At 55.0% G+C, this 120,226-nt stretch overlaps 1 protein-coding gene and 1 non-coding gene across 12 annotated transcripts; one reads left to right on the forward strand and one right to left on the reverse strand.

Moving 5' to 3' along the window:
* The first annotated feature begins 13,738 nt into the window (after positions 1-13,738).
* On the forward strand, positions 13,739-100,630 carry PTPRF (protein tyrosine phosphatase receptor type F). 11 transcript variants are annotated; one of them, XM_059137968.1, is made up of 35 exons: positions 13,739-13,935; positions 21,287-21,363; positions 28,225-28,360; positions 36,961-37,106; positions 37,274-37,415; positions 50,990-51,178; positions 59,864-59,974; positions 68,806-69,075; positions 70,491-71,072; positions 71,311-71,447; positions 71,924-72,068; positions 75,757-76,062; positions 76,669-76,862; positions 79,717-79,743; positions 81,004-81,121; positions 81,201-81,779; positions 82,417-82,514; positions 82,697-82,950; positions 83,047-83,140; positions 83,727-83,942; positions 84,260-84,414; positions 87,097-87,212; positions 91,229-91,261; positions 92,019-92,116; positions 94,724-94,847; positions 95,002-95,177; positions 95,892-96,011; positions 96,297-96,451; positions 96,533-96,818; positions 96,911-97,089; positions 97,307-97,433; positions 97,644-97,769; positions 98,030-98,184; positions 98,283-98,418; positions 98,846-100,630. In XM_059137968.1, the coding sequence occupies exons 3-35, from the start codon at positions 28,270-28,272 to the stop codon at positions 98,912-98,914; spliced, it is 5,754 nt and encodes a 1,917-aa protein (XP_058993951.1). In that variant the 5' UTR covers positions 13,739-13,935; positions 21,287-21,363; positions 28,225-28,269; the 3' UTR covers positions 98,915-100,630. The 11 variants fall into 11 exon arrangements, with proteins under 11 accessions (XP_058993951.1, XP_058993953.1, XP_058993958.1 ...); XM_059137970.1 differs by lacking the exon at positions 91,229-91,261; XM_059137975.1 differs by lacking the exon at positions 81,201-81,779.
* Positions 100,631-110,502: 9,872 nt separating this feature from the next.
* Positions 110,503-110,585, reverse strand: TRNAR-UCG (transfer RNA arginine (anticodon UCG)). The gene has a single exon. It is a non-coding gene; the product is annotated as a tRNA-Arg (tRNA).
* Between the last annotated feature and the right edge of the window lie 9,641 nt (positions 110,586-120,226).

Here is a 120,226-nt window from a genome sequence, read left to right on the forward strand (position 1 = left end):
CTACACAAGAAACATAGTTTCCTGAATATTTACATTAAATTTTAAGCTCACAACTTTAATCAAGTTTTATAAAAATTAAAAATTAAAAAGTTCTGCCCTTGCCAAGGTTGGAACAGGATCACTCTTTCCCCAGCATTCCAAGCTCTGAGCTTACCTGTTTTTATGAAACGACCCTCTGGCCTCACACTACCCAGTAGAACTTTCTGCAGTGACAGAAACATTCTATAGAGGCACCCTCCAATATGGTAGCCATGAGCCCATGCGGCTACTGAGCAGTTGGAACGTAGCTAGAGTTACTGAGGAAAATAAATTTCTGATTTTATTTAATTTTAATTAATTTTAATTAAAGTAGCCACAAGCAACTGGTTGCTACCATGTTGGGCAACACGACTCTAGCCTAATTCCACCAATGACAATGAAGGCCCTCATAAGAAACTGTCAGGGAGGGGTACCTGGGGGGTGGCTTAGTCATTAAGCACCTGCCTTCGACTCAAGTCATGATCCCAGGGTCCTGGGATCGAGACCCACCTTGGGCTCCCTGCTTTTCCCTCTCCAGCTCCCTTGTGCTTGTGCTCCCTCTCTTGCTATCTCTTTCTGTCATAAATAAAATAAAATCTTAAAAAAAAAATAAGAAACTGTCAAAGGCAACTCAAAATTACAGTGATTGTAGGATAGAGGTTGGGGTGTTCCCTAGCTCATATGCCGTCCTCTCTCTAGGAGATATTTTTTCCTCGGACCTAAGGCCCTGAAGAGGCAAAGGTGCTCTTTAACAACTAAGAAACAACGTTTAAAAATGTTGTTTTAAAAACATTTTGGGGCGCCTTGGTGGCTCAGTGGATTAAGCCGCTGCCTTGGGTTCAGGTCATGATCTCAGGGTCCTGGGATCGAGTCCCGCATCGGGCTCTCTGCTCAGCAGGGGGCCTGCTTCCTCCTCTCTCTCTCTCTGCCTGCCTCTCCGTCTACTTGTGATCTCTCTCTGTCAAATAAATAAATAAAATCTTTAAAAAAAAAAAGTTTTGTTTTGTTTTCTATGAATTACGTACTCAGTCATGTTTCCTTTTTCCTTCGGCTGTCAGGAAGCTCAGCCAACTTGAGACCCTGCGGTGGATACCAAGATCGCCCTGAGTTCCAGCAGTCCCTTTCCCACCCCGTTGTCTTTCTCACTTGTCTGTTTTGTCTTTAGCATCTCCTTCAACGATTGTTAGTACATTTACAGAGTGGAGAGACTATCCCACACACGTTTCCATCACCCCAAAAAGAATCCTTGTGCTCATTTCTAGTCACTCCATATTCCCACAGGCAACCACTAATCTACTTTCTGTTTCTGTAGATGTGCTTTTTCTGGGCATTTTATATAAATGGAATCCTATCGTATGTGAGTTTTTGTGTTTGGCTTCTTTCACTGAACATAATGTTTCTGAAGTTCATCTGTAGAATCCATCAGTACTCCCTTCCTTTTTATTGCCAAATAGTATTCTACTATACACATACACTACATTTGGTTTATCCTTTCTCCAACTGATAAAACATTTGAGGTGTGTCGGCTTTGGGGGCTATTGAGAACACTGCTACTATGGACTTCCACTTGGGAAGTCCTTCTTCAGACATATGTTTGTGTTTCTCCCAGGCTCAAAGCTACAAGTAGGATTTCTGGGTCACCTGGTAAATGAATGTTAAGAATCGGCCAAGCTGGGGCACCTGGGTGGCTCAGTTGGTTAAGCCTCTGCCTTCGGCTCAAGTCATGATCTCAGGGTCCTGGGATTGAGCCCTACATTGGGCTCTCTGCTCAGTGGGGAGCCTGTTTCTCTCTCTGCCTGCCACTCTGCCTGCTTGTGCTCACTCTCTCTGACAAATAAATAAATAAAATCTTAAAAAAAAAAAAAAAAAAAAAAAGAATCAGCCAAACCTGTGCCAAGTACTGTACTTTCATTCCCACAAGCAACAGGCGAAGGTTCCCATTTCTCCACATCCTCATTGACACTTGTTATTGCCTGTCTTTTTTATTATAGCCATTCTAGGGGGTGAGTGGTGGGATCTCACTGCGGCTTTAATCTCCATTTCCCTAACAACTAATGGTGAGCATCTTTTCACGGGCTTATTGGCCGTCCATATGTTTTCTTTGGCAAAATGTCTATTCAATGTCAACGTCTTTCACCCATTTTTATTTTTTAAGATTTTTAAGATTTTATTATTTGTCTCGAGAAGGAGAGCAGGGGGAGCAGCAGGCAGAGGGAGAAGCGGGCTCCCCTCTGATCAGGGAGCCCCACACGGGACTCTGGGATCATGACCTGAGCCAAAGGCCAAAAGCAAACCCACTGAGCTACCCAGGCATCCCTCACCCATTTTTTAAATTTAGTTATTTGTCTTATCATTGAGCGGTCTATTCTGGATACAAATCCTTTTTGGCAGACGTAAGATTTACAAATATTTTCTCTCCTAGCCTGAACCTGGTTTTCACTTAGTGTTTTTTGAATTGAAAAGTTTTTAATTTCTGTAAAGTCCAATGTATCATTTTTTTCTTCTCTTACTTATGCTTTTGGTGTCATGCCTGAGAACTCTCCTTAACCCAAGTTCACGAAGATTTATTTACTCCTGTGTTTCTTCTGAGACTTATAGTTTTAGCTCTATGGCCCATTTCGAGTTAATTTTTGAGTACGGCATGAGCTAAGAGTATAAATTAATATTTTTGCATGTGAATATACAATTGTCCCAGAATCATTTGTTGTGAAGACTATCGTTTCCCATCAAATTGCTTTGGCACCTCCAGCAAAAATCAACTGACCATAATTATGAGGGTTTCTTTCGGGACTCCCAATTCTGTTCCATTTATTGGTATACCTATCTGTATGCCAGTATCACACCGTCTTGATTACTATTTTTGGTTTTTTTTTCTCACTTTCTTCATACACTTACTCTTAATTTTATTTAACTGGAAGAATAGGTCATCCCCTTTCTCTTTCCCCAAATTGATATTAGCTCTTGGCAAGAATGTAATTGGGGCTTCCTAAAATCAAGCCATCAAAACCTCTCGTGTGAAAATCATTGAGAAGTCATTAAAGGGACTATGACCATATTCTTATTCATACAAATCCCAAAGGGGATCAAGAAAGGAGCAGACATTCTACCCTTGCCACAATAATCGGATTTACTGATTCCCAGAGAGAGGGAAGACATACTGCTAATTATGAGGCAGTTAAGGAATTATTTCCTTTCTCAATATGGCTTTAGAATGTGTTAGACCTAAGAAGTAACGTCTGTCTTTGAGCTACGGGTATGAATGCATTTGTTTAGCAAGTTCAACATTTAAGGAAACCCATATGGATATACCATATCAAGAAGAAAGCCCTCGAAGAAAAGAAACACACCTAGAAAGATGGGATGTAGGATGCCAACTTCCCTCACATTACCGACCCACTTAATGAAGCAGCAGACGTGACTCCCCACTTATCTTGACTTGAGGAACTGAAGGGAGCTGGGGAGATAGATGTGCCCTGCCCCATACCAGTGAACACCAAGGGAATTTTCTGTAAGTGGGTTACAAGGGGAAGTTAAGGCAGGATGAAGTCCAGAGAGAAGCTGTACAATGGAGGACAGGAGAGTAAAGTTAACATTTAATTATTGAGATACTAGGGGCACCTGGGTGGCTCAGTCAGTTAAGCCTCTGCCTTCCACTCAGGTCATGATCCCAGGGTCCTGGGATAGAGCTCCATGTGGAGGGAGGCGGGGGATCTGCTCCTCCCTCTCTCCCTCCTCCGCTCCCCCCTCCTCTCAAATAAACAAATAAAACCTTCAAAAAAAAAAAAAAAAGAATTTTGAGATACTTTTCTCTTTGGTCTCTAGGAACGTCCTACTTATTGTCCGGGTATAATTTTCTCTTCCTGCATTATAATTACTCTTTGAAGCTGTCTTGCCCTTCACTAAAGTAAGACACATACGACAGCCCAGCCTCATGTGATGGTCTTGGGGAGAATTAAAAATGTGCTGTGATGAATGGAGCAGGGGTCCTGCTCTACCCTTACCTCATTGCTGGGGTTCGTGGGCAGGGAGCAAAGTTTTTTTTTTGTTTTTTTTTTTTTCAAAGATTTTATTTATTTGACAGAGAGAGATCACAAGTAGGCAGAGGCAGGCAGAGAGAGAGGAAGTGAAGCAGGCTCCCCACCAAGGAAAGAGCCCGATGTGGGACTCGATCCCAAGACTCTGGGATCATGACCTGAGCTGAAAGCAGAGGCTTTAACCCACTGAGCCACCCAGGTGCCCCGGGAGCAAAGTTTTCTTAAGGTATCTACATCCCAAGCTCCAAGTGGTGACAAACATTATGAGATGTGATCCCCTTTAGAACTTAGAAGAACATTGAAAATGGCAGGCCAGCTCCCTGTTGAACAACTCAAGGGAGGTCTAAGACAGCCTTCCACTTCTCTGCTTATGTGAGATGAAACCCACCTTTGAAGGCGATATCGGGGAAAGGTGAACATCGATGCGGTATTTTTATTTTTTTTTTAAGATTTTATTTATTTATTTGACAGAGATCACAAGTAGGCAGAAAGGCAAGCAGAGAGAGATTTGGGGAAGCAGGCTCCCCGCTGAGCAGAGAGCCCAATGTGGGGCCCAATCCCAGGACCTTGGTATCATGACCTGAGCCGAAGGCAGAGGCTTTAACCCACTGAGCCACCCAGGTGCCCCGTCGGTGCGGTATTTTTAAATGCGTTCATTTATCCACAAAGATAGAGAGTCCTACTAGGTACTAGGCATCTTATAGTGCATGTTCTTTTCTAAGTCACCAAAATCCTTTGTGAAAGAAGATAAGGAAGAGAAAGAGGAAAAACACTCAATAAATCTTGGTTGAATGAATGAATTGCAGGAACCAGATGGCATGAGTCTTAAATGAGCAGGGATTTTTCCATGAGGCTGAAGGAATAATGATCTGGGAGTGGCTTTTGAGAGTGGGGAGGCTCTGCCCCTGCCTCATCACTCTGTGGTCCTGGAGGATGGCAGCTGCCCTGGAGACAGCGGCTGGGTCCTCAGTTAGGCAGGAATTAGAGGACCTCTGAAGGGGCTGAGGGCTTCTGGAGGGCTACAGGGAAGGTTGAGGAGGGAGCAGTGGGAGGCTGGATCAGGGGAGAGGAAATGCAGAAGGTTGATGGAGGGTGAAGTCAGCTCTCATTCAGATCGTGGCTGAGGATTACCAGGCTATGCGGCCCAGTGGGATTAGCTTTTAAACAGTCCTCCAAACCGGTGCTATTAGAGGCCTTGATTATGCTAATTCTAATAATCATCAAATAGCTTCTATTTTCAAGAAGCTGTGATTTGAAGCTCTGGTGAGCTCTTTATAAACACAGTTTCATGTCATTCTTACAATGCTGCAGAGTAAGTGGCGTCCCCTTTATATAAAGGGGAAACTGAGGCTCAGAGAAATAATTTGCCAAGACCACACAGCTCGTAAGTGCCGTGGCTGTAATTCAGATCAGGGATGTATCCCTCCGGATGCCAGGCTTCCCCCAGCATCTGGTCTGTCCTGACGGGGGCCAGTCCAGTCTGTGGCGCTGGTGGCATTGGCAGCATGTGGGGAGTCCCTGGAAACCTAGAGGTGGCCATGATATGCAGCTCTGCAGCTCCAAGCCCCCAGCCAGAAGCTCTCAATGCACCTTTGAATCCCATTCTCCACATTGCCTGAGATGCCCACAGACTCCACCCACCTTCCTGCACAGACCTGGGGTCCCAGAGAGAGACGTACACGTCATTCCTGGTGGAAGAGACAGGGCTCTGTAAGAATGTCTAACAAACAACTCTGATCTAGACCAAGGGTCAGGGAAGGCTGCCCCAAGGAAGTGACGCTTGAACCAAAAGGGAAGATGAGGTAAAAGTAAAACAGGTGGGTGTGGGGCAATCATCTAGAAAGACTGGGGGAGGGGGGAGAGGGTTGGGAATGAGGTGTTCATGTGTGTTTGAGGAATTGAAGGAAGCTGGCACAGCAGAAGGGAACCACGCAGGGGGGAGGGTGATGCTGGATAAGGTGGTCATAGGCCAGGGGAGGGCATTCGGCACAGGGTAAAGAGCGGGCTTTTTATCCCAGGAGCAATGAAACGCCACCAGAAGGTCTTAAAGGGGAGTGTCTTATCCTTAAAAAGGATAAGACAGGAGAAGGGCAGGACAGGTGCAGTGAGATCAGTTAGAAGCCACTGTAGGAATCCAGATAAGCCGCAGTAGTGGCTGGGACCCGTGCGGTACCGGCAGAGATGAAGAAAAGAAGGACATCTCAGAGAGATGTTTTAGAAGTAAAATTAGCAGGATTTGATGGTGGCTCCTAGGACACTGGCTTGCCTCTTAGGTGGACAGTGGTGCCATTCACTGAGACGGACAACATTGGAGAGCGAGGTAGGTCTTGGACACGCTGGGGTTAGGTAGGTGCCTTTGAGACATGCTGATGAGGCAGTTGGCCTGGCACCTGCTGGTCAGGAGCTTAGACAGGAGGTTCCCTGGGGCTGGAGACGCACAGGTGTGAATCATCAGCAGAGGCACGGTAATCGAAGCTATGGGCATGAATGAGATCTCCGGGGAGAGTCCACGGTGAGAGGGGGGAAAAGCCTGGGAATCGGCCTTGAGGAATAGGAGCATTTGGTGGAGGAGGGCGACCCCACAAAGAAGCCTGAGGAGGAGACCAAGAGACAAACCAGGAGAGTACAGTGTCCAGGGAGTCAAAGAAGCCAGTGTTTGAAGAATGTAGTAATCAAGAGATCTAGTAAGATGAATACGGGGGGGGGCATTCAGTTTGAGATATGGAGGTCATATCTCAAGCATCATGTTCTAGGAGAGCTGTGGGAGGTGAAAGCCAAATCTGACTATTAGAATGAACAAGAGCCCATAGGGGCCAGCAGTGAGGAAGGGAGCCAGGTGGAGGTTGCAGGGGGCAGGTGGAGAGCAAGAGGGGATAACAATGAGTGAGCGGCCTGGGGAATGGAGGATGGGCAGGTGCACCGGCCTGAGATAGGAGGAGGGGGGCTTTCTCTAATGCAGCTGGGGAGAGGGCAGATGTAGGGAGATGTGGGCTGTGCAGGTGGGAGACGGGGGCGTTCCAGTTTGGTGGCTTTAATCCTCTCTGTAAAGGAGCAGCAAGGTCACCTCTGCCATTGAGGAGGAAATGGGCTGGTGGGAGACTTAAAGAGAAAGGGGAAGGTTGGAAATAGCCATTGCAGGGATCTGGTGGAGACACATGTCGAGGGCCCATATGCCGTCAGGGGCTCTGATTTATGGGAACGTCAAGCTGACCTGTGGAGTCACTTGGCTGCTTGAGCACACAAGATGGGAGATAGGAGGGGCGCCTGGCTGGCTCAGTTGGTAGAACATGCGACTCCTGAAAGTTTGAGTAGAGATTACTTAAAAATAAAATCTTAAGGGACCCCCTGGGTGGCTCAGTCAGTTGAGCTTCTGCCTTCAGCTCAGGTCATGATCCTGGAGTCCCAGGATCCAGTCCTATATTGGGCTCCCTGCTCAGCAGGGAGTCTGCTTTTCCCTCTGACCTTCTCCTCTCTCATGCTCTCTCTCTCTCTCTCTCTCTCATTTTCTCTCTCACATAAATAAAGAAAATCTTAAAAAAAAAAAAAAAAGTGGGGTGTTGGCATCTAAGTTGGCCCAGAAGAAAAGGGAAACAAGGAGAAAGCTGATACGTTAGGAGAACCCCAAGAGATGAACAGGGCGGGGTTCTGAGGAGAACCAATAGCTATCTTGAGGTCACATGGGCAAGGTGGGAGCAGTGAAGGTTGTGGTCAGAGATGAGGCCAGGGCCCAGGAAGGATGGGTGGCCTGGGGCGCCTAGCTGGTTCAGTCAGTGGAGCATGAGGCTCCTGATCTTGGGGTTGTAGGTTTGAACCCCACAATGGGTGTAGAGATTACTTAAAAAAAAAAAAAAAAAACTTAAAAAAAAGCATGGGTGGCCTAAATGGTCTGTGGAAGATGGACATTGATATGACGTCAAGGAACTGGCCTGTCTGCGCTTGGATGGAAGTGACCCAGGCAGCTGGCAGGAAGCAGCAAAGGCCGCTGGGAAGTCCACTAAGCTGAAAACAGAGTTTGGCCATTGGTTTTGCAAAATGGAGGTGAATGGTCATTATGTCAAGAGCAGTTGTCGTGGAGTGTTGGCACAAGAGCCAGGGTCTCACACCCAGGGAAGCTGACTGTGAGCATGAGATGGGAGAGGGGAGAGTTCATGGGCTCTTGGGTTTGCTGCGAAGGAGAGCAGAAAAATGCTCAATGTTTCCCACTCTGAGGGGAGTGTGCGGTCAAGGCAAGGAATTTCCCCTAGGATGGGAGAGATCTAAACATGCAAGCTGGTGGGAATGATACAGTAAAAAAGATGGGGGTGGGTGGTGGGTGGTGGGGGAGGGGGAGAAGCAAAATCCTGGGGGAGGGGGAGCTGGAGCTTCCTGCACCCAGGTGGGGATCAGCCCCTGCTGTGGTGGGAACCAGGAGGGAGTGGGGGGCGGGGGGGGGGGGAACAGAGGGAGGACTGTGGATTTGGTAGTGGGGGGGAGGGATGATGGAGTCCTCTGGTGGCTTCTGTTTCCTCGGAGAGGCTTAAGGCCAAGTCATCCCCCCCCCCCCCACACCCAGTGTTCTGTTGAGAAATTAACCCCTGGCTCATTTTCCCCCTTACAGTGACTCATCAGGAAGGAATGAGAGGCATTAACTGGGCTTTTGTGTTTGAGGCCTGAAGCCCCACACCTGAGAGGGTAAACACACTGCTTTGCAGTTTTGGATTCCCAGCTCTTTCTGATAGGCTAAGAGGGAGAACACCAAGTATCTCAGGGAGTTCATTGGCCAAAATGGAAGAAGAGGGGGCCAGGGGTCAGGCATTTGCTATCCCCCCGGGATGTGGCCTCTAGGAAAGTAGCTGTGTAACACCAAAAATGCCAAGATCTCAAGCCTGCCACTTTGAGCGTCTAGGGGGAAAGGCCCCCTTGAAAGGGCCTGGAGGGAGGGAGAGGGGGGGCCCCTTACCAAAGCCCATGCTGGACAAGGGAGGCCCTGCAGATGAGAGCATGCAGTGGAGGCCCCACAGCAGGGACAGCTGATGGCTGCAACAGTGCAGTGGCCTGAGAAAGACTTCAGCCCTTCCCGGCAAAGCTGTGGAGCCCACGGGGCACCTGGGTGGCTCAGTCAGATAAGCATCTGCCTTCAGCTCAGGTCATGATCGTGGGGTCCTGGGATCGAGTCCTGCATCAGGTTCCCTGCTCAATGGAGAACCTGTTTCTCCCTCTCCCTCTGCCTGCTACTCTGCCTACTTGTGCTCCCTATCCCTCTGCCAAATAAAAAAGCTGTGGAGCGCAGACTGACCATTTGGGGGTTAGGCAGCCCCTGGAGTTTTTACACAATTGGAGGGAGGTGGAGGAGTGTTGTGAGTGATACGGAATTCTTACAGATCTGCTGGGTAGGGACTCAAGCTGAGGTTAATCTGATTTAGATGGACTAAGAGATGTATTTACAACATGAGTTTGAGGAGTGCATCCGGTGGGCCCGGGCGCTGGACAAAGGGTGAGCAGTGAGTGGGAGCTGACATCTGGCTCTCCCCTCACCCTGCACCCTGGGGCTGAAACACAGCAGACACAGAACTACCACGTGGCACCGCTCGGCCTTCACAGATGAGCACAAGGACGTCCCTCCCCGCCAGGCCCGGGAGCAGGGAGGCAGGTCAGTCCCACACGGACCCGGTGCTCAGAGTCTGGCAATCTGGACAGAGCCTTGGCTCCTCTCCTTCCGTAGCTATCACGCACTCACAGGCCCAGACACCTGAGGTCCTTGCCTGTGTGGCCCTGGGGCCTGCAACTCCCGTTTCTCCACCTTGGCCTAGCGTCCGGTTGCATGTGAGGCCCCAGGCTGGCTGCACACGGCTATCCTCGTGCCCTGGCTCAGTCCACACTTGACCGCAGGAGGTACTGAAAGATGGGTGAGCAGGGGACCAGAGCCCAGAGGGCTGTTTCCAAGACCACTGTGTCCTTGTGGAGGCTGAAGAAGAGCCTGGTTAGCACAGCGGAGAGTGGGGTCTGCTGGCTTCCACCACAGGCCTGTAAAGGCCCTTGCCCGCCCCATAAAGGCCCTTGCCCACCCCTCCTCCAAGTGGTGTATTCATAGACCAGGCTGGGGTGGGCGGGAGGGAACTCAACAGCCGGAACTTCAGACCTCGTGAGGTCCAGGCTAGCTGGCATGTGGGTCAGCAGACATCACAAGCCCCTCTTGAACCTATGCTGGGCCCAGGTAGGGATGAGATCTGAGGCTTGGTCAGGGAGCTTTTTCCCTCCCTAGTCATTATGTCTGATGGATCCCTGAGCACAGAAGAGGAAAATTGACCTTTCCACTCCTCAAACAAATACCTATGGAACCTACTGTGAGTTAGGCCCTCATGTTGGCCACAAGGATATGGCAGTGGACAGCACAGTCTCATCCCTCCTGCCCTCAAGGAACCCACACTTTGTGGGGTGTTGGTATCTAGCACTTAGCTTTTAGGCAGGGGAAGCCCTCAACCGAGCCAGGGATTAAGAATGGCCTCCAGGGGTGCCTGGGTGGTTCAGTGGGTTAAGCCTCTGCCTTTGGCTCAGGTCATGATTCGGGGTCCTGGGATTGAGCCCCACATCGGGCTCTCTGCTCAGCAGGGAGCCTGCTTCCTCCTCTCTCTGTGCCTGCCTCACTGCCTACTTGTGATCTCTCTCTCCGTCAAATGAATAAATAAAATCTTAAAAAAAAAAAAAAAAAAAGGCTTCCTGGAGGAAGCAATGGCTATAAACAGGTTCCAAGTTACCTACTTAGGGGCACCTGGGTGGCTCAGTCGGTTAAGCATCTGCCTTCAGCTGAAGTCATGATCCCAGGGTCCTGGGATGGAGCCCCAGCCTGGCAATTGGGCTCCTTGCTCAGCGGGGAATCTGCTTCTCCCTCTGGCTGCTGCTGCCCCGCAACCTCCCCCACCAGGCTTGTGCTCTCTCTCTCTCTCATTCTGTCACAAATAAATAAATAAATAAATAAAATCCAAGGTACCCTTTAAGGAAGAGCAAATTTTTTTTTTTTTAAACATTTTATTTATTTATTTCCTTGTCACAGAGAAAGAGAAAGCACAAGCAGGCAGAGGGAGAAGTAGGCTCCCAACCAGGCAGGGAGCCCGATATGGGACTCTATCCCAGGACCCCAGGATCATGACTGAGCCAAAGGCAGATGCCCAACCGACAGAGCCATCCAGGCATCCCAGGAAGAACAGATCTAAAGGGGGGTTCCTTAATGACTATGTGCAAGGGATTTTATGACCAACTGGTTTTGTATGGACTGAAACCCCCAAATCAGAAACTCTCTCTCTCCACCCCCTCACCCCTTTCCTTGTCTTTCCCCCTACCTCCCCCCCCTTTATGTCCCTCACAGAGCCACGTGGTCTCTAGTCCCTTTTGATTTTTCAAGATTTGCAGGACTGATGACTGATGGGATGGGGGTGCAGGAGAAAAAGAGTCTGTGTTTCTGGCCCTGTGACAAGATGAATGAGGATGCCATGGCCTGAGATGGGGACTCCTGAAGGCCTGCAGATCGGGGGTAGGAGAGAGAGTGAATTCAGTTTACCCAATAAACGTCTAGGAAGTGGTATGGAAAAGGTTCTCGGTTAGATGAGAACTGAAAAAGAAGAAAATAAGAAGAACTGGGCCAGATGAGAGGCCCAGACTGGAGACAGATTGGAAGCCAACAGCACACGGTTGACGGTGGCCAGGATGGTCCAGGGGTAGGAGCGGAAGGGGAAAAGCCACGTCCTAGGATAGACCCTGGGAGGAGCAGGAGATGGTAAAAGAGATTGAGAAAGGGTAGCCAGTGTGGAAAGTATAGGCCAATGAAGCCCAGGGGAAGTCAGCAAAGAGCAGGCATAATTGGCTAAAAAGTATATGTTTTTAAATTTGGAAATCAAAACCAAGAAACTAAACGGGCTCCAAACTCAGAAAACCAGGAAAAATGTCTAAAGATACATAAAATTTACAATGCCTCCCCCGCAGTACACCAAAATTACCAATGGGTAAAAAACCACTGACTGGGAATACTCATTTTTGATCTATTTGTCATGAGGATCTAATTGTTTGCCCAGAACCACCGGAGCCAGTCCATCCCCTTCTCACACACCAGGGGGCGCACATGCACTGCTTCTGAATCCAAGTGGGGGCAAAAGCAGGCAGTGAATTAGATGAGAACCAGAACTTGACCCCTCAGCCCAGATCCCTAACCACCACCTACCTCCAGCCCTACCCTGCACATTACCCCCTGGATCCAGGAGCCTCAACAATCCCAAGCTTTATTTATTTCTCACCTGACCTCCAAACTCACAAAGGTATTAGGGAGACCCATACCCGATCAGAGACCCTGAAGGGGTCTACTGACTGAGGGCAGTAGGGGCAGGTTCCCATCTTTCCCAGGAAGGAGATGGTTCTGTGGCTGATTCTTAAATGGTGGTGATATGGACTGGGAGAGTGAGTCTGGAGCAGATGGGGAGGGGGTTGTTTTCGTGCCAAAGGGTGTGGCTTTTGGTTTGGAGCTCACCAAGTACCCCTCTGAGTTGGGACTTGGAATAAATCTTCACATAAGCTGTAGGTTTAGCCCAGAAATTTATAAGGTCAGCTTTTGAGTTTGTTAGGAGAAGTCATAAACTCCGTACCAAGGGTGTTTTGTGTGTGTGTGTGTGTGTGTGTGTGTGTGTATTTTGAAATCAGGTTTGGGGGACCAGTGAAAGACTTGATTCAGATTCACCGTTGGAACTGCTATAAGTATTAGGGTATCGGCCAGCCTCTGGTTGGGGTTGATATCAGGTCAGATAAGTACAGGGTGAGCACGGGGTGATTTGTGTGGAGTTTCCGCAAAGCCAGTCTCAGTAATCTCGCGTTCTAAGATTATTATTAAAGTTGGGGTAAGTTAGGGTCTTAAATTGCCCCAAGGATTTGTGTGGTTTAAGGTCAGTATCTGTGGTAAGGTCCTTTTCTGATGACCCAATTCAGTTGTGGAATCGGGAATCCCAAGGCAGAAAGTATTGGTGTTGACCTGGGACTCAGAGTTTTATGTAGGTATGTAAGTTTTGTGTTAGTTTTGGGGTTCAGAAGAGACTACTGGGGTTTTATGTAAGTCTTGGGTGCAGAAGAGAGTACTGGGGTCCATAGCAAGGTAGCTGTTGTACTTTAAGGTCCATGTAGGGATCTGGGGATCAACATTAGTGCTGGGGTCCATTTAAAGGCCAGAGTTGGTGCTGGTGTCACAATCAAGTTTAGGCGGGTAGAGATGATAAAGGGGTTTAAGACTCAGAACTGGTATTTGGGGTCAATATGGGGTGCAAATTAAAATGACTACTTGTGCCACTGCGGGGGCAGATTTAGGAGTTTGGACTCCATATTGTGTTTGGAGATCCATCTGGGCTCACTATCAGGTGCAAATTTGTAGACGGAGGAAATGTGGTCCTAGAGTAGTTATGAGGTTCGTATTATGAGTGGGAACCACTAATAGGATCTGGACTTCTTGTGGGGGTTTGGATCTGTCCATGCTCGTTACTGGGGTTCTGGTCCAATATTGGAGCTCCAGTCGGTTTAGACTCAGGGCTGGGTTGTGGCCTCGCTGGGCCTACGCGGCTCCTCCGCTCGGCGAGTGAGAGTGCACGAGGGGAGGGGCGGCACCGGGGACGCGCACGGCAGGGGCAGGGGCGCGGGCGCGGGCGCGAGCGGGGGCGCGCGGCTGGAGCTGGCGCGGGAGCGGCGGGAGCGGTGGCGGCGGCGGCAGAGGCGGCGGCTCCGGCTCCGGCTCCGGCTCGGGCTCCGGCTCCGGCTTGGGTGGCGGTGGCGGGAGTGGGACCCGGCGGCGGCGGCGGCGGCGGCAGAAGAGCAGCGGGAGCAGCGGCCCCAGCGGCTTGGGGGGGGGACATGCGGACCGACGGCCCCTGGATAGGCGGTGAGTGACCCCCGGGCCCCCCTCCAGTCCCCTCCGCGTCGGTTCCTTCCCGGCTCTGGCCGCCCCCTCCCCGCGTCTTCCGAGCCGGGCTAGAGGCGCCGCTTAGGCCGGGCCGCGCCCCCACCTGCCGCGCCCGCAGCCTCGGCTGGGCCCCCCCCCCACGCCGAGCCTGGCGGCTCCTCCCCGCGCTTACCCCGCGGCAGACGCCCCCCCACCCCGCCACCGCCGCCGGCTGGCTAGCTCCTCGCCGCCCCTCGCCGCCCCCCTTCTCCCGGCCCTCCGCGCCGCACCTGAGCCGCAGCCCGCGCCCCCCAGTGCAAAGTTTCCCTTTGCATTTGTGCTCGGCGTCCTCGGGCCCGCCTCGTCTCCCCCCTGCGGCGCGGCCGCGCTCCGGGGGCGGCCCTCCACCTCCCACCGCCACCCCAGCCCCGGGCGGGTCCAGGCCGCGCCCCCGCCCCCGCCGCACAGGCGCCCCCTCCCAGCCGGCGGGGGAGCCGCAGCCGACGCGCCCCCGTCTCGCTCGCGGCCCCGGCGCACGTGCGGGCCCGGGGTGCGCCGGGCGCGAGTTTGGAGCCCCCCACCCGCCTCGGTCGCCCGCGCGGTTAGGGGAGGGGCCCGGGCGGGCTGTGCCCACCCCCACCCCGGCGCGAAGACCTGAAGGCCCCAGAGCGACCTGTCCCGGGAGGACGTGTCCACTCGGACCCGCTCCGGAAAGTTCACTCAGTCGCCGCCCTGCGTCCCGTCCCGTCCCGTCCCGTCCCGTCCCGGTGTGCCCCGGTCCTCATCGCTGTGCCCACGTTTCAGGCTCAGCTTCTGCTTTCCTCGGTGTCTCGGCCTCGGTGCCCTTCAGTGTCTCTGTATCTCTGTCTCCCTGTGTCACTGCCTCCCAGACTCACCCCCCGCAGCCCCAGGGTTTCTCCCGCTGTGTGTGGCTCCCTCCCCGCGTCTCTCTGTTCTCCCTCCCCATCTCTGAGTGTGTCTGTCTGTCTCTCTCTCTCTCGTCTATACTGGCTTTTCGATGTCTCTGTCTCCCACTGACCAGGATCTCTGCCCGCGCGCTCTGCTAGGCCCCCTCCTCATTTCTCTGGAATGCCGCCTCTCTGGTTCTTCCACCCCGGGGTGGGGGAGGGGCTAGCCTTTCTCCCCATTTCCACAACACCCCCCCAAACCGCGCAGTGCAGGGCCCCCCAAGGTGGAGCAGATTGGGCGGTAGGAGCCCGGTACCTGAGCTGTGAACTGGAAGGGAGGGGAGTCTCTGGATTCCCCTGAGGGCGGCCAGGCAGAGCCTGCGAGGCTGGACTGCTGAGTGTTGGTGATGAAGGCTCTGCTTTGGTTCCTGAAGAGACAAGGGCAGGGATCCAGAGTGACCTGGTGCGCAATCCCGCCAGAAAATCCAGGAAAGTGCACTGGGGTGGAAGGCCTAGGAAAGGATCCAGGAGGATCTTTCCAGGGGATCCTCAATGGTGAGGGATCCCCTGGGAAGGGATCTGCTGAGAGATCCTTTGGAAGGCATGAGAGATCTGATGGGATCCAGAGGAGGGTTCTGAGAGGAAATCGCAGAAAATTCTATGCTTGGCACCTTATTAACTCTTGCTTCAGGGAACAAGAAAATCCCTGTTTTTCCACTGATTATATGAATGAGCCTAGGGCTTCAAGAAGGAGCAGGTGTAACTCCCTAAGCACAGCCTCCAACATCCGCAGCCCCAGGCACAGGCCACACAGTCTCTCTCTCTCTCTCTCTCTCTCTCTCTCTCTCTCAAACACACACACACACACACCCCTTCATTCCCGCACTCAGCTTCCCTCCCCACCCCTTGCCTTCTTGCCCTCACTCTTGCACACTGGGGCCTGCCCAGCCCCTGGAGCGCAGGTATCTCACATGCCCATGCTCCGCTCCATGTGCTCACTTGTGCCCTCACAGCACCCCTTCACACAGCCCGGGGAAGGGTGTGTGCACGCTCACAGACTAGTCTAGCACACTCCCCTGCACACACTTTCTTGTACATTTTGGCTGGCTCAGTTTCCCTCTTATGATCTGAAATGTGTCTGCAGGTTTGTTTTTCTCCCCAGTTGTTCTCTTTCCTCTTTCTTTTCTTTAACAAGGAAATCGCTTTCATATGATTCCTTCCTTCCTCCTTGTCCTTCCTCCTGCAGCTCCTGGCCTCCTCTGTTCTCCCTTGTTCACACTGTGAGCATGGGGGTGGTGTCTGGGGCGTTGATTTGGGGGCTGTTGAAGCAGTTGGAGGGGAATGGCTACAGTAAGAGTAGATGGGCTGGAAAGCTTTTCTGGGGAATTGGGTTGATATGCAGCAAAATGCAGGCCCTGGCAGTTTGTGATCTCTCCACTCTCTCCCATCAGCCCTGACTAGTAGGAGTTCAGTGTAGGGGACCCAGGCCTCTTTGATGGAGACTGTGACATATGTCCTAGCTTCTCCACTTTCCAGCTCGTTCTTCCCTACACCTCAGTTTCACCCCCTGTGAAATGGGACAGCTAATCCGACCCTGACTGGGTCCCCAGGCCATTGTGAGAATCCAAGGGGCTGTATGGCAATGCATAATCAACAATGGCTGGCCCGCCTTGTGTGACTGACACTGTTGTGTGCTTGGGTCAAGCTTGCAGCTAGGGCCCTGCCCTTGAGAAGCTCATGGTCCCTGGGGAAACAGATTGCATCATGGGAATGCAGAGCAATTCACTAACCTCTTATTGATTGCCGACTGTGTGCCAGACACTGGGCTAGGCACTTTCAGCCAGGCTGCCCTGCTTCCTAGGGGACTAGCTAGGACTGCTAGGACTGCTGTATGGAAGAGGCAGCCCTCCCCAAAGGAACTGCCGAGGTTGAGCTCAGCATCAGCTCATCTGAAGCAGCTGCGGTCCCGAGCTGAAGTCACAAGGTTGGGGAGTTTAAGGGTCAAAGTCAGATGAGTTCCAGAAGAGACTGAGAAGGGGCTATCTGAAGTGGGTTTTGAGGAACGAACAGGAGTTTTCCAGCTGGACAAAGAGCTCTCCAGGCAGAGAATATAGTGTGAGTGAAGACTCAGAGGTCTTGAGGAATTCTAAGGTATAGCAGATCCCAGAGGGCCTTTAATGTCTTGTAAGTAGCTGTAACTTTATTCTGAGAACATGGAAGGGAGACGCCGAAAACTTAAAGCTTGGGCTGGGGCCGTGGAATGTGCTAGGATCTTACTGACGTTTCCAGAAGAGGATTCCGTGGCTGTGGGAAGTGGATGGACCCAGAATGCCCGGTGAGGAGGGTGCGAGTGAGAAGTGATGGTGGCTTGGATAGGGCAGTAGCATGGAGCCATCAAGAAGGCACATTTAGGGCGCCTGGGTGGCTCAGTGGGTTAAGCCGCTGCCTTCGGCTCAGGTCATGATCTCGGGGTCCCGGGATCGAGTCCCGCATCGGGCTCTCTGCTCAGCGGGGAGCCTGCTTCCTCCTCTCTCTCTCTCTCTCTCTCTGCCTGCCTCTCGGCCTACTTGTGATCTCTGTCTGTCAAATAAATAAATAAAATCTTAAAAAAAAAAAAAAAAAGAAGGCACATTTATCAGGACAGAACAATCTATTGGACGTAGAGGTAGAAGAGGGGAAGGAAGATGTAGGGGTCCAGGTTCCTGAGAGTGACTGGGTGGGGCCTTTATGCCCTGCAACGTCACTGAGCTGGGGATGGGGAGGAGAAGTAGACTGGGGGGTGGGGGGAGATAATGAACTTGAGGTCATGGTTGGACACGATGTCTTTGACATGCTTGGGATATTTGAGTTCCTTTGTGGGCAGGGGAAACATCCAGGAGGGGGCTCTGGAGTTTGTGAGAGAAACCTGGGCAGAGGAAGGGCAGAGATGTCTCTCAGAGAGTGCTGGGCTGTGCTTGTCAGTGGCTAGGGCAGGTTCTGGTTCCAGACTGCTGAGGCACCCCTCCGCTGACTAGCAGTGTGACCCCGAGCAAGTTGCGTAAGTCTCTGAGTCCGTTTTCTCCTTTGTCAGGTGGCGTATGAGACAGTTCCAAGCCCGGTGGGGTTGTGGTGAGGATTAAGGTTGGGTATGCAAGAGGTGCTTAGAACAGGGCCCGGCCTCTAGCGAACACGATAACTCAATGGTATTAGCAGCCAGTCCTTCTGGTAACCATCAGCGGAGGTGGTACAGACCCACGTTCCTCAGACGCATGGGGTGAGGGCTGGCAAGGGGGTGACTTTAAATCAATACCGTGTTAAGGTGAGGGCACCCGCTCTCCTAAAGTATTTGCTGTCCTGAAGTGAGGTTCATGGGTTGGGGGAGCTCAACCAGGAGAGCGTCTGGCCCCCAGCCGCCTGCCTTCGTTGTCGTCCGTGGGAGCGTCTGTGGGAGCGTGTGTATTGCTAGGATGTGTTTGTCCTTCTGGTGGGCTGGAGTGAGACTGGAGGCCTCAGTGTGCCCCATCCCCACTTCCCCCCTCCCCGCCCAGGCGTTGGGTGTCTGATGAGGTGCGTCTGAGGTCTGGATGCGCAGGTCTCTACGTGTCCTTCACCTCCAGATCTGAGAACAGGGGCGTTTGCTGCTCAGCAGTGTTTTGGCTGCTGCTTCTGGGGACCGTCTCCGGTGTAGCCACAGGACCTGCCTGGGCGCTGCTCTGGAGGGGCCACAGCATTTCTGGTCCTGCTGCCAGGCAGGCATCCAGGTGTGGCACATGCCCGAGAGCCCTCTGGGTGGGTGCCAAGGCCTCTTACCTGATCCTGATCGTTGCCACCCCCCTCCGCACTTCCGAGGCCTTTCTGGGGGCCAACGAGGGATTCCAGACTTGGGTTCGGTACCAGTTAGGCCCTTTCTGAGGAGCTCTCCAGTTGGCCTTCTGGGTGTGTCTGGTGGTCCTGATTGTTCTGGGTTTGTCCCAGGATAAGTGTAGCGTGGTTCTGGGAGCTGCTGCAGGTGAATGTGAAGGGTGATTCTGATTGCCTGTCCAGGCTGTTTTGGGGCCTGTTTGATCCTGGACTGGTGTGGTACCAGGTACTGTTCTGGCTGTTCCAGAATCCTGCCCTTCTATGTGCTTTAAGGTCTTCCCCAATGCAAAGTTTTATCTGTTCTCTGACCCACCCACCTCTGGGCCATTTTGAACATATACCTCTTCCAGGTGTGACTCCTGGTCAGTTTAGGTCCATGCCCCTAGTGCCAACTGGCTTAGGGGACCCTCCCCATTCCCTGCCTCAGACTCTATCCCTCTTCCCCTGGGTCCCTGAGCAATGGAGGAGCCAACAGCCCACATCTGGAAGCATGAGGCCCCGGCGGGTGTCCCCAGACAAACCAGCCTTTGAGTCTAGGACGTGGAAGCTGGTTTGTCTGGCCAGACCTGCCTAGCAGCCTATGTGCTGGGAGCAGCGGCCACAGGGAACGCTGTAGAAACTCAGTGGACCTGGGGAGGGAGGTGCACAGCCCTTCTGAGGGTCAGGGCTATTGGTTCGGGCAGGGGCAGGGGCCAATGGCGGCCCAAGAGGGGGTGAGCTACAGGGTCCGCCCGGGACAGTGGTGGGTTGGTGAGGCCCGTCGTGGTCCTTTATGATGGCCTTTCCATCCGTGAGGACATTCTCCGTGGTGGCAAAGGCGGTCAGTCTCAAGGGAGGACAGTTTCCAGGTGCGGGAGGCTGGCTGGGTGTTGTTGGCGAGGCCACCCTCTGACCCCCATCCCTGAGTGTCTGTTTTGGGAGAAGGCATGGGGCAATTGCTGTGTTCCAAGTGGGCTCCGTGGCGCCAAGTCACTGAGCGGTGGCGAGGTGGTGACAAGACTGTGTGGGCATGTCCGACCCCCCACCCCCACCTGGGCTGGCGCCCACGCTTCTGGAGGGAAGAGCCAGGCTGTGTGGCTGTGTGTGTGCCAACGGAGGAGGCATCCAGGGGCACACCTTCATTTTAAAAAATTATAGAGAAGCAGAAAGTCAAAAATAAATATTGCTGCTGAAGCTTCTTTGAGGGCTGCGCGTATGCTGGTGTGGTTCTTCCGAGCTAGGGTATTCTCTGTGCGCTCATTCATGTATTCATCCACTCATTCGGCATATCCTGGGGGAGCACCTACTACGTGCCTGTTCTCTGCTGGGGGCTGGGGACACGGAACTGAGCCGGGCACATGCCCAGCTTGTGGTCGTGACTCGGCCACCACTCAGCAATTATATAAAAAAAAGAAATTCGCGGGGTGCCTGGGCAGCTCAGTCAGTTAAGCATCTGCCTAACTGGTCATGATCCTGAGGTCCTGGGATCGAAAGCCACGTCAGGCTCCCTGCTTGGCGGGGTGCCTGCTTCTCCCTGTCCCTCTGCTGCTGCCCCAGCTTGTGTGCTCTCTGTTTTTCTTTCTCTCAAATAAATAAAATCTTTTTTTTTTTTTAAGATTTTTATTTATTTATTTGACAGACAGATCACAAGTAGGCAGAGAGGCAGGCAGAGAGAGAGGAGGAAGCAGGCTCCCCGCTGAGCAGAGAGCCCGATGCAGGGCTCGATCCCAGGACCCTGGGATCATGACCTGAGCTGAAGGCAGGGGCTTTAACCCACTGAGCCACCCAGGTGCCCCAAAATATTTTTTTTTTTTAGATTTTGTTTATTTGACAGACAGACAGAGAGATTACAAGTGGGCAGAGAGGCAGGCAGAGGAGGGAGATGCAGGCTCCCTGCTGAGCAGAGAGCCCGATGCGGGACCAAGTCCCAGGACCCTGAGATCATGACCTGAGCCAAAGGCAGAGGCCCAACCCACTGAGCCACCTGGGCACCCTTAAAATCTTTTTTATAAGTTAAAAAAATATTGGTGACTTTTGTGGCCACTACTCCTAGGCAAAGTCCAAGCGTGTAGTCTGGGACACCACAGAAGATCTCCCTGAGGAAGTGCCATTGGCTCCGCAATCCACGGGGTGCTTGGCAGAGGCATTTGGGCAGCGTGTTTTGGGCACTGACAGGGCTGGAGACTGCACAAAATAGAGCACATTTGAGGATCAGAAGAGGAGGTTCTTGTGGTTGCCTGGCAGGCCAGAGCTGGGGGTGGGGCACAAAGGTGGGAGGGGCCTCTGCTCTGCTGGAAGGGTCCCAGAGGGGTCTAACTGGGGGGGGGGGGTCGCTGGGGGGCTAGCTGCAGGATTGATGGGGGCTTAGTCTGCGTGTTGCTTGCGGCATATTTGGGTACCTAGAAGAAAGCCCAGCACATAGTAGATGCTCAGGAGTCTTGAAAAGAGTGAGTGAGCGAGTAGAGACGATGGGCATTTTTACTGAATGGGGAATGTCCTGCATGAATAGTTTCAAAACCTATTTTTTTTTCCCCACCAACAGATTTTGAATGTCTTTCTGTGTCACTATCTACTCTGCTGTGCTGACATTCTTGGTGTTTTCTCGTGCTTTCCTCTCTCTCCAGGAAGGAGCGGAGACCCTGGTACCCTCCCCTCAGTGCTGGTTGTCCAAGAGTGACTGACGTGAGCAAGCAGAGATCTGGTGAGTGTGCCCCAAAAGGTGGCAGGAGTGGGGTCACAGAGGGGTCCTGTGGCCAGGCTGAGTGGCTGGGACTGTGATGCAGGCTGGCAGGGAGCCGTGGAAGAGTTGCCACTGGGTACATGACACGGTCCGGGGTGCACACGGCTGAGGGATGCTGAAGGACCAGGGAGGTGGTGATGGAGGTGGAGAGAAGGGACGTGAGTGCCATATAGGGACATGGACGAGATGGGACATGGCGAAGGGCTGAATGTGGCACATGAGCGGGGAGGGGAGGTGTGAAGGGTGATGCCTGGGTTTCTGGCCAGAATGCTTGATGGAGGTGGGTGGGGAGTGATATCCAGCTCGTCAGCTGCTGTAGGTGTGAAATAGGCTTCTGGGTGACGTTCTGGGACTTAACACTGGTATCTGTCTGCTTCTCCATTTGTTCCCGTCAACTGGAGGCTGTGGTAGAGAGAGCAAGGCACTCCCGAGATCCGGGCACTTCCTTCCCTGTCTCTTTCACTTCTCTCACTGCCTTTCTGCGGGAAGCACAGAGCAGGTGGGTTGGGGTTGGAGATAGAGCGTGGTGAGCCTTGGGTGTCCAGCTAAATAAAGACTCTAGACTTTTTCCTGTGGGTGGTATGGAGACATTGAAGGTCCATGCGTGGAGAAGCATCAGCCGTGCGTCCGTCTCTCCGCTTGCCCACCCATTCAGTCCTGAAACACTGTCCATGCATCTGCTAAGGAATCAAGCAGCAGAATGTGCTGGAGGGCCATGACTGCCTTCACGTTCTTATAAGCTGGGGTGAGGGAGCTTGTTTGTGGGCAGGGTGGACGGGAGCAAGCTGAGGGAGGAAGCCCCCTGAAGAGGGCCACGCTCCTGGGGTCTCACTGGCATGTGGTGGTTGGAGAAGAGCAGTAGAGCAGTGCAGATTCTTTGTATTTTTTTCTTTAAAGATTTTATTTATTTGACAGAAGGAGACACAGCAAGAGAGGGAGCACAAGCAGGGGGAGTAGGAAAGGGAGAAACAGGCTTCCCGCTGAGTGGGGAGCCCGATGTGGGGCGCGATCCCGGGACCCTGGGATCATGACCTGAGCTGAAGGCAGGCACCTAACCAGCTGAGCCACCCAGGTGCCCCGGGCAGTGCAGATTCTGACTTACTGCCTAGTTGGTTGTGTGGGGAGATGAGAAAGGAGAATTTGAGGAGGACTGACTGGCTTGGGGGACCAGGTATGTGGTAGTGCCTGTCACTTAGAAGGGGACCAGGGGGTGGGGATGGTTCTGGGGAGGATGAGTTCTGGTTGGGCCATTTTCCCTAAGCTCCTGGAAGGCCCAGCCCTTGGCTGTCTTGTTCAGGGCCCAGCAGGGCCCACTGAATAGTTCTGCACAGTCAGCGGATCAGAGGGGTCATGAGAGATGGGTCTGGCCTAAGCAGAGAAAGGGAATGAGCATGTATTGGGGATCTGCTAGAGGCCAGGTCCTATGCATGACGAAGTGGGCATTGGGATAAGGTGGAGGGTGCAGCAGGAAGGCTGTGTCACAGGTGGGAAAGGCCGGATGGGGAGGCATGTGTCCCTTCACCTGTCCATCCTCAGATGTTGGGTCTGACCTACCTGGGAGCCCCATTCGCAGCAAAAAAGGTGCCTGAGAGCAGAGTTCTCTGTCTTGTAGGGAGGCCACTTGCTGATGGCCTATGTGAAGGGGTGTGGAGGATGTCCTGTAAGTCCTGGCTTCCAGAGGCAAGGCTGACTTTGAGAGGGAGTGGGACATGCTCTACGATCCTGAGGCCCGGGGACAATGGATAGAAGAGTTAAGCCAGACTGGGATGTCTTTGAGTGGAGGGCCCAAGGTGCTCACTGGCTTCTGGAGTAGGCCCTGGCCTACATCAGCAAAGGATCTTGCTGTCTATACCAGGGTTTTTCAACCTCAATAGTACCAACATTTTGGACCAGATAATTCTTTGTTGCAGGGGGCTGGCCTATTACTGTAGGGTATCTGGCAGCATGCCTTGTTTCTGCCTGCTAGTTGCTGGTAGCACTTGCCCCTCACCTCCAGTCTTGGTAGTAAAATATGTCTCCACACATTGCCCGTTAGTCACACGGGGGTTGGGGGCGGCTACAGAATCACCTTGGATTGAGAACCCCCGTTCTGGGGTGCCTGGGTGGTTCAGTCGTTTAGCTCAGGTCATGATCTCAGGGTCCTGGGATCGAGCCCCACATTGGGCTCCTTGCTCAGCGGGGAGCCTGCTTTTCCTTCTCCCTGCCTCCTCCCCTGCTTGTGCTCTCTCTCTCTGTCAATAAATAAATAAAATCTTTAAAAGGAAAAGGATCCCTGGTCAACACCACCTCTTGCTGCCTTCACTAAACTTGGGAGGGTCACTTGGGGGACTCATAGGGATGCGTCATTCGAGCTGAGTTTTGAGGGGTAAGCGCGTGGCTGGGGGCAGGAGAAGGGTGTTCCTCCCGGTAGGGGGATCAGCAGGTGCTGAGGCCTGGAGGTGCTGGGGAGCACTCACCCCAGGGAGGTTCTGCTGCCTGAGGGAGGGTGCCAGAGGGCTGGTGGCTTGGTGGGGCTATAGCTGTAGGCAGGTGCCTCTGCTGGACCTCCTGCCGCTTGGAGAGGCTCTGGGATGCACTTCCTAAGTTCCCCCTCCATTCCCCAGGGAGCCCAAGGAGCCCAGGGCTATAAGAGGGTAGGGGGCCCCACTGTGGGAGAGTGGGCCGGCTGTTACAAGCTATGCTTACAGACTTTGGCCACCTGGCCGGCTGAGGGAAGCTGCCTACTGCTGCCTGCCGCCTTCCCCAGGGTTGGGGTCGAGGCTGAGGCTAATTTATTCCCGTCATAATCCCGCGGTCGGTTTGGTGAGAGTTGGAAACATGTTGGTTTTCCTTCCCAAGTGTAACAAGGCCTGTTTCCGCCTCCGCGGCTGCTGCTGCAATGCCACGCAGTGAACTGTCCAGGACATGACAAAAGGGCTTGGTTAGCTGCCCGCGGCTTTGAACGTGAGCGGCTCCCGGCTCTCCCTGCCCTCCCTGCCCTCGGGCTTCTCTTACCCAAGCATTGGTCTCTCCCTTCGGGGGCCTTGGGGACCCCTCCTCCTGTTGATGTCCATTTTGGGGCCCCAGCCTCCAGGGAGCCAGGGTCCTGCTCTGGGGGTAGGGAGCCATAGAAACAGGTGGTATTTGGAGACTAATTAATATTTGTGAATAATAACACGTGCCCAAGGGAAACAAATCAATCTGTGTTTGCATATTCATGAAGAGGACTCAGAATGATCCCAGCTGTTCTCCAGCCAGGGATACCCCCCACCACTGCTGTCTCTGGTGTAACATGGTCTCTCAGGGCTGGAGGGACCCATTGAGGCTGACAGGGGTGCTTAGGTCGGGCTGCCTGGAGGTGACATGGCCTCTGTGTTACATATATTTCCAGGACATTCTTATTTGAGTCTTGTGGCTTGGTGTGGTGCCTGCCCCTTCCTTTTTCCTCATAGCAGTGATTCGCAGGCTCTTTGATTTTGCAAACCAGTACACTTTCCAGAAGTACTTGGGGCTCAGACACGGGAATGGCAATTTTTTATTTGGCCAGGTAAGGATGCTATAGAAAATACTGCTATCTGCTACCATCCTTATTGCACACCAGAAAGGACATTTTAACACCAAAACACAATTTGAGAATAAAGGACAGTTCTTCCCAAGAAAGGGCATTTGCCAGCCTTACACTGACGTAGCAAAGGAAGGATGTATCCAAACCATTCTGAATGTAGAAAAATTATACCCAACTATATTCCTATAATGTCAGACGGTAGGGGGCTGTTTTCCTGCCCCAGTATGTCAGTTGGTAGGACCAGTGGGCCACAGTGCATTTCAGAGACGAGCCTTCGTTAATGTCAAGAGCTCAGGCCTTGTTCTCGTCTCAGTTGTGAGAAACAGACTCAGCCAGCCATGCTGCAGGGAGTGGACACTTGGCTCTTAACACTGTCACACTGGATTCAGAGGGTGCTCGGCGACCCCAACAGGGTTAGCATCAGCCTCACCTCCCTGCTCCTTTCCCACCTTCTCCCCACAGGTGACCTGGAGCACTCTGGGGTGGGGACAGGGCCAAGGTCTAGATTAAGGTGAGGCCCAGGCATCCAGGACTTGGAGGAGGGGGGCCCCGGGGCTGGGGGCCGGCTGCATTTCCAGAGTCGGAGGTGGGCAGCAGCTCGCTCTCGCTAGGAACTGGTGACCCGAGAACCCCTGGCTTAGATGGCAGTATGGTTGCTGCAGCAGTCCTCTGAGAATGTGTCTTTGCCCGTGTGTTCCCAGTGTTTCCAGTCTCTGGGTAGCTGTGTCCTTGTGTCCACGGACCTCTGGGAGAAGCTCTTTGGAGAGGGAATGTCTTTGTTTTCAACTTCTCTACCTTCGTCTGTCCTGCTTTGTGTATCTGGATAGTGTGCTAATATCCCCAATTTAGATACACAAGGGCCCTTGGAGTCCCCAAGTCAGTGTCACTTGTCTTTCTCACACTGGGGAGGGGCTTATCAGGGGCCCCGATTCTTTTGACACCCATGGCCAGAATCATATTCTAGACTGCACCACAGGACCTCTGTTCTGGAGTTAGGCCCCCTTGATGGCTGTCCTGGGGACTCCCGCCCCTGTAATGTCTGTCAGGTAGCTCCACCCCCAGGATGTCTGCACCTTCTGTCTACTCTCCTCTGATGTCTGGATTGGACAGCCGCACCTCCACAATGTGCCCACCCAAGGGTTTAGGGATCTGATTCCCATAGCCAGACAGGGATATGCCGCCATGAGACGCGTGCTGGGGCGTTCCATGCGCTGTTTGCCGGGCTGTGCGCTTGTGCCTCCATGATCTCCCTTCTTTGTACCTTTGTCACCTTTAGTTCATACCAGGGAGATCTGCCCCCATGTTGTGAGTTCCTGTGGCTTCCACCCCCATGGGGTCTGCCCCAGGGAGGGGGCTCCAAGCCTCTCTGTGAATATGCTATCGTTGCACACTGTGATACTGGGACTAGCCCCCTCTGCCCTGTCTTTGGTGCAACAACCCACCCCTGAGCTGTAAACCCATGGTGTCTGTACCAGGGACGATAGGATGACGTGTCAGGGGGCCACAGCCTGGCCAGTTCGCTGCTGTATGTCTGCCTTAGAACTTGAATTCTATTCTTGGTGCCATGGCTTCACCCCAGCACTGTGGCATCCATGCTCAGTGGGACTTCTGTCCCAGACCAGCTGTACCAGGCATCATGGTAGGGACCCCCTCTCCTGGTCTCCACCACCAGAACTTTGCAATCCCTGAGGGGAACCCTAGGCATGGTGTAAATGGGACCGGATGCCCACTGTGCCCCTTCAGCTCTTTTGCCTTTGCTTCTTAGTTGCTGTCTAAGGCTAGTAGCCAGCTCTTGGGACAAAGGACATCTCCCGCACTTTGCCCTCTGTGCTCAGCCCCGACCCCACTTCCCAGCCCTGCCTGTTTTGTCTTAGCACCTCTGCTTACCTACTGCCCTCCAGTCTTCTGACCTCTGACTGTCCCCGTTGAGAAAAGAGTTCGAGTTCCGGGCAGGAGCAGAGCCGTCTTCGAGCCCGGCCCCGGCACTTCCTTGTGAATCCTCCTACCACTGTGGGCCAGCTGGGAACTGAGTCTAACTTAGACTCTCCCCCCAGAATCCCTGGGACCACTGTGGGGTGCCCGGGGGTGTTCGTCATCACCCCGACCCCTCTGCATCCTGCTGTGCTTCCAGAGCATTATCAAGGGACTTCTCGTGTGCCAGCCGCCTGCTCAGAGTGAACTGTGAGCAGTGCTGGTGGGAGCTGTTGTGGATTCCCTGAAGCCCCCTGCAGGGGCATCATCAGGGCTGTGGAGTGACAACAGTGCCGTCGGTGTAGTCAGTGTGCTGTGGCCGTGCTGAGACTTCACACAGGTGCCTGGCAGACTGGGAGGGCACACCTGCCCGAGGAACCCTAGGAGCAAAGGCCTGGGAGGCGTTCCACCAGTCCCAGACACAGCCTTCCCTGTGCACAGGTGCCTGGCTCAGGCTGGCAGGTGGTTCTGAGCAAGCAGCTCCCAGAAGCTGGATCCGCCCTAGGCCACTAGGGCAGGGGCAGAGGAGGTGCGGGTGGAATCTGAGGGTCCACCACCCCTATCCCCATCCACACCAGGGCCTCCCTGGGGTTTCCTCTTGGAGTGGGAAGATGCCATGGGAATTGGGTAGGACGAGGGTGGCCAGGCAGGGCAGCTACGACTTGTCAGGAGCATGTCCTGGCGAGCCTGGACGGGCTGTGGCTTTGGCTTCAAGCCTCTGATACCTGGATTCTGTCTGCTGCTAACAAGTCTGTGCTCTGGGGCCTGTCCTCAGCATGCGGGGTCTGGCCCACTCCTCCCTCCCTGCGGGGGCGAGAAGAGACAATGGGTCCCCCTGGCTGGATGGGTCTTCTACCTTCTCACTGCTCCCTGTCTCTGTCTTATTTTGTTTGGTCTGTATGTCTCTGTGTCTTCTGACCCTGTTTCGCCATTCGGGTCTCCTAATGGAGGCAGGTTGGAAACTCAGTCTGGGACAGAACAGCCCTGCCCATCCTCTGGTCTCAGTGGCCCCCTGCCCTCCTACTCAGGTTTAGAGAATGACCTGAAGGCCTCTTGTGCTGTCTCCCTATGGTGTGACTGTTGGGTTGTCCTTAGGGTCACTGAGGTGGGGGGATCCATGAGGAGCCTGGGTGGTCATCGCACAATCCGAGGTCGAGGAGGGGGCTGTGTCGTGGAACCGGGCTCTGGATGGTCAGTGAGGATGAGCGGGGTCTGGGTGGTGAGTGGGGGCTAGGAGGTGGCACAGGTGGGTGGTAGGGGCCTCGCTGGATACCGGCTAACTGGCTGTGCCCTTCTCTCCATCACAGGTTGATTGTTCTGGGCTGTGGCCGGCCCTGGTGCTGGGGCCCTGGATGGCCCCTGAGCCAGCTCCAGGGAAGACGATGGTGCCCCTTGTGCCCGCGCTTGTGATGCTTGGTTTGGTGGCAGGTGCCCATGGTGACAGTAAGTCTGACCCGTCAAGCTGTTCGTTCCTCCTAGCAGGATCCTAGGGTGGGGGATAAGGGGCAGCTAGGGCAGCTACTATAGGAAGCAGGATCCTTAGACACCCCCCTAGGCCCCCTGCTGTTAGAGAACCTCCCCCAAGAAGTACTTCAGCACTGTGCTTCCTAGTAACTGGCCTGTGGAATGCCTGCATGTACCTTAAGGCACTCTAGGGTGGGGCATGGCTAAGTGTGACCCCATTTTATGGAACGGGGGTGAGACATGTCCAGGATTCATGTGGTCATCGGGTGACGTGCTTAGGCGTGTACTGTGTCTGCCACTGCAGATCTGTCCAGAAGATGCAGTGTGAGCTGTGTCAGAGTTGAGTGGGAATGGGAGGGGTGGCACACAAGCGATGTGCACAGGTGTGTGAATGGGACACTGGTGGAGTCCACAGGTCCAGGGAGTGATCAGAAGCCAGAGGCCCCATAGCCCTTTCCCTGGGCTGGACCCTGGGGTTCAGATGTGGGGACACTGAGCCCCTCCTTCCCCTTCCCACTGCCTTCTAGGCCAAGGGGCAGGAGCCCTCTTCCCCAGCCTCTCGGCCTAGGGAATGCAGGGAAGATTGCACCTGGTCAGTAGGAAGCTGGGCTGTGTGTGTGTGTGTATGTGTGGAAGTGAGATTGTCCCCTGCCCAAATCCAACTCCGAACTTTCATCCCTTTCCTGCTGCCCTTCCCCCTGCCTGGCACTATGAGACTGGCCGCAGCCCGCCCCGTCACCATGGTTACCACTGCTTGGTTACTGGTGGGAGGCGGAGCACAGGGCAGATTTAGCCAATCTGCACACGGACTGGGAGGGGTGAGGTCGGAGCCAAGGTCCCCGGGGAAAGGGGCTGTTCCCAGCCTGTCCGGAGCCCAGAGGTGGCCAAAGGCCAACCTGGGGGTCAGCGGGCCATAGGGCTTCCCTCACCCCCCCAACTGCCAAGTATCTGGGCACAGATCTCTCTCCTTGCCCCACCCAGGAGGTCTTTTCTTCTAACGGCTCATTAATTATTCAGGACCAGATCCTGGAGAGGGGTGGGACCAGGGCACCCCGCCCTTTGTCCTCTGAGGCTGGGCCCTGGTGGGGCTAGTAGGGCCAGGGAAGGGGAGCCTGTTCCCCCTGAGGGTTGGGGGAGGGGGCAGTGAAGGTCAGTGGGAGTTCTGAGGTGCAGGCCCATGTCTGGGAGGGGGTGATCTCCAGGCCTGGCTGGGGCTGCTGGGGAGAGCTTGCGCCCACATGGGCAGGCTGGGGTGGAAGTCACTGGGTGTGGCTCTGACGTTGGCAGGGTGGCAAAGGCTTGTCAACACTCAGGTGTGGACAGTCGCTCTTGGACACTGAAGTACTGTCCTTGCTCCCCGACCTCACCCTGGACAGTCTCATGGCCTTTGGACAGGAGGTCGAGGGCTAAGGGAGGAGCACCCAGCTGGCCTTGCAGACAGCACACCCTGGGAGACTAACTGCTTTCCCTTCTTCCTGCAGACCAAACATGCCCTGACGCGCCCCCTCATCCCCCCAGACCTGTTCCTCTTTCTGTGTTCACTCTCCTGGCGAAGGCATCACCACCCGCCCCACCTCACCCCCCCACCAAGTCAGAACCCCAGGGCCGCCTCCCTGTCTCATCCCCTATGTCCAATCGATCACCAGCTTCTGTTTCTCACTTCTAAATATCTTTGGAATGCATCCCCCTTCCCCTCCACTGCCTTCACCCAAGCCACCCTCAGCTCTTGTTTGGGTTTTTACACAAAGTTGCCTCCCCATGGCTTCCCTGCCTCAGTTCCCCCCATAAGCCATTCTTCTTTCCAGAGTAAGAGTCTGGTTGAAAACGAAAGCCTATGTTGCCCCTCAGTTTAAAATCCCTCACTCGGGGCGCCTGGGTGGCTCAGTGGGTTAAGCCTCTGCCTTTGGCTCAGGTCATGATCTCAGGGTCCTGGGATTGAGCTGCGCATCGGGCTTTCTGCTCAGCAGGGAGCCTGCTCCCCCCCCCCCCCGTCTCTGCCTGCCTCTGCCTACCTGTGATCTCTCTCTCTCTGTATCAAATAAATAAATAAAATCTTTAAAAAAAAAAAAAAAAATCTCTCACTCTCCTCCCCTGTTGCCTCCAGGATCAAGCTTAGGGGTCTCAGTGCTTCTCAAGGCTCTGCATTTTCCAGCTTCTTCCAGCCTCATCCTTCACCCTGCGCCCCACCCCGCGCCCTGCCGTGCTGACTTCTCTGTTGCCCATACACTCCCCAGGCCCCTGTTCCTCCTGATGCCTCTGCTCGGAATACTCTTCCCTGACCAGTTCCTGTACCCTTCCTCCAGCAGTCTGGAGGTTGGGTCATGGGCCACTTGGGGGGCAGAGTGGAACAATATTTGGAGCAGAGTCCCAGAACCTCCATGCTGGTCCCCTGAGAACCCAAAGCCCAGGGTCTGGAAGTTAGGAACCAGCTGGAGATGCTGAAGTAGGGTGAGTGGGGCTCTGTTCCCAGGCAGAGAGCCACGGGAGAGCGGCCTGGGCTGGGAGCCGTGGGGACCTGGCCCCTGTCTTACAGACAGACCACCCTATGCCATGTATGCTTTTGGAGCTATACCCTTCCCACCGTGGCCAGGCTTAGGGGCTTGGGAGCCTTCTAGGCAGGGGTGACTGGCCAAACGTGGACGGAGCTGCCGCAAAAGGTAGGGCAGGCGCCCCCAGAGAATTGACGACCGGAGCAGTGAAGCGCGGAGCGGACAAATGTGTTTCTATAGGCCTCTTAACGAGACAAATGAATGGGAGCCCTGGCCTCTGAAGGGAGCGGAGGGAAGGGGGTGGAGAAGCAGCTGCCAGGAGTTAGCCCAGAGGCCCCAGCGTTGCTGCCGAGTCAGCGCAGTTGGAGACCGAGGCACGCGGGGCTTGGGCAGTTCCCCAAGCGCAGGGCTTTGTGATTTCTCAGGGAAGCGGCTTGTGGGGCTAGAGGCAGTCCTGAGCAGGAAGAGGTTTCTCTACTGCCCTAACATGCAAGTCAGGTGCCAGGTGGCTGCACAGGCCTGCCTTTGACCCCGCAGTGTGAGGTCTCTGGCCTGTGCTCTGTTGGGGGGCAGCACTGCACAGAGGTCATGACCTAAGCCCCTGGTGGGGGCACTATGAGGCTTCCTGGAAAAAGGGAACCCTAAAGGGTGACTGGACATTTGCTAACAGGGGGTGGTGCCTAATGGGGTGAGATGTCGGGGCTGGGGAAAGGAACGGCCCTGGGCTTCTCCATGGAGCTCAGGAGAGAGCCACAGGTTGAAAACCTTTTGTCCCCAGACAGTGTGGGACAGAGGCAGGGATGCAGCACAGATGATCAGCTTTGAGCGGGGTCCCTGGTTACAGCCCAGGGACTTGGAATCCTAAGAGTGCAGAGCAGGATGCCCCACTGCGGGCGGGGTGGGGGTAGGGTATGGGGGCAAGGGCCCGTGTAGCTGAGGGGGTGTGTGTCCTGTTCTACCCCTGCCCTGCCAGCCTTGTGGTAGGCAGGGCCACCAGGTAGGTAGGGCCTGCTGGCCTGCCTAGATTCTGCCCTCTGTGGCACTTCCAGCAGATTGCTTGCTCTCTCTAGGCCTGTTTCCCTATTGCACAACGAGAGTAATCATTCCTACCTGGAAAGGTTAACTGAGGTCCCATGTTCAAGGCACCTGGTACCTGGTGTGTGGTCCCTCGATCCAAGGCCATGACCCGGGGCTCCCTGTGTGTCCCCTGGGAACTCAGGGCTGTCTCTGAGCAGGATCCCCTCTGGAGAGTGCCGGGAGCAGTCATAGGAGCCAGAGTTAATGAGTCCCCAGCTCATTAGACCGTTCAGGGCCTGGGAACTCCACCTCCAGGAGCTCCCTCCCCTGCCTCGCTGTCCCTCACTCCCTTGTGGCTGTGTGTCTGTTTTCTGCTTCCGTTTACACCCATGTGCACGTGTGTGTATGTACTCCACAAGGAAAGCACGAGATAGCAGTCTGTCTCCCGGTGGAGGAGCCTCCAAGGGGGCCCACTTTGGCTGGCTGAGCACCCGTCACCCAGAGGCATGCCCACCCCCTCCCCAAGCTAGCCCACTGGCTTCCTTTATGAGGCCACTCATTCCCACTATGCCTGGGCTCAGTGGCCTGCTTGCACAGAGTGTCCCCGGACATACTCTGGGAGCTCTGCCCAAAGAGATGTATGGCGCCCAACCTCCATGCAGTGAGGAAGGGGTCAGGAGGGGTACAGATAGTCAGAAGTTCTTCAGACCCTCTCTGAACACCAGCTGAGAGTTGGCAGGAGGCCGAATGGTCAAGTGGCCTGACGTTGATGGCATGCCGGTGGCGGTAGTCAGTCTGTGTAGCTGTGATCAGTGCTGGAATGGGAACCCCAAGTGCTGCCGGACACAGAGCAGGCTCCCACAGGGAGTGGGGTACAGGAGAGGGGCAGGGCACACAAAGGCAAGGAGATGTCCATCGGCCTGCCCTGTCGGGGCAAGTCCCCCAGGGCTGAGCTGTGTGCCAGGCACAGTACTCGGCCCATGGTAGGTGTTCGGTTTGGAAAGAGTCAAGGAAGGTGAGCCTGGAGAGGTTAGCAGGAATGCGTCTGGGGGACGGCAGCAGGGAGACTGCAGTCAGCACAGAGATTATAGCTGGGGAGAGACCTGGTCAGATGTGTGCTCCCCAGAAGTTGGCTTATGGAACCAAGAGGGCAAGGGCTCAGCAGGGCTTTGGGACAAGGACAAGCTGGGCTTTGGCTGCAAGGTGGGTGCGGAGACCCTGGGTGGGAGTGGGAGTGGGAAGCTGAGACCGGAGGGAGGGGAAGTCTGCCCCCTGGGCACCAGGCTTGGGAGGTGCTGCCTGTCTGGCCGGTGGGTGGGCTGGGCGGGTCACTGGCTCCTCTCCAGCCTCCAAGGGGGTTCTGCCTCCTCCGTGGCCCTAGGCCTTGGGCCCCGTCCAGCCTCCATACAGTGCTCAGGCCTTTTCCCTTCTCCCTGCTCTCTCCTCTCTTATGACCCGGACCTGGCTCTCCTCCCCAGCTTCTGGCTCTTTGTTTGGCGGGGAGGCCCCTCCCCCAGGCGCACTCTCCCGGCCATTCCAGTTCAGCAGGTTCCAGCCTCTGGTTTCTGCACGTTCAGGCAAGAGCCCAAGAGGGTTTGGTTTCTACCCTGCGCTGCTCTCCCTGGTGGAACAGGAATCCCCCTGGTGTGGAAGGGACTGCAGTCTCCATCCTCCTCAAGCATTCCCTTGTCGGGTCACTCCTTCATTTGTTCCACACCCCTGTGTGCCAGGAGCTAGGTCGGGCACCGGGGACAGGGCAGGAAGCAAAGCAGGCATGGTGTCTGTTCTGCCCTGGGATATTGTTCTAGGTGGGGAACCAGCTGTGAGCCACATACTAGCCCCAAACATAGGAAAAGTAATAACCTCACACACAGACTATGTAATAAGCTGGAGCAGTGCTATTACAGAGGCAGAGGGAGTGACCAGAGAGCTTCAGACCAGGAACTGAGCTAATGGAGCAGGAGACAATGACAGGGAAACCAAGGAAGGTTTTCTGAGGAAATGATGCTTAAGCTGGGAACGGGAAGGCAAAGAGGATGTCTAAGAGGTTTGTGACAGCAGGAACAGCTTATGCAAAGGCCCTGAGGCCTCAGGGAACATTGTTTATCCAGGGGACGGGAAGCCATGGCTGGGGCGGGGGGGGGGGGCATGGCATGATGGACAGTGGCTGGGGTCAGACCTGGCAGAGCTCTGTCCACCACAAAAAGACTTGAAATTTTGTTTTGATAGCATTTTTTTTTTAAGATTTTATTTATGTATTTGACAGACAGAGATCACAAATAAGCAGAGAGGCAAGCAGAGAGAGAGAGGAGAAAGCAGGCTCCCAGCTGAGCAGAGAGCCCGGTGCGGGGCTCGATCCTAGGACCCTGACATCATGACCTGAGCGGAAGACAGAGGCTCAACCCACTGAGCTACCCAAGTGCCCCTTGATAGCAGTTTTAATTAATCAGGAGTGAGGCAGTTCACTCTGGCTGCTGAATGGAGACTAGACTGGAGGGACAAGACTAGAGACAGGAACACAGCTTGTTGGGCTGGTGGAGTGTCCAGTCAAGGGAAGGTGGTATCTGGACTAAGGTGATGGCATTGCAGGTTGAGATCCACGAAGCTGCTGGTGTGCAGGTCCTCAAGTGTGGGGGAGGGCTGCACCGAGTGTAGGGGTGGTGCACGCCCATGGAGCCTGAGTGGGCAGAGTCCTCTGCGAGAGGACCCATCTGAAAGGACCAGTAAACAGCGACAGGTTCTGCAGAACACCATAGAATGGGAAAGTCTGGAGCCTCCTTCAGAGTGCAGAGGAAATATGAAGCAAACTGAAGTTTCTAGAGGCTCTGTTATCCCCAGGTCACTCTGGCTCCCACCAAGGCTGCCCCTGGCTTTTCTGGCCCAGCTGCCTCCTGCCCTCAGTTCTAAGGGCAGTCAGGTGGGGCTGAGTTTCCATCCTCCATGGAGCCTTGGGTGCTAGTGCTAGAAGATGAGCTTAGGATTTAGAACACCAGTCAAACCCTAGTACCCCCCAACGTCACTGTGACTTGTCCGTTGCTTAGCCTTCTGAGCCACCGGCTCTCCATCTCAGTCAAAGATGCTAAGACAACCCACGTTGTTGTTTCAAGACTAACGATATGAATGAGAGTCTGCATAGACCCTTGGGTCACTAGCACCATTTTGCAGATGAGAAAATGGAGGCTCAGAGATGACGAGTGACTTGCTTAAAAATTACATAAAAGCCTCCCTGGGCCCCGGGGTGCTCAGTAAGGTGGCTCCCTTCCTGCTCTCTGTACCTGCAGCTGTAACTGTTGACCCAGTGGTCCCCGGTCCCTCCGCTCCTCGGGGCCTGCGCCTGGCTCTTTCCGCTGGACCCTGGGTCGGCACCTCTCCCTCTCCGCTGCCTCCTTCCCATCAGCATGTAAAGGTTGTCCCTCATGTCTTAGGAAACCAAAAAAGAAACCAAGATGTAAACCTCCCTTAACCCATCATCCCCTCTAGGCACCATCTTTTCTGTACCTTCCTGTTGTAGCCAGTGTCCTGTACACGGTCCCTGCACTCTTTCCTCCCCTTCCTCACTTCCCACTCACTCCTCCACCTTCTTTGGTCCAGCTCCCCACAGCATGCCACACACCCTGCCACAAGGCCCCTCTCTTCTGCCCCAGGTGTCTTGGAGTCATACAGGCTTGAAGTCAAGTCTCAAATATGCCCCTCACTGGCTGGGTGACTTTGGGCAAGTGACTTGACCTCTCTGAGCCTGTAAAGTGGGAATAACAATAGCAAAGGACCAAATGAGATGAAGTTCTTGGTGCAGCGTGCGTGCTTTAGGGAGAGAGTGTCATCATGGCACACACACCCATTTCTGTGCCAGGGATGGGGTCAGGTCAGGCCAGGGCTCATCGGCACTGAGCAGGTGGTCTGAAAGGTCATTTCTCACGGTATTAGCCTTCCTCGAGCTGTTCATTGGCCTGATTAATAGGAAATAGATCCTCTGTCAGGATTAACGAGGCATTGCTATGTCTTAATGAAAGCAGGTTTCTCTGGTCTTGTGACCCTGGGAGTGGGGCTCACAGGGACAGGTGTGCCCATTCAGACCTGGTGGGCATACAGAGGTGATGTGGGCAGGACAGTACAGTGGCTGGGACCCTTCTTCCTTCCCCTCCCCCGCCTCCCAGTGGCCACCTTGGGGGAGATGTACAGGCCAGCTGTATCAGAAGGCAAAAGCCAAGCTAGTGGGGGTGGGTGTGGGTGCAGATTTACAGGAAAGCATTCACCTGGGAAGACGTCCAGAGACACTTAAGAGGTGGAATGTCTAGGCCTTTCGGGACTGCTGGTTATGTGGGGGCCGAGAGAGAGGAGGAGTCACAGTTTCTGGCTTGAGCTGTGGGGTAGATGGAGGTACCATCACCCAGAATGAGAGCAGTGGGGGAGGGACAAGTCTGGGAGAGACGCTGGGGCTCTTTCCAGGCAGCTCTCTGCATGCCTTTGTCCTGGAGCTTGGAATTGGTGGGGGGGATGGGAGACAGAGTGTAGCCATTAAAGCCTGGACTCTAGACTCAGAACTCCTGGGTTCAAATCTCAGCTCTGCCACAAACCAGCTGTGTCATGTTGGATAAATCCCTTAACCTCTCTCTGCCTGGATTTTCTTCTTTATAAGCAGATGTAATTATAGCCCCCACTTCATATGCTACAGCTCTTTGAATAGTGCCTGGCACGTAGTAAACACTTTATAAGGGTCAGGTGTCACTATGAGTATTTTCTTTCTCTCTTTCTCTTTCTTTCTCTCTCCCTTCTTTTTTAAAGATTTACTTACTTATTTTAGAGAGAGAGGGGAGAGGTGGGGAGAGAGAGAGAGAGAGAGTATATTTCAGACTCCTCGCTGAGTGCAGAGCCCAGTGAGGGGCTTGATCTCACAACCCTGAGATCATGACCTGAGCCAAAACCAAGAGTCAGATGCTTGACCGTCTGAGCCATTCAGCTGCCCTTAATATTTTCTTTATACATCTTCTTGCCACCACCTCCCCCCATGACTGTGGAGTGTTGGCCATCTCTGTAGGACTGTACCGTGGTGACTCGGTGTCTCCGTTTCTCCAGGCAAACCTGTCTTCATTAAGGTCCCTGAGGACCAGACTGGGCTGTCAGGAGGAGTGGCCTCCTTCGTGTGCCAAGCCACAGGGGAGCCCAAGCCACGCATCACATGGATGAAGAAAGGGAAGAAAGTCAGCTCCCAGCGCTTTGAGGTATAGCCTTGGGTGGGAAGGGGCAGGCGGGGCTCATGGTCTGCCTGTCCTCTTCCAGGGCCTGGCCCTACATTCCTTCTCCTTCATCTCTCTGCTCGGGGGCCTTTTGGATGTGGGAGGATGTCTGAGCTGGAGCGGGCTGTGACCCTGTGTCTGTCCTCTGGCAGGTCATCGAGTTTGATGATGGGGCAGGGTCTGTGCTGCGGATCCAGCCATTGCGGGTACAGCGGGACGAAGCCATCTACGAGTGCACAGCCACCAACAGTCTGGGGGAGATCAACACTAGTGCCAAACTCTCAGTTCTCGAAGGTATGTGCTGGGGAGCCACGTGGCATGGTGGGTGGGAAGAGTGGCGCGTAGGAAGAGCCGGTCAGCCAGCCCTGACCCTGCTGTGAGCTGGCATGTGTTTGGCAGAAAGGAGAGCTGGCCATATTGGCATCGGCAAAGGTCAGATGTGGACAGGGATGGTCAGCGGCTGCGGCAGTATTGTCTAGCGTGCGCCTGGTGTCTCTGTATCCTCCCACGGAGCCATGCCATTGCTCTGGTAGGGTCTGAAGTCTGACTTGACGTGTGGGTCTGCAGTTGTCCAACATTTGAGTTACGTGGCTCGTGGCCGTGGATGTGATTTTTCTGTGGAGCCTGGCAGGGGGCTTCAGAGAGGTGTGTTCCCTGTAGCCCTTAGGAACAAGGGCCCCAGGCTGGGGACTAGGACTCTATGGATTTTAGTGTCTTCCCACCTCCTGGCTCCTGCCTTCATTCACAAATACTCCCTAATGCTGCTGTGAAGTCCAGAGGGTCATCTGACCTGGGCCCTGCCCTTGAGACAGTCTCCAGTAAGTTTTATGGGGGCAGCTAGGGGAGTACAGAGGAGAGGAAACTGTTGTCTGAGCTGAGCCCGGAGGGTAAATGGGAGTCAGGGTTGGGGCCTAAGCAGCACATCCCAAGGCCCAGAAGCCAGAGAGAAGGGAGCTTTCAGGGAGCTCCGTTGTTGGTTCGGCTTGGGGGGAGTGGGTGGAGTTTGAAGGCACAGAGAGAAGGCGGGAGATCTGGAGAGGCTGGAGGGCAGATCACACAGGCCAGGGCTGAGAAATGAACACTTTCCTGGGGGCGCAGGAAACCGTGGGATGGGGAGTGACACACTCAGCCCCCAGCCACGATGGAGTCATCAGCCTGAGTATGTCTGTGTGTATTTTCAAAACATAGCCTTGATTGTTGCCTTTAAAAAAAAAAAAAATTGCAGTAACAATACCTGTTCGTTGTTGAAGATTTGAGAAGTATAAAAGAGCACATAGGAAAAAGTAAAAATCACCCAGTATCCTGCCTCTACCAGTGACACTTGGTTATTTCCTTAGGATCCATTTTCTGGGCAGGCATTGTGTATATAGTTGACCCTTGAACAGCAGAGGGGTTAGGTGTGCTGAACCCCCACCCCCAACACCCCTCACTGCCAAGCTCTGGAAAATCTGCATATGACTTTTGACTCTCCCAGAACTTAACTACCAAGAGCCTGCTATGTACTGGAAGCCTTACCAATAACATGAAGTCAATCAGGATTGCCTGGATGGCTCAGTCATTTAAGCATCTGCCTTTGGCTCAGGTCATGATCTCAGGTTCCTGGGGAGGAGCCCGATGTTGGCCTCCCTACTCAGCAGGGAGTCTGCTTCTCCCTTTGCCTCTGCCATTGCTCATGCTCCCTCTCCCCCCGCTCAAATAATATAAAATCTTCGATTAAGACATGTCTCGTGTATGTATTATATACTGTATTCTTATGTTAAAGTAAGCTAGAGAAAAGAAGATCTTACTGAGAAAGTCATGGAAAGGGGCGCCGGGGTGGCTCAGTGGGTTAAGCCTCTGCCTTCGGCTTAGGTCATGATCCCGGGCTCCTGGGATGGAGCCCTGCATTGGGCTCTCTGCTCAGCGGGGAGTCTGCTTCCCCCTCTCTCTCTGCCTGCCTCTCTGCCTACTTGTGATCTCTCTCTCTGTCAAATAAATAAATAAAATCTTAAAAAAAAAAAAAAAGAAAGAAAGAAAATCCTGGGAGGGACACCTGGCTGGCTCAGTCAGGAGAATATGTGACTCTTGACCCTGGGGTTGTGAGTTCAAGCTCCACGTTGTATGTAGAGATTACTAAAAAAAAAAACAAAAGGAAAAGAAAAGAAAATGATGAGAGTTCATACATTTGTATAGTACTGTACTGTATTTATCTGGAAAAGTCCACATATAAATGAACCCGTGCGGTTCAAACCCATGTTGTTCAAGGGTCTGTTGTATAAGAAAAATGGGATCACGTCCTGCCCAATGATCTATAGACTGCCTTTTTTTTCCCCTAAGGTTTTGTTTTTAAGTAATCTCTATACCCAGTAGGGGGCTTGAACTCACAACCCCGAGATCAAGAGTTACATGCATGCTCCACTGACCGAGCCAGCTGGGCGCCCCTTATTTGTAGACTGCTTTTCAAGATAACGTATCAGGAACATTTTCCTCACCATTAAGTATTCTATATCATTATTTTTAATGGCTGTAGGTATCACACAAGGTGCCTTCATTTATTTAGCCATTCCTTTATTGTCGGACACATATGTTGTTCCCATTTTCTTGCTCTTATAAATAAAGTGCTATGCCCTTCCTTGCAGATAAGATGTGATCACCTTCCTGATTATTCCCTTATTCTAGATTCCTGGAAGTGGAATTGCTGGATCAAAGGACACATGAATTTTTAAGCCTTTCAGTATTTCCAGAAGATTGTGTCAGTTTACACTCCCACCAAGCATGGCACGAGAGGGCCTCTTTTCTGTACATCCTCACCAGCAGTGGGAATTATCATTAAAAAAAAAAATTTTGCCAAGTTAATAAGCAAAAAAATGTCATCTCAATTTAATTTGCATTTTCTTTGATTACAAGAGCAGTTGAACATCTTTTCACATTGGCCATTTTTACGCTATGGCTTTACGTGTTCGCGGGCATCTGTTCAGTAACTCCCTGGTGCCTGTGTGTCTCCTGTGCTTATGTGGCCGGGGTCCACTTTAGAGGGGCAGTGGTTAAGAGCAGGTCTCCTGACCCCTTCCTCTCTTACCCAGTGACCTGGACAGGTAGTGGTGCCACGGAGCCTCATTTGCTCCATCTGTAAACAGGGAGGTGATGCCTATTGCCTGAGCTGGTTTGAAGGATGGAATATGACGTCAAGTAGTTCTTGGAATTCCGGCGGGAACGGTAGTGGCTGGCTGCTGGGCTGGGAGCTGCCGATACCTGGCTTCCATGGCATCATCTAGATGGTGCAGCCCCTCTGTCCATCCAGGAGTACTGACCTGTGGAGCAGGGACCCAGAGGACAGGCCCTGGGCCAGGACCTCAGTTTCTGTAGCCACAATCAGGGGACAGAGTAGTTCTGCCCCCACCTCCACCCACCGCCCCCACCAACCTTTGGCATCTGCCCCAGCATGGAGCCATCTGTCCTACCCTGGCATTTGGGAGGTGGCTCCTGCCCCAGAGGGCATCTGATCAGACTCTCGGAGGGAAGAGGACCTTCGTGCTAGTGTTGAAAGAAAAGCACCCCCTCTCTCCGGAGTCCCTCTTCCCCCGTTCCTTTGTGGGCACTTCTCCCCCTTCCCCACCCCCCACACTGCCCTGGGCAGCCTTATCTTTTAAAGGATCCAGGAGGATGTGGATGGTCTTTCAGGCCCTGAGGTGAGGAGGATTCAGACTTTGTGGGGGTTCCCCTCCATCCTGTGGGGCATTCTTAAATAAAGGTTCCTCTAGCAGGGGCCTGGGGGATGTCTGGGCTATGGGGGGTGTCTGATGAGGTTGGGGTCAGTGTGGGGCAGGTCCCTACCCTGTTAGTGCCCCATCCCTGTGGGGGTGGGACTGTGGGCCCCCTCCTCCTCCTCCTCCTCCTCCTCCCCCTCATTCTCCTCCTCCTCCTCCTGAAATGCAGCACCCGGAAGACGGAAACGCTGACTTACCAGGTTGGTCTGTGTAACCTTGACCAGGCTCCTGGCTTGGCAGCAAGCAGTGAAGTGGGAGGCCTCAAAGGTGCCAGGAGGTGGGGCCCGGAGGAAGCAGCCCAGACTGCGACCATCCCCCCCACTCCTCCCGGGCCCCCGGGAAAGGTGTGTGCGGAACAGGACTGAAGGATGGTCTGACTGGGGCTGTGGGCTGGAGCCAGAGGTGAGCCAGGCCTGCTCCTGGGAGGCCTCTACAGGTTCTAAGGAGGCCTGGGGAGAGGAGGAGGCCGGTTTGAGGTCTGGGAATAGGAGTGAGTCCCTTAGGGGTATCACACACTGCACGTACGCCCAAAAGCACACGCACGGGCATACATGCTTACTACGCACTAGGCTGATCAGGGGAGTGGCTGAGGGCTGCCTGCGGCAACCTGGCTCGGGGTCTGAGGAGTCAGCACGCCCCGAAAGGGAGCCCAGGCTGACGATTTTGGTCCTGTGCCCCCTGTTCTGTGTCGTTCCCCACCAGGCCCAGCCTCCTGATACACGGCTCCAGTGAGCCTCACAGGAACACCCCTTGCTGCTGGAGGCCCTCCACTCCCTGGTCCCTCATCCCAGCCTTTGCCCCCTGGGGCTCCACTGACACGACTGGCACCCCCCACATGTCCATGTGTGGCCCATTGTGGCCCCACGGTGCTCTGTGGGCTGCCTCAGCAGTGCCCGGCACCAGTGGGCCGGGGGCGAGCCCGTCCGGACTGTGACGCGCGGGGCCTGCCGCCCAGTGTTCCTGTCTGAGTGGTAATTGAAGCCATTAGCGCGCCAGCCTCTCCCTCGCCCGGTAATGGCAGGAAAAGCTCTTCTCACTCCGCACTCTTGAGGCAGCGGCTGAATCACTCCCCCTCCAACCCGCCCGCTGCCGCCACTGAGACAGAGAATCTGACATTTTCCCTCTCGAGGAAGGGGGAGGGGAAGCAGGCTTTAATTCTTGGCCTTTCCTCCAGGAGGTTGTGGGGGGGCGGTGAGGGGCTTGGAGCTCCTTCTGGACAGTAGGATCTGCCTGAGCCGGTGGGCTCCAAGCCAGGCAGGACAGTGGTCAGCAAAGCCCCGGAGGAGGCCAGACAGCAGAGATGTGGGCAGGGCCCTGGTGACTTGGGTAGGTTCTGGGAGGGCTGCGGAGTGGGTGGAGGGGGAGAGGTGGAGGGCTGAGGGGGGAGCCCAGGAGCAGGAGGGAGCTGTTTCTGACTCTGTCCTGGGGGGACCTGACTCTGAGGACTCCACGTGCCGCTGGTGGCAGCACTCCCTTTATGATCAGGGACACAGCAGCTGCCCTGCACCCCGTGTGTGCTGCAGGTGCCCCGTGTGCCCTGGGTACGGCAGTGTGTGGGATATGTGGCATGTGCTGCATGTACAGCAGGGGGTGTGTGGCAGGTGTGTGCATGTGCACGCACGCACTCCCATCCAGCCCCACAGGGAGGGGTGGTATATCCAGCAAGCAGTATACATCAGGTAGTGCCTGTGGGTGTGTGCACATCGGGGTGTTTGTGGGGCGTGGTATGGTGTGCGTGGCAAGCAGCCAGAGCTGAATGTGTGGGGGTCAGTCTGACCCTGGGGGGGATGGTCAGAGAGACTGTCTAGCCTCATTGTCTTTTTTTTTTTTTTTTTAAGATTTTATTTATTTATTTGAAAGACAGAGATCACAAGTAGGCAGAGAGGCAGGCAGAGAGAGAGAGAGAGGAGGAGGCAGGCTTCCCGATGAGCAGAGAGCCCGATGTGGGGCTCGATCCCAGGACCCTGGGATCATGACCTGAGCCGAAGGCAGAGGCTTTAACCCACTGAGCCACCCAGGCGCCCCTAGCCTCATTGTCTTGGGGACCCATGGGTTTCCTGCTCAGAGCTGGAGTTCAGCGGGACAGCTGGACAGACGAATGTGGGACAGAGCGGTCAGGCCGACCCGTTCTCCAGTACAGTGGCTCCCCAGCAAGTCCTCTGCAGCCAGGCCAGGACGGAGGGTGCAGAGGGATCCTGCTCAGATTTTGGGAGCCCTCCTTTTCCTCCCCTCCTCCTACCAAGGCTAGACTCCCTTTCCCCAGTTTCCACCCGGCCTCAATGCCTGCTGATGGACTAGGACCATACCGTCCTTGGATGCCAAATGGGCTCAGGGATCCAGCTGCCCACCTGGAGTGTGTCTGGTCTTCCTCCTTTTTTTTTTTAAATTTACTTATTTGATAGAGAGAGATCACAAGTAGGTGGAGAGGCAGGTAGAGAGAGAGAGGGAAGCAGGCTCCCTGCTGAGCAGAGCCCGATGCGGGACTCAATCCCAGGACCCCGAGATCATGACCTGAGCCGAAGGCAGAGGCTTAACCCACTGAGCCACCATCCAGGCGCCCCTGGTCTTCCTCCTTTGTGGCAGGCTTTGGGGGGTGCCAGCTGATAGTCGTGTGGGACAGAGACTGGGGCAGCGGGGCAGTCAGTGCTGGGCCTGGACCCATGAGTTCTGCAGTGGCTCTGACCCTGGCTGGCTTTGGGACATGTGGGGTGATGACCTATCGAGAACTCACCCCCCACTCCTCACCCCCATACTCAGTCCCTTTGGAAATAGCCCCAGGGACAGGAGGGCTGATGAGCAGCCTGTGACCCTGTCCTGAGATCATGGGCTGGGCTGCATCTGGAGCAGAGTTGGTAAGGGAGCTTGCTTTCAGGATGGGTGGGAGTTTTCCCAGGGAGTTGGCACTCCTTACTCTCCCTTTCTCTCTGCCCCTGGCCCAGGTCTGACTGGGGTTGGGGTGTTTGGAAAAAGGGTTACTACAGGCAGAGGATGACTTCCCAAATGGCAAGCTGTGCCCTCTTCCTGTTGCCTGTGTATGTGTCTGGGTAACAGCCTGGTTTTGCAGAATCTGGACCTGTCACCTCCCTGATTTGCAGTCACAGAAGGCCTACAACCCAGACCAGCTCCTACCCCACCCCTCACAGCTGAGGCATGACCTATGTACTTCTGGTCCAGTGACTATGGTCTCTGTGACCTATCCTTCCACCTCCCCCCACCCCCTGTCATGACCACTATAGCACTGGGGACCACACAGACATGAGGCTCTGCAACCATTTCCTGGAGAGTTCTGGGCCCTAGGCATGGGGCTGGGAGAGGTAGGCGGGCAGTGCCAGGAGGGCCTTCAAGTTCAGACTCTGGGTTTCTTGGTACGTAAAATCCCGCATTTTCTCTAGTCTTGATCCTTCTCCAAGGGCCCAACTGGACTTCCTTCTGAATGGCCCTCCTGTGGTGTAGGCAGTATGCTTATGTCTTCTATTAGCCAGACCGTAGGTACCTCCCCTATGCCCAGCCTGCCCCTGCCACCCCTACGGTCACAGGTACTAACCAGGCCCTGCTGTGTGTTTGGCCCGCTCGCTGACTCCCTTCTCCCCCAGCCTCATGACTACAGAGTGGAGCCAGCAGCTCTGGGAACAGCTCACCAAGTCAGAGGCTCTCAATGCCCCTGTTCGTGCACATTCTCTGTCCTCGGTAAGGTGCTCCCTCTGGTTGCCAGGGGAGAGAGTATTTTAATCAGAGGAATGACATGATCAAATATATGCTTCAGAAAGGTCCCTGAGGATGCATAGTAGGGCAGCAGGAGACCAGTGAGGGTCTGGGGCAGCCCTGCAGCCCAGGCAGTAGTAGGTCACAATGGCCCAAACCCAGGCAGCAGGCAGGGGAGGAAGGGAGAATGGGTGGCCAGCGGTGGAGAGAGAGTGGTGAGCTGCCTGGCCACAGTGGGCCTGGGGAGGTGGGAGACTCAGGGTTATGGCTCTGGGTCCAGGTAGATTGCGGGACCATTTTCTGAGGCTCAGGACCCGGTCTGAAGGGGCAGATTGACAAGGCCAGCTAGAAATCTGTTGTAGTACGCATGTGCGGGCATCCAGGGGGAGGTATCCAGGAGGCCTTGTTCAGATTCGCCTGGCGCTCCAAGGGACATCTGGAAATGGAGTTTTGAAGGCTGAGAAATGGCACATCTCAGGGAGCCAGAGCCAAGAAAGGAGGAAGAGGGCCTGGATGGAACCCCAGCTGGCTAGTACTTCATGTTGGGGGTGGGGGGTTTCCATAGGAATCTGGTGAGGAGAGGCCTGAAGGGGAGGAGGGAAACCCAGAGGGAGGCTGTGGAAGTGGAGAGAAGAGAGGTATGTGAAGGAGGAGGGAGTGGTCAGTGGGGAGGGGTGCTGTCAAGAGGTCAGGCGACATGAGCACTCAGAAGTGTCCTTTGGACTTAGCCCTGTGGGGTCACGGTTGACTTTGATGAACTGGCCAGAAGCCGTAGAGGTGGCAGCTGGGTGACAGGGGTCTGAGGAGTGAGTGGGAGGCCATCGGAGGTCTGGAGGAACTGGGCCTGAACCTAGGGGTATCAATGGATAAAAAGACTCTTCCTGGCATAGGGCCAGGGTGGGGGAACCCCAGGAGGAAAGTCCAGTCTGGGCCTGGGCCTGCAAGCCCGAGGGTGGGTAGGGTGTATGGCTGGGGAGAGCACCAGCGTTCACTTGGGGCAGTGTGGTGGGGAGGCCTCCCCAAGCAGGTTGAGGAGGGCAGTGTGAGGTGCCAGGGAAGCCCTGGGGGAGGGGGAGGCCATGGCTGCTCTCCACTCTCACCGCCGCTCTTGGGCTCTCGCTGCCGACAGGCCCCAAACAGCTCAGATTCAAAAACAAAACAGGCTTTTAAGATGCCAAGTTTGATGAAATCTGAGTGCTGGAAGAGGTGGGAGTTTTCTCTTAGAAAAAGCTGAAAATCGAGACTGAAAGCTGAGAAAGAAGATGGGCCCAAGGCTCCCTGGGCCCCCCCTTACTGCCTGGAAGCAGGGTGGGGGTGCTCTCTGGGAGAGCAGGAGCCTCCGGGGCTGGGGAGGGCCTCCGGGTTGATAGCTGGTGTCTTGGCCCCAACCCTGCTGAGGATGGAGCTGCCTCAGGGACGAGACTCGGAGACTCGAGGTGGCCTTGGTTTCCTTAGAGCGCACAGGGGGTGGGGAAACCGCAGCCCCACTGCCCATGCGCTCCCTTCACACAGCTCTGCACATCTCTGCGTCTCCCGTGTCTCTGGGTACCCGTGCCCCAGCATCTGTGCAGCTCTGACTGCAGGTCTCCCCGTGTGTGTGCAGTGCCCATGTGCTCGACCTCTGGATCCACTTGCAGGAGTCTGTCTCCACAGGTGCCATCACTGCAGGTGCCCCTCCACACACGCATGGACATTTCTATTTCTGCACCTGTCTCTCTTTCCCGTGTACCTCTGGCTGCCTGGCTGTGCATGTTTCTAGGAGTCTGTGTTCAGAGACAGGGTGAGGTCAGGCTCAACACTCAGGCACAGGGGAGGAGGTCAGGCGTCCAGATGGTGCCGCCCCAGGGAGCCTGCGGATGTGTGTGCCGGTGTGTGCCTGCGCGTGCACAGAGACGCCACGAAGCTGGGTAAACACGGGTGAGAAGGTCGTGCCGACAGACAGTGCCGCCCGCGCCAGGACCCTGCAAGGCGTCTCCATCTGTCGGCTTCCTGGGTGCAGCCCCCTCCGTCTGGCCCAGACTCAGCCCCAGGCATCCCAGGCTGAGCCGGACAAAGAAACCTGTGTGTGCTTTGTACGGGGCCTCACCAGCCTCCCTCCCGCAGCCATTGCAGCCAGCCTCAGCTCATCCCCTATCTGCCCCTACCCTAGCTTCATCTGCCAGGACCCCAACATTTGTCTTAGCTCCAAGCAGACCTGCCTTCCCATTGGCCCCCCAGTCTCCCGTAGCCTTCACCCAAGGCAGTTCCACCTCACCCCTCCAGAGCTCTCCCTGTGTCCCATGTTCAGGGGTTTAGTACCCTTGCATCTCTCTCCTTCCCCAGGAAGCCACCAAGATAGCAAGTGAATCATGGAGGTGAAGCAGCTTCACCACTGCTGTGGGGCCTCAGCCAAGTTTCTTCCCCTCTCTGAGCCTTCGTCTGGCAACACCCTCCACCCTCGCACACACATATACCCTGTCATGTTCCTCTGCCCAGTGGGGACAGCAGGGGAGGAATTTAGATCTCCTGTTGCAGTATCTAAAGCCCAGTGCAGTTTGCTGCAGGAGCCGTTAAAGTACACGTGTGCACCCAGCACGGTGTGCAGAGATCCGTGGGGGCAGACCCCTGGGAACGTGTGTGCACCCTACTGTGCATGCTGGCGGAATCCACAGACAGCTGTAGAGACTCGTGCTTCCTGATACCTCTGTAGTCCCTTACAGGCCTCACAGGCTTCTCTTCCCCTCCCAAGGACCCCCTTGTCGTAGAATGGAGGGGCCTCCGCCCTGCAGGCGCAGACTCCGGGATTGCCTGGCTGAGGCTTGGAGGCAGGTGTGGGAAGCCCCGGCTGCTCTTTGAGCGATTGAGAGGGAAGGAAGCCCAAGGGGGAGGGGAGCAGAGAGTTGTAGAGTTGGAATGGGGGAGCAAGGTCTCCGGAGGGGAGGGGGTCCACTCTGCCCAGGTGGGGGCCAGAGGGGCGGCAGCTGCTTTGACCAATCGCGGGTGCACGCTAGCTAGGACGCTAGCTAGGACGCGGGCGCGCGCAGCCTTCCTCCTGGAGCCCGCCTCTCTACCGTTGCCATGGTTACCGGGTGGCCTGGAGGGGGAGGAGCCCCTCCTCCCTTCCACCCGCAGCCTGCGGGACAGGTTTTGAGGGGACTCAATAAGCATACACTGGGGTGTGGGGATGTGGGTGCGTGCCCGCAGGTGGCCATGTGTGGGGTACAGTCGGGTTTGTCTTGCTGCTTGTGTGCAGGGGCTTTCCACGGAGCAGCTGAGCCCTGAAGCCGGAGGAGGGTGAGGTATGGCAGGATGGTGGTACCATTCCCCAGGGGCACCCCTCCCAGGAACCCAAGGCCCAGCCCTGCCAGGTGTGGGGCCCACCCCTCGGGATCATCCCAGCCCCCCTTCTCATTTAGCTGGGTGACCTTGGCCAGGTCTCTAAGCCCCAGGTCACTCTTCTACTGCCTAGGGTTTTGGTAAGAGTAAATCATTTTTTAAAGCATTTTAACTCTCTACTTGGAACACAGTAAATGCTCCCTAACAGTAACCTTCTATGCCTCCTATCTGGGCCTCAGTTTTCCTGACTGTCGATGGGTTTGCAGTCATCATGTGATGTCAGACTGAGGGATTTCCCCAGGTCTGTGGCCCCCTGTGGTTGAGACTGTAGTGGACCTGGTCTCTGTGGGTCCTGCAGGGTGTGCAGGGGATAAATGTGCAGACTCGTGGATGGGTCAGTTTCCACTAGTGTGCCCAGTGTCCAACTTGGCCAGACACACAACGGGGATCAGTAAGCAGCTGCTGACCTTGGCTGCGTTTGAATGTGGTGGAGGCCTCCCGGGGAGCAGAGAAGGAGGAGACAGCAGCGGGTCACTCCTGAGGGGCCGGTGTCCTCCTGCGAGACACGCTTACCCTGCTGGAGGTGCAGGACGGCAGCCTTCCGAGCTCTGCCTAGAAGCCGAGTTGGCACAAGGGACCGGGTTTTGGGTCCCGCTGTTTTATGGACAGCTCTTCACACATACCGATTTTAGGTTCTGGCGGCAGTGCCTGAGGCATGATCTGAGCCAAGGACGGAGCCATTGAGGGCGCGATAATTGAGGGAGGAAAATTAATTGTCCTTAATTTGGCGTAAATCCCCAAGACCTTCCCCGTGTCAGGAATTCAGAGTAGATTCCAGGACGCGGGGGCCGCAGGTGTCTGTACTTCCCTTCTCCCTGATCTCCCTTGCCGGTGGCGATGGGGCTGGCGGACTCCTGGGCCCGGACTCTGGCAGACTCTGTCACCCCTGTGCCCCCATTTGCTCAGCAGGGCTGTGCAGGTAGGATTGAGGACTGTCACCCTGGTATGCTAGGGTGGCTCTGACTGTCCTGAGTGTCCCCCAGCTGCTGAGGAGGGCAAAGAAGGTGGACAGGGGCCCGGGGCCTCAGGCCCTGCCTGGGGCTTCCTGTTAAAGCAAACCTCAGCAGGCTCAAAGGCAGCCGCCTCCTGCTCGGTGTACCTCGAGTCCTGCTTCCTTGCCACATTTTCCTTTTAAAAATCAGAGCTGGAAGTCAGGACACCGTGGGATCATATTTACAGCCGAGGAGATGGTGGGTTCACATCTGGAGTTTAGAGGGCTGCAGGTGGGGAAGTAAGCATAGCGCCAGCTGCTGGAGAGGCTGGGGAGACAAGGCTATGCTCGGAGTCCTACTGCTCTCCAGCGCAAGACCCCATCTCTTCATGCGGCCACGGTCCTTTTGGGATGCCACTGGCAGCTAGAGCCTTGGCAGAGCCCCCCGTCCCACCCGCCCAGGATCTGGCAGCAGATAGAGGGATGTTTTGCCCCTGCCTCCTGGGGCTCTTCCAGCTTCCTCTCCTGCCTGCCTCCCCAGTCGGTCCCCCTGGGTCTCCGAGAGTCTATAGGGAGGATCAGCCCTGCCAGTCTTTACTTTCTAGAATCGCTTCTGAGGATGCCATGTGCCTTCTCCCTGGCACAGGAGTCTGACCTCAGCTAGTGTTCTCACATACCCATCTTGTGCTGGGCCCAAGGGAGGAAGGTCTAGGCGGTGCCGCCTCCTGGTCTCTGCCACCACGGAGCCTTGCTCTCCCACTGGAAGACTGACAGTGTTCCCCAGCCTCCACTGGGCATGTCTGGTGTCCACACTGATAGGCTCTGCCGGGTTCTCGAACGCAGGCAGAGGCCCTAGCCCCAGGCCCTGGGCTTGGTACCTGACTGCCCCAGTGGCTCAGCCAGGTGCTCCTTGTAGCGGTAATGTCCACTAATCCTCGTTGGTGCAGATTCTCTGTCACACTCTCCAGCACCTTGTGTGTCATTAGATGTGCTCCTTGCAATGGCTGTACAAGCTGGGAGCTTGAACCTGGTTTACAGATAAACGAAGGCGTGGAGAGGATGAGTAATGCACCCCGGTCACAGAGCTAGTTGGTGATGGAGGTCAAAGCCCCACTCCACCTGCTCTAGTCCAGAGCCTGTGCTCCCAGCCCCTTGTGCTTCCAGGGGTGGCAAGTGGCCAGCCCTGCTCCCCCAGCCTCAGGGGCCGTGTGTCGGAGTGTCTATGCAGTGGGTGTGGGGGTGTGGGGGTGTGCCGATGTCTGTTGCTTCCGCACGACAACTCTTGTGTGAGCCGCCAGCCACTGGTGAGGTGGGAAAGGCAGTCAGGGAGGAGTTTCACTTCCCTTCATCAAATTTGGTGTCCTCATAGAGCTTTTTTCTCTCCTTAACCTCCACATGCTCCAACATGGTCCACAGGCCTGACCACGACCCCCAAGGAGTGAGAGAAGAGGGTCAGGTCAAGGCTATAGTAGAGAATGGGCCAGGGTCAGGACCGGGAGATGCAGGGGGTCACTTGTAGGGCAGGGGTACCAGAGTCAGGTCCAGAATCCAGGCTGTGATATAGGGTTTTGCCATGCTGTGGGGCTCAAGGCCAGAGGCAAGCAGTGGAAGGGACACGACGTGCCGAAAAGGGAGTGGGAGCTAGGCAGCACCCGGGGCGGGGGGGGGGGGGGGGGCTTTGGGCTGTGTTGTGGCCCTGGGTGCTGCCATATGAGCTGTGCCCCCACCCCCAACAGCCCAGCATCCGTGTAGCACTTTCTGCTGTGGCCAGCAGAGCATCAGTCCTCGTTTTTCACAGGGCCCGGAGAGAGAAGTGCTGACGTCTCCAGTCTGAGGCATTGTTTCTCAGACCTGGAAACTCCCTGCCAGGGCCGGGTGTGCTCCATGGTCAACTGTACCCCCCACCCCAGCCCTGCAAAGGGCAGGCCTAGGAAGTGGGACTCGAGTCTGGGTCCTCACACGAAGCAGGCTCCACCCTTAGAAGTCAGAAATTGGCAGACAGGGGTCTCAAGGATCCCGGCCAACCTGGGAGTCGGGAGCAGCTACCCACGGCCGAGGGTTCTAGGGTGCAGGCAGTGCCGGCCCTGACTTGCCCTTCTGTTCTTTGTCTACAGAGGAACAGCTACCCCCGGGGTTCCCCTCCATCGACATGGGGCCTCAGCTGAAGGTGGTGGAGAAGGCACGTACAGCCACCATGCTGTGCGCAGCAGGCGGGAATCCCGACCCTGAGATCTCTTGGTTCAAGGACTTCCTCCCGGTGGACCCTGCCACAAGCAATGGCCGCATCAAGCAGCTGCGTTCAGGTGAGCAGAGGGCGAGGGGCAAGGGGCCACACAGACTTCAGGAAGGATGTCCTCCTGGCGCCCAGCATAGCCTTCCCTCTTGGGCCTGGGAGCCTGGGGCTGGCCCACCGTGGCTGAGCGGATGGCACCCAGTGGGGGAGTCTCATCTCGGTACAGGCCCTCCTGGCCCAGGGAAGGGAGCTTGACAGCGAGGGCTCGTTGTCAGGGATTCTTCTCCCTTCCTGGGATCACCAGAGTCTAGACTTCGGTGTAGCCCAGCTCCTCGCAGCATGAGTGGAGCACCCGGCGTGGCATTGGGCTCTGCAGAGGCGTTCCGTGGCTGTTCATCCTCCATCCTGCCTGGAGTCTGGCCTTGGAGGAGGCCTACTGGGTGCTTCTCTTTACTTCCCCAGATAGCAGGGCTTAGCCAGGGAAAGAGGCCGGAGATGCCTGATTCGTCAGGCTTCAGAAGGCCGGACCTCAGGAGCTTCGAGCCAGGAGGACTTACTGCCATCCCTTGGCCACCAGGGCCACTTGTCTCCTCTGGATATCTCAGTCGAGCCAGCTGGGAGCCCTTGGCAGCAAGGATGCCGTCATGACCAGGCAGGAGGTGTCGCCCTGTTGATCGATCTGCCTCCGAGGCTCCCGCCAGGATAATTGATTCAGTTTTTGTGGGAACGGTGCAGGCGGGAAAGGAGGCTCAGCATCAGTTTAGCTGCACTCTGCCTTTGTCGCCAGCGAAGGCTGAACCGATAGACCTTGATCCAGAAACTCTGCTGCGAGCTGCAGGGTGGTGGGCTCAGGCAAGACAGCCAGTGCCAGCCAGAGCCCCTGCCGCCCATTGGCTGTGAGGTCAGCACTGCAAAGGAGGACACAACTCTGCCTGTCAGGGCTGTGCAGGCGTCAGAGGTGCCCCTGCCACTCCCTGGGGTGCCAGCCCCTCCCCACTGCCTCCTACCAGGGAGCCGCCCCAGCAGCGCCAAGGGAAGGAAGGAGAGATGAGCTGCCCAGCGGGGGCCGGATTCAGGCCTAAGCCAGGGCCGCCTGAGACAGCCTACAAAGTGTTAGCTCATTTAATTTAATTAAAACTCAACAAGATGGAGGCAGCTGTAACGCAGTTAATTAAAACAGCCATAATCAAGGCAGGAAATGGTCCGGCAGCATTTGCAGCCACTGCCCAGCACTGCCCAGCGGCCTGCTCCGGCTCCTCTGCGTTTGCTTGCAGTCCCCTGGGCAGGCTCCCCAAACAGCCAGATGGTCCTCCCCGCAGGCCTGGCCTTCGCCCCAGCACGGCCTTGGCCGTCCGTGGCAGCAGTTCTGGGAAGGCTCACCGTCTCGCACGCTCGTCCATCAACTATTTATGTGGTCCTTACTGTGGGCCAGGCCCTGTGCCCCCCATTTGCTGCCTGTCACGCCGTTGGCAGCCGCTCCTCCCCCGTCCCTGGCTTTCCTCTCACATCTGTCTCCCTGAGGCCTCCTCTTCCTCTGCTCCTTCCGCCAGCCAGGGAGCCTCCATCTCCAGCGCTTGCTCTGTGAGTGGGGCCTTCCCCCACCAGGCTGACTCACCCCTTCCTGTAGCTTCAGGTACCCTCTCCACACCCACACGCCTGGTTCTGTTTCCCAACACCACACAGCTTGCCCGAGTTTGAGACCAGAAAACTCTAACTGCCTTCTGAGTGTCACCCTGACTCTCCAGGAGTGGTGACTTCCTTCCCAAACGGCCGCGGCCTTCTCCCAATGACCACCTCCTTGCAGGTGGCCGTCCCCTCGGCCTGAATGCAGGGACACGTCTCAACTCCTGCTCCAATAAGAAAGCATCACATCCTCTTGTCACCCACATGGCTCCCATGCCAGACCCCCTTCCTCCTTCCGCTGCCTTGGCGGGAGCTGGGTCCGTAAGCACTGTGCTCCCTGCCTCCAGGCTCTCCCTGAGAATCCAGCCCCCCGCAGCTGCCGCGTTTCTGCTCGTGCCCCTCTGTGCTTGGATAGCCTCAGTAGCCCCTCCCTGCCGGTGAGCCCAGGCTCCTGCTCCTGAACGAGGCACACAGAAGTCTCCTGTTCTTCCCAGCTCAGGTTGGCAACTTTACCTCCTCGGGTCTCAGCTATACCACTTACCAGCTCTGCGGCCTCCGGGAAGTTCTTTAACTTCTTTGAGCTTCTGTTCTCTCACATTTAAAAAGGACTAAGGGAGACAACAGCAGTTGATGCTTTAGTTCACTGCCTGGTGCACAGGGGGAAGGCTCTGGCCACCCCACACTTGCACGGAGCCACCCTGACCCCATCCTTGCTGTCTGCTCTGCTTCACCAAATCAGGAAGCCTCTCCCTTCTGTTCCTAAGTAAGGCCACCTCCTTCAGGACCCACCCCACTCGATGCTGTTACTGCCTGGCCCCATCTCTGCTCACTTAGGCTGGGCCCTCCTTACAGGAAGAGCATGGGTCTGGCTCCCCAGTGCAAGGTCCCCCTCCCCCCACCTCCCAGCACAAGCCAGCTATAGGACAGGTGGCTCTCAGGGATAAGACCTTTGGGCCCTGCTCCTGCAGACAGATGTTCACTCCCCCTGCTGCTTAGGCCCAAGGAAGACCTTGTTTCACCTTTGCTGCTACCTGGGAGCTGCAACATGATGGTTATGGACCCAGGATCCAGTTCCTGAGGTGGCACCTAAGGGGTCTTCATCATTCTGTCTCTAGTAACACACAGGACTCTCTCCCCTCACTACTGCCTGGCTCTGGCACCAGGCCCTCAGCTCCAGGAGCTGCTGCCCCTCTCCTGTTACCATGTGAAAGGATGCTGTCGCCCATCTGACAGGGAGATCCCTTCATGCAGTGGAATCAGGCCCCCAAGTGCTTGGCTGTTTACAGGGACCTTCGCAGTTTACGCGTCACCGATGGATCACAAAGTATTTCCCTGCCTTTTGTTGCACTTGATTCTCCTGGAACCCTGAGAAGTAGGACAGGCTGTGATTATCATGCCCACTTCACAGCTGAATTAAGGGGTCACATGTGGAGATCCAGGGCCAGGGAGCTCCCCCGTGCAGTGACCCAGAGGCCTTTTGGCATCACAAATGCCAAGCCTGGGGCCTGGGGGATAGTTGGGCCCCGTGAGCACAGCAGAGTGCCACAGTCCTGTCCTTTCCCGACCTCACACCCTCCCTGACTTGTCCCCAGCACCTATCAGGCACCTGCAGTCTGAGCTACAGCCCACGACACAGGGCACGGCCCCCGAAACAGGAGCTGGAAAGAAGGGCCGCTGTTGTGAGCGCCGCCCAGGCCTGAGCTCTGCTCCATGGGTGTTTTCCTCACTAAAGTGACATGACATACTGTTACAGAGCCTCTTGGGAATTTGAACTTGAGGCCCAGGGTGGGCGCAGAGGACTGGAGACAAACTCAGGGAGAGTGGAAGTCAAGTCAGCAGCAGGCGGTGTCACCAGAGCAGCAAGGGGAGGCTCATCTCCAAGTGGGGCTCAGAGTCACTTCCAGGTCTTGAAAGGAGCTGGTGGCCCACACGCTTGGCCAAGCCCAGACAGGGTGCCGCGGAGACCTCCGGTGCTCCGCTCATCCCCATGGCCTAAACATGTAAGCCGCCATCCCTTTGCCGTTGAGGACAGCCTGACCACATCCACACTCTCCCCCAGAGTGCAATCTCCTCGCACACCCTCTGGACACCTGAGCTGAGACTACAGGGCCTGAGCAGAGGTGCCTGCATCTGGCTGCAGTGGGGGGAGCCCTCTGGCCCTGGCAGATGGGACACAGAGCCAAGCGCGGAGCAGACTCTGGGGGGGCCTAAAGGCTGCTGTCCCCGACCCCGCTGGCTGGACGGCCCAGCTCTGACCAGAAGAGCGTGTCCTCCCACTCGCCCCATCTCTCTACTGGGTCTGCAGGAGGGCATGCAGGCAGTGCGTGGTCAGAGTTTCCCTTTGGCCCGAGCACACGGGCCCGTCTCAGGAGCAGCGCTGACTCCTGCTGACTCCTGGACCCCTCCAGTCTCCCACACCCACCCTGTGACATGGTAAGGTGAATTCTTCTTTCAGTCTGGTGGAGAAGTGACTCTTCAGAGAGGTCCAGAGACTGGTCGCACAGCAGGTTAGGGTTTGGGAGAGCAGAGGACAGAAGCTAGGGGACCAGTCCTGGACTGTTTACCCCGCCACCCCCTCCCAGGCCGGGCCTACACTGTAAAAGCAGATCAGCGAGCGGTTGTTGACTTTTTTGGTCTGAGGACCTCTGATTGTAAATATTAGAGGACCTCAAAGAGCTTCTGTTGGCGTAGGTTTTATCCATCAGTATTAACCATATTAGACGTTGAGAAAAGTTTTAGATATTGAAATTTTCAAATAATTTAAAAATCTATTACATATTAAATAGCATTTTTAAAAGAAAAATAATTATGTTTTCTAAAACAGAAACATCTCGTGAGGCGAGTGGCATTGTTTTACATTTTCACAAATCTCTTTAATTGGGGCCTTGATAGAAGATTGTTGGATTCTCATGTCTGCTTCTACATTTGGTGTATTGCAATATCACACTTCGTGGAGTGTCTGGAAAACTCCGCTGTATATTCATAAGAGAGCTAGAGTGAAAAAGGCAAATGACTTCTTAGTGTCATGAAAATAGTTTCAACCTTGTGGACCCTCTGAAAGGGTCTTGGGGACAGTCATGGTCCCTAGAGGATCATGCCTGGGGGATCACTGTGATAATGGTTTTTCCCAGTCTCTCTGCAGCCCCTCCACACCCAGCCCAGGTCCCAGCACCTGCCTTTGCCCCTTCTCCAACTTCTGTGTCTACATGAGGCAGCCTGATCCAGTGGGAAGGCTGTGCACCAGACCTGGTTAGTTCCTGCCACGTCACTCACAGGCCATGTGACCTTGGGCTTTGGGGAAGCCACTTACTGTTCCTCAGCTTGTTTCATCGTTCTTGTGTGGGCCTGGATACTGCCTCCTAGGCAGGTGTCATCAGGGTCGATGAGGGAGCGATCACTGTTTGTCTCTTGACATACTTCCCTCTCCTGCAACAGGCAGAGAGGGGAGAGGGGCAGGGTGGACAGCACGGGACTCAGGGCCCCCCATCGGCTCATCGCTCCTGCGGATGAGGCCATGGTAGAAGATGGGGCCTGAGCACAGCCTCAGAGGAGGCCCCTGTTTGGACCGCATAGCAGCCCTGCACTGGGCATTTGGAGACTATGTGTCTGGCCCTTTGGGCTTGTAGCCCTGACCAGGTGAGGGGGAGGCCCTGGCCTCTGGCTCTCACCAGTCAGTTTGGGGGGAAGCTTAGTAGTCACTCACTTTTTTATCTGGGTTGAATGGGCTCTGCGGGGCATCTGTCACTGGGTTGTGAGTTCTCCCCAAGTCCCCCGGTGGGGCTGGGCTGGTGTGTCTGCTTGAAGGAGACCTGGCCTGGTGGTGGCCTACACAAGCCTTTCCTTTAGCCCCTACTGTGTGCTTAACTTGGTTTGTTTTGGTAAGTGCTTTGTTTTTAAATCGTGCCCACCTGGGACGCTGGGGTGCCCCTGAGGAGTGGAGTTGCTCCCTTTTTTGTTCCCTTTCCCCTCATTGACCTCAGCCAGCGCGGTCTGCAGGAGCCCTGGCTCCATCTTCCTGATCCCGGTTACCTCTGGCCCCACGACCTCAGCCTCATCCCCCACCCTTGCCTGCCTCCAAGCAGTGCCTGTGACCCGGGGGACACCGCTTCACCTGCACTCAGCCTGGCTCAGCCTGGCGCTTGCGCACCTGTCACCTGTGTCGGTCTAACTCAGGCCTCGATTTCTCCGTGTATTTAAGGCCCTTTCTCATGTTTTATTTGATCTGATTTGGCTTTTTGTGGCTTTCCTTCCTTTTGTACTAATGCTTCTCTCTGATCTTATTTGCATTCAAATTACCTCGCCAGGTGGTTCACCAATCAGAGGTAAGAATGCTGTCCGTGCATCTCGCCACGCCACGCCACGCCACTGCCGTCACCACCACTCCATCCCGTCCAGTCCGTCACCTCCCCCATCCCCATCCTGACCTCTCCAGCCTCCTCATCTCCAGCTCCAGTCCCCTCAGCACCACCGGCCACCACACACCTCCACTCTCGGTCATTCCCTCCTGTGGACTCATCCATTGCAAGTCTGGACTGTAGAAAAACTCCACTGAGCCCTGCCTTGGGGATGGCAAGCCCTGCTTCCCCAGCCTTTCAGGCCAACCCCACAGAAGGGACCCTGTCCGCTCCCATGGGGAAGCCAAGTGCTGAGCCCCAAGCCCAGCCACACAGACGGAGAGTCTTCCCAGGAGGTGGGGCAGTGTGACCGGGCCTCGCCTTTCCTCCCAAGAAGCCCCTATTTCTTGGGGCCCTCAATGATTGCTTGACTTCCCTTAACATCCTAGCCCTAGAGCAGGGTGAGGACTGCCCATACATCCCTGTGGCCCAGCATACACGAGGAGGAGCATTCAGAAGACTCCAGTGTAGGTGTTGCAGTGACACAGGGAATAACCAGGGTCCACCGTGACTAGCTCAGACACCCTGCCCGCCCTGGCTGATTTCATACCCCAGAGTCCTGTGGCCCCAGGCTTCAGAAAGCACACTCTGGACACTCAAAGATCCGGGTGCAAGTTTGACTCGCTGGCGTGGCCTTCAGAGAAGCAATCCCTCTCTCAGAAGTCTGCTTCCTCCTCTTTAAATAAGGGCCAGGGCCCACCTCACTAGTCACGAGGTTTAGAGGAGGGGATGAGGGTCCGGGCAGCATCTGGCTCGGAGCAGGCCCACTGGAAGACAGTTGCTTCTGGACTGATCGTATTCACCTCATTTCTTCATGCCTCTCTCAGCATCCTTGAGCACATCTAGTCCCTCAGTTCAGGGCCAGGGTGGTCTCAGGGCTTAGAGGAGCCGCTGCCTCCCTGCAGGGTATCTGGTCTGTTACCCTCAAGGAGGGACTCACCCTCCAGACCCCCCACCCATCCTGTCAGCCTGCACTAGCTCTTTGTGTCCCCACCACTGGGTTGTGGTGTTGGTTCCACATGTTGGGGTTTCTGTGTGGATCCAGGCTCAGGGGCTGTGTTGGGTCCCCCACCAGGTCCAATTCTCTGCAACAGGGGAGCCTCCTCCCCCGGGAGGGGTCTACTCCACCACTTGTCCCTGCCTGTGGCGTTGGCCACCAGGTCTCCCCTCCCTCCCCAGCTGAGCTGACCTAGTGCAACACCCCCCCACACACACACCAGCCAGAGGCCCAACCCCACTTGCTTGAAGGAACATTTTCTGTAACAACGTCCATCCATCCCATACACGTGACCTGTTGGGTGCCCATCGGGGCTGTTCTTGCAGAAGATGGATATTTGGCCTGCGCCCTGGGCCCTCATGCTCCCGGATGGCCGGTGGGGAGGGCTGAAACCAGGACTACAGAGCAAGCCAGCCCTTTGTCCTGCATCGAGGTTAAGCCTTGGCAGGCCCCTCCTCTACCCCCAGGCCCCAGCCCCCTGTGTGTTCAGGGCCCCTCCTGCTGCCCTGGGTCTGGGTGCGGAAGAGGGGTGTCAGGCAGTGAAGGGGCTGCAGCTGGGACCCATGGTGCACCTCCCCTGGGGCGTGGACCATGAGAGTGTGACTTGGAACTCTTCCTATGGCTTTTATCCAGGCCAGTCCAGTGGGGTCCAACAGGTTCTGTCTCTGTCCTTTGTGGGTGTGGTGAGCGTCAGCCAGTCTGAGGCCTAGGAAGGGGCTGTTAGGGTCACTCTGGCTGTTCTGTGCAGGTGGCGGTTTTCTGTCAGGCCATGTGCTGTGGGGTGATTCAATGTCCGTTGGACTGTCCTGTGTGGGTTTGATTGTCTGTCGGCTTGTTCCAGGGAGGGGGTATTGCTTGTGGCTCGGGGTGTTACTGTCTTAGATGGCTTGCCTGGTGTGCTCTCAAGAACAGTGTTTTCAGGTGTTTATTGCCAGGGCTGGGGGTGGCCAGGTCAAGTGGTTTCACCCCCCGAACCCCCTGCTGCCTTGGGCTCCCCTACCTGGATCTGCCGGAGGGTCCTTTTCAGCTGCCCACCGCCCCCCCCCCCCAGTCCTGGCTCCTGTCTGTCCGTCTGCGGCCAGAGCAGCCCCTCAGGGCACTGGCCCGAGTGGGAGCTGCAGCCTCCATTAGCCTCCTTAATTATGCAGCAGCCGCGGTGGGTCGAAGCACTTTAGCAGGACCAGGCTGAGGAGAGGAGCCGGAATGGGCGGCGCCCGAGGGATAGGGGTGGGCGCTGTAAGCGGAGGCTGCCAGATACCAGCCCCCCAGAGCAAGCTCCTTCCTTCCTGGGCAGCCGATTCCCAGTGAGCCCCATCGTGTGCTCGCGGCTCCCAGGCCAGCGGGGATCCAGGCTGCGCCCCCTCCACGCCTGGCTCCACGTTGCCTGGCAGGGCCGGTAGGTCTGGGAGCACGTATGGGCATGCTTACTGGCCAGTGGGCTCCAGGATGGGGAGTCCAGGACTGGACACTCCATGGAGCTGGAGGGGGATGGGATGGAGACCCTGGCCCAGCCAACAAGCTCTACGAAACTGCAGGGGTTAGGACAGGCAGTTTGTGCTCCCGATTGCAACGCCTGCTTCCAGCCAAGAGGCCGGGGGCTCATCAGGGAGAGCTTCCTGGAGGCAACACTGGTGCCCAGGTGTGGCCCCAACATCTTCAGCCTCTGGTCAACACAAGCCCAAATGCCGTCGAGACCCCTCCCCACAATCCAGGCCTAATCTCTGTTGCTGTGTCCCCGCAGGTGCCTTGCAGATTGAGAGCAGCGAGGAGTCGGACCAAGGCAAGTACGAGTGTGTGGCGACCAACTCTGCAGGCACTCGCTACTCGGCCCCCGCCAACCTGTATGTGCGAGGTAAGGACGAGGGCAGCACCCAGCCCTGTCTCCATGGAGCTGAACTGGCCCTGCTGGGCATGCCGTCTGGAGCCCTCAGTGGAGGCAGTGGGGGCTGCCCTCTGCCCAGGCTCTCCTTTCCCCGCCTCTCTCTGCCGCAGGAAGGACAGCCAGGACTGCTCCCACTGGGCAGACTCCCGATGTCCGCCGCTACTTTGCCTTCCTTCCCCGCAGGCCCTGTGGGACACAGCAGCTCTTGGGAGCATTTGTATCTCTTATAGGTCCTGCCCCGTGGGCCCAGAGCCCCATGGGAGTCTAGAGCCTTCCAAGCTGACTTTTCACTGTGTGTGTGTGTGTATGCGCGCGCACGCACACACAAGCGAACACACTTGTTTGTATGTAAACATGGGCAGACCTCCCTGGCATTCCTCAAGTCTGCCCACCCCAGCAAGGGGGGTACTCCAGGCCAAGTGAGCCTGCCCTCTGGCCAGGTCTGTGCAGAGCCTTCCTGGAGGAGGAGGCAGCTGTGCTCTGTCACCAGCCAGGATTCTTATAGGGAAGGCCAGTCCGAGACTGCTGTGAGCCCCTACAGGTGAGCACCTACCATGCTTCAGGTGTTTCTTCCTGAGACTTGGAGGATCCTGTGTCTTCACAAGTCCAGGGACCCACCAGAGAGGGCCTGGGGGCTGTTTTGGAGTGTCTAGCGTCTGCTAGGCTCACGGCCCAAGAGAGACCAAAGCTGGCCACTCACCCCTTCCTGAGAACATGCTGGGTCTTGTGTGCACAGTGCATGGGAGGGGCCCAGAGCCCCTCCTACCCCCACATCCCTGTCACTTAGCCCTCCTGCACAGATGGACTTCATTACGAGTGAAACTGTCTCCTCTCAGGGGATTTGAAGAGGAAAGTGGACGCAGCTTTTTTGCAGCGATGACTTCATCACGCTGAGTGCTTAGTGTAGCTTCTCGAGGGGACCGTCTGCCTCTCCAGCCAGCAGTGTCCACTGCCTGTTCTGCTCTTTAGGGCCACCTGGTCAGACAGGGTGGAGAGAATTAGGCATCAACGATGTAGTTGGTGAGGAACTGCTCCGTGTCAGGGCACAGGTTCCCAAGAGGCCAAGGCTGCCAGCCCCTTGGGTGATGGGCAAATTGTGTCTCAGAGACCAGGGGTGACACTTCATTGGAGTTGGGGGTGTAGGGTGGGAGGCTCCCACTGGCCCTCTTGTGAAGTATCCTGCCCATCCAGGCTCGCCTAAGTGGCCCCAGGGCCTATCTTAAGGAACAGCGTCAGAGCAGAGTCCGGGGGAGGGGAGCCTGAGAGCCCCGCCCCCACAGATGGCCAAGATGAGGGGAACTGTGATGTGCACAGCCTTCCCCCCACTGCTCCAGGCAGAGCTTCTGACAGGCACACGGGGCTGACAAGTCCTATCCTAGAGAGGAGCCATCGGGACAGCCCTTCTCAAAGACCTGCCTCCTTACCCCTGGACCGTTCCAGGTTCCTGTGGACCCTGACGTCCCCGGGGCCAGTCCTAAGTCTCTGTGCCTGAGACCTGCCTGATAGCCAGGCTCTACTTGTGCCTGTCCCTGCCCTGTTTTGTCCAGAGCGACTTGCCAGGAGCTTCACATGCCCTGTCCCGTAGCCCCAGGACAGGCCTTACTAATGAGACTTGGAGACACCTAGAAAGCTAGTTGCTAGGAATTTTGCCTCTGGTGTCCCCACCGCTCCTCATCGCAGTCCTGGCAAAGCCCGTGCGTTCCACCCCCAGCGGTGCTCAGGGCCCATTAGCCCCAGCAACTTTTGAGACCGCCTCTCCCCTGCTGGCCACCGGCTCTGTCCCGAAGGCTGCTTGTGAGTGGACCAACTGTGGTGAAGTCCCCCAGTGCCTGCCCACCTGCTGCCCTCAGAGCAGCTTCCAGAGCAGGCAGGTGCCTGTTGCCCTCCAGTGGGCACCAGCTGTCAGGAGCCTCAATATCCAGGCCCCTGTGGCCTCCAGCCCTGGTTTCTCAGCCTCAGCACCATTGACCCTTGGGTCTTGATGACTCTTAGTTATGTGGGGCTCTCCTGGGGGTCGTGTGATGTGTAGCGGCTCCTCTGGTCTCCCGATGGCAGCAGCGCCCCTGGACATGAGAACCCACAACATCGCCATCCCTTGCCTGGTGTCACCTGGGAGGCTCTCTCCCCACCCTCACATTGGGAACCGGTGCTCTAGATGGACAGCCTCCCACCAGCATTCATCTCTCTCCATCTCCCTCTTCTCTCACTGTGTTCACTGGGCTCAAGGCCACATCTCCTCCTGGGATTGTCTTCAGTTTCTCACATCCTTCCTCTGTCCCCCCTGCAACTGCCACATGTAACAGGACAGCGCGTGTGACGCTCCCAGCACCGTGGCGGGCGCACGGGAAGCACGTGGGGGCCAGTGACTGCTGCTGCTGGCAGGACAGCCGTTGGGGGATACGCCATCCAGTTACATCTGCCTTTGTTCGGTTGCCCACAGCTCCACCCGCAGTCCAGCAGGCCCAGGCAGGCTGGGCGGACCAGCTTCTCTGTGTCACCATTCATCTCCCTCTCCGCGTGACTCACCCTCTCCTTCCCTCCACAGCGTCTCTCTCCTCCCGCTCTCAGGACACAGAGCTGCCAGGGGCCAGGGTGTGGCCATGCCCCACCTGCCCCCAACCGACCCTCTTCGCTGCAGGGAGCTGGCCGCTGGCCACAGCTGTCTCTAAATGGGGCGGTGTCTCCACAGCCTTTCTCCACATAGGTGCCCAGACCAGCTCTTCACGCTGGTGCCGTGCAGTGTGGGGCTTCCTCAAGGTGGTGGGAATCTAGCCGCCCGTGTGCCTTGGTGGGTTTGCGGGCTGCAGGGGCCCCGACCCTACAGCCCAGCTCACTGGGTCTGTCAAGCCGTGGGGTGTGTGTGAGGCATGGGGGCCCACCTGTGCTCCCTTTCCAGCCCTCCCTGTCCCGCCCTTGGCATCCTGGCACCTGCCAGTGGGACCCAGCCCAGTCCACCGTGTCCTCCATGAGTCCTGAGTCTTTCGTGAGCTGCGTGGTCCGCGTGCACGTGCGTGTGCGTGGGGCACAAGAGTCTTGTCTCGTGTCCGTGCTGTGTGGGCAGATGAAGGTTGGCCTGTTTTTACTCTCTCTGTGTTTCTCCTTGTCTTTTTTTTATTCCCTCCTCATCCTCATCGCACTCTGCCATCAACCCAAACTCTCATCTCTCAGATCAGCGAGAAGGTTGGTCCTTTTCACTTCTTATCCATCTACAGTCCGCCCATCGATGGGATGCTCCTGTCAGTAGGGACCGGCGGGCTCGGTCAGCTCCCTCGGGCTCGCTCCAGCCAGGCCTGCCCGCCAGTCAGGCTCTGCTCTGCATTGTTTGGGCCGGCAGGCCTGCAGGACTAGGGGTGGGTGGGCAGGCCCCCTGCCCTGCATGCCTCTGCTGCTTGGGTCCCTGATGTGCCACGTGTCTGCATGTCCCCTTAGCTGGGCTCCTCTGCCGGCGCGGTCAGGCGGGCATGGTGCATGACATGACATGGTACTCCGCCGTTACGCCTGGGCTGGGCCAGCTGTCTGTTCCCGGTGGGGCTCAACCTTGAGAGCGGTAGTGCGTCACACGTGCCTGTGGGGCCTTCCTCCACATCCTGGTCCCCTAAACTCCGCCTTTGCCTGAGCTTACCTGCAGCTGCTGGGAAGATGAAGGGAAAAGCCTGATCTAGATTGAGCTCATACCTCAAGGTCCTGCAGCATAGGACAAGAGTCCCACAGCTCTGCCCTGACCTTGAGGTCCCCACCAAGCTCAATGGGGTGGCCAGCCCCAGTCTGCCTCATGAAGCTTGGTGTCCATGGCGCAACTGGGTGGCATTACCTTAGGCATGAAGGAAATCTACATTCTTGTCTGTTACCTCCCTAAGCGGAGCCAAGCAAAGATCTGCCCACCTGCGCAACCCCCCCCCCCCCCAGCCAGTTCTTGTTTCTTCAGGCCTGTGCTGGGTGCTGAGCGTCACATTCAGGGAGCTCATACCAGACTGGACCGTTGATTGCAACTTGGGCCCAACATGGGAGCCCAGAGGATGTCCCAGCTGGGAAGGGCCCCCAGAGACCCTGCTCTAGCTCAGTTCTCAGCCCCACCCTCAGAGCCAGACTGCAACCCCTAGTCTTGGGGCTGGCAGCCGGGGCCAGCGGTCATTCCTGTATCACATGGTCCAAGTGGTCAGAAGAGACGCACCTGTCCACTGGACTTTAGGCTGAGCCCCAGGGAGCAGACTTCGCCACCTGCTCCTCTCTGCATCATATCTCCGTGGCTTGGGTTTCCTCCAGAAGGGGGAAGGGAGCCAGTCGGGGGGAGGGCTGTGGCCTTAGCTCGGGTATCAGCCCTGAGCATCCATCCATACGCACTCCTGTGCTCTGGGGCATTTCGGTTATACCATTTCGCTGACCAGGCGGATCTGCTGGGGCGCTCAGAAAGCAGTCATCAGCAGAGACAGCCCAGCCCTCAGCCACCTCCCCCTGCCCCCCTTCCCCCACCACCCTGATCCCTTCCTCTTCTCCCCCTCTTTGGTCCCACCAAAAATAAAGCACGTACACAAATATTTAACGGGAAGGAAGAAATGAGTTTCTAAATATTCCAGGGGGATTTGCCGGGCTGGTAATTTGTTTGGCGCTGATAATTACATCTTACATTTTTCCAGCTTTACTTAAAACTGTGTGCCGAGTGCGCCGGCATTTAATTACTGCTCTGCGGCAGCCACAAGGTTATTTATTAAAGAGTTATTTTATCTTGATACAGTGGATCCTGCCCCTCATCCCCTCCTTAATGTTGTGTTATTTTCATCAGAGAAATTCCTGCGAGCGAATGCAGATTGCTGGGCCTCCCTCCCCCTGCGATCAGGCTGTCACTCCACTGAATGCTGATGCCTCCCGGCGCCACAACGCCCTATTATACGGGCTTGTCAGCGCAAATAATTAGACTTAAAAGTTACAGCTGAAATATAATCCAGAAATGGCAGAGCCCTGTTTTAGAAATTGTCTATAAAACGTCAGCACTGAGGATACATGGAGAACGGTAGTAGACCAGCATTGCTGAAGCCCAAGATGAGACCTTAAGTGCGTTTTTCCCTGGCCCTGGATCTTTCTTCCCTGCTGTTGCTTCTGGCAATAGACCGGGTCCAGGGCAAGTTCTGCCCCTTTCAGAGGCCTGGTGTCTGGGACAGCGGGAGGGGTGGCGGTGGGGCTGCTGTGGGGAGGTGGCAGCCACACCCGGCTGTTGGGATGGGGGTGACTGTCCAGGCAGGTCTGGGATGCAGGGCCCCACCGGCACTCAGGATCTCCTGCCCCCACCCTCCCTCTGTAGACCTACTCTAACCTCACTCATACTGCAGGGAGTGTGAGCCTGAGCTGCAGGAGATCTCACTCCAGAATGCCTCGCCTGTGCCTGGAGCCTAGTGTTCTAGCAAATGCGTCTGGGGTGCCGTCCCCAGCAGTCTCCAGGCTGGGAGCCCCTAAAGGTGGCTTCTGACTGCTCAAACTCATCCTTCGCTCCCGGGGTTCTCTCTCCTACCTGCGTGTAGGAGAGGAAACATAAAACTAAAAACAAAGCTATTCCCAGCGTTTGTTCTGAAAGGCCTCCGTTTCCAGGCCATGGAACAGAAAACTTTACCCTCCCGGGACCACTTGGGGTACGGTCCTATCAGCTTTCTACACTGCTTAGCTTGGGACCCGAGGTTTATTGGCCAAGAACCTACTTCCTTTCCCTGGGGCTCTTTGTTTTTCTGTCCAGGTACTAATCAGGCCCCAAGATTCTGCCACTGACCAGGGTCAAACTTGCAGCCATGACCTTTCCTGGCACAGGCTCTCTAAGCCCCATCCTTCTGCCTGCTGGAGAATATCTTCTGCCAGCCTTGGCTACCCAGAAGCCCAGGAGCTTCTCCATAGAGCCTCATGTGTGTCTTTTTTCCATCCCATCAGCCAGGCCTCAAAAGGGCGTGAGCTTTTCATCCCACTGACGCCCTCCTGATAATACATGAACTCAGGCATGTTACTTAAAAGTATCAGTCTTTAAAAGTCTGTTCCCTTGCCTATAGTCTGGAGGTGATGGGATCTATAGCAAGGAAACCTTCCTCACATGGTAGGAGCTCAGGAGTGGTTTCCCTTCGCTGAGCCTGTTCTGATGCCCATGAACGAAGAGCTCACAGGCCACCCCTGGCTGAGATTAAAGACCTGATCGGTTAAGGCTGTGCCCCTGTGCCTTTGTGCTCCAGCCAGGGCTATGCTGGACCCCTCCCTTCATTGGCAGGCCTGGGCCTGGTCAGTAGACAGACTTGCCTGCCTGGGCTTCTCCTCCCATGACCCGCCAGCCCACGCCCAGCTCCAGAGCTCGAGGATGGCACCCAGCACGAGGCTGGGTGATGTTAGTGTCCATGCCTCCTGGTCTCACTCTTGTGCCATCTGAGGGATGCTCAAAGGGTGCTCTTTGTCATGGGTCCCTCCTGCCAGCCATACCCAGTATCTACCTGTTGTCTGCCATGCAGATGTCTCTACGGATAACATGCTGTCATTGTTCCGGGACTCCCAGCATTGGGCCGAGTGACAGAAACTGACTTAATCAGCTTAAGCAAAACAAGCAGATTCTTGTCTTACCAAACTAAAATCTGTAGAAGTAGATTTGGCATCAGGCAGGGCTGGATCCAGATATTTAAACAGTTTGATCAGGCTTTTGGGTTTGTCTCTTAGCTCTGCTCTCCACAATTGACGTCTTTGTTCTCAAGCGTGTTCTCCCTTGTGTTATGAAAGGTGGCTCTCAGTTCCTCTAAGGCTCTAAGGTTGGCTGCTGTGGTATAGAGAGAAAGTTGTTCTCGTGGTTTTTGCCAAAGTCCAAAGGCTGTATCTTGCTAGCCGGATCTGGGTCACATGCCCCACATAACAAGAATGGCGGGGAGAGGTTCCCCTAAAGAAAATGAGGAGGCCAGTTCTACAAGGTAGAACACCAGGTGTCCGCCTGGGTGGCTCAGTTGGTTAAGCAGCTGCCTTCGGCTCAGGTCATGATCCCAGCGTCCTGGGATCGAGTCCCACATCGGGCTCCTTGCTCAGCAGGGAGCCTGCTTCTCCCTCTGCCTCTGCCTGCCATTCTGTCTGCCTGTGCTTGCTCTCTCCCCCTCTCTCTCTCTGATAAATAAATAAAATTAAAAAAAAAAAAAAAAAGAACACCAGGTGTCCATGAGACACACTGGGACCCCAGTGGGCACAGAGGGAACTCGGCCCATGATGCCAGGAACAGATGGCTTGCTTGGTGGTTCTGTCCAGAGGCCTCGGACTAAGGCAGTGTGGGACCCAGTTGAGGTGGGAGCCAAGTGGGGGGTCCAGTCGTGCAGCCTGTGGACTCACTGAGGGTATCAGGCAAGGGTTTTTAACAGACAGCTGATGTGAACAGACTGGAGCTAGCTGTTAGTGGAGGACCGGTCCTGGAAGAAAGCAGTGAATACAGCAGTGCCACGGAAGAGGGAGGTGGAAGAGGCACTGGTGGGAGCAGTAGCCTCTGGGTCTGAAGAGAAGTTAGTGGGTTTGAAAGATACCTTGGGTTAACGGGACCTGGATGTCTAGTCTCCGGGCCACAGCCTGACCACCCTGTGCAGGGAGGTCAGAGGTTGGACCGGGTGGCTTCTGGAGTTACTTCCAGCTCTACTTTGGTGGGCTGAGGCTGTCCGAGCAGCAGAGTCTGGAACCTACAGTGGAAGTGCCCCTGTTGTGATGGCACGGGTCCTCTGCATGCCAGGCTCCCCAGCGTGGGTCCTCGGAGACCTACACGCACTCTCAGCAGTGCCTTTCGGTTGCGTAGCCTCACTGCCTGCCTCCCACTGCCCTGTCTGTAGGGGTGCCCGTGGAGGACACACCTCGGCCACGGTCCCCCAGCTGCATGACCCGTCAGCACGCCCAGCATGCCTGCCCACTGCTAGGTTGCACCTGACTGCCCTCCCTCTGCATGTTCCAAATGTTTGTGTCAAGCTTGCAACTTTGAGGGGGGTTCCAGGCTGCACGCTGGCCTAGGAAGCTCAGCACGGCTTCTGGCCTGGGACGTCCAAGGCCAGAGGTCCTGGCCAGGTACAGCCAGCCTCCCCCTTGAGACCTTCGTTCATTGGCACAGAAAGCCATCTGTTCGGCGCCCTCATCATGTTACTGCCATCGTCATGCCCATCCTGCCCACGGACCACATCCCTGGCCCGCCCTGGTCCCTTGCCCTGCCCAGCCCCTTCCAGGAGGCGGCCCTTTCCCTTGGATTCCCAGCCTGTGCCCTGAGCATGGCTGAGATCATCTCTTCCCTCTGGTTGTGGCTTGGTCATGGAGGCAATGACTCCAGAGAAGGTGGCCACGCCCCTCCCGGCCAGCCCCTCTGCCCTGCCCCAGGTCCACTCTGAGGTCCTCCACCCTCCAGTGCCTGGACTTCTCTCACTGGTGCCCCAGTTAGCCCTTCAGGAGACCCATGGCGGGTGGGGGGCAACACTGGAAGATGACCTGGAATGTGGCCCTGATGAGCCCTCAATGTAGACCTGAGACCTGAACCTTGCAGAGTCCCTGTGTGACCCTGGGCAGACAGCAGGACTTTGCTGGACCTCAGTTTCCTAGGCTGTAAAACGGGAGCTTGTTTATGGAATCTCTCGTGTTCCAGTCTCTGAGCGTGGGGGCTACTCCTAGCCCAAAAGTGGAATGGGAGGGTGTAAGCCGGGGCCAGGGACTCTGCCCCACCTGCCTCTGAGGTGGGTCTGGCTCTGACGAGGGGGGCTTCCTGGATGAGGGGCCCCTGCCCTTGCATCCTCTTGAGTGTCTTGCCCGGCCGGTGAGTGCCTCTCTCCCTCCTCCCGCAGTGCGCCGTGTGGCTCCTCGTTTCTCCATCCCTCCCAGCAGCCAGGAGGTGATGCCGGGTGGCAGCGTGAACCTGACCTGTGTCGCGGTGGGCGCGCCCATGCCCTACGTGAAGTGGATGATGGGGGCCGAGGAGCTCACCAAGGAGGATGAGATGCCGGTGGGCCGCAACGTGCTGGAGCTGAGCAACGTCGTGCGCTCTGCCAACTACACCTGTGTGGCCATCTCCTCGCTGGGCATGATCGAGGCCACGGCCCAGGTTACCGTGAAAGGTGAGTACCACATGTGAACCGGCTGGGGCCTGGGGCCTGCCCCATCGCAGAGGGCAACAGGAGGTTGGTCCCAGCATCCGCGGCAGGGGCATATGGCCGTTGTGGGGATGCTTGGGGTCGAGGGGTCACTGTCCTCTCCTGAGTGCCCCCTGGAGTCCCACCAGCCCTCAGTGGCAGAGAGAGGGGTTTCTCTGATTTTTGGTGTTCGTAATAATAGCCAACAGGTACTGAGGTCCTGGGGGCAGTTACTGTGGTGGCAAGCACAGATCACCCTGTTCATTCTGTGTTACCCTGGGAGGTAGGCATTCTTGTTCCCCTTGTACAGAGGAGGAAACTGAGGCACAGGGTCATGTGGGAGTGAATGACAGAGCAGGGACTTGGACCCTGATGCCGCAGCACGGCCCCCTAGCCACCACACGCCACACCCTCAGGCTCACCAGCCCCCTGACAAGGATGCGGTGAAAGAGTAGCCAAGGAGACGTGGGCTCTCTGCCTGAGCCCTTGGGACGGGCACGCACACCCCTCCAGACTCACTGCTTCCACTACCCCCTCAGAGCCATCCTCTGTTCTGCAGCTAGAATGGTCTCTTGAAAATATAAAGCAGGATCTCACCACTCTGAAAGAAATGGCCCTCCAGTGACTTAGTTCTGTGCACCCTCTCCATGCTGGTCCTCTTCCTGCCCAGGTCTCGGCTCTGTGAGGCCTTCATGGGTTTTCTCTGGCTCAGCACCCTCTCTCCACTGGCCTTTCATGTCCCAGAGTCATGATTATGGACTCGGCGCTTTCCACTTGCCCTAGAACGTAAACTCCACGAGAGCAGGGCTGTGACCCAGCTGTGTGACCCTGTGTCCTCAGCCCCAGTGCAGTGCCCAACACCCAGTAGGCACTTGGTAATTATTTGTTGAGTGGTTGGCTGTAGATCTGGGACTGCTCCATGTTCCATCTGAGCCAACTCATAGGGGTGTTGGGTCAGCAGCCTCATCACTCTTTCTAAAATCCAGGCTGTTCTTTTGGGCACCTCTCTCACAGGCACCAGCCCCAGTTACAGGTGAGTGGCCACAGGTGAGCATAGGCAACCCCCAGAGGCAGACCTGCGCCTTCCAGACTGTGTGCCTCCCACCTGCACGAGACGTGGTCAGGCCACACCACCTCTGGGTCTGTTGTTGGGTGTGGAGGGATTCCAGTGAGTTCTGGAAACAGTGCAGGCAGACACTAGATGACTGAAGGCCCCTGGGCGCACTGGCAAGTGTCACCCTTCTCCGCTAGGTGGGGCCCCTAGAGGTCACCTTGAGCTTTCCAGGCCATTCTTCAAGGTGGACTACAGGGGTTGACCACACTCTGGATAATACCAAAGGCAGGGTTGGTTTCTGGGGTCATGACCTCAGGCAGCTCTGAGCCTCCCACTTTGTTCCTAGCTCTGCCGAAACCTCCGATTGACCTTGTGGTGACAGAGACCACCGCCACCAGTGTCACCCTGACCTGGGACTCTGGGAACTCGGAGCCTGTGTCCTACTACGGCATCCAGTACCGCGCGGCAGGCACAGAGGGGCCCTTCCAGGAGGTGGACGGCGTGGCCACCACCCGCTACAGCATCGGTGGCCTCAGCCCCTTCTCAGAGTACGCCTTCCGCGTGCTGGCGGTGAACAGCATTGGCCGGGGACCGCCCAGCGAGGCAGTGCGGGCCCGCACGGGGGAGCAGGCGCCCTCCAGCCCCCCACGCCGAGTGCAGGCCCGCATGCTGAGCGCCAGCACCATGCTGGTACAGTGGGAGCCACCCGAGGAGCCCAACGGCCTGGTGCGGGGCTACCGCGTCTACTACACCCCTGACTCCCGCCGCCCGCTGAGCGCCTGGCACAAGCACAACACAGATGCGGGGCTCCTCACCACCGTGGGCAGCCTGCTGCCTGGTATCACCTACAGCCTGCGCGTGCTGGCCTTCACTGCTGTGGGCGACGGCCCCCCCAGCCCCACCATCCAGGTCAAGACACAGCAGGGAGGTAGGCGTGGGCAGCACGCCAGCTGGGCATCAGCAGCGGGGGCCGGGGAGGTCAAGCCTGTGGCAGGGGCCCCTGCCCTCCAGCCAGGGATCTGGGGGCCTGCGTTCCACATGTGTGTGGTCGCTGGGGATGCAGTACAGGGGTCCAGGGGCGTCTTCCCCTGCCTCCTTTCTCTGGGCACCCCTGCCATTGAGGGGAACAGGTGAGGCTCACAGCGCGTGGCATGGGGGTGTTGCAGTGCCTGCCCAACCGGCGGACTTCCAGGCAGAGGCAGAATCGGACACCAGGATCCAGCTGTCATGGCTGCTGCCCCCGCAGGAGCGGATCATCAAGTATGAGCTGGTATACTGGGCAGCAGACGATGAAGGCCAGCAGGTGAGTGCTGGGTGGGGACAAGAGAGGGAGGAGGGCTGCTCTGTCCATGGGGGGCTCACGCACACCGGCTTTCTGGATTCTCCAGTTGTACGGACACAGGACCCCTGCCTCCTCCCTGGGGCCCTGGGGCTCACGTGGCCCATATGATCCACAGTCTTTGTCACGCCTGTGCTGGGGGCAGGGTCCCCAGGTCTGTCCTTGGGTCTCTTGGGGCCTGTGGCTTACGTGGCAATGGCAGGGCCCTCAAATTCCCCACCAGAGGCCCTTGTATCAGGCGTTCATGGTCGTGTAGTCGGTGAGGTATCTGTGGCATGGGCTGCGCCAAATCCCCTGTGTGGTCCAGGTGGCCTTGTGACCTGGAGCCAGCCCTGGAGCCACAGTGGGTCCAGAGGGGTCAGCTACAGCCCGTGCTGGGTAACAGCATCTGAGGGACCTTTGGGGTCCGAGCAGTCAGTGAGTGCTCCCTGCTCTTCCAGCACAAGGTGACCTTCGACCCCACCTCCTCCTACACTCTAGAGGACCTGAAGCCTGACACACTGTACCACTTCCAGCTGGCTGCCCGTTCCGAGATGGGGGTGGGCGTCTTCACCCCCACCATTGAGGCCCGCACAGCACAGTCCAGTAAGTGTCTCCAGAGGCCACTGCCTGCTACAGCTGGGCTGGGACACAGACACACACAGGCTTCCCCCTTGACCAGGGGGGTGGTCTGGTCTGCTGGGCCCCGGACCAGACTCCAGTCTGGGCTCTGGGTCTGGACCCTGAGAGAGGGACAGGTAAGTTCCCGCCAGTCTGCATCCAGGCAGCTGCTGCCCGCGCTTCTCCCCACCCGACTTCTGCCCCTCCCCACCCCCGGCCCCTATCCCCGCCAGCCAGGTAAGTTCTGTGTCTGTGACTCATCCACCTCCCGCCGCGCCCCCCCCATCTGCGCTGGTCACACTAGCTGACTGGGCCATTCGCAGTGGTAGGACGGCCACGCTGGCCACGTCTCGGACACGTCCCCGCTTTGGCAGTTGTCCTCCCTCTCCATATCCCCACATCTCATCTCCCTTATCACCTGCATTCCCTGCCTCATGACCACCATGAGAGGAGCATGTGAGCTCGTCATCTTACGCTGAGCCAGCCACACGTAGGGACATGTCTGTGAGAATGAGCCTGTGTGACTGAGAATGTCTACGTGCCTGCCTTGGGACCACACGGCCTTCCGTGCGGGAGACAGTCTGCGAGACCGTTTGCGTGACAGCCTGCGGCTCTGACCATGTTGACCATGGTCTTTTGTACCTGAGACGAATGCTGTGAGGCCGTGTGGGCCCCGTCTGACCACGTGGCTGTGCTATACCTGTAGGAGCACGTGTCTGGTGTGCCCCAGTGACTGAATGGCCATGAGGCTCCATGTCTTCACAGTGGGGGCCACAGATGTGTGGCTGGATAGGACCAGGGCACTGAGACAGGTAGCACATGTGACAGGCTTCAACACAGCAATGTCTGTGAGGCGGCTCAGGTGACATGGGACTGTGTGTGAATGTGCCAGTGATGTCGGGTGGCCACGTGTGACCTTGTGTGGACGGATTCATCCTACCAGCACCTGCGGGGGCCCTTGCACAGCGCGGCATGACAGCATGACCCGGACATGGCCTCTGCCTGCAGGGATGCTCATCTGGTGGGGCATATAGGTGTTAGACCTGCAATTACCCAAATGAGCTTTTAATTACATTCGTGTGAACTGCTGTGGAGGAGACAGACAGTGGAGCGGTGACGGGATGGGAGCTTCATCTGGTCTGAGGGGGCCGAGTGACATGGGCCCCAGGCAGGAGGTCAGCAGGTGCAAAGGCCCTAAAAGGGGAAGGCACTTAGCTGAGGTCAGGGACGAGCAGGGGGCCAGCATGGCTGAAGCAACTGGCCAGCTGCTGACCGAGAATGCCCAGGACAGCCCAGCAGCGTGCCAGATACTGTGTAGGAGACCGTACAGCCATCTAAGCAGAAGATAGCAACTCGGACACAGTGGTGGTGGTGGTGGTGGTGGGTTAGAGAGCCATCTGGGGGTGCCAGCTGCCCAGGACTAGGTGATGGACTGGCTTTGGGATGCTTAGGGCAAGGGGCACGTCAGGCGAATTCTGTGCTTCTGGTGTATAGACCTGGGAAGAGGGTAGGAAGTGGGACCGAACCAGGCACCCCAGCCAGGGAGGCCTTACGCCATGCGAGTGGCGATGCTGGGCTAGAGGTGGGGGACCTGAGGGGGATGACCAGAGACAGTAGGAAATCCCGAAGAGGAAAGTGTCTCAGAGATTGGAAGAAGAGGGTTCAAAGGAGCATTCCAGGTGCTGCTGCTGAGCCCTCAAGTCCAGAGGAACACAGGAGCGACTGACCACTGCACTGGGTACCGGGAGGAGAGGGGTCCTGGGGCGAGGGTTGTGAGGACAGCTGGAGGGAGGGAACCACTGCAGCTGGAGGAGGGGTGCTGTAGGCCCGAGCATGGGATATGTCTTTTATTTATTTATTTATTTATAAAGATTTTATTTATTTATTTATTTGACAGACAGAGATCACAAGGAGGCAGAGAGACAGGCAGAGAGAGAGGAGGAAGCAGCCTCCCTGCTGAGCAGAGAGCCCAATGCGGGGCTTGATCCCAGGACCCTGGGATCCTGAACTGAGCCAAAGACAAAGGCTTTAACCCACTGAGCCACCCAGGTGCCTCGCATCTATCTTTTAAAGTAGGAAAATTTGAGCATTAAGTGTTACTAGGAATGACTCCATACTGAGAAGTCGAAAATTCGGGAAAGAGAATTTTGGGGAGAAAGAGAAATTTGGGAAAGAGAATTTTGGGGAGAAAGAGAAATTTGGGAAAGAGAATTTTGGAGACTCGGGACTTGGGGGAAGGGGAAGGAGCGTGGAGAGAAGAGTGCCACCTAAGACAGGCAGGGCACGCCTCCCTCCTCGTGGGAAGCAGGGGTGGGAAGCAGGGGTGGCTCGGGGAGACTGCATTTGTTTGGTGGGTTTGGTAAAGATGAAGGGAGCTGCCGGTGGGAGGCTTCGGATTTCTCTGCAAAGTGGGAGAGGGTTGTGTGCTGAGAGCTGGAGGTTAGCAGAGCGTGGAGGAGGTTGAAAGCGTTCTGTGTACAGTGGCGGAGGGAGCTGGGCAGAGAACAGAGGCCGCAGACTGCAGGCAAGGCCCAGGTGAGGCCACTGGGGACGTGCTCATAGGATCCCAGCCTTCCAGGGCAGGCACCATTTTTCTACCTGCCCCAGGGCCAGCTTCAAGAGGGCCGAGGATTGGGTCCAGGGTTTGGCACAGGCTGAACAGGAGGTGGGAGAAGTAGGTGAGGGAGTTGGGGGTATGTGGAGTGTTGAGGTGCAGGACCTCAGGGTCAAAGCCCAATACCAAGGGCAGTAAGGATGGCAGGTCCATGGCCCGTGGTCCAGGGTTGGGGTGAAGAGCCAGCACAGTTCTGGGACCTTGAGCAGCCACACTGGGACAAGGTGAGGGTCTGCAAGGGCATGTTGGAGGCCACAGTTTGGGGAGTAGGGCCATTCTGAGTTACGGCAATACCTAGAGTGTGGCCGCAGCAGTGCAGGAGCAGGGAAAGCCCTGGGGACGAGGGGAGGGAGACTGCTGAAGTGCCCGGGGCAGAGGGTGGGGGCAGAGGAAGCCACATAATAGCACCAGGCTCCTCCGTGTGGATAAGACCTGGGAAATGGGGGGCGGAGGGTGCATAGACCTGCCTCCTAACCGTGAGTGAGAGCACCTCCACGGGGTGCGTTTTCTCCAGATTAGCCTGGGCCATTGGCCTCTTTCCTATCTGGCCTCTAGTCTCTGTGGCTGCTTGTGGCTCAGGCACAGGCACGCTGTCCAAGTAGGCCCAGGTCACGACGACCTTGTGCCAGAAGAGTCACTGGGGCTGCTAGTCCTGCCAGGGGCCACGGGCACAGCAGCAGGAGTCATGGCCCACGCCTATGTGTATTTGGCAGGGTGTGTGTTTTATGCGAGACAGCGTACGTGTGGGAGAGACCTTGTGTGTGTGTGAGGTGCTGTTAGAGCCCCATATGTGTGAAAGACACCATATGTATGTGTGGGAGACACTCTGTGTGTGTGTGTGTGTGTGTGTGTGTGTGTGTGTGTGTGTAGCCTGTGGTCCAGAGCGAGCTGGGCTGTCTGGCAGCAGTGGTGGCAGTCTGCCTAGGAGGGGCCCTGGGATAGCCATTCTGCATTCAGGGAGTAGCCTGCCTGGGTGAGTGTCCCATCCTCTGTGACCAGTCACCGTGCCTGCGACCCCCACCCTCCATCTGCCTGCTTCCCCCCATTTGTCTTCCCCAGCCCCCTCTGCCCCTCCCCAGAAGGTGACCTGTGTGAGCACGGGCTCCACCACAGTCCGGGTAAGTTGGGTCCCGCCACCGGCCGCCAGCCGCAACGGCGTCATCACCCAGTACTCAGTGGCCTACGAGGCAGTGGACGGCGAGGACCGAGGGCGGCATGTGGTGGACAGCATCAGTCGCGAGCACTCCAGCTGGGACCTGGTGGGCCTGGAGAAGTGGACGGAGTACCGGGTGTGGGTGCGGGCGCACACAGACGTGGGCCCCGGCCCGGAGAGCAGCCCGGTGCTAGTGCGCACAGATGAGGACGGTAGGCGGCGGCGCCAAGGGGGTGGGTGGGGGGAGGGGAGACAGCCCTCCCAGATACCACCCACCTTGCATCCCCAGGGCCTTTGCCTCACAAAAGCCGGGAAGGCCTTCCCAGTAAAGGCTGAAGAGCCCACACTGGGGAACTGTAACTAACTGATGGGCTAGCCTGGGCCCAGATCCCTGCCTTCAGGGTGAGCTCCGAGGCAGCTGGAGCCTGGCAAGGCTAAGACAGAAGGAGCAGCCCCGCTTCAGATTTAGGAGGTAGAGACTGGGAAGATGGGTGCAAGAGACACTCTGAGTAGAATCAAAAGACTCCGTCTTGGCCAGACATTGGAGTGATGGGGGTGCCCAGGAGAAGTTGGGATGGCTTGTGCTGACTTTAGGGTGGTCTGGTGCCTAACCCCTACCCTACTCCCCCGCCAACTGAGGTAGCTCAGGGCCTGAGGGGTGGGCAGGCCTGCCTTCTCGGCAGGGATAGTCTAGAGAAACTCTATCAGAGCCTTCCCGGGGCCGTGGAGTGCAAAGGCAAGGCCCTGGAGTGTGCTGTGCCCCCCTGAACCGAGGTCCATACCCCCAGGCCTGACTGTCTTCTCTTCCCGGTCCCCAGTGCCCAGTGGGCCACCACGGAAGGTGGAGGTGGGGCCACTGAATTCCACTGCTGTACACGTCTCCTGGAAGCTGCCTGTCCCCAGTAAGCAGCACGGCCAGATCCGTGGCTACCAGGTCACCTATGTGCGGCTAGAGAACGGCGAGCCCCGTGGCCCACCCATCATCCAGGACGTCATGCTGGCGGAGGCCCAGGTGCGCCGCTGGGAGGTGGCGGGGTGGGAAGGTAGACAAGGCCAGCATGCCTCTCTGCGTCTGTGGAGCCCAGGTTTGCCCCCTCCCCTGCCTGCCTTCAGAGGACTCGGACACCGAGATGTCCTGCTGTGTGTCAGGTTCCGATGGTGCTCAGACCAGGAAGTTAGGGCTGGGTTCCAGGAACACTCCCTCTTCCGTCTTGGGTTTGCCTGAGCTATGCCAGCCCCATCTGCCCTGGTGACTGTCCCAGCGTGGCAGTCAACCTCTGTGGCTCAGATACCAGCATTGGCAGTCAGGAGCACAGACCCCCGCTTCCATTGTCTGCTCCTGCCCAGGCTTCAGCACCCCCAAGCCCTGCTTTGTGTTTTGCAGGAAGCATGTTCACTATCAGTTGGGCTGGGATTTAAGATTTGCCTTCCTCCTCAACTGTGCTGGGCTAGGTGACTGTTCCTCTCCCAGCCAGGGCAGGGACAACAGTCCTGCCACCATCTGCCCCCACTCAGCCTTTGGCCGTGGCAGATTTTTGTGAATGGCTGAGCTGGGGTGTTGCTCTGGGCCTGGAAGCCAGGCTTATGTCTTCCTCCGTGCACTTCTGTTCTCCAGGGGATAATGATTTCTCCTGTGAGCTTGGGGTAAGGTCCCTCAGGGTATCCCGAGTGCTGGTTTGCTATTCCGGGAAAGAATCTGGATATTGGGAGGTGATGTGAATGGCCCAGAACTTCCCAGATAGTCAGTGGCTGAGCTCAGAGAAGAAACCCAGGCTCTGGACTCCTGGAAAGAGCGGTAATAGCTATGGCAAGTTTTCACCCCAGATATTCTGCCGACGAGTCCTGACACTGGGTGTGATGTGCTTTCAGGGTCTCCCAGCAAGAATTGGGACCCTGGGAGGGGATCCACAGTGGGCAGCATTGAGTCAGTCCTGGGAAAAGGAGCCCAGATTCTTTTCAGAGCCCACGTGCCCTCCCTGTTCTGCTTTCCCCCCCTCTCTGGGCCGGGCCCACAGGTGCAGGAAAAGACCCCGTGTTCTCCATGCTGTGCTCAGGGTAGGCTAAGCACTTGGGCAAAATTCCTCTCTGGCCGGAGGGTGTTCTCCTCCTCCTCTCAGCCTGCCCAAAGAGAACAGGGGTGGAGGAGGCAGACATGTGCCCCCGCCTGCATTCCTGGGGCAGGTTGGGGGCTCCTCCTGGAGTCTCCACAGACACACCCACCCAGAAACATCCCGGGAATGGGCTCCCTCCAGCCCCTCCCATCCTTGGGGGCCAGCGGCACAGCTGCAGCCAGTGGGGTTCAGAGCCTCCCTTTCAGGTGCCCCCTTCTGGTTCCAAGTGGTTGGAAGGGAGCTGGGCCACAGGAGAAGGGACGCTGTCCTTGGGGCCTCAGACGTGCCATGACAGCAGGCAGATGTGAGCCCAGGCTCCAGGAAAGCCAACGGAACCTGGAGGACCTCGTTCCCAGCCTGGCCACAGGGCCTAGCTGTCCCCTGACCACTGTGTCAAAGAAACTACGGCCTGTCCTCCTTCACCCAGCTTATCTGGTCAGCTAAGGGACCCCTGTCAGTTCTGGAAGCACCATCATGTCCCCCTCGAGTGTGCAGCCAGACCTGTCACCTTTTACGTCTGTCTCCCTCTCGGGTGTAGCTGCTGCTTACAGCGTGCTTTTCCTTCCTCTCTCTGGAGGCCTCTTCTCGCCGCTCCTTCCCACTGTTCCACTCTGTCCTCTCTCCCTCCATTTTGCTTCATCCACTTTATGTCTTTCCTTCTCTCTCACTTTGCCTCTGACACAAGAGAGGTGCTCCTGTGAGGACCTTCATGCCCAGGCCTGGCTTGGACAGTGAGCGTCTTACCCCTCATCCCCAAGACAAGGGACCTAGAGTGGAGATGGGTCCAACCACATCCTTGAAAGTGGCCACAGCCAGTAGGGATCCACGGATGGCCTCCTGCCATATTCTGTCCCATGTTCCTTGCAAGACCTTTCCAGCAGAGCTTCCCAGAACAGGGAGAATTGGGGTCCACAGGCAGAGGCCAGACCAGCACTTTGAGGGTGGTTGGGCCAGAGGACCTCATGGTACTTCTAGCCTGGGAGGGCCATCTCCTTGTGCTGTGCTGGACACTGGCCAACTTCAGCCCTCCAGTGCCACAGGACCACAGAAAGGACACCTCACTCCCTCTGTCCAACTAGTGCACCTACACGCACTGTGGCCTAAGGAAGAGCGTACTAGGAAACAGCAACATTGCCAGCCCTGAAGTATACCTTCCTACTGCAGTGAGATCTCAGGCACCCCCAGGAACGAACAGCAGCCTTCCCTGTACCTATGTCCCCACAGGGGAAGGGCCCAGGCTCCAAGCTTGGCATTCACACTCTCAGCATCTTGCTGGCCAGCCTGCCCCTAGCCTCCTGGCCCCGGTGCAGCTCTCACCGTTCTTGGGATACGCTCCTGCCGGGGCCAGCTGTGTAATCTGTCTCCCAACTGGGAGATTTTAGAAAGTGAAAAGAGAATAATCATACCATGACAACAGGCATAGGCCAGGACTGCCCAGGCCAGACTCTCGCAGGCCCCATGTCTGGCAGCCTCTCCCTCAAAGCACCTGTACGTGGCACTCTCTGCTCCCTGCATGTCCTGGAGCTGGGAGCCCTCCCCCATCAGGCTAGGTGCCCTCCTGGTCTCCCTCCCCTCCTCAGTCCTGGCAAACAGCATGGGCTGCTGGGATCTGCGGATGGGGAGTGGGCCTGAGGTGCTACCCCAGTGGGCAGGCCCTTTGGATGCCCGCACCCTCCCTCTGCCCTGCCAGGGCCAGGCCCGCTCCAGGCAGAGTCCTTCACATCCTGTCTCCCTTTCTCTCCCTCCCGCGGTCAGTGGCGGCCAGAGGAGTCCGAGGACTATGTAAGTAACAGGTGTGCGAGCGCGGGCGAGACCTGGGTCAGGCTGGGCTCCTGGGATGCTCCCCTCCACCGCCTTCCCCCCCCAGCCTGAGCCGCCGAGATCCACAGGGCACCAGCCACATCCAGAGAAAATTGGCGTTTAGACTCAGGCGGCGAGCTGAGCAGCGATTGGCGTTTCCTCTAATCCTCACTTCTCGCCTGTCGAGCAGCAATTTCAGGCCAGTGTTTGTGATCGACCAGGGCCTGGCCCCTGCTCTGGCCAGAGGGGGATGGAGTTAAATCCGATCCTGATCATTAGGCCTTATTGATCCCGGGAGTGAAAAATCACCGGCTCCGGGGCCCAGGCTGGGAGGGAAACCCGGGGAGCCGGTTTCAGCATTGGTGCGTTCTGGAGCCCCAGCCCTGGGACACTCTCCAGCTGGGGCAGGAGGGTCTCTGCAAGGAGTCGGGGGTGGCTGCAGTGGCCCTCCCTGAGACTCAGAGCTGGAGGTGTGCCAGGGTTGGTGGTGACAGCTCTGTTCCCACTGCACGGTGGTCCCCTCCCTTCTTCCCACTCCCCACTCTGTGTGGCGTGGCTTGGCCTCCTGTGGGGTTTCTCCGCATGTCTGGAAATGATGCCTCGGCTGGAGATGGGCATAGGCAAGGCCTGCCAAGGCTGGGAGACGCTGCCTTGGCTGACTTCGTGGGCATCACCCGGGACAGTGGGGACGTAATGTTCCCCATGGGGTGGAGACGGTTTCCCATCCTCGTCTTTCCTCCCTGTCACACGAGGTGTCATGAGGCCTCCGGTGTTCACAGAGCCCATTCCCACATGAAGTCGGGTGGGGCCCTGGCCTGGTCCTGCAGGATAGCACCTGGGCCCATTCCATCTTGCTTGTGGGTATGGGTGTGGGTGTGGATGGGTGTGTGTGTGTGCCAAGAGCCGTGCAAGTGCTATGTGCGTGCAAAGCTCTTTGCTGTGTGTCCTCTGTGCACAGACCTCGTGATGTGGCATTTGTGGTACCGTGGAGTAGAGGAATGGGGTAGCCTTCTGTTCTTACCTGAAAGGAAGGGGGAGCTGTGTGCTCCAGGTGTGCAGCTCCTGGGATGGGTGGGGTCCTTCCAGGCCCACATCCCACCTGCCTGCCCCGCATCCAGTGGGGCACAGAGTCTGTGTGCCTCAGAGCCTCCCTGCCAGCTGAGGTCCCGGGGCGCCTGGCACCGTCTGGTCTCCTTGCTCCTCGCTCCTCGGTGATGGCAATGGGCCCCTCCTCCTCCTTAGGAAACCACCATCAGCGGCCTAACCCCAGAGACCACCTACTCCATTACCGTCGCCGCCTACACCACCAAGGGGGATGGTGCCCGCAGCAAGCCCAAGATCGTCACAACGACTGGGGCAGGTGAGCAAGGGATCAGGGATGGAGCCAAGGGTGGGGCGGCTGGGCAGGCAGCACCGGAGCCCAGCGCGTGGTTGTTCAGTCCCAGGACGGCCCACCATGATGGTCAGCACCACGGCCATGAACACGGCGCTGCTGCAGTGGCAGCCCCCCAAGGAGCTCCCCGGAGAACTGCTGGGCTACCGGCTGCGGTACCGCCGGGCCGACGAGGCGGAGCCCAACATCATGGATTTCGGCAAGGACAAACAGCACTTCACAGTCACTGGCCTGCACAAGGGAGCCACCTACATTTTCCAGCTGGCCGCTAAGAACCGGGCTGGCCTGGGTGAGGAGTTCGAGAAGGAGATCACGACACCCGAGGATGTGCCTAGTGGCTTCCCCCAAAACCTGCGTGTGATAGGGCTGACCACCTCCACCACGGAGCTGACCTGGGACCCCCCAGTGCTGGCGGAGAGGAATGGGCGCATCACCAACTACTCAGTGGTGTTCCGTGACATCAACAGCCAGCAGGAGCTGCAGAACTTTACCGCCGACACCCGCCTCACACTCTCTGGCCTCAAGCCGGACACCACTTACGACATCAGGGTCCGCGCATGGACCAGCAAAGGCGCCGGCCCACTCAGCCCCAGCATCCAGTCCCGGACCATGCCCGTGGAGCAAGGTGTGTGCTGCGGGCATGTGGCCGCGCCTGGGGAACTCTGCTCTCCTTGACCCACTGCCCTCTGGCGACTGTGATCCACCAGCCTCTGCTGTGTGACCCTCCAGTCTCTCATGACCGTGACTACTAACCTCTAGCCAACAGGCGCCACGTTCTCAGTGTGCCACCCTTGACCTCTGCTCTCCTTGACCTACTGACCTCTGCTGTGTGACTCCAATCTCTCGTGACCTTGACCCACTGATCTCTTTTGACTGCGTCACCATTCTTGGGTGCGGGACACTAATCTCTCGGGGTCGTGGCCCACTGACTTGTAATGAACGCGCTCCACTGTGCTTTGGTGTGGGGTCCCGTGCTGCTCGCGACCAAATCCAGTGACATCTGGTCACTGACAGCACCTCTGGAGATCCCGACCACGGGTCCTGTGGCATCTGCCCGGCTCGGTATTCACTGTGAAGAGGAGTTTGGGCGGAGAGCTGAGTGGTGTGATTGGAAGCTGGCTAGGAGTGGGGTACCTGGCCTCTGCAGCCATTCCTGACCCCCATCCCTGACTGGCATCTCCTCCTAGCAGGGAATCCTTTGCCCCAGCCTGGTTACACAGCTGGAGCTGACTCCCCTCCCCACCCCCTATTGTGTTCCACAGTTTTTGCCAAGAACTTCCGCGTGGCCGCTGCAATGAAGACATCTGTGCTGCTCAGCTGGGAGGTACCCGACTCCTACAAGTCGGCTGTCCCCTTCAAGGTGGGTGAGGCTGTTGCCAGCCAAGCCTAGCACACACGCAGGCCTGCCGTAGGCCGTCCCTCTAGTCCCACGTGTGGGCGTTGGTGACACAGCTTCCTGGCTGGGCGTGCACACCTGCTCGGCCTGTGGGCCTGTGATGGGGAGGCTCATCTCCGTGCACTGCCTGTCCCTGTCCCCACCAGATTCTGTACAACGGGCAGAGCGTGGAAGTGGACGGGCACTCCATGCGGAAACTGATCGCAGACCTGCAGCCCAACACAGAGTACTCCTTCGTGCTTATGAACCGTGGCAACAGCGCGGGGGGTCTGCAGCACCTCGTGTCCATCCGCACCGCCCCGGACCTGCTGCCACACAAGCCGCTTCCCGCCTCCGCCTACATAGAGGACGGCCGCTTCACCCTCTCCATGCCGCAAGTGCAGGATAGCTCCCTCATCAGGTGCGCAAGGGAGGCAAGGCTGGGGCTGGGTGGGCCCAGGGGCCCGGGGCCCATGCTGGCGTGATGACCACCCCAATTCCCACTCTGCCCACCCAGGTGGTTCTACATCGTGGTGGTGCCCATCGACCGCGTGGGCGGGAGCGTGCTGGCCCCAAGATGGACCACACCCGAGGAGCTTGAGCTGGATGAGGTGCCTGGGCGGACAGGGCACCCCTCGTGATGGTCCCCATCATGCCGGTTGGCTGTGGCCCCGGTGACACCCCCAAATTGGAATCCCTCTTTGGCTGCTCTGGCTGGCAGCTTGGGCCTCTATACGACTCTGAAGCGGCCCCCTGGGAGTTCTCAGAAAGCTCCTGGGAGGCTGACAGAGACTCCCTGGAGGGTTTGGCTGAGGATCCCCCAGGATGGGAAGAAGCAGGGAATGCTCTGCGGGTCTATAGACATGAGGCAGTCTTGGGGGGCTGGAGTAGAACTCTCCGCATACCGGGACTCCCCGTCCTCCTCTGGCAGAGGTATGGAGCCAGCCCTGTCTGGTTAGGGTGAGGAGTATGGTGACTTGGAGGCCCTCCTCTGGCTGGGGTAACTGGAGGAGTGGGGGGCAGGGAGTGGCATCGGTGTGTGGTGTTATTCTGCAAGGATAGTGGGCCAGGCCAGGCTTGAGCCCCTTATACAGAAGGTGAACCTTGACCTCAGTCCTGGGGGAAAGACTCTGAGGCCACAGGCTCAGGGGCACATGGTCTGAGGTCAGGCATGACTCCCGTGCTCTGCTCTGTCAGCTTCTAGAGGCCATCGAGCAGGGCGGTGGGGAGCGGCGACGTCGGCGTCAGGCAGAGCGGCTGAAGCCCTACGTGGCTGCTCAGGTGGATGTGCTCCCCGAGACCTTTACCCTGGGGGATAAGAAGAGCTACCAGGGCTTCTACAACCGGCCCCTGTCTCCCGACCTGAGCTATCAGTGCTTCGTGCTCGCCTCCCTGAAGGAACCCATGGACCAGGTCAGCCTTAGCCACCTGGGCTCTCTACACCCTGAGAGTGGGCCAGACTCAAACACTGTGAGATCCCAGACCTAGGGCTGCCCCAAACACTCTGGACCTGCACTAGGTTATCTCAAAAGCCATCAGACTCGAGGACCCAGGAGGCCAGACCTGACCTAGCCTTGGGGACTCGGTCAGCTGGCCAGGCTTAGGTCAGCCGCTCGGGATCCAACCCAGTATAGCCCAGCCCTAGAGCCCTTCCTCCAGGTTGGGTGGGCAGAGGGTGGGGGAACTCACACTGAGCTCATGACCCCTGCTTTTCCTCTGCTGGGCCACAGAAGCGCTATGCCTCCAGCCCCTATTCCGATGAGATCGTGGTCCAGGTGACGCCAGCCCAGCAGCAGGAGGAGCCTGAGATGCTGTGGGTGACAGGCCCCGTCCTGGCAGTCATCCTCATCATCCTCATTGTCATCGCCATCCTCCTGTTCAAGAGGTGAGTGCTACACTCAGGGCTGCAGGGGACAGCCACCTGCCCCTGGACTCGGAGGGCCTTCCTGGCATGGGTCATGCAGGTACAGGGCAGCCCCGCTCCTGAGCTCAGTGGGAGGCCTGGAACAGCAGAAGCAGCGTGTGTACATATGTGTGTGTTAATCTAGGTGTAACAAGGAGCCAAAGCTTCACAGCGGCTGGTTCACTTGCTTCCCTGGGCACGTCTGTCCATCTGTCTCTTTGTTTCAGTGGATGTGAGCATGTATGTCTTTAAGCTTCAGGACACTGCCCTCCCTGGTCTCCTACCTTCGCACTCGCTCTGCCACCATCCCTAGGTGGCTTCCCAGCCTGGCTCCCCAACTTAGGCCTCGAGCGGTCTGGACCCACCAACAGGCCCCCCCGCCTGCCGATGTTCACTTGGTACACATGGTGACTGAGCTCCTGGTGTAACCACAGCAGCCACGGCTGTCCCCGACTCACTGTGTCTCAAACCTTCCTCCCTTGCAGTCCCTATCACAAGGGACTGGTCCCTCCACCTATTAGCAGCTGGAAACGTGGGTACCAGCCTCACCTCTCCTCTTCCCCCTCGTTCCGCCCGGTCCCCTGTGAGTTCTGTCCTGAGGATGGCTGCATCTCCCCCCCCGCCACCCAGTGGGCTCCCCATAAGGCAACACATGTGCAGCCGTACTTGAGCACCTAGTCTGCAGTGCTCCTTGGTCCTCCTGGGTGACAGTAACTACCTACTCTTGGAGCCACCCCTTCTCTCCATCCACCTGGCAGTTGCAAAGGTAATTCACAAAGATTTGTCACTCTCCGTCTAAACTTTTGGGGAGCTCCCAAGATAAAACATGATCTCTGTCAGCTGACGATCAAACGTCTGGCTAGTCTGGCCCCTCGGCTGTTCCCGATGTTATCACTGAGCTAATGCGCTACACCCCTGCCGTCCTGGGACCCTCTGGCTCAGACCCACCCGCCTGTAGCCGTCACAGCCTCCTTGACTCCCTTCCAGGGTGCCTGGCTGGCTCAGTCAGCAGTATGTAACTCCTGATCTTGGGGTTGTGAGTTCAAGCCCCACATTGGGCATAGAACTTAATTTTAAAAAAAAAAGAAAAAGAAAATAGACTCCCTTCCAGACTCTGGTACCCATGAGACTCGCCTGGGTCCCTGCTCCTTCCCCACATTGTCCCCCATCTGCCTCAGTGGGTACATCATGAGGCCTGTGTTTCTAGCACCCACCTCACTGCTCAGCCTATGGCTATGTTCATGAACACTTATAGTTGAACACATGCTGGTCTGTATATCTGAACACATAGGCTTTCCTTGCCCTGTACCCCATCTCTCCCCTACCCCTGACCCCTGACCTGGACCGAGGGCCCCTTCTCAAAGAATTCATTCCTTTCCTCCTAGCATGAATAGGGGATAGGCTTTCCTGGTCCGGGGCACGGGCACGAGCGGGGTGGGGCGGTGGAGGGCTGCCCGAGGAGTGTCCCACACACCCGCTCATCCTCCTTCCCACCCCATCTGGGTCCTGGAATCTGTCAGGAGAGGTAACCCTTGCCTGTGAGTGCCACATAAGTGCCATAAATAGGTCCCTCAGTGTCCCCCTGGTCGTAAGAGGGCCTGAGTGCTTGGCGGAAACAATGACCATTCCTTTCTTCTGTCCTTGCCTGTCTTTCGGAACCTAGTAAACAAGAAAGGTAGGAGTCATTCCTTCTCTCTTCACACGCTTCACCCTTCACTTCTTATCCCTGTGCACATGTCGGGTCTAGCAGGGAGGGATGGGGCTTTGACCAGAAGCCTCCTGGCCTGTGCTTGTCTGGTCAGCTCAGCAGGCTCCTGGGTGGGCTCTGTGACTCTCTCAACTTGTACCCTGCACAGGGGATGCCCCTTCCCCAGGGCGCAAGCATAGTGCAGACTTCAGCACCCTCCCTGAGCGCACAGACCGACTCCGAGCTCACCAGAGCCTTCTGCCAGGCTCCAGTTCTTTAAGATGACCCACTAAGCGCTGCAGGAGATAAAAGTGCAAAGAGCACTGGCTGCAAGGCAAGGGGAGGTGTGTGTCTTTACACACTCGTGCACACTTATGCACATACCCGTGTCCACATAGCAGGAGCGGCTCCTGGATGCTCGTCAGCAGCTAGACCCCACAGTCTGTCTCTGACCCTGTCCTCCTAGACAGGGGAACTGAGGCCAATGCGGGAGGACTCTGCCCAGCTAGGGTGACACCTTCCCTGGCCCTGCCCTGTTGCTCTGGATGTGGACCCTGATACCAAGAGACAGACAGCTGGGGCCCAGCTCTCTGTGATGTTTGCATATCTTATGTGTTGTTTGCATGTTTATTCCTGGCGGCCTTGGGGACAGCAGCCACTGCCCCACAGTGACCTGCCCTCTATTGGAAGGCACCGCCAGCCTCTGCCACCGCTCCCCACTGCGCTCCTCGCTGCACTGGCCCTGCGTCCGCTCCCCAGTCCTGCTGTCTCCACCGCCCCCAACCCCACCCTGTGTTCTCCATGTGTCCGAGCTGCTGTGCCACTGGTTCCCCCGTGCTCAGGGACCCCAGGATGAGGGGGGAAAGGGGAGGGCCCGAGCTGTAGACACAGGGTCTCTGTCACAGCCAGCCATGCCACCCTACTCTGTCTTCCGCCTGGACCTCAAGTCCTCACCAGCCACCCTTCTGCCTGTCTAGGAAGAGGACCCACTCCCCATCATCCAAGGATGAGCAGTCAGTCGGGCTGAAGGACTCCTTGCTGGCGCATTCCTCTGACCCCGTGGAGATGCGGAGGCTCAACTACCAGACGCCAGGTAGGGTGGCTCCCCAGCCTACCTGCCCCAGCCCAGCCTGTGGATCCCAGAGTTTGTCCGAAGAGCCCCTGGCCTCGTGCTCCCATTTCCTACTCCTGTTTCTTCCTGCTGCTCACTCCCTGGACCCTGTGACAGAAGCGCCGATACGCAGCAGCTGCGTGGGAACCCTGGCACCCCAGAGCCTCTTGGGGCAGTAGGGGTCGGGCTGCTTAGGCCCTGCTTCATCTTGGGTCAAGGCCCCTGAGTACAGGCTAAGGACCTCGCAGAGCCCACATCCCATCCACAGGGTGGCCAGCGTCTGCACCTGCACTTTGTCCCCTCAGCACAAAAGGGGGGTTCTGTTGGTGGGAAGTACCCCATCAGACACTTGTAGTAGGTGAGGGTGCCCAGACTTCACTGTGTGAGCACAGGGACCCCACGTGGGACGTTATACCTGCCCTTCCTTCTCCACCCACTCTCCCATGGCTCTCTGGCTGGCCCTTCTTCCCAAAGCGTCACTCCATCCCCGTGCCCCAGGAGACACAGCTCAGACCCCTCCCAGGGTGAAGTCTTCCAGCCCACATCAGTGTCGACACAGGCCTGAGGGTCTCCCCTGGCTTCCAGAAGCTCTCTGCTCCTTCCAAAATGACCCCTCTCACCCTGGGCTAGAATGGCCTCGATGACAATCCAAGTTCTTTGGAGCCGAGAACTGTGTCTTGTTCATCGCCATCCCTTGTACTGTGCACACGGTGGGCTCTAAGGGGATGCCTGTGAAATGGACACCCAGACAGTTGAGTTGAGGGAGTGAACTAACATACACACAGGGCATATTGTATACGTGACCCAGTTAAATTAGTGCAAACCCCTTAGCCTGGCGCTCAGGTTCCCCTGTGGTGGACCTTTGTCTACCCTCAAAACTTAACAAAGTTAAGTTTTGCCTACAAAACTTAACAGCTTAAAACAACAATAGGTACGTGTTACCCCTTACAGTTTTTGTGGACTAGAAATTCAGACAGGAATATAGTAGGAATAGCTTGTCTCTATTCCCGAATGTCTGGGCCTTCACCTGGAAGCCCAAGATCCAGAATCATTTATTTTTATGTATTTATTTTTTAAGATCTTATTTATTCATTTGAGACAGAGAGATAGAACATGAGCGGGGAGAGGCAGAGAGAAAGGGAGAAGCAGGCTCCCCAAGAGCCAGGAGCCTGACACAGGGCTCGATCCCAGGAGCCTGAGATCATGATCTGAGCTGAAGGCAGATGCTTAACTGACTCAGCCACCTAGGTGCCCCTGAGAGCTAGAGTCATTTAAAGCAGCACCCAGCAAACTTTGGCTCATGGCCAAACATGGCCCACCACCTGTGTTTGCAAATAAAGTTTTGTTGGAATGCAGGCATGTCCATTCATTGATATATAATCTATGGCTACTTCTATGCTACAGAGGCAAAGTTAAGTAGCATCTACCATGTGTCCACAAACCCAGGAATATTTACTATTTGGTCTTTATGGAAAAGTTTTCTGTCCTCTGAATTCTGATGACTCATTCATTTATACGCCTGGTGTTGACGCTAGAGTCAGCTATGAGCCCACCTGGGATTGTCAGCTTGTGACAGCCACAAGAGGCCTCGTCACGTGGCCTGGGCTCCCCCACAGCGTAGTGACTGGGTTCCAAAGGCATGCATCCTGAGAGCATGTGAGAGGGCGACCTAGCAGGCTGCTGCAACCCAGCATGACCATATCTGTGAGGCATCCACTCTCTAGACTGCTGGGGGCCTCAAGGACAGAGAAGCCCTCCTGTGGGCGTGAGTCAAGCGAACGGGGGGGGGGGGGGTGATGGGAGAGGGCTCCCTTCAGTGGAAATAGCACTGCGGAGGGTGCCCACAGACGCTGGCTATCCTGCAGCATTGGAGTTGGGGTACTGAGAGCCCGCAGACGAGAGGGTAGACAAAGGTCCACCACAGGGGAACCTGAGCGCCAGGCTAAGGGGTTTGGACTTTATCATGAGGATACCAAAGAACCATTAGAAGTTTTCAGCAGGGCGGGGTGCCTGGGTGGCTCAGTCAGTTGAGCATCTGTCTTTGGCTCGGGTCGTGATCCCAGAGTTCCAGGGTCCAAGCCAATGTGGGGCTTCCTCAGCGTGGGGGAGGGGGCGTCTGTTGCTCCCCTTCTCCCCTCTGCTGCTCCCTCTGCTCCTGCCCCCAGTCTCTCAAATAAATAAAATCTTCTAAAACATTTTCAGCAGGGGACCTGCAGGGTCAGAACTGTGTTTTGGGGATCTAGCTCTGGCTGCCGTGTGGAAGTCAGATTGGAGGAGAGAAATGGGGAGACTAGAGAGCCACGGAGTGAGTGCAAGGTGCTGAGGCCTTGGCCGAGCAGGGTGGCGCTTCAGGCAGCGTGAGGAGCCAGCAGGGCTTGGGCTTAGGGCTAAGTAACAGGCAGGGGGGTTCCAGGTGGCACCCAGTCTGCGGGTCTGTACTCTGTGCTGCCTCCCGTCTGAAACTACGGGCGTAGGAGGTGGCGAGCAGCTTGTGATCGTCCAAGCCAGAGAACAGAATGGGGCAACCAAGAAGGAGGTGCAATGAAGAGTAGCCAGGGAGGCCAAGAAGGAGCGGCCGGGGAGGAAGAGTAAGGGAAGAGTGGGGTGTCCCCGAAGCCAAGGCTGGGGATGTCTGTGCACCAGGAGGACTGTTGGCTTTGGCAGTGGTGACCGTGGAGAGAGTGTGGTGGCCGAGTCCTGGGGGCAGAAACATCACAGTGGGTTGAGGGGTGGTGAGTGGGGAGTGAGCAGGTGGAGAAACCCCTTTTGGAGGCCACAGTGTGACGGATAGGATGGACAGGACCATAGCAAGAGAGGTCAGGGGTGTGAACTTGAGAAAGGACTTTTCTTTTTACCAATATGGAAATTGTTTACAGATGGTTGTCGTTCATGTGAGCATTTGAGATGGCAGCGGTGGCGATGCTCGCCTGTGGGACAAGAACCCGGAAGCCTGCTCTAGGCCCCGGCCTGCATGTGGGGGTGTGACAGAGCCCAGGGGAGCAGTGTGGGGATGCCTCCCTGAGCTCTAGGCCTGAAGAGAATGGGAGTTGGGGGAAGCCGGTATAAGGGAACATGCTGCTAGAGCTCTGGGCTGGTGGCCCCGATTTTCTCCAAAAGGAAAAGAAAGTGGTTAAGGCGCCAGGGAAGGTGTGGCCTGGCTGTGGGCACTAAGCAGGCATGTCTGGGAGGGTTGCCGAGCCGCCAAGGGCCCAAGGTTGGCTGCAGGGGCTAGAGGGAAATCTCAGGGGTCTGAGAGCAAAGGAGCAATGAAGAGGGGTGCACAGATGTGGTAAAGGTGGAGTACAGATGAATGGGGGTGTCCAAAAGGGGCTGTGGGCTGGGGCCAGCCATGGGGCCAGAGGTGCAGAGCTCAAGGAACTGGGGCTGCCAATGGGGAGAGACAACCCCGTGGACATGGCAGTCCCCAGCCTGTTGAAGGAACCAAGGACCAGAAGGGACATGGGGAGGGACCAGAAGGGACATGAGGAGGGATCAGAGGCATAGCAACTTTTCTTCCTATTTTTTAGTTCAGTAAAGTGGGGTGGGTTTTTTTGTTTTTTGTTTGTTTGTTTTTGTCCTATCATTTAATCTTTATTCCGAAAAATTTTCGGACCCACAGAAAATAGAGGTGCCATCTGCGTACCTTTGTAGAGATTGACCCTGTCATTTCTGGCCTTACTTGCCCCATTTCTCTATGTGAAGGCGCACTCCCCTTTCACCTGATCATCTGAGTATAGCCAAGGTCAAATTTTGATACCAGAGGGGATGAGGGTTGGTTCGGATCTAGAATTTCATCGTAGAAAGAGGTCCCCAAGGCTGCCCAGGGGGTTGGGAGCGCTGTGCTCTAGGTGGGAGATGAGGCTGTGTTCCTCGGGGAGGGGGGCCTGTGGTGGGGCTCCCCGCGCCCCCTCGGTCCCTCTATGTGTCCCTGCAGCCGGAGGCAGTGGACAGCCTCTCTCCTCCTGCCCCGCTATTTTTTGTGTTTTCTTTCTCTGCAGGTTCCGGTGTCCCCAGTTGCCCGAATATCTCAAGTTAGTTTTCCGAGTTCGGGGGCTCCCCTGGCTTCTGTGTCCATTTCCTCCAACTTTTTCTCACGCCATCACCTCCTTCCTCTCTTGACTCTTCTTTCCCTTCCCCCCTCTCTCCTCCTCAGCTCCACCCTCCCCTCCCCCCACCTTCCTCCAGTCCTGTCTTTCCTCCTACTGTCCCCTGGCCCTGTCTCTCTGCCTCTGTCCCCTCCATTCCCCGTCTGACACCCTGCCAGGTGCCTCCCGTCTCCTGTCTCCCCGTCTCCCTCCTTACTTCTTCTCTCTGGGTTCTTCCGTGTCGCTCTGTCACGCCTACTCCATCCACACATGCTAAGTGTAGAGACCACATGACCGAGTCTTCCACAGTGACTGGCGCCAGCGAGGGGCAGGAGGGATGTCCACAGGCTGGGCCCGTGGGGCGGGTGTGTAGCTGCCCCCAACCTGGGCTTCCAGCCCCAGCCGGGAGGAAGGAAGCCTGGTGTCCCTTTTGTGAACCTGCCAGGCGGGGCCCTGATGCCCCCTGACTCCACGCTCACACGTGCCCCCAGCACACACACTCCCCTCTGTCCTCTCCTGCCCTCCAGCCACTGTGTGCCCCACCATCCCTGTCGCCGCATGTGCTGCTGTCCCCATGCCACCAGTGCCGAGTGCTCCATGGTCACACGTGTTCACATGTGCACATCACATGCATCGGGGCTGTCTCTACCGCCTGGCACCAGCCTCAAGCTGACTCCGCCTTGATGTGCTCCCCCTCCCCCAGGTATGCGAGACCACCCACCCATCCCCATCACCGACCTGGCTGACAACATCGAGCGCCTCAAAGCCAATGATGGCCTCAAGTTTTCCCAGGAGTATGAGGTGAGATGTCTTCACCCCCTGCCTTGGGCAGGGCCCAGGCCTAGCCCCATGCCTGCTCTTGCCCTGCCTCGGGCCCCAGCTGGGGGTGAAGGGCTCCAGGCTGTGGCAGCTGGGGAACTCAGCTTCTCAGGTACTAGGCCTGGCCGAGGCCCTTTCAAGCACCCCAAGTCTGGATACTCGGATGCCTGCCCACATGCTAACAGAGGCAGACAAAAGTTCACCCCTATACACACGTGGATCAGTAGGAACGGCTTCTTTATCAAGAACTTATTGCAGGCAAGACCAGACTAGGCCATTTGCACGCATCCCTTCATTGTGTCCTCCTCGCGGTACGACGTGGTACAGTTATTACCCCATCTTACAGATGAGGAAACAGGCTCAGAGAGGGGAAGCGACTTGCCCCAGTCAAACAGCCAGTGTGTATTGGAACCAAGAGTCAAACCCAGGCCTGCCTGACGGCCTGTGGCCTGTACTCACACAGCCTCACGTGCGTTCTCAGAGCCACACGGGCCACAGAGCAGGGAGTCGGGGGACTCAAGGCCCGCTGCTCAGGCTGCACAAGCCTTCCTGCTCTCAGCCCTCCATGCGCTGTCTGCACTCTGGTCTTGACTCCTACCTGCTCCCTGCTGGGGGCTCCCACATGCCAGCTCCGGGGGTCTAAGGGTTTCCAGGCCACCCAGCTGGGGAGGGCTCTGCTGGAGAAGGAGGTGATGAAGGAGAACCCTGGCTTCTGTAAGGCGCACCCCCAGAGGTGGTGTTCTGCCCCGGCTCCTCTCCTGCAGCCCCCTGCTCCCATCCAGGCCTGGCCCAGCACTCACCGTCAATCAATAATGGATAGATAGGTGATTGATGGGCTTGCGTAGCCCAACCTGTGAGTCTGCTCCCTCTAGTTGGATGTCCACTGCTGGCCGTACTTGGTACTTGGTGATTCCCCTTCCAAGGGCTGTGGGCCAGGTAGGTTCTGAGGGCTGTGGGCCAGGTTTCTGCAGAGGAAATTGAGCTTGGCAGGCAAATTGATGAATGTGTCTGCCATGAGGAAAGCATGCCGCCTCTACCTATAGAACCTCACGGGGGGCCTGCTTTGTAGTAAGACCCTGCTGTGAAGGTTAACAAAGTTTGTGAATTACATTTGCTGCTTTCAGTTCTCTCGCAGGCCCGGAGGGCCTTCCATGGTCTCTACCCACACCCACCCAGTCCCACGTCCTGCATCTTCCCACGGGACCCTGCACCTCTGTCCAGGCTCATGGTGCTCCCCCTCCCACGTTCTGCCCACTCCTCTCCTCCAGAGTGAGCTTTCCCTCCTCTTCCAAGAAGCCTTCTCTGCCTGCCAGGGCCTGCTGTGGGCTTTCTTTCAACCAGGATCCCACAGCTCTGTCACCTTTAACGGTCAGTCGGTCGTCACACTATGGAGCACACACCGTGCTGAATGCTGGGGACCTGGCAACGTCAGGTCACTCTGGTGGTGGGGAGGCCAGCTCAGGCAGATAACCAACACTGAATCCGACAGTATACCATCGTATTAGATGTGACAGAACGTGCAGAGAGAGCAGGCTACAGCACCATGGCAGGCTGAGGGGTGGGGTGTGCTGGAGGATCTCACAGAAGCAGAGCCTGCCGTCCTGTGGAGAGTAACAGGCTGGTGTCAAAGTACGGAGGGCATTGGGTTCTGTCCTTCTGTAAAAGAAGGTAGTAACATAGCCTGCTTCTTCGGAGGATGAGGTGAGGGAATAAGTGCATAGTGCTTAGAACGGTGCCACGCACACAGTGGGTCTGCATGGAGACTCTGCTATTATGACCTGGGGCCCTGAGGACCCCTGGAAGGCAATGGAGCAGGAGAATGACAATCAGATCTGTTTTATCTGAGGATTGCTCTGGCTACAGGACAGAGAGGGTCAGAGTGGTGCGAAAGCAGAGAGACAGGGAGATGGCCAAGTCCAAAATGGGGCAGCCTGGCCAAGGGAGTGGGGAAGCACCAGGACATGGTGACCAAGGGGACAGGAACATAGAGGGGTTTTTGAGGATGACTTGAGGGTTCTGGCTGGGGTTTGGAGGTAAATGGGTGAAGGTGCCCCCCAGGTGGGGTTGCCCAGGAGGTGGCTGGCCATTCAGCTTCGGAGCTCAGGGAGGCCGGGCTGCGGCTGGAGTTGTGGGCAGCTCCAGCAAGTGAGTGCAAGATTCTACAAGGAAATGAGGCCCCAGAAAGGTTGTAGAGTGCAAAGAAGGCCCAAGAATGAACCCCAGAGGAGTGCTGTGTTCTGCCTGTGGGAGGGGCATGGGGAAGAAGAGGGAATGACCAGGGAGATAGGAGGAGAGCTGGACAGAGTGATGCAGTAGGTGCCCAGAGCCTTCAGTGGTTTTGGGTGCGGCACGGCTGGCTGCCATGGCTCCATCTTGGTCTGTACTCATGTCATTAGTTGGGGTAGGGCTGGAGGGACCTCCCCAGCAGGAGCTGATACAGCAGCCTCAACTCCACAGCTGGGGGTTGGAGCTGGTGGTGGCCCAGGCATAAAGGCAGCATGTGGACACCGCCTGGCAGGCTGGGTCTTGGGGGCAGGAGGGAGACCCCAGCTCTTACCCTGCTCTATCTGCCTCCTCCATTTCCTATAGTCCATTGATCCTGGACAGCAGTTCACGTGGGAGAATTCCAACCTGGAAGTGAACAAGCCCAAGAACCGCTACGCAAATGTCATTGCCTACGACCACTCCCGAGTCATTCTTACCTCCATCGACGGTGAGCCAAGGGCCATGCACCCTCCCATCCCTTGCTCTCCTCCTTGCTGGCGGGGGTGACATTCTATCCCAGGAACCCCAGGGGTGCTCCGAGGTGCAGTGGGCTGGGCGGGGGCTTGGGGATAATGCTCTCCTGTGTTCCTTCCTGCTCACAGGTGTCCCAGGGAGTGACTATATCAACGCCAACTACATCGACGGCTACCGCAAGCAGAATGCCTACATTGCCACGCAGGGCCCTCTGCCCGAGACCATGGGAGATTTCTGGCGGATGGTGTGGGAGCAGCGCACAGCCACTGTGGTCATGATGACACGGCTGGAGGAGAAGTCCCGGGTAGGACTGTGCGGGGGGCCTTCCCTGGGAGGTGGGGTGGGAGAGACTGTCACCAGGTGACTTCCAGGCCCTCTTTTCTGTGTCTGTCACAAGTTCCTCCAAGGGATGCTCTTGTCTTCTTGGGGTGTTCTCATGCTCCCCGGCCACTAGGTATTCCCGGGATGTGGCCCATTCCCTAGATGCCGGCACATTCTTCGGATATTAATATGTTGTACCAGATGCTGTCATTTTCCGGGAATGTTAATATGTTTCCCAGTTGCTAGCATGTTCCCGGGATGTTCACATGTTCCCCAGATGCTGGAGTGTTCCTGGGGCATTAGCACATCTCCTAAGTTAATTAGTGGAAAGAGCTGCCGTTATCTGCTTTTGCACCGCAAAGCATCGACTGGAACGTAAAATTTACAGAGCTTGAAAATGGCGCATAAACGTTATGGGTAAATTTGGCAGAAAATGTGCCTGGTGCGATCTGGTCATGAATAAATAATTTTCAATTATGGCCCTCGTTCTCGCAGCTAGGGCAGGGATGGCAGCGTAGCATGAGAACCTGTGTGGTTTGGTGAGGGGGTGGCACTACCGGTCTGAGGGTTCAGGGCCGGGAACCTTGCAGCCAGGTAAGCTAGACCTTCAGCCTTCTTCTGCCCCAGTGCCCCCGCCTATCTGAGCATTTGAGTACCTCTGAGCACCCTTACACCTGCCTCCCTTGTTGCCCTGTAGGTGAAGTGTGATCAGTACTGGCCGGCCCGGGGCACAGAGACGTACGGCCTCATTCAGGTGGCCCTGCTGGACACGGTGGAGCTAGCCACATACACCGTGCGCACCTTTGCACTCCACAAGGTACAGCACCCCCAGAGCTTGTCCTCCACCCGGGCCCTACCCCGAAGCGATCTGAGCACAGTGCACTGGGGATGGATGAGCGAGAACTTGGTGCCAGAACCTGGGGCTCAGAGGCGTGTGAGCACCTTCTGGCAACCAGTGTCATGGGCGGGATGACTGGAAACGGTGCCTCCAGCTCCTTCAGGCCACATTCCGTGGCTTCTGAGTCGGGTCAGGCGTCCCCTCCCGGAGCGTCTAGCAGACACGCTTCCCTGTCGCATCATGTCTTCTCACGCTTCTCCCCAGAGCGGCTCCAGTGAGAAGCGAGAGCTGCGTCAGTTCCAGTTCATGGCTTGGCCAGACCATGGGGTTCCCGAGTACCCCACACCCATCCTGGCCTTCCTGCGGCGGGTCAAGGCCTGCAACCCGCCGGATGCAGGGCCCATGGTGGTGCACTGCAGGTGAGCAGGGGGTGCAGCGCCAGCAAGGGGGGTTGGGAGGTGGGCTGGAGCTCTGCGCCAAGCCATGCCCATGTCATGCAGCGCGGGCGTGGGCCGCACGGGCTGTTTCATCGTCATCGAGGCCATGCTGGAGCGGATGAAGCACGAGAAGACGGTCGACGTCTATGGGCACGTGACGTGCATGCGCTCACAGCGGAACTACATGGTGCAGACGGAGGACCAGTACGTGTTCATCCACGAGGCCCTGCTGGAGGCCGCCACGTGTGGACACACAGAGGTGCCTGCCCGCAGCCTGTATGCCCATATCCAGAAGCTGGGCCAAGTGCCTCCTGGGGAGAGTGTGACCGCCATGGAACTCGAGTTCAAGGTGGGCTCAGGGGCTTGGACTGGGTCACGGGGATGATACCCCCCTGCCACCCGCCGAGAAGCCAGGCCTGACCAGCCCATCCCTCTGTCTAGTTGCTGGCCAGCTCCAAGGCCCACACATCCCGCTTCATCAGCGCCAACCTGCCCTGCAACAAGTTCAAGAACCGCCTGGTGAACATCATGCCCTACGAGCTGACCCGCGTGTGTCTGCAGCCCATCCGTGGCGTGGAGGGCTCGGACTACATCAATGCCAGCTTCTTGGACGGCTATAGGTCAGCATGCCTGTGACTGCCCAGCACACTCTACGGGGGCCTAGGCCTGCAGCTGGCTAACTGGGGGCCTGGCAGAGTAGGGCCAGCCCAGAAGATCAGAGTGGGCTTTCCCGGAGGAGGGGTAGGCCATCTGAGCGGGACTCCAAGGAACTAGGCAGTCTTGGGGAGACTCGGGCCAGTGGCACCTCCAGCATGTCCAGTCTTCTGTCCACCCCAGACAACAGAAGGCCTACATAGCCACACAGGGGCCTTTGGCAGAGAGCACCGAGGACTTCTGGCGCATGTTATGGGAGCACAACTCTACCATCATCGTCATGCTGACCAGGCTCCGGGAGATGGGCAGGGTGAGCCCACAACCCCGCCCCGGGCCCCTCCCATACCTGGGAGCGCACCCAGGGCCTCTGCACTGCTCTCTCCTTTCATACCCAGACTCCCCTCAGCAGAGCCTCAGACCCCTCCTCAGCAGCTGAGGCGTCCCAGCACACCTCTAAGTCCCGGAGCTCCCCTCCCCCATCCTTCCCTACCTGCTCATGGGGCGGGGCCTTTGTCCACAGGAGAAATGCCACCAGTACTGGCCAGCAGAGCGCTCTGCTCGCTACCAGTACTTTGTCGTTGACCCGATGGCCGAGTACAACATGCCCCAGTACATCCTGCGTGAGTTCAAGGTCACGGACGCCCGGGTGAGTGCCGAGAGGGGAGCGCATGTGCCTGCGTGAAAGTGTGTCTCTAGTGGCCTGAGTACCTGTGGGATGGGGCCCTGGCTCGGACTGCAGGAGTCTGATGTGAGGGTGCTGGTGTGGGGGCGTGAGCACCTCTCCTGGGAGCCTCGGGGGTCAGCATCTCATGGGTGTGGACGGGGGCACTGTATTGCCTGTCCAGCCCAGCAGGGCTGTGGGGTGAGGCACGGGTGCTGACCCTGTTCCCCACCCGCCTCTCCCAGGACGGGCAATCGAGGACGATCCGGCAGTTCCAGTTCACAGACTGGCCTGAGCAAGGTGTGCCCAAGACGGGCGAGGGCTTCATCGACTTCATCGGGCAGGTGCACAAGACCAAGGAGCAGTTCGGGCAGGACGGGCCCATCACGGTGCACTGCAGGTAGGGCTGACCCCATGGAGGGCTGGGGCAGGGCGGGGGTTAGGGAGGCCTGTGGGCTTGGTGGGCAGGACCCCTGATCCAGTGCTGTCCCTGAGCAGTGCCGGCGTGGGCCGCACCGGCGTGTTCATCACCCTGAGTATCGTCCTGGAGCGGATGCGCTACGAGGGCGTGGTCGACATGTTCCAGACCGTGAAGACCCTGCGCACGCAGCGCCCAGCCATGGTGCAGACGGAGGTACGCGGGCCCGCTGCCTGACGCAACAGGGCAGCCCTTCACCTGCACGCCTGGCTTATTGTTCCCTGCCCTGCCTAAGACACTAGGGTAGGGTGAGTAGAAAGGGCTCCCCCTCCCACAGCTCTACACTGAGCACCAGCAGTGTGCCTGATGCCCGGCTAGGGCTGGATAGCAGCCCTCATGGGGTGCTAGGTCTAGGAGCAGAGAGACATGATGGAAGTGGCGGGAGAAGTAGGTGCAGGGCAGCGGGAAAGGGGGACAGCTGAGCCTTCAGAGGCCCCTCCAGGCTCCTGGACACCCCCCACAGCAGACCTCTATGGCTCGCACCTGCTCGGGGCCCACCAGCTGCTGCGGGAGTGCCCTTGGCCAGTGTGGTGGGAGAACCCACTCCCCCTGCCTGCGGCTGACCAGCCCCCTGTCCTGGCAGGACCAGTACCAGCTGTGCTATCGTGCGGCCCTGGAGTACCTTGGCAGCTTTGACCACTATGCAACGTAACTACCGCTCCCCTCTTCTCCGCTGCCCCTGCCTGGGGCTCCGGAGGGGACCCAGCTCCTCTGAGCCATACCGACCGTCGTCTAGCCCTCCTGCACGGATGCTGTTGCTGGCAGAGCACAGCCCACTGGGCCCACAGCGTTTCAGGAACATCGCCACTTCAAACGGAGAGCCCAGAACACCCCTGGGCAAGTGGGTGGGCTGGCAGGCCAGTGCCGTGGCCCGTCTCTGTCCACCAGGCCCGCCCAGAGCCTGCTTCGAGCTCTCTGTTTCGCTGCCGCGTTTCTCATGCTTCTTCTCATGGGGTGGGGATGGGGACAAAGTCTCCTTTTTTATACATTAAGTGGGGTAGACTGAGGGATTCTAGCCTCTTCTTCTGATTTTCCTTTTGCAAATCCTTAACTGCAGAATGGGCCTCTGTGGGGGTTGGGGTTCAGTTGTTTTCTTTTTTGAGTTCACTTTGATCCTTTTTTTTGTATGACTTTTGCTGCTGAAGGACAGAACCTGCCTTCCTCTGTGTGGAGCTGGGGCCACCAGGCTGAGTGGAGGCCCAGCCGTGGGCCCGGGAGGCACCCCTGATCTAGCTGCTCTTCCAGCCCTGCAGACGAGATCCTGTTTCAGCCAAATGCGGGGAAACTCAACTCTTTTTTTTGTTTGTTTGTTTTTTGTTTTTTAGGTCTTTTGGTTTTTTTTTTTTTTTAGTTTAGTTTTGTTTTTCCTTCAGAGCCTTATTTGAGGCCGCACAGACAGTGGTGGGCGGGGAGGAGATAGGAAACACTCATCTCCAGTTGTCTATTCCCGTGTGTGTGTGTGAACATTCACAGCCCAGAACCACAGACGTGTCTCGGGGAGCCTGGCAAGGCGTTCCTCTTCACCATCGTGTTTGCAAAGGTTAAAAAAACGCAAAGACAAAAAACAAAAAACAAAAAAAATCCAAAAAAAACAAAAACCACCAAGAAAAAACAGAGTCATCCCCCTGGCCTCTGCTTCCAGCCCTCAAGAGGGGAGGTGGCCCCTTGTGCCTGGGCTTCCCGGGGAAGCTGCCAGGCTGACCTCTGGGCCCACAGAGCCTCGCTTTTGTCCCCGGCATTGCGGTTTGGCGTGGTGTTGGTAAGCTGTGGATCCGGCCGTGTGGCCTTGGTGACTGACACAGGTCAGGGTGTGTATCACACCCCGCACACCTCAGGGCCAAGCAGGGGCACAGCTGGCCCTTCAGGTTCAGGTCAGTGGGCCTGGGAGCACATGTCTGTCCTCAGAGCCGGGGCCGGGTGATTTCCCTCCCTGGTTTGCAGCTGTCTTCAAAGCCCCTGAGAATCGCTCTTTTCCACTCCTTCAGGATGCCCTCACAAACCAATGTGGCAAGACTACTGGACTTCTCTCAATGGTACTATAATCAATCCTTACTCTCTCGGCTCGCTGAGGGGCAGGGAGAGGGCCTCTGGGCAGCACTATCTAGGTAGGTAAGTGGGGGCGGGGAAGGGTGCATAGCTGTTTTAGCCGAGGGACGCAGAGCAGGCGTCCCCAGATCTAGCTAGGCTCAGTCAAGATCAACAATCCAGGGTTGGTAATGTTGGATGAAACATTCATTTTTACCTTGTGGATGCTAGTGCTGTAGAGTCCACTGTTGTACACAGTCTGTTTTCTATTTGTTAAGAGAACTACAGCATCGTTGCATAATTCTTGATGGTAATAAATTTGAATAATCAGATTTCTTACAAACTGGGCCTCTGTCTCAGCTCTTTCTGGAACCAGAGAGGGGGCTCTGTCAGTTCAGTACATAGGGGTAGATTCTGGAGATTTCCTGCTCCAAGGGAGACAGTGAGGATGGTTTGAGTGTGGTATGTGGGGCTCCCAGCGTGGCTGCTGACTTTCAGAAAGGAGCATCACCAGGAACTCTGAAAGCCAGCTGCCAGCATGAGTCCAGAGCAACGTACCAGGGACCCCGGCTCCCCAGGCAAAAGAGTGGACGCTTCCCCTCTCCTCACACCACCCGCCCCTCCCCTTCCCTCTTCACACACCCCCCACCCCCCACTGTGAGGACAGAGATGGCACATGCTGGTGGAGGCTTGTAGGGGTGGAAATCCCTGCGATGTGGCTCCTGGACTCCCAGACACGCAGCAGCGTGGGTTCGTGGAGCCTGGCAGCCTCTCCACCAGTGATCCAAGCAGTCCTGCCAGCCTGTTGAGCCGTGGAACTTCCCCGGGACACGGGACAGGCGGTAGAGAGCAATAAGTCAGCAGTGACCAGGCTGTTAGTGCCCTGACGCATTCCTCCCCCTGAGATGTGGGTACACTGAGGCAGCACCGGACCCCCGCGGTGGAGTGGATGCAGGCTTCCCCCAGGAGGGGACATCAGCAGGATTTTGCGTGTTTCATGGGGGTGAGCAGGGATCACTTTTTAAAAAGTGGGGAAAGCGTTTCCAACAGAACAGCTTGTGCAAAGGCTTGGAATTGTGAGACAGACGGACAGATGCGAGGAGGGCAGTTTCGGGGAGGAAGTGAGACGCAGCAAGGAAGGCAGGCTAGAAGCCGCCAGACGCACGGCTGAGGGGCTCCAGGTGACGGAAGGGATGCAGTCCCTGGGAGGCGAGGTCCCTCTGTCACATCCTGCCACCCCCACCTCAGGCCTCGCCGCCCTCCACTGTGGGCAGCAGTCTCCTTGGGGGCCGTGAGTGACCAAGACCTGGGATTTGGGCTCCCCAGCACCTCGGTCAGTGCCTGGCCTAATTCTCCCTGTTTAGAAAAAGGACATCATCATCACATTGCTCTTGATAGTGTTAAATTTGAGTGATTGTTTACTAAATAAAAGAAGGAACGGGCAGACATCTCCAAGTGAGGGGTAAATATCAGATTGTCACTTGAACAAAAGCGTGGGTCCTGCAGGGCAGGCTTTGCACAGAGTCCTTTAGGTCCTGATCACTAGGCCTCCGAACCAGCCAGCTGAGCAGACCCTCTCGTCTGCACAGACGGGACTGAGGCTTACATGGACTCATTTGTCCGAGACCACAGGGCAGGTGAGCACCAGAGCAGGGACCCACACGTGGTCATGCCCGCACCAGACTGCCCTTCCCCTCTCCCCTCCTCCCCTGCCCTGCCTCCTATCCTCCGGGCCCCCCAGCACACTGTGCAGCGCCCCATCCACTCAGCTTCCTCCCTCACCCCACATTTAGCTGATCGGCAAACCCCAAGCATTGGGCCTTCTCCCTCACCTGTTGGATTCTCTGCATTTCCCCTGCTGGTGTCCCCACACGACTCTCTCTTGCGGGGACGGCTACCACGCCTTCTGCCTGGTCTGCCTGTGCCTAGCCTCATCCTGGCCAACCCATTCTCAGCACAGCAGCCAGAAGGATTCTTCCTGAGGACAGATGTGACCATGTCACTGTCTTGACCGGACCCTGCCAAGCCCTCACAGTCGGCCCAAACTGCATGGGTTTTCAAGGTGGCAAAACCCGGCCTCTGCAGCTTCCTTGTGCCTTCTCCCCTTACCCCCTGCCCTCTAGCCATGACGCGGTCCACTCTGTCAGCTTTGTACCTGCCTCACCATTCTGCCTCTCCGCTCCGTACCTTCCCATAAGCTGTTCTGGAACATTCTCTCCCACCTCTCTAGCTGGCTAAATTCTGCTCATTATGTCTCCACTGAAATATTTCCTTCAGAAGCTATCCTTAATCATCCTAAATGAGGCTTAAGTGGCCCTCCTCTGCAAGTAATTTTGAAATTTTTTCCATGTAATCCTCACAATACATATAGTGTGGGTCCTATTACGCCCATTTTGTAGATGAGAAAATTAGGTTTCATCCACTTAATTCAACACATACTTAATGAGCATTGGCTATGTGCCAGTTACACCAGTGACCTGAACAAAGACTTCTGGCCTTGTAGTATTTATACCATAGGAGAAAACATGGAGCCTATGAAAAATGACAAATGTCTATGTAGTCTGTTACTGATAAGTGCTGTGGGAGGGAATTAGAAAAGGAGGGACCAGGCACATGGGGAATGTGGCAGACGAAGCCTCACTGAAAAGATGGCATGTCAAGAAGACAAGCTGGTGAGGGGTTTTTGCCTCCACCAAACACAGGCATCCAGGCAGAAAGAACACCCAGAGCAAAGGTCCTGGGCAGGAATATGCCTGATTGTTGAGGCTGGTGTGGCTGTGAGGCTTGTGACACTGTGAGCCAGGGGTGAGAGAGTAGTGGACGATGAGGTCAGAGAGGAAATGGGAGCCAGGTCTAGGCCCTTGGCAGAAACCCAGGGGTGGTGAGAAGGGTCCAGATACTGGTTCATCTTGGAGGTGGCATTAAGATAATTTGCTTACGGACCAGACGAAAAAGTCAGGATGACCCCTTAGCCTTGCCTTGAGCCACTGGAAGGATGAAGTTGTTGTTTATTGAGATGGGGAAGGCTGAACATAAGTGTTGAGTAACCACCCCGAGGGACCCCAACTGGGACATGGTGGGGTTGACAGCACTGCCGGGTCCACCGACTCCAGGGCTCTTTCCACACTGCTACCCGGCCATAGCTAGGAACACAGACACACTGGGAAAGAAATATCTGGAAAGATACCAAGAGGTGTGAGGTTAGGTAATGTTCTTCATAATTTTTCAAATTTACTGCAAAGAATTACTATTGCTTTAATTTTTAAGAAATGTTATTCATTTGATAGAGAGCAAGAGAGCACAGGGAAGAATGGGCAGTTTAGGCAGAGGGAGAAGCAGGCTCCCTGCTGAGCAAGGAGCCCAATGAGGGGCTGGATCCCAGGACTCTGGGATCACGACCCCAGCTGAAGGCAGACACTTAACCAACTGAGCCATCCAGGCACCCCAATATCTCTTTAATTTTTTTTAAAGATTTTATTTATTTGATAGAGAGATCACAAGTAGGCAGAGAGGCAGGCAGAGGGAGAGGGAGAAGCAGGCTCCCCGCTGAGCAGAGAGCCCGATGCAGGGCTCCATCCCAGGCCCCTGAGATCATGACCTGAGCTGAAGGCAGAGGCTTAACGCACTGAGCCACCCTTGAGCCCCTTTCTTTAATTTTTTAAAAGACAAACTTAAGGGGCGCCTGGGTGGCTCAGTGGGTTAAGCCTCTGCCTTCAGCTCAGGTCATGATCTCGGGGTCCTGGGATCGAGCCCCACATCAGGCTCTCTGCTCAGTGGGGAGCCTGCTTCCTCCTCTCTCTCTCTGCCTGTCTCTCTGCCTACTTCTGATCTCTGTCAAGTAAATAAATAAAATCTTAAAAAGAAAAAAAAAGACAAACTTAAAATTATATAACGAATTCTTCTTTGTTTAAAAAAAAAAAAAAAGTCTTCTAAATTGGATAGAATCAGAAAATGTTAAAGTCCCCATTCTTTTCCCTGCCCCTGAAATCCCCAGAGGGAGTCACGATTTAGTCTACATCCTTTCCGGCATTTTCTATGAATATACAAACATGTATCTAAACTCTTTTTTTTTTTTTTTTTTTTTAGCAAACATCATTCTTTTTTTTTTTTTTTTTTTAAGATTTTATTTATTTATTTGACGGAGAGAGATCACAAGTAGGCAGAGAGGCAGGCAGAGAGAGAGAGAGGAGGAAGCAGGCTCCCTGCTGAGCAGAAAGCCCGATGCGGGACTCGATCCCAGGACCCTGAGATCATGACCTGAGCCGAAGGCAGCGGCTTAACCCACTGAGCCACCCAGGCGCCCTCTAAACTCTTTTTTAATAAAACTAGAATCCTAGTTCTATCTTACTGCAGATTGTGCTTTTTCATTTCAATACATTGTGGACCTCTTTCTATGTCAGTACTTCATCTTTTTTTTTTTTTTTTTTTTTTAGATTTTGTTTATTTATTTGACAGACAGAGATCACAAGCAGGCAAAGAGGCAGGCAGAGAGAGAGGAGGAAACAGGCTCCCTGCCGAGCAGAGAGCCCGATGCAGGGCTCCATCAGGACTCTGGGATCATGACCTGAGCCAAAGGCAGAGGCTTAACCCACTGAGCCACCCAGGCGCCCCAGTACTTCATCTTTTAAACTGCCACTCGCTCGAATGTTACAGAAGTTTGTAAAATGGTTATTTTTTAATTTTATATTATGTATATGTATATTTTTAAAGATTTTATTTGTTTATTTGACAGAGATCACAAGTAGGCAGAGAGGCAGGCAGAGAAAGAGGAGGAAGTAGGCTCCCCGTTGAGCAGAGAGCCCGATGTGGGACTCGATCCCAGGACCCTGAGATCATGACCTGAGCCGAAGGCAGAGAATTAACCCACTGAGCCACCCAGGCGCCCCTATATTTTATATTTTTTATACAGTTTTTTTTTTAATTAAAGAAAAAAGGGAGCATGTTATAGGTAAAGTCTTGAAGGATGTAAAACAAACGGTCAGCTCTCCTCCCTCCTCTCCTCAGCTCTTCTGATTCTGTAAAGCTTCCGGGTGTAGTTTCTGGTGGGATAAGCACTGAAGGATGAGTTGTACCTTTAGTAGACAGCACCTGGTGACTCCAGGATTGGGTTTTTGGTTTTTTTTGTTTCCTGTAAGGTTTTTTTCTTTTTTTAAGATTTTATTTATTTATTTGACAGACAGAGATCACAAGTAGGCAGAGAGGCAGGCAGGGGCAGGGGGGGCAGCAGGCTCCCCACTGAGCAGGGAACCAGATTCAGGGCTGGATCCCGGGACCCTGAGATCATGACCTGAGCTGAAGGCAGAGGCTTTAACCCACTGAGCCACCCCGGCACCCCCAGGGTTGGGAGTTTAATGAATTATATGACCTTCCACTTATACCTCCTGATTTGGTTAGCTATATTATTACTTTTCATTTTTCTGGAACTCCCTTATTAAACATCTATGTCTGGATTTATCGCCTTCAGCAGTGCCTATCGATTGCCCTCTAAGAAGAACGAGGACAGGGGCTCACTTCCCTGAACTCCTCCCTCTTCCCTCTTCCCCCTACCATTTTTTGTTACTTCACGTTGTGAAGATTTACAGTGTTTTCTGTTCTATTAGTACAATTAAGCCTTTCTAGAAAGTGAAAACCGATAAACATTTAAATTGTATGTTTACAAAAAAATCTTTCAAGCACCAATTTCCAATAAGTCTTTTCCTGCCTTTCTTTTTTTTTCCTCCACTTGTGGGTCACACTTCACTGCCACTGTTTCTCGTAGAACACGTTAATCTTTTTCTTTGGTGAGTATTCCCTTGTGAGGTGTTCGTACACAGGGTTAGACACTTTCTGATTCTTGTCTGTCTGAAACTATCTTTCTTTTACACTCACTCGAAGTTTTAACTTCGAGTTTGATAGAAGCATGGGCTTCTTTATCAAAAAAAAAAAAAAAAATTGTTTTCTGCAGAAACCTGAAGATATTTTTCCTAGTTCTGTATTAACCAGTTGTTGAAGGAGGAGGTGTTGTATGGCGACTGTAGACGGTTTGCTAATGGGTTTCCTTATCAAATTACCCTGATATTTGCCCTGTAGACCACTTTGATTTTTTATTTATTTTTTTAAAATATTTTATTTATTTATTTAACAGGCAGAGATCGCAGGTAGGCAGAGAGAGAGGAAGGGAAGCAGGCTCCCCGCTGAGCAGAGAGGCCAATGCAGGGCTCAATCCCAGGATCCTGAGATCATGACCTGAGCTGAAGGCAGAAGCTTAACCCACTGAGCCACCCAGGCGCCCCAACTTTGATTTTTATTTGTCAACTCTGAACTTAAGAGCTATCCAAGCTTCTCATGGGAAAAACAACCTTTGACTCAAGTATTTTGGCTTTAAGAAGAACGTGGTGGGGGTGCCTGGGTGGCGCAGTCGGTTAAGCCTCTGCCTTTGGCTCAAGTCATGGTCTCAGGGTCCTGGGATGGAGCCGGGCATCAGGCTCTCTGCCCAGCGGGGAGCCTGCTTCCCACCCCCTCTCTCTGCCTGCTGCTCTGCCTACTTGTGATCTGTCTGTCAAATAAATAAGTAAATAATCTTTTAAAAAAAAAGAAGAAGTGGTGGTTTTTTTAATGTGTTTAAGAAAACATGGTTTTCTAGGCTCCCATTTCTCCATCAATCGGCTGACTATTGTTTGGAATTCTTTCTCTCTCTCTTTTTTTTAAGATTTTATTTTATGGGGCACCTGGGTGGCTCAGTGGGTTAAAGCCTCTACCTTCAGCTCGGGTCATGATCCCAGGGTCCTGGAATCGAGCACCACATTGGGCTCTCTGCTCAGCGGGGACCCTGCTTCCCTCTCTCTCTCTCTGCCTGCCTCTCTGCCTCCTTGCAATCTCTGTCTGTCAAATAAATAAATAAAATCTTAAAAAAAAAAAAAAAGATTTTATTTTATTTGTCAGAGAGAGAGAATTCTTACTTTTAAAAATACTCTGGTTGGGGACGCCTGGGTGGCTCAGTTGGTTAAGCAGCTGCCTTTGGCTCAGGTCATGATCCCAGCGTCCTGGGATCAAGTCCCACATCAGGCTCCTTGCTCGGCAGGGAGCCTGCTTCTCCCTCTGCCTCTGCCTGCCATTCTGTCTGCCTGTGCTCGCTCTCTCCCCCTCTCTCTGATAAATAAATAAAATCTTAAAATAAATAAATAAATAAATAAATAAATAAATAAATAAAAATACTCTGGTTGGAGATACCTGGCTGGCTCAGCCTGTAGAATGTGTGACTTTTTGATCTCAGGATCCTGAGGTCAAGCCCCACAGTGGGGGGTAGAGTTTACTTAAAAAAAAAAAAAAAAAAAAAGATACTTTGGTGTAGGGTTAATGAGAGTTGGGTTCCTCCCCTAAATTGTTTTCACCCAAATAATTATTTGTTAGATGATCTTTCTCTCTGCACTGATTTGTAATGCCTCCTTTTTATCACCCATAAAATCATTATAAATACAGTGTCTACTTCTAAGTCTCAAGTCTATTTCCTTCATCTATCTAGTCAAAGCCAAAATTACTCATTTAACTGTTGTAGCTTTGTTTTGTTACCTGACACAGCTGGTCCCCTCCATGATTATCTTTTCTTTTCTTTTCTTTCTTTCTTTTTTTTTTTTTCAAAAGTAGAGCTATTCTCCTGTTTTTCTTCCAACCGGATTCTAGATTATTTTTGGAAAATTCCCCTCCCTCAGTGTTGGTTGCAGATTTGATTGTACCTCAATGAATGAAATTGACAGCAACACATCTGAAGAGTGTGTGTTAAAATAAAACAAAGAAAAACTGAAGTCTCAATGAAACCTAGAATTTGGGGTCAAAAGCAAGCTATGCGCCTCCAGCACTAATGAAAGGGAGGGAACGCTATATGATATCCGCAGTCATCCCAGTTTCTAGAACAAGTGCTATAATGTGGCTCCAGAATGCTGCAGCCTGGGGGTTGGGGAGGGCTCAGTCATAAAGCATCTACCTTCCTTCCGCTCAGGTGGTGATCCCAGGGTTGTAATCACAGGGTCCCAGCCTGTGAGCCCTACATTGGGCTCCCTGCTCAGTGGGGATCCTGCTTCTCTCTCTGCCTGCCACTCCCCCTTGCTTGTGCTTGCTTGCTCTATGACCAATAAATAAATAAAATCTTTAAAATATGGGCGCCTGGGTGGCTCAGTGGGTTAAGCTGCTGCCTTCGGCTCAGGTCATGATCTCAGGGTCCTGGGATCGAGTCCCGCATCGGGCTCTCTGCTCAGCAGGGAGCCTGCTCCCTCCTCTCTCTCTCTCTCTGCCTGCCTCTCTGCCTGCTTGTGATCTCTGTCTGTCAAATAAATAAATAAAATCTTTAAAAAAAATAAAATAAAATAAAATAAAATAAAATATACATTTTTTGGGGCGCCTGGGTGGCTCAGTGGGTTAAGCCGCTGCCTTCGGCTCAGGTCATGATCTCGGGGTCCTGGGATCGAGCCCCACATCGGGCTCTCTGCTCAGCAGGGAGCCTGCTTCCCTCTCTCTCTCTCTGCCTGCCTCTCCATCTACTTGTGATTTCTCTCTGTCAAATAAATAAATAAAATCTTTAAAAAAAAATTAAAAAAAAAATAAAATATACATTTTTTTTAATCTATGGGCAAAGATTTACTACAGTTTCATTTGTAACAGTAGAAAGTTAGAAATAAGCCACAATACACACACCCATACCCACACCAACTCGTAACATGGTCTTCAATCTTGCTCAGATGAATTTGGAGACCACTTAGTAGCCCTATCATCTGGGGATGTTTTAGAAACAATCTCAGGTCCCACCCCAGACCTACTGAAACAGTTTTCGTTCTGAGAGTTTCTTAGGGTATCTGTATGAGTGTTAAGATTAGAGGAAGCTCTGGCAAGAACATACACCACAATGTTCGTGGTGATTTTCTGGGTAGTGATGTTCCTTGTTTTAAATGCATTTGTGGGGTGCCTCGGTGGCTCAGTGGGTTAAAGCCTCTGCCTTTGGCTGGGGTCATGGTCTCAGGGTCCTGGGATTGAGCCCCACATCGGGCTCTCTGCTCAACGGGACGCCTGCTTTTCCCTCTCTGTCTGCCTGCCTCTCTGCCTACTTGTGATCTCTCTCTGTCAAATAAATAAATAAATAAATGCATTTGCTAGTTTGTCTACCTCTGACCTACATCATTTCCATAAGAATGTGTCAGTCGTAGGATAGTCCACGCTGTGGCTGAACGGGCCTGGAAACCCTTCCTGGCACACCTCAGCCAAGACCCAGGAAATCTCCTCTGCAAAATCCCAGTCTTAGCCCCTTCCTCCTCCTCCCTCAACCAGACAGCCTCCCATCCAGCTGTGTTGTTGGTCCAGTAACCAAAGCACTGGGCCGAAATTATTATTCTTGCTTCTTCAGCTGTTCACAAACTAAAATAGGAAAAAAAATACCAAAGAAATTATCCAGGCTGCAGTGCAGAAAGGAAATGCAAATTGACATTATAATTATGGTTTGATTCATCTGTCTCTTCCAGTGGACTGTGAACTTCAGAGGACCAGGTCTCTCTTGCCTCCCAGCTTCGACCCACCCAAAGCAAAGACTCAATAGATGTTTGCAAAGTGGATGAAAGAGAAGGTGTTTTTTGCCCAGGCCCTGAGGCAAAATCTGATTTGTCAGGAAGAATTCTGGCGGGGGCTGTCAGCTCGCTAAGCCCTCCTCTCCCACCTCCTCTGAGGCTTTCCCTTTGCTTCCACCCTGAGCACATGCCCTAGGGGGCTCTTAGAAGGACATCTCATCCCCCAACCACTTCAGCTGAGAGAAGACCTGCACCCCCCACACCAGACTCGCCCCCCACCCCCCACCATGAGCTGCTTTTCTTCCCTTCCCCCACACCAATGGCAGGAATGGCTCATATGGAGAGTCACCAAGCAACAGTATGTATTTTTTAAGATTAATTTATTTATTTTTAGAAAGAGAGAGAGAGAGCACATGCGCAGAGGGAGGGGCAGAGGGAGAGGGAGAGAACCTCACACGGACTTTTCCCTGAGTGCGGAGCCCAACGGCGGGCTCTATCTCAAGACCCTGAGATCATGACCTAAACCAGTATCAGGTCAGATGCTTAACCAACTGAGTCACCCAGGGACCCCAACAGTATTTTTTTTTTCATATATTTATTTGTCAGAGAGAGAAAGAGTGTGCGTGCCTGCACAAGCAGGGGAAGCAGCAGGCAGAGGCAGGGGGAGAAGCAGGCTCCCTGCAGTCGAAGCCTGAGGCGGGGCTCGATCCCGGGACCCAGAGACCAGACCTGAACCGAAGGCAGGTGCTTAACCAACTGAGCCACCCAGGCACCCCCAGTATTTTCTTTTTTAATAAATAAATAAGGGTCACCTAGGACCTGGACTGGACTTTGACCTGCTGAGAGGCTTTTGGTTCCAGTACTGGGGTCCCTCTCAATCACCTTGTGGCCCAAACCCCTTTGTAGGGATGGCCTTTCCCAGCCTCATTTCAGGGCAGTCTCTGCAGAGACTCCCATCTGAGCTTCTGTGTGGTCCTGAAGTCTTCAATCCAGCAAACATAGAACACCCTTATTACATGCTTTAGTGATACCTGCTACTTTGCTAATCACTTAAATTGAAAAGCACTCTAAAGGGGCTGTTAACATTTATGTTTTTGTTTATTTTTTCAAGTAGGCTCCATGCCCAACATGGGGCTTAAGCTCACAACCCTAAGATCAAGCGTCATCCATGCTCCACCGACTGAGCCAGCCAGCCAACCTATGTATTGCTAAACTTTAATTCCCTCAACAGCCCTGTGTAGGTGATTGCATACAATCTCCTTTTGCAGCTGAAGACTCAGATCCAGAGAGGTTGAGCAACTTACCCTAAGTCACACAGGAAGGGAGCAGAACCTAGATGCAAACCTAGATCTGTGTGACTCCAGAACCCGAATGCTTAACTACTATACACACTGCAATCCGTGTTGCTTCATTTATCCCTTCCTTCCACCAGTCATATTCCAAGAGTGTTACCTGAGCCAGGCCTTGCACAAAGTGATGGGATTCAATGGTGGAAAACAAAGTCCCTCCCCTTAGACGCATAATCTGGTGTCCCGGAAATCTCATGTACACACATACTTACAAGCTCTCCTGGATGCTCTGTGGGCAAAGCACCAAAGGCGATGAGAGTAGCACAGGACTGGCTTGGGATTCAGAAAGGCTTCTATGACAAAGTGGTCTTTAGTAAAGGCCCAGATCTGGGGGGGAACACAGCTCCTTGAAGGAGTGCATTAGAAAAACGGGACAAAGGCCGGCACGTCTAGATCCCAGAGAGCATCAGAAAGTGGTGCAGGATTAGGGAAGAGAGGGTCAAGGCCAAATCCCTCAGGGCCGGGTCGGCCAAAGCAAGGGAGTTGGAAAGATTGAAAGGGTTTTCAATAGAGTGGTGAATTCACACTTGCTTTCTGGAAAGATCACTCTGGCTGCTGTTTGGAGAACAGACTGGAAGGGGCAATGGTTACAGCGGTCCAGGGAAATGGTGATGTGGCTTGATGTGGGCTGTTAGTGACAAGCGAGGGGAGAGGAGGAAGGGGTATGTGGGATAGGGTTTTGAAAGGAAGTCCAGTAAGATTGAATGTGTATTTCCTTTTTTTTTTTAAAGATTTTATTTATTTATTTGACAGAGATCACAAGTAGGCAGAGAGGCAGGCAGAGAGAGAGGAGGAAGCAGGCTCCCCGCTGAGCAGAGAGCCCGATGCGGGACTCAATCCCAGGACCCCGAGATCACAACCCGAGCTGAAGGCAGTGGCTTAACTCACTGAGCCACCCAGGCGCCCCAGATTGAATGTGTATTTCAAGAGAAGGTTCTAGAGCACCTGGACACTTAGATGGATATAGTGGCTTTTCTGAGATGGAGAACACTGAGGGAGAAGCAGGCTGAGGGGAGAACCAAGAGTTTACTTTGGTTGCGTTTGAGATGCCTGGAATAGTCCCATGGGCAATTAGACTTGTCTTCATTTTTGAGTCCCTGAAATCAGCACAGTATTGATGCTTATTTAAAATATCTATAGGGGCACCTGGGTGGCTCAGTGGGTTAAGTCGCTGCCTTCAGCTCAGGTCATGATCCCAGGGTCCTGGGATTGAGTCCCGCATCGGGATCTCTGCTCAGCAGGGAGCCTGCTTCCCCCTCTCTCTCTCTGCCTGCCTCTCTGCCTGCTTGTGATCTCTCTCTCTCTGTCAAATAAATAAATAAAAATATTTTAAAAATAAATAAATAAAATAAAATATCTATAAATAGGGGTGCCTGGGTGGCTCAGTGGGTTAAGCTGCTGCCTTTGGCTCAGGTCCTGATCTCAGGGTCCTGGGATTGAGCCCCGCATCGGGCTCTCTGCTCAGCAGGGAGCCTGCTTCCTCCTCTCTCTCTGCCTGCCTCTCTGCCTACTTGTGATCTATCTCTGTCAAATAAATTAAAAAAATCTAGGGGTGCCTGGGTGGCTCAGTGGGTTAAGCCACTGCCTTCGGCTCAGGTCATGATCTCAGGGTCCTGGGATCGAGTCCCGCATCAGGCTCTCTGCTTAGCGGGGAGCCTGCTTCCTCCTCTCTCTCTCTCTCTGCCTGCCTCTCTGCCTACTTGTGATCTCTGTCTGTCAAATAAAATAAATAAAATCTTTAAAATAAATAAATAAATAAATAAAATCTTAAAAAAAAATCTATAAGTAAAAGAAGGCCCAAATGGTTGGAATTTGAGTTTACATCTTGAAGAATGGATGGGATTTGGCTTTGAGATGAAGACATGTTGGTGCCTGATACCAAAACCAAACCAAACCAAACCCCAATAGAACAGCTGGTGGAAGCAAAGACTTAAAGGGCTGAATGTGATGGAGAAGTAGCCCATAGGGCACCTGTTGTTGCCGCTCACCAAAGCTTTTTGTGCTTTTGCTCCTGACCCTGATCCATCCTCTGCAGAGCTGGAAAATAAGTCAGGGCAAGGAAGAAAAATTATGTTTTTATTAACGGAGGGATCCAGGGTGTATTTCATGTTTGTATTTTTATATTTCATAGGCTACAAGGCCCTGGTCTTTCCAACTTGACCTTGTCTGCAAGGCCGAATTCTCTTTCTATTTGTATGGACTGACCTGGCTGCAGGACCTCAAGCCCCGGCCTCAGCGGACTGGACATGCAGGTCAGGCGGAGTCCCTGCAAGTTCCTGTTGCTTGTGGAGCTCGGCTGCCTTTTGGAGCTGCTGATGTCAGGTGCTTTCCCAGAGCCTCCAAAGCTCCAGAGAGAAAGGTAGATAGTGCCCACTGGCAAAGGTTGGAATAAGACCTACCCATGGAGCGCCTGGGTGGCTCAGTGGGTTAAGCCTCTGCCTTCTGCTCAGGTCATGATCTCAGGGTCCTGGGATTGAGCCCCGCATCCCATCAGGCTTTCTGCTCAGCAGGGAGCCTGCTTCCCCCTCTCTCTCTCTGCCTGCTGCTCTGCCTACTTGTGATCTCTCTGTCAAATAAAGAAATAAAATCTTAAAAAAAAAAAAAAAAAAAAAAGACCGACCCAGAGGTGAAGACCAAAAGCATCGTTAGCATACAAACAGCCCTTCCTGCTCCTTTCCTCATTCAGGTCATCACTCAATGACTTATTCAACAAATACCCTCCAGTTCATGTTCAAGTTAAGAAACTCCCAACACCTAATCCCCTCCGCTATAAAATGGGGACAGTCATAATGCCTTCTTCAAAAGCTCATTAGGACAATGAAATTAGGGAATATCATTCATTCACTCAACAAATATTTATCATAAAAGGCTGGGGGTGTCTTGAGTGCTCAGGATAGTGATGAACAAAACATAGATCCTTGCTCTCACAGAACAGAAACAGACATTCTAATGGGGAGAGTTTATAGAAAAATAAAGCACAGAGTTGTGGTCAGGGAAGCCTTCACTGAGGAGGTGACAGGTCAGCAAGGCTCTGAAGGAAGTGAAGGAGCCAGCCATTAACACCTTGGAGAATGGACAATGAACTGAGGCAGTTAGACAGGAATGGGGGTAGGGGAAAATTATAGGCCATCAGAGGACTTGGCTTCTCTCCAGAATGAGACAGGCTATCGTTTGATGTTTTTAAGAGAAAGAGCAACATGATCTGGCTTCTGGTATTAAAGAATCACTCAGCTGGCTGTGCTGGGGAGACTGTAATGGGCACAGGCAGTAGCAGAGAGAGGAATCCTGATCATGCTAAAGGTGATGGTAGCTTGGCCCAGAAGTGGAAGGAAGTGTTGGATTCAGGATGTATTTTGCAAGCAGAGCAGAACTATATACATGTTAATGTCAATGCACAATTCATTAAACATTTTTTCCAATAAATTAGACTTTGTCAAAATTAAAAACGTTTGTGCTTCAAGACACTATTAGGGGGATGCCTGGGTGGCTCAGTTGGTTAAACGGCTGCTTCGGCTCAGGTCATGATCTCAGCGTCCAGGGATGGAGTCCCACATCGGGCTCCTTGCTCCACGGGGAGTCTGCTTCTCCCTCTGCCTCTGCCTATCACTTTGTCTGCCTGTGCTCGTGCTCTCTCTCACCCTCTCTCTCTCTCCCTAACAAATAAATAAATAAAATCTTAAAAAAAAAAAAAAAGACACTATTGGGGTGCCTGGGTGGCTCAGTCATTGCCTGCCCTCAGCTCAGGTCATGATCCCAGAGTTCTGGGATCTTGCCCTGCATTGGGCTCCCTGCTCAGTGGGAGGCCTGCTTGTCCCTCTCCCACTTCCCCTGCTTGTGCACCCTCTCTTGCTCTGTCTCTCTCTGTCAAATAAATACATAAAATCTTAAAAAAAAAAAAAAAGAACGGAAAAAATCTTTAAAAAAAAAGACACTATTTTTTAAATTTTTTTTAAAAGATTTTATTTATTTGACAGACAGAGATCACAAGAAGGCAGAGAGGCAGGCAGAGAAAGGAGGAAGGAGGCTCCCTGCTGAACAGAGAGCCCAATGTGGGGCTCGATCCCAGGACCCTGGGATCATGACCTGAGCTGAAGGCAGAGGCTTCAATTAAAGAAGGCTTTAATCCACTGAGCCACCCAGGCGCCCAAAAAAAAAAAGACACTATTAAAATGAAAAGACAGACCACAGAATGAGAGAAAATATTTACAAAGCCAATATCTGATAAAGGACTTGTATCCAGAATATATAAAGAACTCTTACAACTCAATGTTAAGACAATTCAATTTAAAAATGGACAAAAGATTTAAAAGGACATTTCACTAGAGAAGATGTATGAATGGCTAATAAGCATATGAAAAGATGTTCAACATCATTAATCATTAGAGAAATGCAAATCAAATCCCTAATGGGTACCACTTAACATTCATTAGAATGGCTATAATCAGAAAGACAGACAATAACAAATGTTGACAAGGATGTGGAGAAATGGGGACCCTTGTCTATTGTTCATGGAAATGTGAAGTGGTACAACCATTTTGGAAAACAGTTTGGTGGTTTCTTAAAAGATAAACATAGATTTACTTTGCAACCAGAAATTCCACCCTTAATTATCTACCCAAGAGAAATGAAAACACATGGTCAACACAAAGATTTGCACATAAATAGTTATAGAAGCTCTATTCATAATAGCCAAAATGTGGAAACCGCCCAATTGTCAATCAGTACTGTAAACTTAACTCAGAGGGTTCGCCCCTTGGAGAGCTTATCAAATTGAACACAACCCAAGAAACAGTTGAAAGCAAATAACTTTTTATTACTTGCTACAAGTACGGAGAGGGAGAGATAGTGCTTAAAGCACTGTCTCCCCATTGGGCTGGCAGAGGACCTTTTTATTCAGTTTAATAGGGGGCGGGGTCTGGGAGGTTGTAGAAGCATTTTCAATTGTGCAATTCAATTCCGTTCAATTGTGCGTTCCTAACACGTCAACACACTGTTGCATCCATCCTATGTTCGAAAAATGGAGGAAAACAGGGGTGCCTGGGTGGCTCAGTTGGTTAAGCGTCCACTTTCAGTTCAGGACATGATCCTAGGGCCCTGGGATCCAGTCCCACACTGGGGGGGGGGGTGGTCCCTGCTCAGCAGGGAGCCTGCTTTTTCCTCTGCCTGTCATTCCCTCTGCTTGTGCTCTCTCTCTGTCTGACAAATAAATAAAATCTTAAAAAAAAAAAATGGAGGAAAACAAAACAAAAAAATGGCAGAAAACTCCACACAAAGGAGAAGATCTTAGTATTAAGAAGACCTAAAGGCGGGACGCCTGAGTGGCTCAGTGGGTTAAGCATCTGCCTTTAGCTTGAGTCCTGACCCCAGGGTTCTGGATTGAGTCCTGCATTGGGCTCCCTGCTGAGCGGGAACTTGCTTCTCCCTCTGCCTGCAGCTCCCCCTGCTTGTGCGCGTTCACTCTCTCTCTTTGACAAATAAATACATAAAATCTTCAATAATAATAATGAACTAAAGGTAACCTCAGGACAACAAGGGTGGGACGGGGAGAGGGGGCGATTCTCTGTAAGTCCGGAGCTCCAATCCATCTCAAACTGGCGCATGTAAGGGGTGATCAGGTAAAAAACTGAGTTGGGTGTCTCCTTGGCTGAAACTGTTGGTTTTGCAAAACAAAACACATTCCTTCCCTGCTTTTGTCCCTTCCCCTCCTCCTTTCTGCCGAGTAACTTCCCATGGCACCCTAGCCAATAATGGTACAACAGGAGGGCACCTGTTTGGCATAGTAGATAGAGCATGGGGCTCTTGTTCTCGGGGTTGTGAGTTCAAGCCACAGGTTGGGTGCAGAGATTACTTAAAAAAAAAAAAGTCTGTTACAAACACTGTATAGTTCTAACTATATAATATAGTTCTAACAAACACTGTATGTTCAAACATTGTATAGTTCTATTTGTATAATTCTATTTATATGTCTAAAGAATGCATTTTTCTGAAAATAAATAAATTGAAAAAATTTTTTAAAAATGCAGATTTATACAGACAGGAAGTACATGAATGGTTGCCTGGGGCTGGTAGTAAAGACAGTGATTATAACTGGGCACAAGGGTCTTATTGAGGTGATGGAAATGTACTAAAACTGGACTGGTTGATGGTTGCACAACTTAATTAATTTAATTGAAAATCATTCAATTATACCCTTAAAATGGGCAGATTTTATGTTATATAAATTATGCCTCAATAAATTTGTTTTTATAAAAAGAAAAATGTCAATGAGAGTATAAACAATTTGTGTATATATAAAGCACTTAATATAGTGTCTGGAATATAATAAGTGCTCAATAAATGTACTTAATTTTAGGGGCGTGTGCGTGGCACAGTCAGTTAAGCATCCAACTCTTGGTCTTGGCTTAGGTCCCAAGCTAGCCCTGCATGAGATTGAGCCTGCATGGGCTTGGCGCTCAGTATGAAGTCCACTTACATCATTTCTCTGCCTCTGCCCCTCTCCTCTGCATGCTCACACACTCTCTCAAATAACTAAATAAATCTTAAATAAATGTAGTTAAGGGACGCCTGGGTGGCTCAGTTGGTTGGACGACTGCCTTCGGCTCAGGTCATGATCCTGGAGTCCCGGGATCGAGTCCCGCATCGGGCTCCCAGCTCCATGGGAAGTCTGCTTCTCTCTCTGACCTTCTCCTCGTTCATGCTCTCTCTCACTGTCTCTCTCTCAAGTAAATAAATAAAATCTTTAAAAAAAAAAAAAATAAATGTAGTTAACTTTTTTTCCTCTTAAAATAAACTCTACATGGGTCTTGAACTCATGACCTTGAGATCAGATGCTTCACCAACTAAGCCAGTCAGGTGCCCCATTTCAGGAAACTTTTTGCTGGGTCTGATAGGAGGTGTAGTTGCTGCTGACACCGTCCCTTTCCTCCTTATCCCCATGAATGAGGATGGGATGTCTGGAGCTTCAGCAGTCCCCTTACCACCATGAGGAGCACACCTCTGAGGGCCAAAACCAGGTTGTGAAATATAGATAAAGATGAAAGTAGCCTTTTTCTTTGGTGACTTTGTTGAGCATTGAGCTAATACCATTAAATACCTCCCTTCAGACTTCTTACTACACATGAGGAAAAAACCCTTGTATTTATTTAAGGCGCTGTTGCTAGGGTTTTCTACTTCTGGTAACAGAACACATTCCTCAATGATAGTATCAATAGGAGTGAAGTGAGACCTTTGAGAGATTTTTCTAATGGAGGAAGATGGACATGTAAACAAATCTAGGCACTTGTGGAACACTTGTTTGTGGAACTCTGTACGGAGTGAGGTCATGGACTGCAGCAAGAAGTCCCTAGTTACACATGGGCCTCTGGCTCAGGCGACCGGGTGGATGACCTCCCCAGGTACTCAGATGCAAAACCTAAGAGGTGTAGCTCATTTGTGGGGCAAATACATTCGTTCTCTATTGGGCACGTGGGTGGGTTTTAGGTGCTCGTAGGAATCCAGGGGAGGGATCCAGAGATGGGTGGATGTTTGGGTCTGAACACAGGGGAGAAGATTATGCTGGAGTACAGAATGGGTGTCATCAGGTGCACATGAGTGAAGCTTGAGAGTGTAAGTGTTTTGAGCTCTTGTTTCAGGCTTTATGTTAAGTGCTTTGTATTCTTACCACCACCATCATCATCCATTCCGAAGCTAACATTTACGGAGCACTTAATACATGCCAATTTGACTTCTTAGTACTTTACCTGCATTATCTCATTCAGCTCTCATAACTAAGAAAGGGAAGTACTGTTCCAATTTTAGTTATAATCGAGGATTAGAGAAGTTAAGTAACTTGCCCCAGGTCATACTGCTAGTGACTTATGAAATCAGAAACACCTAAGGAGAGTTTGTAGAAGGAGAGAAGAGCCCAAAAGACAGAGCACCATGAGGACAGCAACATATTTTCAGTTCTTTAAGTATTTTTTAAGTTAAAAATTAATTTTGGGGACACCTGGGTGGCTCAATCGGTTGAGTGTCTGCCTTGGACTCAGGTCATGATCCCAGAGGGCTGGGATCCAGTCGGGCTCCCTGCTCACTGAGGAGTCTGCTTCTCAACCTCTGCCCCACCCCCTTGCTCATGCTCTCTCTCTCTCACTAGCTCTGTGCACCTCTCTCTCAAATAAATAAAATCTTTTAAAAAATTAATTTTGTAATTAAAAATTCTATTTATTTATTTGACAGACAGAGATCACAAGTAGGCAGAGAGGCAGGCGGGGTGGGGGGGAGCTGGCTCCCCACTGAGCAGAGAACCCTATGTGGGGCTCGATCCCCAGACCCTGGGATCATGACCGGAGCCGAGGGCATAGGCTTAACCCACTGAGCCACCCAGGTGCCCCAATATTTGTAATTTTTTTTTTTTTTACAGATTTTATTTATTTATTTGAGAGAGAGAGAGACAGTGAGAGAGAGCATGAGCGAGGAGAAGGTCAGAGGGAGAAGCAGACTCCCCATGGAGCTGGGAGCCGGATGTGGGATTCGATCCTGGGACTCCGGGATCATGACCTGAGCCGAAGGCAGTCGTCCAACCAACTGAGCCACCCACGCATCCCCCAATATTTGTAATCTTTAAAAATTACAGGCTTAACCCACTGAGCCACCCAGGTGCCCCAATATTTGTAATTTTTAAAAAAGATTTTATTTATTTATTTGGCAGACAGAGATCATAAGCAGGCAGAGAGGCAGCAGAGAGAGAGGAGGAAGCAGGCTCCCTGATGAGCAGAGAGCCTGATGTGGGGCTGGATCCCAGGACCCTGGGATCATGACCTGAGCCGAAGGCAGAGGCTTTAACCCACTGAGCCACCCAGGCACCCCAATAAGTCAATCTTTTAGAAAATTAAGGTATTATGTACATTGAATGTTATGGACAACTTACAAGTGTACAGTTCAATGAAAATTTTATTTTATTTTATTTTATTTATTTTTTAAATTTATTTGACAGACGGAGATCACAAGCATGCAGAGAGGCAGGCAGAGAGAGAGGAGGAAGCAGGCTCCCCACTGAGCAGAGAGTCCGATGCGGGGCTCGAT

Source organism: Mustela lutreola, chromosome 10, assembly GCF_030435805.1.
Source record: "Mustela lutreola isolate mMusLut2 chromosome 10, mMusLut2.pri, whole genome shotgun sequence".
Taxonomy (NCBI): domain Eukaryota; kingdom Metazoa; phylum Chordata; class Mammalia; order Carnivora; family Mustelidae; genus Mustela; species Mustela lutreola.

Bases quoted from the DNA above. Each gene is read 5' to 3' on its own strand.
- PTPRF (XM_059137968.1), top strand. From the start codon at position 28,270: ATGGCCCCTGAGCCAGCTCCAGGGAAGACGATGGTGCCCCTTGTGCCC. The intron at 71,073-71,310 runs GTAGGCGTGGGC...GGGGTGTTGCAG, and splicing joins GGTCAAGACACAGCAGGGAG to TGCCTGCCCAACCGGCGGAC. The intron at 76,863-79,716 runs GTGCGCCGCTGG...TCCCGCGGTCAG, and splicing joins TCATGCTGGCGGAGGCCCAG to TGGCGGCCAGAGGAGTCCGA.